This window comes from Microtus oregoni, unplaced genomic scaffold (genome assembly GCF_018167655.1).
Source record: "Microtus oregoni isolate MIOR12 unplaced genomic scaffold, Mior012 000034F_ref0000314, whole genome shotgun sequence".
Taxonomy (NCBI): domain Eukaryota; kingdom Metazoa; phylum Chordata; class Mammalia; order Rodentia; family Cricetidae; genus Microtus; species Microtus oregoni.
In genome coordinates this window covers 14,482,628-14,599,543 of record NW_024543093.1, presented here as the reverse complement: position 1 = coordinate 14,599,543, position 116,916 = coordinate 14,482,628, and the positions used below count along the sequence as shown (strand labels likewise).

General features: G+C 47.4%; 4 protein-coding genes across 6 annotated transcripts; 1 reads left to right on the top strand and 3 right to left on the bottom strand.

Annotated features, from left to right (window-relative positions):
- Positions 1–17,610: 17,610 nt before the first annotated feature.
- LOC121432326 (olfactory receptor 10T2-like) lies at positions 17,611–37,130 on the bottom strand. Its single transcript, XM_041630176.1, has 5 exons — positions 37,047–37,130; positions 36,894–36,988; positions 26,926–26,995; positions 23,850–23,912; positions 17,611–18,564 (listed from the first exon to the last, which is right to left on the bottom strand). Exons 1-5 carry the CDS (start codon positions 37,128–37,130, stop codon positions 17,611–17,613), a joined length of 1,266 nt encoding a protein of 421 aa, XP_041486110.1.
- Positions 37,131–37,140: 10 nt separating this feature from the next.
- Positions 37,141–42,356, top strand: LOC121432324 (olfactory receptor 10T2-like). Its single transcript, XM_041630175.1, has 3 exons — positions 37,141–37,194; positions 38,116–38,178; positions 41,400–42,356. The coding sequence occupies exons 1-3, from the start codon at positions 37,141–37,143 to the stop codon at positions 42,354–42,356; spliced, it is 1,074 nt and encodes a 357-aa protein (XP_041486109.1).
- Positions 42,357–50,721: 8,365 nt separating this feature from the next.
- On the bottom strand, positions 50,722–94,629 carry Notch3 (notch receptor 3). The gene is made up of 32 exons (XM_041630390.1): positions 94,511–94,629; positions 92,079–92,157; positions 87,388–87,530; positions 86,967–87,305; positions 86,759–86,881; positions 86,442–86,675; positions 83,848–84,003; positions 83,567–83,752; positions 82,290–82,403; positions 81,872–81,985; positions 81,323–81,556; positions 81,094–81,204; positions 78,763–78,955; positions 78,531–78,682; positions 77,898–78,011; positions 77,405–77,560; positions 75,833–76,058; positions 75,461–75,662; positions 75,183–75,330; positions 74,655–74,839; positions 72,887–73,019; positions 72,435–72,811; positions 71,511–72,076; positions 69,045–69,377; positions 67,091–67,245; positions 66,569–66,791; positions 64,861–64,945; positions 61,550–61,712; positions 60,235–60,539; positions 58,164–58,311; positions 54,115–54,212; positions 50,722–52,778 (listed from the first exon to the last, which is right to left on the bottom strand). The coding sequence occupies exons 1-32, from the start codon at positions 94,626–94,628 to the stop codon at positions 51,738–51,740; spliced, it is 6,954 nt and encodes a 2,317-aa protein (XP_041486324.1). The 5' UTR covers position 94,629; the 3' UTR covers positions 50,722–51,737.
- Positions 94,630–111,098: 16,469 nt separating this feature from the next.
- On the bottom strand, positions 111,099–116,661 carry Ephx3 (epoxide hydrolase 3). 3 transcript variants are annotated; one of them, XM_041630496.1, is made up of 8 exons: positions 116,551–116,661; positions 115,219–115,491; positions 114,983–115,068; positions 114,467–114,624; positions 114,200–114,328; positions 112,083–112,186; positions 111,853–111,989; positions 111,099–111,751 (listed from the first exon to the last, which is right to left on the bottom strand). In XM_041630496.1, the coding sequence occupies exons 1-8, from the start codon at positions 116,635–116,637 to the stop codon at positions 111,526–111,528; spliced, it is 1,200 nt and encodes a 399-aa protein (XP_041486430.1). In that variant the 5' UTR covers positions 116,638–116,661; the 3' UTR covers positions 111,099–111,525. The 3 variants fall into 3 exon arrangements, with proteins under 3 accessions (XP_041486430.1, XP_041486428.1, XP_041486429.1); XM_041630494.1 differs by lacking the exon at positions 116,551–116,661 and having other exon boundaries at positions 115,198–115,629; XM_041630495.1 differs by lacking the exon at positions 116,551–116,661 and having other exon boundaries at positions 115,219–115,629.
- Positions 116,662–116,916: the final 255 nt, after the last annotated feature.

The window sequence follows — 116,916 nt, the reverse complement described above, 5'->3', positions numbered from 1 at the left end:
GCCGATCATTATTATTGATATAAAGGATTGCTTTTTCTCGATACCCTTGAACAAGGAGGATTGTCCTCGGTTTGCATTTACAATTCCATCCGTTAGTCATGAACAACCTGATGCAAGGTATCAATGGAGGGTTTTGCCCCAAGGAATGGCCAATAGTCCTACCATGTGCCAGTTGTTTGTTCAAAAGGCCTTGGAGCCAGTGCGCTTAAAATTTCCAAATTTGAGATTATGCCATTATGTGGATGATATCTTGATAGCTGCCCCTACTAATGATGTGCTTGATTTGGCGTTTTCTACCACCGTTGATGCACTTAGGAAATGTGGGCTGGAAATTGCTCCTGAAAAGGTACAGAAGGAAGAGGTGGGACGATTTCTGGGAGCTATTATAACCCCACAAGCTATAAGACCGCAGAAAATAAGTCTGAGACTTGACAATCTTAAAACACTTAATGATTTTCAAAGATTGCTAGGTGATATCAACTGGCTTCGGCCGTACCTTCGGCTCACTACAGCTGAGTTGAGACCCCTATTTAAAATTTTGGAGGGAGACCCAAGAGTGACATCCCCTCGAATGCTGACACAGGACGCAAGAGAGGCCTTGGTGAGGGTTGAACAGGCCATTCAGAATGCACAGTTAAGACGATATGATGCAAATAAACAATTAGTGTTGTGTGTTTTGCATACTAAGTCAGCACCCACAGCTGTCCTTTGGCAAGATGGGCCTTTGTTATGGATACATGCTCATGCCTCCATCCGCAAAACAATTGAGTATTATCCCACGGCTGTGGCGTCTATTGCCATGATGGGTATAAAGATGTCTTTAACACATTTTGCTATGCAACCACAGTTGTTGATCCAGCCATATTCCCCTAAACAAATACAAGTCTTGAGTGCAACACTAGATGATTGGGCTGTTCTTGTCTGTGCATTTTCTGGCAGGTTTGATAATCATTATCCATCCGATAAACTGTTACATTTTGTCATGAATCATCCAGTTATTTTTCCTAAGGTGACCAAGCCTTGCCCCTTGGATAATGCAGTCACTGTATATACTGATGGGTCAAGTTCTGGTGTGGGAGCCTATGTTGTCCAGGGAGGGGAGACAGTCATTAAACATTTTGAGCCAAATAGGCCCCAACTAGTAGAGTGTCAAATGGTTCTGGAGGTGTTTCTCACCTTTACAGGTCCTCTTAATATTTACTCAGATTCCCATTATGTGGTCAATGCTATAAATCAACTTGAATCTTCTGCAATGATCTCTGACAGGAGCCCCGTGGTCTCCATTCTTTTGTCCATACGTGATACCATTAGAAAGAGGTCGCATCCTTTTCACATGGCTCATATACGAGCACACACACTGCTGCCAGGTCCTATGGCAGAGGCCAATGCTCGCGCCGACGAAGCCACCCGAGCTTTTCCAATGATAACATCAGATCCTTTTTCAGCAGCACGCCAATTTCACGAGTTATATCATGTGCCCGCCAGAACACTAACGCTTAAATTTAAAATTCCTAGACAAGCAGCTAAGAGTTAAATCTTGCCAGGCCTGTGTCCCTTTTCACCACCCCCCACATGTTGGAGTCAATCCAAAAGGCCTGCTGCCAGGTGACCTCTGGCAAATGGATGTCACCCATGTACCTAGTTTTGGTCGTATGCAATACGTGCATGTATCAGTCGATACTTGTTCTGGTGTGATCCATGCATCACCCTTTACAGGTGAAAAGGTGGTTAATGTTATAACTCATTGCCTGGAGGCATGGGCCGCTTGGGGTAAACCCAAACGCTTAGAAACTGATAATGGTCCTGCGTATGCCTCCAAAACCTTTCAGCAGTTTTGCTCTCAGATGGGTGTTTGCCATCACACTGGCCTGCCGTACAATCCACAAGGGCAAGGCATTGTAGAACGGGCTAATCGCTCGTTAAAGGAAATGTTACAAAAACAAAAAGGGGGAGTAGCCCAGGGCTATTCACCCAAGAATGCCATATCCCTAGCTACTTTCAGATCAGGGACGATCAGCAGCCAGCCGACATGCTGGGGCTCTACCCACCGAAAACGTTCAAGTAAAGTGGAAAGATGTGTTAAATAACACATGGTGTGGCCCGGATCCAGTGATTGCTAGATCCAGGGGAGCTGTTTGTATTTTTCCACAGAGCCAGGAACAACCGGTTTGGGTCCCGGCAAGACTGACACGAGAGCTGAAACGGATACAGGACAATGAAGACGACTCTCGTGGTGCTGATTCTCCTCCTGTGGACGCCAATGATACAGATGAAAATGACGCAACTGTGGGCAGTAACCAGGGCATGGCCAATACCTATGCCTGTTCACGCTAATTCCTCTATTATTCCCACCTTGGTTTCCACCTCATGCGATATGGAAGCCCCTTGTATGGTCCCAAGAGATGATAAGATAGAACGATTTAATTCAACTAAAGTTGTGCTTCATGGGACCTTATGTTTTTCCCTGAAACATAAAACCCCATGCATTCTGTTAAAACAAAAGAATTTGGTTAATTGGATGGATCCCTTGCTTTATAGTCAGGTGAATATAGGCATATTGGCATCAGCTTTAAATCAGATTGTTCAGGGTGCCCAATCAGGCGGTGGTACATCCAGTAATGCAACTTCAGTTAACGTTACCACCTTGGCTATGAATACCACATTGTTGGTGCCTATGAAAGATCCCTCTCTTAGAGATTATAATAGCACTGAATTTAAAGCATCCCCACATTGTGTCCCAGATTTTTCTTTCCCCCCCACCTATACTGCCTGTCAGGGCAGGACATGGGAGGAGTTACAGATTTCACAGGGATTCTCCCTTTCTCTGTCTATGAAGAGATATTTTTATAATCAGTCAAACAAAAGTTCAACCATAGGGGATGGGTGGTCCTGGTATCAATGGTTGGTTTCCAATGAGGTAGGAGCAACAGCAGACATTTCCGCCTTAGCCCAAATCCAAAAGCTCACCACCCGGCTGATTAATGTTTCTGGTATAGTAACCGAAACATCCCTTGGTAGGCGACTTCGTGTACTTCAGGAGGAGGAGCTGGCCAATACTACCTTGGCGGCAGCACCAGTGTGTGTGCCTTCTCCTTTTGTGTTTCTGCTAACTAATAGTACTAATGCTACCCAAGAGGTAGATTGCAGGAGTACCGATTGCTTTCTAGCTCAATGCTGGAATGCTTCATGGAACCTTGTAGTGGTTATGAGGATACCAACATTCGTGCCAATTCCTGTTAAAACGGATCCTGATGCGTTCCCACTCGTTACTCTTTTACGAGAACGAAGGGATTTTGGACTCACCGCCGCTATAGTAACAGCGATAGCGGTGTTGGCGGCTGCCGCGGTTACCGCAGCAGTGGCTATGACCAATCAAGTACAAACTGCAGATACCATTAATAATGTGGTTGCAGAGGCCGCTACAGTGCTGGATACTCAAAGCAGAATAAATAGACACATGCTGTCAGGCATAGTGGCAGCTAATCAAAGACTTGATTTTTTACAAAGTCAAATTAATGATTTGGCTGATTTGGTTCAAATGGGTTGCATTTCGTATCAAAAGCATGTATGCATAACCCCACTTTCTTTTGATAATTCCAGAAATGAATCAAAGATCCTGGGCGAATTCCTTGCCGGCAACTGGTCCAAGGAAGCGGAGAACCTGATCCAGGACCAGCTGTTGCAGATTGCTACCTTGAACGATACTCGTATACAGCCCATAACCCTTGGACAATTTACTGATTGGCTGCAATCCGCTTTTTCTTTCTTTAAGGAGTGGGTGGGGGTTGGTATATTCTGTGCCATATGTTGCCTCGGCGTGTTTTTCTGCCTTTGGCTTCTGCGCCGATTTCGTGCACGGCAAGCTCGGGACAAAGCAATTATAGTCCAGGCCCTTGCCACCCTCGAACATGGCATCTCCCCTCAGGTCTGGCTGGCTAGCCTCAAGCATGACCTGTAACTGGATGTGGCCTCCGCACCCCAAGTCGTTAGAGACATTGCACTGGGACAGGCACACTCAGTTCTCAATGTTTTTTAAACGTGCTGGTAGTCCTTGCACCTCATAGGCCTTGCTGCCATTGCACATGAGAGGATACACAGCATGACTCGCACAGCGCACCCTAACCCTTGATCGTTGGGGACATCATGAGGTCTCAAACTAGATCGGGTTTCTGCTTTAAAATATAAAAGGGGGAGATGTAGCGTGCACCATGGCGCTGTCAGATGTAGCGCACACCATGGCGCTGTCATGTCGTGGGCACAGAGCCTGGGCGCCGTTTGCTGTTCCACGTCAAACTTGAGAGAACTTGTGCGCATGCGCACAAGCTCCCCCCTCCAGCGCGGGGAGTCTTTCCATCTGGCCATCCGATCTGGCCAATCATTATTTAGCACGTTTATCGCTCCATTCTGGCCTGAGCCATTGGGTTGATGACACGTCAGGGCTTTGTCTGGCACCGTATATATTCTTCTGCTTCCACGGGGACGGGGTCTTCTTGCCTCTTTCAAACCTCAAGTGTAAGTGCTCCAATAAAGGGCGTTCTGAGAAGGATCCTGTTGCAGTCATCTCTTCTGCTGGCAGTAGCGGCGTGCTGCAACTTTATGCTTGGACAAGGTCAGTATGTAACTCTTACAGGTCTGGAACTTGCCATGTAGATTACTCTGACCTTAAACTCACAGAGTGAGTTAATTTAACTCATAAACATAATGATTGTCGGGCTACAAGGGTCTGGCAGATGCACCAGCAACATCTTTGACAACAGTATGTCTGGTCTAAGAGCTAGTTGGGAGCAAGTGTAACCTAAGGCCAAGGTTTCAGAATTAATAAGAACTCTCTGTGTTATTATTTGGGAGCTGGAGGTCTGAAGAAAGACATGTTACAATGGTGTCTCTTCGCAACAATGGAAAAGTAGCTGAGACGCCTCTACTAAGTCTCTCTTGAGTCTTTTAGCCCAATATTTTTTTCCCAGCAACAGGAAGGAGATTAGAACAGAAGATCTCTTGATTTTAGCAGCTTCTACTGCACAATAACTTAATGCAGAAGTAACAAAGAAGTGACAGAGGATTGGTGTGTGTGAAGGTCAAAGTTCAACTTCAGGTGTCACTTTTCAGGAACCATCTTGGTTTTGTTTTTGTTTTGAGACAGAGTCTCTCATTGATCTGGAGGTTACCAATTAGGTCAAGCTGACTGGCCAGTAAGTCCCAGGAATCTACTTCTTCCCGTTTCTGCAGAAATAGGATTACACACATGTACCGCTACACCTGATTTTTCTCCATGGATTCTGAATTCTTAAAATAAAACTCAGATCTTCTGCTGGAATAGCAGGCACTTTTCCAACTGAGCCAGGTTTTTATTTTTAAGATTTTAAAAAATTATTATTATGCATATGTGTTTTTTCTGCATGTATGTCTGTTTACTGTATGTGTGCAGTGCCCACAGAGGCCAGAAGAAGTCATTGGATCTCCTGGAACTGTAGTTACAGATAGTTGTTAGCCACCATGTGGGTATTGGGACTCAAATCTGGGTCCTCTGGAAGAACAGCTAGCACTCTTAACTGCTGAGCCATCTCTCCAGCCCCCTGAGCATTTTGTTGTTTTGTTTTTGAGACAGTTTCACTATGTAGCCCAGGCTGTCTTTAAACTCACAATCCTCCTGCCTCAGCCTCTCAAGCCCTGAGATTACAAGTATGTGCCACCACAACAATCCGTGCTGAATTCACTGTGAGAGAATAGTATCAACTGATGGTGCTCCCAATGATTTATTTACCTCACTAAGAGCCACTGTTGGCCTTTGGGGGTGTACACAAACATGTTCACGCATGCACACAGACACACACACACACACGCACATACATACATACATAGAGAGTCAAATTTTTCTTTGGTCCTCCAGCTCACAAACAACAACATGGAGACTTATTAATTATGAAAGCTTGGCCTTAGCTTAAGCCTGTTTTTAACTCTCTCTTATAACTTAACACATTTCTATTAATCTATGTTCTGTCACATACTGCCCATTCTGTGTCTCCTCCTGTCTCTCTCTGAAGTCTCACCTACACCTCCTGCCTAGCTATTGGCAGTTCATCTTTTTATAAAAACACCAATCACAGCAATGCACTTTCACACAGTGTACTAATATCCCACAGCACACATTCGCATAACAAATCTTAAAAAAACAATAATGATTCCTTGGCGCTAGACCTGGAGGTATGGCTGGATGTTAGACCATTTGCCTAGCAAGGGAAGCCCTGGGTTCAATCCCCATTATTAAAATAATGCCTCTCAAATTTGCCTCGCCAAATTGCACCAGCTAAAATGACCAGAGGAAGTACTGTGAAATGACATGAGAAAGCTTCATAAGAGACTTTGAGACACAAAAGTCAGTGAAGGGCCTCACAGAGGTCAAATCCACACAGCAGAGATAACAATAGACCCCAAAAATGTACTTTGTACTTTCTGAGCCAGCACTATGTCTCAGCAGGTAAGGGCACTTGCCACCAAGATCGATGACCTGAGTTCAATCCCTGACCTCTACGTACACACACACACACACACATACACACACACACACACACACACACACACACACACACACACACTGCTCCACGAGGCCTTATGCTAGCTTATGCTAGAAGCTTGCTTCTTACCCTGGGGAGCTACTCTACATGAAATGATAGTGCTCCCCGTACTCCAAGCCATGAACTACTCAACAAAACCCCAATGCTAGGCAAGGCACACACCCCTTCAGGATGTTAGTCAGGAGGGACCAAGAGGCAAGTCCCCACCCCAAAATGTAGGCTATTGCATTGTCTTTGATTACCTCCTAGAATTTAAGATAAACCCCTATTGCTGAAGACACCACACACTTTGGACATAAGGCTTGGAAGAGTCAAGCTGGTACTGACCTGGAGGCCCCCAGCCCCTGGAGGGCTAGCTCTCACAGTATAGGGTGCTATGCAAGCTATCAAAAAAGGGAATCAGTAGTCCTACCCCGCTTTAAACCCTGTAAACCACAGAGATGCGCCTGGCAAGGCGTCCTCTGCTGGCGCAACAGTGGCATGCTTATCTCAGGGGTAACCACCAGCTGAGTGATGGGACTGAAGGCTTACTCAATAGTCATGAGCTGTAAACAACCAAGACCCTGTGGCTAGAGAGTCGCAAGTCGCAGAGGAGAGCCTACTACTGTCATTTTCCTAAATCAATATAGCCTCTAACTATATTCTAAACACGTACCCTTAAATCCGCAGATAGGTATAACTCTCACACCTCCTCAAGTGAACTTTTTGCAGCAGATAGAGTTCACTATAGAGACCCACAACTGGTCAAAATGCAGAGAAGGAGTGACTGTGGGACTCCCGACCTTGCTGGTATACCTACAATGCAGCTCTTAAACCTAAGGCTTGGAAAACATCCTGGAAAAGGAAGAAGAGAGAGTGTAAGAGCCAGAGAACAAGGATTGATGTGGAATTTCCCTCTGTATGCTGTTAATATGCTTTATTGCCATTGGTTAATAAAGAAGCTGCTTTTGGCCAATGGCCAATAGCCAGGCTGGAAAAGATATATAGAAAGAGTAGGCAGAGTCAGAGAGATGCCAAGTAGCCACCAGGGGAGACAGATGCCCACCCCAGAACCTTGCCCATAAACCATGAGCCTCGTGGTAAAATACAAAATGATAGAAATGGGTTAATTAAAGATGTAAGAGCTAACTAGAAATACGCTTAAGCTATTTGCCAAACAGCATTGCAAATAAAATAGTTTCTGTGATATTATTTTGGGTCTGGGCAGCCAGGAAACAAACAAGTGGCCTCCACCAACAGATTGGTGCCCAATGGGCTAACCCGCGTGGCAAGCCACACATTCCGGATCCAGGTGCTTGTATGCCCGTTCAGGGTTAGGAGAAAAGTAGCTGAGAGCTTGCCTGCCACTCAGCACCCCAGCCTGGGCAGGCGGCAGAATCAGGTCTGCTAGGCGCGCATAGGCAGGAGAGCATGGCAGATTCCCGCTGCTGTACACAGAGATATTTCCAGGCTGTGCACTGAGCTGCATGGCAGATTTAGCTTTTACTCAGATGAAAAGGGTTTATATGCTGCAAGGAGCTACCCAGAGTTGAAGTGGTGAGGACAGCTCCCACCCAGCAGTCCCAGAGCTGGCGGTAATGGGACTTGAAAGACAGAGGTGGAGCCAGCATCCAGGGCTGCCACAACCTCACTACTTACCGTTTTAAAGTGCTCCTGATCAGAAAAGAATTACCGATATGCAATAAAGATTCAGACAAACATAAACCACTGAATGGGTCACAGTGTGTTTAAAGAAAAATGTATGTAGGTTTGAGAGAGAGAAAAAAAATATGAAAAAAAAACAAAATCTTTAAAGAGACAGTACAGTTATAGATTAAAAGAATAAAGATAATAAAATAAATATTAAAAAGTAATAGAGTAAAAACAAATAAGCCACGTAAAGATGGAATATACACAGAGAGTCTGGATTATGTGTATTATTGTGTTTTATTTGAATTTTTTGACTGTGAATAAACTAAGTTCAGAGAGACACAGGGATGGTTCTGTATACAAAAATAAATAAATATGATCTACCATATAGACAAACTGAAAGACAAAAAAAATGCATGATCTTCTTATTATGTGAAAGAAAGGCCTTTGACAAAATCCAACACTCCTTCATGATAAGAGTCCAGGAGAGAGTAGGGATACATGGGACATACCTCAGTATAATAAAGAATGTTTACAGGAAGCCCATAGCCAACATCAACTTAAATGGAGAGAAACTCAAAACAATTCCACTAAAATCAGGAACGAGACAAGGTGGTCCACTCTCTCCATATCTATTCAATATAATACCAACAGAAGGAGATCAGGGGGTTTCAAATTGGAAAGTAAGTAGTGAAAGTGTCTTTATTTGCAGATGATATGATAGTATACATAAGTAAAATTCAACTGGAGAACGAATTCCTACAGCTGATAAACACTTTCAGCAAAAAAGCTGGCTACAAAGTTAACTCACAAAAATCAATAGCCCTCCTATATAAAAATTACAAATGTGCTGAGCAACAACAAGAACCCTAAGAGAGACATAAATGGATTTAACCTACATGGGAAGTAGAAAAAGACAAGACCTCCTGAGTAAATTGGGAGCCTAGGGACCTTGGGAGAGGGTAGAAGGGGAGGGGAGAGGAAGGAAGGGGAGAGGAAAAAATATATATAGTTCAATAACAATAATTTTAAAAATTAAAAAAAAATAGACCTGTCTTCGTGTTTCCTCAGACCACCCTCCCTCGCCTGTGGAGATGTGTTCGGACACTGGCCACATTGTCCTGTGGGCACAGCCACTGACTTGCTCTCTCTTGAGCATCTGTAATTAGGGACACCGGCGTTCTGGCCTGTGAGCCAGGAAAAAAAAATTTATCAGAGTGTTCCTTTCACTGGATAGGGCATTATGGACCTCAAACCCCAGAGGTGTGTTGGCAAAAGATGGGAACTCCTCAATGGCAAACATGGTGGACAAACAAATTGGCAGTTCCTTACCTTAAATCTGGGTAGAAAGTGGAACAGCATTCGGGGAGACTGATACCAAAGATGTGAAAATTTACTGTGATGGCTTCTGTAGTTTGAGTGTTAGTTTTTCTAAAAATCCAGATTTTACTATTGTCCTATAAATATTAGTGACAATTTAAATGGGAGTGTTCTATAGTTAGGCATACCCAGAAATTCGTAGAGGTAAGCAAATATTTAAATATATTAGAGTATGAATACAATTCACACTGAATTACAAATTCATCATTTCTGGTTTCATAATAAAAATTATTCAGACAGACCACACTACCCTCTTGTGCACTTTGGGCTTGCCCTTCTCTGAAGCTCAAGTAACTGCGTTCTTTGCAGGTGTGGAGTTGCTGCTGTGCAGTCTGAAGAGAGACTTGGGCTGGTGCACAGTGGTGCCTGAGCCATCAGGTGAGAGAGCAGAGAAGGAACAGGGACATCATCTGCTGTCAAGTAGAACAGTCTCCTTCCTCCCTGGAAGGTGGACAGCTACAGAAAATTTGAATCTTCCTTCAGAATATCCCACCATTGACGGCAGAAGATGTGGTGAGTTGAGACCTTTCCGTGCTCACACTGACTACCCTGAAAACAAAACAACAGACTGGAGAATGTTACAGAATTTGGATTTCCTGTCTGAGTAAGTTCTTTTTCTTATTTTTCACTGTTCCAAATTCGGGATTCCTGTGCCTATGGGAAAGTGTGTATGCAAGCAACATACGATCGATCACACAATGACTTTCTCTAACTTCGGTCTCTAGATTTGAATTACAAAGTCACTGGGTTAATACTATTTTGTTCCTTTGATATAATGTGTCTTTATTATCCTTTTGAAATACAGAATTTTATTATTTTAAATTATCTTATGAAGTATGCGATTTGTTTATTGTTTTGCAAATTTAGGCTTAATGATTCTCTTCTACACCTCCTGTCTCTCTGCACCCTTATTCCGCAGAACTTCTCGTTTCTTTTCATATTCCTTGTGTTTTATCATCCACTCTCATTCTCTATGGCCTCTCATTCAGTCCCGTGAGCCCCTTCCTTGCCTCCTGGCCACTACTCACTACCAACACTTCCACCACACATGTATGTATTCAATACTCAGAAGCTGGGATCTGTGAGCGAGAGAAAACATTTAGAAATTGTCTTTCTGAGCCTTCATTAACCTCATTTTCTTCTCATTTCATAATGCCATCTCTCTTGGCACTGAATACAATTCCAGTGTGTATAAAACTACATTTTCGTGAGCCATTCATCACTTGGTGGTAATTCCAACTGATTACTTTTTCTTACTCTTGTGCCCATGTCAACAGCCCATATTCACTCAGGGTTTTCTCTGCCCTCCACAAACCTCCACCCACTTCATATCTCCCTCTTCTTTCCAGTCAGCCCCTTACTAATGTCATGGGTTTGTACTGGCTGCCGTAGCTGTGTGTTGATGATTTTGATGACCACGTCATAATCAGAAGACAGCATTTATCTGTTCTCCTTATCCTCTGGCAGTTACAGTCATTCTCGTCCCTATTCTGCTCTCCTAGCTACTCTGACTGGGCTGGGATAGAATTTAGAAAGATTTACTTTGCATTTCCTTGACAGCTAAGGATACCCTACACTTTTTCAACAATACACACAATTGGTATTTGTTCTTTTGAGACCTTTGAGACCTTTTCATTAACTTAACAGTTGAGTAATTTGGTTGTCCAGTGTTTAATTTTTAACTCATTATGTAGCCAGGATATTACCTCCTTTCCTAGCATGCAGTAGGAGGTTTGTTACCCATTTGGTAGTTTGTTGTTCATTGATATTTTTCCTTGATGGGTCAAAGCTTCTTAATTTCATGTTATCTCATCAATTCTTCCTATTATGTCCTGAGATATTGGTCTCCTCTGCGAAAACCCTCGCCTGTGCTGACATAATAAAGTGTCTCCTCTTTAACTATTTCAAACTGTCCAGTCTTCCATGAAAACCCTAAGTCCATTACAAATTGGCTTTTTACGGGGTAATTGAGAGGGCTTTGGTCGCACTCTGTGCAAGATGCCACCTGTTTTCTCCAGCATCATTTATCTTACAAATGTGTCTTGTTTGCTTTTGATGCATGTGTTGAGATCTAATGACCGTCCCAGTGCAGCTTCATTTATGGGCCCTGTGTCTAATTTCCTCATTCCAAGCAGTAACTATGGTTTCTTAGTTCAAATGGAATCAATCAAGCATTGTGACAACCACACTTTGTTCCTATAGCTGAGGATTATTCATGTTATTCAAGGTTTTATTTATGAATCACCGTGTGACTCTCAAGATTATTCCTGTGAAGAATTTGATTGGAATTCTTCTAGAGGACACATTGAATCATTAGATTGCTTTTTATCAATATTAATTCTGAGGATGTGTGTCTTCCAATACTGTCTCTGATTCTTTATACATCCAACTGTGAGAGTCTTTCCCCTCATTGTTTGGGTCACTCCCTAGTTCCTGTGTCCTTTTTAAGCTACCGAGCAGATCTTTGCCCATCCATTCTTGTTGTTTCTTGTTGTTCACAGCCCACACCGAGGATGTAAAGTTGTCTGGCATTCCACCACACATGACAAGGATTTGTCTTTGCTTTAGTCTCTCACAAATCACCTGAGCTCTTCACCTCATTTGTCTCTTTGTCTGTCATTCCCCTTTCTATTTTTCCTGTGTTTGTTTAACCACTTAGGATTTGTTTCTTTAAATGGAGAGCAGGAGCTAAAATAATGGAAAAAAGCAATCCCCATGTACATTTGTCTAGGGAAACTTGACAATATGGAAGTTCTGTTACTATTTCTACGCTAGAAGAAAGACATCAGTCTGGTTTCCTTGCATACACTAGATCCCAGGTCATAGGCCTGTGGTGGTGATGGAGTTATGTGTATTTGTGCATGGATGTACAATTCTTACAAGCTAGGTAATTCAAAAGTAAATCTCATGAACTATGGAAAGAACTTCCCCATCAAAGGTAGTAATATTGAGAAGCCCAAGCCCTGGGTTCTATAAGAAAATAGAATGAGCAAGTTATAGAGATCAAGCCAATAATGACCTCTGCATCAGCTCCTGCCTCAGGTTCTTGCCCTATTTGAGTTCCTGTTGACTACAATGTAGAAGTGTAAGCCAAATAAACCCTTTCCTCCACAACTGAATGGCTGCAGGATCAGGTTGGACAAAAACTTCCATCTACAAGTTTTTGATTTATATTGTTATATTGTATTATTATCACTTAGAAACCTGGTTTTTCTCTAATGAGAGACAAAAAGGGAGTGGATCTAGGTGGGGAGGGGAAAGGAGGAGGAACTGGGAGACATACAGAAAGGGGAAACTTTAATCAGGATGTATCATACGATAAAAAAAATCTACTTTCAATAAAGGAAAAAATTGAAGATTAAAAGGGGCATACTACAACAGATTTCAATGAAATCCAGAGGATTCTTAGGGAATACGTGGATGGCTTAATTTAAAAAAAATTGGAAAATCTATAAGAAATAGACAAATCCCAGGAAACATAAGACCTCTCAAAATTAAACCAAGAGTATTTAAACAATATCAATAGATCCGTAGCAAGTCATGATATTAAAAGTTGTAGTAAAAATATATAAATAAAATCAAGTTCCTGTAGAATAGAGAGGGAGGAATGCCACCAAAGTCATTGTAGAAAACCAGCATTGCTCAATAACAAAACCAGATAAAAGGAAAAAACTATAGGGCTGGAGAGATGGTCCAGTGGCTAAGAGAGCCTCCAGCTCTTCCAGGGGATCCGAGGTCAGTTCCTAGCACCCATGTCAGACAGTTCACAACCATCTGAACTCTAGTTCTCTTCTTGCCTTCATGTATGTGCATGTACATTCACACACACACACACACACACACACACACGTATACCTGCACACGCACACGCATTACTGGCTGTGGTGGCAAATGCCTTTATTTCCAGCAGTTGGAAGGCAGAGGCAGGTGAATCTGTGAGTTCAAACCCAGCCAGGGCTACAATGTGAGAGCCTGTGTGGTAGTTTAAATGTAATTGGCCCCCATAATCTCATAGGGAATGACACTATTAGGAGATGTGGCTTTGTTGGAGTGGGTATGGCCTTGTTGGACGAAGTATGCCACTGTGTGGGTGGGTTTTAAGGTTTCCTATGTTAAGGATGCTGTCTAGTGTCTCAGTTGACTTTTTTTTTTTAGATTTATTTATTTATACAGTGGTCTGCCTGCATATGTCCCTGCAGGCCAGAAGAGGGCAGCATATTTCATTACAGATGGTTGTGAGCCATCATGTGGTTGCTGGGAATTGAGCTCAGGACCTTTGGAAGTGAAGCCAGTTCTCTTAACCTCTGAGCCATCTCTCCAGCCCCATCTCAGTTGACTTTCTGTTGCCTGCAAGATGTAGGAATCTCAGTTCCAGCACTTTGTCTGCCTGCACACTGCCATGGTCCCTACCATGATGATAATGGACTAAACTTCTGAAATGTAAGCCACCCCAATTAAATGTTTTCCTTATGAGAATTGCTGTGGTCATGGTGTCTCTTCACAGCAATAAAAACCCTAACTAAGACACCCTGTATCAAGTATATTATTTTCACCAATCTCTCTCCCATCTCTCTCTCTCTCTCTCTCTCTCTCTCTCTCTCTCTCTCTCTCACACACACACACACACACACACAAATGTCAAATTCTTGCAAACCAAACTCAAGAATAAGTTAAAATCACACAAGTGTGTGAAAACCCAATAACCAAGTCAGTGAACTTCAAAGGATAATTCAACATACACAAATCAGTAACTGTAATATACTATATAAACAGGCTTAAAGATGGATATCCCTTGATCATTTCAGTAAAGGACTTTAATAAAATTCAACACTCCTTCATGATAAAATCAGAGAAATCCTGAGCAGAAAGACAATGTTGGAGGTATTAGGGTACCTGATCTTAAATTATACTAAAGAGCCTTATTGACCAAACAGTGTGGTATTGACAGACAGCAAGCATACAGAGCAATGGGATACAAAAGAGAACACAGAAATAAGCCCACACAAATACACCTAATTTTGACAAAGCTGTCACTTGAAAAAAAAAATATTAAATGGTGCTGGACTGCGCATGGTGGCGCACGTCTTTAGTCCCAGCACTCGGGAAGCAGAGGCAGGCGGATCTCTGTGAGTTCGAAGCCAGCCTGGTCTACAAGAGCTAGTTCCAGGACAGGCTCCAAAGCTACAGAGAGAAACCCTGTCTCATAATAATAATAATAATTATAATAATAATCAAGGCTTCTACAGAGCAAAGGCACCTGCACCAGAGCAAAGAGACAGTCACAGAGCGGAAAGGGTTTCCCAGCCCTGCATTAGATGTGAGCTCATACTGGAACATATAAAGAACTGCAAGATTCAGGCAGGCCGAATTGCTCAGTGGGAAAAAGCATGTGCTGCCAAGCTGGGTGGCCTTGATCCCCGGGACCCACATGATAGAAGAGGAGAACCAACTCCCAATAGCTGTCCCTTGGTCTGCACAAAGGCTCCGCGGCACATGTGTTCCCACACACAGGCATATATACACTAAGTAAATTCATTTTGTTTAAATTTTTTGAAGAATTGAAAAATTAAGCACCGGAAAATTATATAATCAGTAAATGGGCAAATGGACAGAATTTACAGTACTCAAAAAGAGTAATAAAAATGCTCAATATGTATTTGAGAAAGAGTTCAGCGTTCTTAACCATCACGAAAATGTAAAGTAATACTGCTTTGAAACGCCATTTTACCCTAATCAGAACATCTGTCACCAAGGAAACCACTGACACAAATACTGTCTAGGATGTGGGTGAAAGAGAAATTCTCAACAGTGGTGGTGGGAACTGAATCTAGGGTAGCCACCATAGACTTCCATATACAGGTTTCCCAGCTATAGCATCCTGGGCATAAACCTGGAATGGAAGACTCTAGATCAACATAGCACAAAGATTACTTGCACATTCGTGTTTATTGCTGTTTTGTTTACATTAGCAAGGAAATCAAACCAGATTAAACGTCCATTAACTGATGAATGGATAAAGAAAACCAGTATACCTACATAATGGAATTTTATTCAGCCATAAGGAAAAATTAAGTCATTTACAGAAAAATATATGGAACTTGAGATCATTATGTTAAACGAAGTAAGCCAGTCAGAAAGGTGACTGTAGTGCTCAGTGGTCAAGAGCACTGGCTGCTCTTCCAGAGGACCTGAGTTCCAACGCCCACGGGGCGGCTCCCAACCATCTGTAACTCCAGATCCAGGAAACCCAGTGCAACTCTTCCAGCCTCTGTGGGCACCAGACACACACACTTGATGCACAGACATGCCTGCAGACATAAGAACCATACGCACTTTTAAAACAATAATTTTAATGGAAGTTTTAAGAAAGACATGTATCATATGCTTTCTTTCATGTATGGACCCTAAGTTCAAATTGATATATGTGTACATATGGAAGTGGGTGCTATCATGAAATTAGAAATGGAACCACTACATGGGAGAAAGAGATCTCACTTTTCAGTATGTATGTGCGTATGAACAACCACAGAGGCCAGAAGAGGGTGTCATGTCTTCTGAAACTAGAGTTAAAGGATCCAGTTGTAAAGGTTTCAATGGTAAGTCAATTGAAGAAGACGCTGCTGCCTGGTTTAGGTGCTAGGAACGGAATTCTGGAAGTGCAGCGAGTGCTCTTAACTGCTGGGGGTCAGAGAAATGGAGCGCACATGATATGAAAGCAGAAGGGGCCCTCTTTGGAGGAGAAAGGGGAGCTGCAATATGGGGTTAAGGAGCTGCGATGACAGTGGGGGAGGAGGATGAGAGCTGAACAAAGTCTGCAACACATACGTATGAAAAGGCTATTAAGAAATCCACTATTGGTCTGGAGAGATGGCTCAGCGGTTAAAGCACTAACTGCTCTCGTAGAGGATCCGGGTTCAATTTCTAGCACCCACAAGACAGTTCACAACTGCCTGCAACTCCAAAATCTGACACCCTCACACAGACCTATATGCAGGCAAAACACCAATGCACATAAAATAAAAATAAATATTTTTTTTAAAAAACTATTATTTTGTATGCTAACTTAAATTTTTAATTTAAAAAGTACTTTTTAAAAGCCGGGTGGTGGTACACACCTTTAATCCCAGCACTCAGGAGGCAAAGGCAAGCAGATCTCTGTGAGTTTGAGGCCAGCCTGATCTGCAGAGTGAGTTCTAGGACAGCCAGGGCTACACAGAGAAACCCTATCTTGAAAAACAAACAAACACAAAACAAAATAAAAGGTACTTTTTAAAAACTGCATTTAAGTGTGTGATTCTGACCAAAAAGTAATGTTGGGCAGCTGGGAGAAAAACAGCAAGAAACACGCAGGGCCTTGTATGTGCTAGGCATGCATTCCCATTGAGCTACCCCTCTGGTCTCCAGTCTGCACCCATTCTCCTGGTCAAAGCCTTCTTTCTGTGGACGCTGGATGGGGTAGGGATGAAACTGAAGTGCATGAAGCTTTCATATATGAAGTTCTCAAAATAAAATGTAAAAACCCACAGACTATTTCTTTTAAAATTGCTATATGTTTTTTTTTGGGGGGGGGGAGTGGAATGACACACTAGCATTAGGTTAAGTGGGTAAGGAGGTGAGGAGGATCTGGGAAGAGAAAGAATATGGTCAAAACATATTGCATGAAAAAAATTAAGAAACTACAGATTTAATTTTTCAAACTTTAAAGAGAAGAAAAAACTGCTCTCTGCCCAGCCTTGGCGCCCTCCACTGGTGAGCACTAGGCACTGCGGACCACATTGTACCACGTCAAGTCAAAGAAACCAGGAAAAAGGAAAAGCATCCTTTATTGTGGTTAGATTATCTCAAGCACTGATTGACAACAAGGGTTACTTCACCTGGCAGAGGATTGCCTCCTGTTTTCCTGGAAATAGAGTTCAAGGGAAACGTGTTCACGAAAGCATAGGATAATGTGAATATTGCAAAGCAAGGTCTTTTTTTTTTAATATACTTGTATTAATTATTAGAGAGGTTTATGCTCGAATACAAGTTCTTATTTAAGTACTCCAAAGCCCCGCGCCAGGCTCTTTCTCAGGGCCACCCTCACCTCCTTGTTCCTCAGGGTATAGACCACAGGGTTCAGCAATGGAGTCACCACCGTGTAGAACACCGCCACCAGGCGGTCCTGGGAGGGGTTGGCCCCAGAGTCTGGCCGCAGGTAGATGATGGAGGCACAGCCAAAATGCACGATGACCACCGTAAGGTGGGCGGCGCAGGTGGAGAAGGCTTTGCGTCGGCCAGCGGCAGAAGGGATCCTCACGATGGCTGCCACGATGAAGGCGTAGGAGAGGAGGATGAGGAGGAAAGAGAACAGCACCACGAGGATGCTCAGAAAGAAGATGCCGAGTGCCTTGTGCGTGCTCTCTGCACAGCTGAGCTTCAGCACAGGCGCGATGTCACAGAAGAAGTGTTCCACGCGGCCCGTGCCGCAGAAAGGCGAGGAGAAGATCATGCAGGTTTCAACCATGGCCACCGAGAAACCAGAGCAGAAAATCAAGGCTCCCAGGCATAAGCAAACGGTGGGCCTCATGATCACAGAGTAGCGCAAGGGATGACAGATGGCCACGTACCTGTCGTAACCCATCAGTGTGAGAAGGAAACAGTTGATGCATCCCAAGCCCAGGAAGAAGAACATCTGGGCCCGACAGCCCGCGATGGAGATGGCCTGACTCTCCATCAGCAGATGGGCCAGCATATTGGGGATGGTGACCAGTGTGTAACAGGTCTCAGAGAGGGAGAGCACAGCCAGGAAGCGATACATGGGAGTGTGGAGGGTGCGGTCCACCTGGATGATGGTGATGATGGTGGCGTTGCCAATGAGCGTGACCAGGTAGGTGAGGAGGAACAAGGGGAAGAGAGTGGGCCTCAGTTCTGGGAGGTTGGAGAATCCCACCAGCACAAACTCTGTCACCAACCGGGTCCCATTGTCCCGCTGCTTCTCAGGAGCCTGGGAGGAGATAGGATCACTGGGACAATGCAGGTCATGAGGCTTGGCTAGGCCTCAGGTGGGGGAAGGAGAATCATCACTGATGTGCAGACAGGACAGAGGGACTCAGAAATGATCAGTTATTACCCAGTCAGCCAGATGTCTCAACATGTAAGAAGAATTAGCCAGATGGCGGAGGTGCATCCCTTTAATCCCAGCACTTGGGAGGCAAATGGCTCTCTGAGTTCAAGGCCAAGCTGGACTACAGAGTGAGTTCCCGGACAGCTAGGACTCCAGAGAGAAATCCTGTCTCAGTAAAAATAAGAAGAGGAGGAGGAGAGGAGGAAGAGGATTTACGAAGCAGGGTCTGGAGAGAGAGCTCAATGGTTAAGAAGACTTCCTGCTTTTCCAAAGGATAAGACTGGATGCTTAGGCCTATAACTCCAACTCCAGGGGATCCAGCACGCTCTCTGGTCTATATGTATACCCACACATACATTGCATACATTCACACAACTGCGCACCCACACATAAAAATAAATCCTTTTTTAAGTATTCACAAGGAAAGTGCTTTTTGTTTGCTGTGTTTTGTTTTGTTTTGTTAAGCCTACAGCACCAGGTATTCCCAGGTCTCCCATCCAAGTACTAACCAGGCCAAACTCAGCCTTGATCCAAGAGCAGACCAGATTGGGAACATTCACGGTGGTCATACCTTAGACACAAAGCAAAGATCTTTAGATGGAGGAAGAAGACAGTAAGTCCCTTTGTGGTTTCATTTAAATCGAGAAAGAGACCCTAGATGAGGACCCAAAGACCAACAGTCTGTGAAAATAGAAGTAACTCGGGGAAAGCAGACAGCCAATAAATGACATACTATGGAGGACATGGCTGAGGAAATGGCTCAGTGGGTCAAAGGCTTGCTGTGCATTTGCGGGGACCTGCCTTTGAATCCCCAGAACCCACTTGCAGTCCAGAGCAAGAGTACAGTTGTAATCCCAGAACTCCAGTAGTAGCGACGTAAAGACAGGAGAATCCCCAAAAGCTTGAGGGCCAGCTAGCCTACTCTAAAAGCATCAAAAAGAAACCCTGTCTCTCTGGACAGTGGTGGCACATGCCTTTAATCCCAGCACTTGGGAGGCAAAGGCAGTCGAATCTCTGTGAATTTGATAGGGGAGAGTCTTCTGTGCCCATGTTCCCAAATATTGTTTATAAATGTTCTTTTACATTTAAAGGGGGATATGATAAAAGTACCAATTTGCATTGGTATGGATTTTAAGGTCAATTTTGTTATATGTATTTCTGATCTTGATTAAGGTATTGTGATTTTGTAGTTCATTTAAAAATGTAGCCGGGCGGTGGTGGCGCACGCCTTTAATCCCAGCACTTGGGAGGCAGAGGCAGGCGGATCTCTGTGAGTTCGAGACCAGCCTGGTCTACAAGAGCTAGTTCCAGGAGAGGCTCCAAAACCACAGAGAAACCCTGTCTCGAAAAACCAAAAAAAAAAAAATGTAATGTAGTTCCAGGACAGGAACCAAAAGCTACGGAGAAACCCTGTCTCGAAAAATCAAATAAATAAATAAATAAATAAATAAATAAATAAATAAATAAAAATGTAATGTATAATTAGGAAATATAGGTTGCTAATGGATAATCATCAATAATAGTCAAGTTTCTAGTCATGTTAGTTAGATTTTCTAGATATGCATAGATATATTTCAGATAGGCATTCTTCATATCTTTCAATGGCTACAGAATATAGCATTTAAATGTTTTAATAATTTAGGGCTTTTCATGACAGTGAGACACGTCTGCTCCTGGCAGCACCAATCTACTTCAAGAAGAAGATGGGCATCGAAGAGGCACCTTATTGAGTTTGATAGCCATTTTGGCAAGAAACTGCTCTTGCCTATACTGTTGCATAAACTGGACACAAGAAACCCACAGAGAGAAGACTGCTGAATTTGCCTAAAGGTGAGATGGTCTTTTGGGGTTCCTGATTCATAAAAGAGACTGCAAGACATTCTACAGGACACAGCAGAAAGTGACTGAACTGTCTTTGGAATTTCCTGCTTCATGGAAATGTCTGCTGGATACTATGGGCTTGTAGGCTGAAGATGGATGCCCCGACACGGTACAAAAGAACTTTGGGTGACTGTCCAGGCAGTGAGATGTCTCTGTCATTTCTAGAGTTTTGGAAGTTGTTTGCTTAGGTAATATTATATCCTCTGGAGTCTTTGATAGAGTTAAAGAATGGATAGATAGTTATAGTTTTCCTTAGTTATGATAAAGGATAAAATACATATAAATATTGTAACTGTAATTCTTGCTTGATAACTGTTTTGCTATATGTAATTTTACTATGTTAAAGTTAAAGCCTTTCTTTTTTGTTTAAACAGAAAAAGGGGAAATGATGGGGGAGAGTCTTCTGTTTTGTGTTAATTTCATTGGTTAAAGAAAGAGATTGCCTTGACCCTTTAATAGGACAGAAAATTAGGTAGGCAGAGTAAACAGAACAGAATGCAGGGAGAAAGAAGCTGAGTCAAGCAGTCACCATGATTCTCCCACTCCAGACAGATGCAGGTTAAGATCTTTCCTGGTAAGCCAGCTCGTGGTCCTACACAGAATATTAAAAATGGGTTAGATCAATATGCAAGAGCTAGCCAATAAGAGGTTAAAACTAATGGGCCAAGCAGTGTTTAAAAGAATATAGTTTCTGTATAATTATTCCGGGTAAAGCTAGCCAGATGGCGGGATGGAGCCCGCCGCTCCTCACTACATGAATTTGAGTCCAACCTGGTCTACAAGAGCTAGTTCCGGGACAGGCTCTAAAACTACAATGAAACCCTGCCTCAAAAAGCCAAAAAAAAAAAAAGAAAGAAAGAAAGAAAGAAAAGAAAAGAAAAGAAGGAAACCCTACTTCACAATGAGGACCCTAAGTGAGACATACATAGATCTAATCTACATGGGAAGTAGAAAAAGACAAGACCTCCTGAGTAAATTGGGACCATGGGGACCTTGGGAGAGGGGAAAGGGAAAGACAGGGAGGGGAGCAGAGAAAAATGTGAGAGCTCAATAAAAATCAATAAAGAAAAAAAAAGCAAGCAAAACAAGTCAGGAGGAGTAAGGCAGTGATTAACATTCCTCCATGATTTGGGCTTCAGTTTCTGCTTCCAGAGAGAGAGAGAGAGAGAGAGAGAGAGAGAGAGAGAGAGAGAGACCCTGTATCAAACAAGGTAGAAGGCTAGGACACTCTGTCTTAGTCATTGTTCTATTGCTGTGAAGAGACACCATAATTACAACTCTTATTAAAGAAGGCATTTAACTGGGGCTTGCTTACAGTATTAGAGATTTAGTCTATGACCATGGTGGAAAGCAGACAGGCATAACTCTGGAGCAGAAGCTGAGAGCTTTACATCCTTCCCTGAAGGCAGCAGGCAGAGAGAGACAGACACTCCTAGTGAGACACTATCTCCAGCAAGGCCACACTTTCTACTCCCTCCCAAACAATTCTACTAACTGGGGACCAAGCATTTAAATAAATGTTCCTGTGGTGGCCATTCTCATTCAATGGCCATAAGCATCATGGGCCATAGACATGTTTGTCTTCTATTGTAAAGAGAAAAAATTAAGACTTACTAGTAGAAATATTAAAGTAATCTTTGATATTCAGCTCTACACATTCTTTTTTCCCTTCAGATTTTAGTAGAAATTGAAACAATTTCTTTGTTCCCCATAGACTGCTGTGGATTATGAGTGCTCTTCCTAACTGATAAGTGTGGCCAACCAAGAGAAAAGTGGCTGGAGGTTGACAAGATGGCTCGGTAGGCAAGGGCTTCAAGGGTGACCACCTGAGCTTCGTCCTGAGCCGTGGAGGAGGGAAAGAATCCACCACTGAAGACTGTCCTCTGATCCGTCCTGCCTTGTCACACAAGCCCAAGCACACATACACACACACACACACGCACACACACGCGCACACACACACATGCACACACACACACACATGCACACACACACACATGCACACACACACGCACACACACATGCACACACACATGCACACACACATGCACACACACATGCACACACACATGCACACACACATGCACACACACACGCACACACATGCTTTTTAAGGACAATTTAAAAATGGTTTTGTTTAAGCCCAGCACTCCTAGAGAAAGACAGAAGGAAGAGATAGGGGAATATCCCAGAGACCCAGAGATCCTGGAGTACAAAGTGCAAACAAATAAGAGACACCCTGCCCTCAGTGAGGTGGAAGGAGAGACCTGACTCCTGTCCCTCTTCTCTCTCTCTCTCTCTCTCTCTCTCTCTCTCTCTCTCTCTCTCACGCACACACACACATACACACTTTTCTAATTAAAAATATTCATTAGAGCTGGGATATGGCCAAGAGCTAGAGCACTTACTCAGCCAGCTCAAGGCCCTGGGTACCACTTCTCCCCATGTGAGGAGTGGAAGCAGGTGGTGAGTGAATTCCCTTAGAGAGCCATCATTCCCCACTGAGTCCCTGAAGGAGGTCATGGGGATCAGGAGAGGCCTGCCCTTCCTACCTTCCAGCCAGTCTAGCAGTGTTTCTGGACATCTGCAAGCCTGCAGCCCTCACGGGAGCTCAAAACCATAACCAGCTATGCACTTGAAAACATCCACTAGCAAAGCGGGATGATAGGAGTTAAGGCTTCCCATTTAAATATTTGGAAAGTTAAATGACATTTTTCACTTTGGAAAGAAACTTTTCAACCTAATTCAAAGAACTAAAAAATGTGCTGTAGCTGGGAAGATGGTGGGGTGGGTAAGTGCACTGCTGGGCGTGCGTGAGGGCCTGAGCTCCCATCACTAGCACTCAGGTAAAAGAAACAAAAGGAATGCAAAACAATAAAAATGTGCCTGTTTGAGATCAGATGCAAGCTACTTTTCTTTCTTTCTTTCTTTCTTTCTCTCTCTCTTTCTTTCCTTCTTTTTCCTTTTTGAGACAGGGTTTCTCTGTGTAACAGCCCTCCCTGTCAATTTTTTGGAATTTTTTTTTAGACAGGGTCTCACTATGTAGCCTTGGCTGCTTTGGAACCTGTTATGTAAACCAAGCCAGCTTTAGACTCAGGGAGAGCTTCCTGCCTTTGTCTACCAAGTGCTGGGATTGAAATGTGTGCATCACTGTGCCTGGCCCAATAAAACTTTATTAACACAAATAGTTGGAGGCACAAGTTTGCTCTCAGACTGTCATTTGTTAATTCCTGATAAAACACAAATAAAACTAAAAGGACACAGCCAGGTGTGATGACATATACCTGGAATCCCAAGACCTGGGAGGAGAGGCAAGAATGGGTCTGAACCACAAGTTCAAGCACAGCCTGAAAGAAGAGAAAGAGGAAAAGGAGTAGGCAGGACGGGGGACATGAAAAGTAATAAAAGGCATGAAAAATGTGTATGTATGGAAATACAATGAAGCCTTTCCTTTGTACAATTAATACATGCTAATAAAAACCAAAAGGATTTCAACTCAGGAGAAACTCCAGTGAGTTCCCCCCGCCCAAGGAATTCATGCTATGAGGAAGAAAAAAAACCTAACTAGAAATCTCCAGAAACAAAATCAGACATGGTGTCTTGGTGCCTGGTGGTAACCCCAGCAGCTGTGAGATGGAGAGTTGGGAAGGACCTTGAGTTCCATATCAGCCTGAGTTATGTGGAGAGGAAAGGGAGAGGAGAAAAGAGAGGAGGGAAGAAGAGTGTTCCACCACCACCGCCGTCACCACCACCACTGCCACCCACTTTGAAAAATGAGGCATTGGTTGAGTGTAGAGGATCACACCTATAATTCTAGCATTCTGAGACAGAGGGATGGTGAGCTTAAGGCAGCCTGGTTATAGAGTAAACCACTGTCCCAGAGGAACAGAGGAGAGTAGAGAAAGGGGGAGGAAAAGGCAGGCAAAGACTGATAGAAAAGGTGACATTTGTGTGATGGTTCAGATGATAAAGGCTACTGCAGGCAAGCCTAGTGACCCTGTTTGATACCCCCAGGATCCACGTGGTGTAAGGAGAGAATCAGCTGCCACGAGCTGTCCTCTGGCCTCCACAAGGGTGCTGTAGTGTGAATGTGCACATACAAAAAAAAATAGTGAGTTCTATGTCAGCCAGAGCTACATAATGAGACCCTGCATCACAAGAAAGAAAGAAAGAAAGAAAGAAAGAAAGAAAGAAAGAAACAGAGGGGGGAGGGAAGGAGGGGGGAGGGAGGAAATGAAGGACGGAAGGAAAGAAGGAAGGAAAGAAGGAAGGAAGGAAGGAAGGAAGGGAGGGAGGGAGGGAGGGAGGAAGAATAGGTCAGGAGAAAATAGTTCACTAGCAGTGCCTGGGTCCCTTCTTCCAGAGAATAACAATGACATTCTAACTCCCAAGAGAACATTAAGAAACAAGATAAAATAGAAAACGCAAATTTCCAAAATCTATAAGGACGAAAGTTCAATCCCATTAGAAAGTTATGCAAGTGAAACAAGAAAGCTAGACCTTCGAAACTACTTCTGACTTCACAGTTTTCATAACCCAGCATTTCCACTCCTAGGTTCAAAGAACCTGGATTCAAATTCCCAGCACCCACATGGCAGCTCACAACCACAAGTCTGCAAACTCCAATTCTAGGGAATATGACATCCTTTCCAACCTGTGCAAGCAGCTGCAGGCTCATGGTGCATGTACATGCAGCCAAACATTTATACACATAAAATAAAAAATAATACATCTCTTCAAAAAGCATTGCAATTAAGCTTTTCAGCCAATCCAGCATCTAATCAAAGGTGTGAACTACTCAAGCACAGGCCTTAACCAGCAAATCACGAGATCAATTCATCAGAAAGAAGATATTTGAGAACAAAAGAGAAACCAAAATATCCAAGTGAGGCGATAGCTTCTTTTAAAGAAGGTTCTCACTATGTTGTCCAAGCTGGCCTAGAACTTGCAATCTTCCTAACCACCAACTGCTGGAGCTGCATACACCTCCCAGCTTCTGAGAGTATGGCTCTTGGCACCAAGCCCAGGGCTAGATGACAGACTACCAACTGATGGTTATCATATAGAGCAGTTGTTCTCAACCTGTGGGTCGTTACCACTTTGAGGTCAAACAACCATTTATCAGATATCCTGCATATCAGATACTTATGATTCATATCATAAGTAGCAAAATTACAGTTGTGACATAGCGGCAAAGTAATTTTATGGTTGGGAGTCACCACAACATAAGGAACTGTATTAAAAGGTTGCAGCATTAGGAAGGTTGAGAACCATGCTATAGAGGAAAGCTCTTCTGTGTGTTCCCACTGGCTCTTCCCAAATACCCTCCTAGGCATCTAGCTTATGGGGGAGTCTTAGAAAGAAAACTTCCCTTGCCATATATTCAGCATAGGAGTGAATTTAGCAGAGTATGTCAAGCTTTGCTTGCTCACCTTCACAGATGGGAGAGTCGTTACCTAGGAAACAATGAGTATTACCTAGAGCAGAAATTGTGTGCTCTGATAGACAGGAACATTGGGAACGCTGAGCTGCAGCTCCTAAGCCTAGTAACTCTGGGTTTCAATGTCCCTCGCAAGGGTCAAGATGACTCCCGGGAAGCAGGCTGTTTCCTTTGAGCCTTATCCTATGAACTCACAGTGGAAGGATAGTGCTGTGACCAAGTTCCCAACCCAAAGACCAAGAAGAACAGGAAGTCCTGTCTGTGGCCAGACTATCAGTATTCTAAGGCCTTTCGTTAAGATGCATCTTCTTGATGAGCTGGTAAACCAGACTCAAACACAGAACTCAAGTTACCATCATTTTGACAACTAAAAAAGTTTGGCCGAGAGAAAGCAAAAATTCAGGGCCACCCAGCCCTCTTCTAATGCCTTCTGGTACCCCAAATCAGCATGCAATGAAGGTCCTAGGAATGAGGCTTGTCTGGTGGGTAGGAAATACAGTTGCTGAGATTGGGCATAGTGAGACACTAGGTAGCTGTTATGCCCTTCTAAGCCTCACCTGTGAACTCATGAACTCAGAAATGAGTCCTATGAACTCACAGTTAACAGTGAAATCTGTCAGGTAATGCTGGAACCAGGTCCCCAACCAAAAAAAAAAAAAAAAAAAAAAAAAAAAAAAAAAAAACAACCAAAAAACAAAAAAACCCTCCTGTGACTGGACCCTAGTCTGTAATAGCTTAGGATCTGGGGTTGGATTTTTCGTGAACATGTTTAGTTCCCTGTTCCCGAACCTCTTAGATGGAGAGCCTGGCTGGTCCAAGGACTTACTTGATGGGACCAGCAGTACTCACCTGCTCACTTGGAGCCCATGAAATCTATGCCCACTGAAGGTCCCAGAACAGCATTTGCCTTCAGGGCTTACCTGTGGGTACTGAGTGTAGGGACCTGACAGTGTTGCTCCCACTGTGACAGACAGAGACTCGGGGTCCTTCCTGAGAAGAGTGGGAGGGCAGAGAGCCAGCAATGCCAGTGACAGGGGCTGGTCCCTTCTTCTATGTCTTCTCATCAGAAAACCCTAAGGCTGGAGGCCCCTGCCCATGCTGCTTCCAGCTCTCACTCTACAAGATTCTGAATGTGTGTGTCTGTGTGCCCAGGAAGCTCTGGGTTGCATGAGCAGGGAGCCCCACACACCCAAGCCCACTCATCTCCTTGTCTCACCCACCACCTGTGCACCAGGGTTCTGTGTCTGCAGTGTTCAGAGCCGGAGGAGGCTCCTCTAGTTCCCCTCTGAGCACATTGCAGATTTCCTGGACACCACAAACTCAACTCAAAACTGGAGTTAAACACCTTTGACACAAGCTCCATGGAAGGCTTCCATTGTTCAGGCAATCTAAACAATTTCCTTCCCTCCACTGCTTTTTAGGTCTCACCCGAAGGTGGGGCTGGGCAGGTGACTTCTGCAGCCAGAATGTAACTCACCATGGCCAGGATAGGCTCTCCCATCCCTGTCTGCCTAAGAAGGGAGGGGCTGAGATACATGTTCTCCTGTTCTGGGGTCCCTGGAGCTGCTGTCCCAGAGGCTATGCAGGTACTAACAAGCCCTCCAGGACCAGGCTGGTGCTATGAGGAGTGCTCTCTCCTGGAACTACACACCCCAGGGTCTTCTTCCTCAGCACCCAGCCCTGAGCCTCAGAGTAGGAAAGGATTAATTGGAATCCTCCTCTAGGGACAGCAGTCACAAATCATCCCTCACCCCATCAGTGCTCCCAGTCTGCAATGCGTGCCGCCTCAGCTGTGCACAGACAGCTGTGTCCCAAAGACCCTGCCTCTGTGGGAGGAAGATGACTTCACACTGTTACTCAGGATGCTCAGGACGAATTTAGAGCCCCACAGCCTTCACATGTCTGTTCTTTCTAGATAGCTTTATACCTGTAAACAATCTCAGTAAACTCTCTGTTTCACTAAGCTGAGCCAGGGTGGAATTGTTTCTCCATGTTGCTCTTGTGTCTTATCTGGGGTCAAATGACATTCGCTTATTTCTTTCCAGAAATGTCACAATAGTTAATGCCTGAATAGAGATGGACAAAGCCAAGGATGAGTTGAAGAGTGATTGAATGGACCCTACAATACACGCTGAGTCCTGTGGCTGGGACTGTTCTCTGAGAAGTGGAGGGTCCTCAGATGCCATCCCGATAGGGCTGCCTCGCCCATGCGTGATGGGATGGTACATCTCCTTACTGTAGCGGTGGCTGCATGCTTGGGATGAGTGACTGAACATGCAACCGAGACTGAGCTGTCTGAGAGTGGAGATGAGTCCCGATGGGCTGGCTTACTCAAACCTTGAGGCATAGTTGCTTGTTACTGTCTGAAGTGCCTATTTAAGGGCAATCCCAAGGTACCTGTCTTCCCTTGTGTGAAATGGAGTGTCAAGCACCCTTGACGAGTGGAATCTGCCACATGAATGTAGAGATGCCCCCAATACAGATGAAAGAGCAGAGAGAGCCTTGCAGTCCCAGAGAGAAGCATGCATGGAACAGGACGTCAGTCAGTTGTTGCTGTAGTTGCATAGCCGCTGCACTGAGTACTAAAATATAAAGCTGAGGATGGGATGGCCACTCAGTGGAAATTTACATGTTTAAAGGGGTAACTACAAGAAGGAGGGACATGGCTGGGGTCCTCCACACGAGACTCCAACTTGTTGGATAAATTGGATAGAAGGGGTGAAATGGAGGTATTGTTTTACATTTCTTTTTTAAAGTTATATTTATTTCTCTCCTTATGAATGTGTGTGAGAGTGTGTATGTGCACATGTGTGCATATGTGTGCACATGGCAGAGGACAACTTCCGGGAGTCAGTTCTCTCCTCCCATCACGTGGGCTTGAGACTGACCTCAGATCATCAGGGTTGGTGGCCAGTGCCTTAGCCCTCTGAACCATCTTGTCAGCCTGGTTTTCATTTTCTTGCAGCTAGGTAAGAGGTCAATGTGCAAAGATAATACAAGTTCTGTCTGTGCTGCAGAGTCCTTCCTGGGATCCAAAAGCTTGTAACTTAGGCAAGATCACAGAGAGTGAGCAGGAAGAGAACATGGTAGGAGTATTGAAGTTACCTTGAAGGTCCAACCTTTATGAAAGAAGAAGGGAAAACGTATGATTAATCATACAGATAAAAGCTCAGCAGATACAAGTGCCTGTTGACAAGCTCGATGACCTGAATTCAATCCCTAGAATCCACATGGTGGAAGGACAGGACCATTACTACAACTTATTATATAATATGGTGCACTTGTATGTGCATACGCACATCCATGTACTAAACAAACATTTTTAAAAATTGAAAATAAAACACGCACAGAGGACAATAACAATGGACAGTGAAGAAGGGAACATAGTGATAGAAGATGCCCTTCTGGTCCAATTTTTAATAGGGAGGAAGGAAAATCCATGATTCAACTTGCAAATAGTAGCCTTAACAATGGCCCAATACTCTGACATGAGACTGGAGAGATGGCTTAGTGGTTAAGAGCATTGGCTACTCTTGCAGAAGACCTAGGTTCAATTCCCACCACCTGCATGCAGATCACAACCAGCTGTAACTCCAGTTCCAGGGGATCCAATACTCGGTGTACAAACATGCATGCAGACAAAAACACTCATGCACACAGAATAAACCGTTTTTTCTATTTAATATGATAGTATAATTACATCATTCCCTTCCCTTCCCTTTCCTCCCTCCCAACCCTTCCATATATCCCTCCCTGCTCTCTTTCAAACACATGGCCCCTTTTTTCACTAATTGTTATTGCATGAATATATGTGCAATGCGCATACAAATACATTCCTAAATGTAACCTGTTCAGTCCATATAATGTTATGTAAGTCTATTGAAAGACAGAAACACAGGAAGGAAAGAAGGAAGGAAGGAAGGAAGGAAGGAAGGAAGGAAGGAAGGGAAGGGAAGGAAGGAAGGAAGGAAGAAAAAAGAAATTATGTTAGGGAGTATCTGGCACCTGAGTTCTTTGAATTGGAGAATACTTTTAAACTAGAATGAAAAAGCCAGTCACATCACATCCTGGTTTGTCAGGACATAGAGATGGGTAGAAGCAGTCAGAGTGTTGCGGAAACAGAAAAACCAAGCAGCTCTGTATCCTTCCGTAAAACATAGGCAGCATGATCTGAGACTATGAGAATATGAGGAAATCAGCTCCTAATGGATTGGCTTACAAAAACCCTTGGTTATCGCCGTCTGAGGTCTCTATGAATATCGAGGATGTACAGGCATTACTGAGGGAACTGGACACGGGAGAGGCGACGTTGGGTGCTCAGCTCACTGGGCTGCATAGGGTTGTGTTCACGCGATGGTTAAGAAAGAGCGACTCAGCAGGTTCCTTGGGGGTAGGTCTGAGACTTTCGCGGCTTTGCTGAGTCCAAAAGTGGGACGTGATCTTTATGAGACAGGAGAGACTATAGTCGATCTGAATGATTCAGACAAGCATATAAATCTGGTCTGTAAAGTTCAAAGCAGTCAAGAGGACGTGAGACAAGGACAAAGTTGACAAAGGTCTGTTCAGGCCACTTTGTGAGGGCAGAGGTGGCAGCCATGTGAGTTCAGTCTAAATGCTGTGGAAATGTGGAAGAGGCATGGAAAGACAAAAGTATCTGCACCAGACTGGCCAGCTCCCTGAGGTTCAAGACTTTGCCCCGCATCTCATGTGAAAACCAGCCGCCCCTCCCCTTCCCATTTCTCTGTACTATAAATGACTTGTGGTAAGTTCTGGTGTTTGGGGCAAATTCCTGCTCATGCAGAAGTTTGACATCAAGCAAACAATTCAGTCAATCAAAATAGATGTCACTGAAGACTGCTATGTGGTGTAGGGGGGATAATAGGGCAAAAGGGATATAAAAAGTCTGTTTAACTGAACTCGGAGCTCCATTTTGGGACTGATGTCTGGGTCTATCATGTACACACAATGAATTGCTTTCAGCATGGACGCCTCATCCCTTGGCTATTCCTTACAACATTTCCAGCTTCCTAGACAGGAAACGAGACTGTTTTCACCTGCCTGGTCTTCACGGTGTACTGGGAGTAGCTGCTTGCCTGATACCATTGGGACATTTTATCCATAGGAGATTGGCCCTCCTGGGCTACTGGGACCTCCTCACCAAAGCACAATGGACCCTAGCTTAGCCTCAGGAATCAGGTCAGGAACATTGCCTATCAGACTGGTAAAAACCTAGGTTCAGTTGATTTTGATATCTAGTTAACCCACGTCTCTGAATGGAAGAGAATACAGGTGATTTTCTAAGAGTCCTAGAGCTATCAGAATAATCGGTTAAGAAAAAGCATTTCTACAATGACTCTTGAGCACTGGAGGGGTTGAGTCATATTAGTACGTATGTCTGGAGGCATGACTGGCAACATCTGGCTCCGGGCACTTTGTCCCTCTCTATGAGTTTTACACCCAGGTTCCAGTTTATATAAACCTGCCAAATGCCAAGAGGCACTGGGTGAAGTAAATGAAGTCAACAAAAATTCCTTACCTTTCGCGTGTGAATGCCATCTAAAAAAAGGCATGGGTTGTGCACTTATACTATGTAGTGAAAAAGGCTATTCAGAGAAAAGTAAAGCCCAACTATCTTCTGTAAAATCGATGGGCCATCTTCTGGGGCGGGATGACACATTGGATGGCCATTCCTGTAGGACCTGTACATCCCTCCTATCCCCTTATCAGGAGAGGTCCAGATGGTGTAAACAGCATGAATGTCTGCAGGTGAACAGTTAGCACTGGCTGGGCGAGCATTCTCTTTCTAATTGATTTGTTTGTATGTTCGCTTGTTTTGAGACAGGGTTTCTCTATGTAGCCATGGCTGTCCTGGAACTCACTATGTAGATCAGGCTGGCCTTAGACTCAGAGATCTGCCTGCCTTTGGAGTGTTAGGATTAAAGATGTGCACCACTATTGCCTGACCCTTTATTGGTTTTGTTTTGTTGATTTTCTTGAAACAGTGTAGTTGGTTGTTCTTTTGTTTGCTTGTTTTTTGTTACTTTTCTTACTCTTTGCTCTTTGGGTGCCCACCACTGAACTCCCAAATAAATACACAGAAGTTTATTTTCTTGTGAATTCCTGGCCTTAGCTTGGCTTGTTTGTAGCCAGCTTTTCTTAACTTTTTTGTTGTTGTTGTTTTGTTTTTTGTTTTTCGAGACAGGGTTTCTCTGTAGCTTTGGAGCCTGTCCTGGAACTAGCTCTGTAGACCAGGCTGTTCTCGAATTCACAGAGATCCGCCTGCCTCTGCCTCGTGAGTGCTGGGATTAAAGGCGTGCGCCACCACCGCCCGGCTCAGCTTTCCTTAACTTAAATTATCCTGTCTACCCTTTGTCTCTGGGTTTTTATCTGTCTCTATTCTGCGTGCTTTTCTTTACTTCTTACTCCATGGCTTGCTGTGTAGCTGGGCAACTGGCCCATGATGTCCTTACCCCCTTTTCCTTTTCTTGCTCCTTTCTCTCCTCCCAGATTTTGCCTCTTATTTATTCTTTCTGCTTCCAGCCCTACCTACCCTTACTCCTGCCTTGCTATTGGCCTTTCAGCTCTTTAAAGGACCAATCAGATATTTTGGACAGTCACAATAACACAGTTTCACAGTTAAACAAATGCAACATAAAAGAATACAGCAATCTTTGCATCATTAAACAAATATTCCTCTGCCTAACAAATGGAACACATCCTCAGCTAACATTCTACAACAAGACAGAGCCTGACTCTGTAGCACAGACTTGTCTCAAATTCACAGCAATCCTCCTGCCTCAGTCTCCCCAGTGCTGTGATTACAGGCATGCACTACCACATCCAAGCTTCACCATATTATTAATCCACAAAGGGGCAAATCAAGCCTGAATGGAGCCGTGGACAGATTTCAGACAGAGGGAGGAGGCAGAACGTCGGATTCCTGGAGCTGTAGCTATAACACAGGTACTGGGATTAAGCTTGGCTCCTCTGGGAGACCTCTTCTGAGCTAAGCCATCTCTCTGGCCCAAGAAGGACAGTTTTAAGCTTTACTGTGACGACAATGGTGAGGCTGGATAGGTTGTACTGGCCATCCAGAGCCTAGAGTTCTGGTGTCTGGTGCAGAGGATGGACAGGAGGTGGCGGCAGTGGTGATGCTCCATGCAGTCAGCTGTAGCAGGGCAGAGCAACTAGCTAGTGTGGTTCTGAGGAGTGGGGAGAAGTTGGGGAGAGCATGGGTGTGGAGGTTTGAATGAAAATAACCCCCACAAACTAATAGGGAGTGGCATTATTGGAGATATGGCCTTGTTGGAGTAGGTGTGGCCTTGTTGAAGGAAGTATGTCACAGGAAGTGGGCTTTGAGGTATCATAAGCTAAAGCCAGGCCCAATGTTACTCTCTCTTTCTGCTACCTGCATAGTCAGATATAGAACTCTCAGCTGCCTCTCCAGCACCATGTCTGCCTGGGTGGCACCATGCTTCCTGGTATAATGATAATGGACTAAACCTCTGAACTATAAACCAGACCCAATTAAATGTTTTCCTTTATAAGAGTTGCCATGGTCATAGAGTCTCTTCACAACAATAGAAATCCAAAGAAAATGGATGTTTAATGACTAAAAGCTATCTAGAAAGAACAGACATGTGACTCTAAATTTGTGCTGAGCATCCTGAGTGACAGTGTGAAGTCATCTTCCTCCCACAGAGGCAGGGTCTTTGGGACACAGCTGTCTGTGCACAGCTGAGGCGGCACGCATTGCAGACTGGGAGCACTGATGGGGTGAGGGATGATTTGTGACTGCTGTCCCTAGAGGAGGATTCCAATTAATCCTTTCCTACTCTGAGGCTCAGGGCTGGGTGCTGAGGAAGAAGACCCTGGGGTGTGTAGTTCCAGGAGAGAGCACTCCTCATAGCACCAGCCTGGTCCTGGAGGGCTTGTTAGTACCTGCATAGCCTCTGGGACAGCAGCTCCAGGGACCCCAGAACAGGAGAACATGTATCTCAGCCCCTCCCTTCTTAGGCAGACAGGGATGGGAGAGCCTATCCTGGCCATGGTGAGTTACATTCTGGCTGCAGAAGTCACCTGCCCAGCCCCACCTTCGGGTGAGACCTAAAAAGCAGTGGAGGGAAGGAAATTGTTTAGATTGCCTGAACAATGGAAGCCTTCCATGGAGCTTGTGTCAAAGGTGTTTAACTCCAGTTTTGAGTTGAGTTTGTGGTGTCCAGGAAATCTGCAATGTGCTCAGAGGGGAACTAGAGGAGCCTCCTCCGGCTCTGAACACTGCAGACACAGAACCCTGGTGCACAGGTGGTGGGTGAGACAAGGAGATGAGTGGGCTTGGGTGTGTGGGGCTCCCTGCTCATGCAACCCAGAGCTTCCTGGGCACACAGACACACACATTCAGAATCTTGTAGAGTGAGAGCTGGAAGCAGCATGGGCAGGGGCCTCCAGCCTTAGGGTTTTCTGATGAGAAGACATAGAAGAAGGGACCAGCCCCTGTCACTGGCATTGCTGGCTCTCTGCCCTCCCACTCTTCTCAGGAAGGACCCCGAGTCTCTGTCTGTCACAGTGGGAGCAACACTGTCAGGTCCCTACACTCAGTACCCACAGGTAAGCCCTGAAGGCAAATGCTGTTCTGGGACCTTCAGTGGGCATAGATTTCATGGGCTCCAAGTGAGCAGGTGAGTACTGCTGGTCCCATCAAGTAAGTCCTTGGACCAGCCAGGCTCTCCATCTAAGAGGTTCGGGAACAGGGAACTAAACATGTTCACGAAAAATCCAACCCCAGATCCTAAGCTATTACAGACTAGGGTCCAGTCACAGGAGGGTTTTTTTGTTTTTTGGTTGTTTTTTTTTTTTTTTTTTTTTTTTTTTTTTTTTTTTTTTTTTTGGTTGGGGACCTGGTTCCAGCATTACCTGACAGATTTCACTGTTAACTGTGAGTTCATAGGACTCATTTCTGAGTTCATGAGTTCACAGGTGAGGCTTAGAAGGGCATAACAGCTACCTAGTGTCTCACTATGCCCAATCTCAGCAACTGTATTTCCTACCCACCAGACAAGCCTCATTCCTAGGACCTTCATTGCATGCTGATTTGGGGTACCAGAAGGCATTAGAAGAGGGCTGGGTGGCCCTGAATTTTTGCTTTCTCTCGGCCAAACTTTTTTAGTTGTCAAAATGATGGTAACTTGAGTTCTGTGTTTGAGTCTGGTTTACCAGCTCATCAAGAAGATGCATCTTAACGAAAGGCCTTAGAATACTGATAGTCTGGCCACAGACAGGACTTCCTGTTCTTCTTGGTCTTTGGGTTGGGAACTTGGTCACAGCACTATCCTTCCACTGTGAGTTCATAGGATAAGGCTCAAAGGAAACAGCCTGCTTCCCGGGAGTCATCTTGACCCTTGCGAGGGACATTGAAACCCAGAGTTACTAGGCTTAGGAGCTGCAGCTCAGCGTTCCCAATGTTCCTGTCTATCAGAGCACACAATTTCTGCTCTAGGTAATACTCATTGTTTCCTAGGTAACGACTCTCCCATCTGTGAAGGTGAGCAAGCAAAGCTTGACATACTCTGCTAAATTCACTCCTATGCTGAATATATGGCAAGGGAAGTTTTCTTTCTAAGACTCCCCCATAAGCTAGATGCCTAGGAGGGTATTTGGGAAGAGCCAGTGGGAACACACAGAAGAGCTTTCCTCTATAGCATGGTTCTCAACCTTCCTAATGCTGCAACCTTTTAATACAGTTCCTTATGTTGTGGTGACTCCCAACCATAAAATTACTTTGCCGCTATGTCACAACTGTAATTTTGCTACTTATGATATGAATCATAAGTATCTGATATGCAGGATATCTGATAAATGGTTGTTTGACCTCAAAGTGGTAACGACCCACAGGTTGAGAACAACTGCTCTATATGATAACCATCAGTTGGTAGTCTGTCATCTAGCCCTGGGCTTGGTGCCAAGAGCCATACTCTCAGAAGCTGGGAGGTGTATGCAGCTCCAGCAGTTGGTGGTTAGGAAGATTGCAAGTTCTAGGCCAGCTTGGACAACATAGTGAGAACCTTCTTTAAAAGAAGCTATCGCCTCACTTGGATATTTTGGTTTCTCTTTTGTTCTCAAATATCTTCTTTCTGATGAATTGATCTCGTGATTTGCTGGTTAAGGCCTGTGCTTGAGTAGTTCACACCTTTGATTAGATGCTGGATTGGCTGAAAAGCTTAATTGCAATGCTTTTTGAAGAGATGTATTATTTTTTATTTTATGTGTATAAATGTTTGGCTGCATGTACATGCACCATGAGCCTGCAGCTGCTTGCACAGGTTGGAAAGGATGTCATATTCCCTAGAATTGGAGTTTGCAGACTTGTGGTTGTGAGCTGCCATGTGGGTGCTGGGAATTTGAATCCAGGTTCTCTGAACCTAGGAGTGGAAATGCTGGGTTATGAAAACTGTGAAGTCAGAAGTAGTTTCGAAGGTCTAGCTTTCTTGTTTCACTTGCATAACTTTCTAATGGGATTGAACTTTCGTCCTTATAGATTTTGGAAATTTGTGTTTTCTATTTTGTCTTGTTTCTTAATGTTCTCTTGGGAGTTAGAATGTCATTGTTATTCTCTGGAAGGTGAGACCCTGGCACTGCTAGTGACGTATTTTCTTCCTCCCTCCCTCCCTCCCTCCCTCCCTCCCTCCCCCTCTCTCTCTCTTTCTTTTTTGTGATGCAGGATCTCATTATGTAGCTCTGGCTGACCTAGAACTCACTATGTAGACCAGGCTGGCCTCAGACTCACAGAGATCCACCTGCTTCTGCCTCCCGGGTGTTGGTATTAAAGGCATGCCCCACTAAACCTGGGCATTTTCATCTTAGCTCACTACAAGGGGTGAAAACTCCATACAGGCAAGTGTTAGCCTTGAGCTCGCGTCCCATTTGGACAGTGCTCCGCAGGATCCCAATATTCCTTGCGTAGGCGACTCCCATCACCAGCAGGGCCTGAGAATACACATTTCCGTGGGTCCACACAGACACGTGGGTCACACATGTCTCTGACCCAGACTGGTGAATGCTCCTGGGTGTGGTCCAGCATGGCTGCTGTGGAGGATGCAGCTTGAACTTGCATGGTGGAGATGTTCATTCCCGTACACATGAGGGCCCCTGTAGTGATGGCTGGAGCTGGAGGTGGGAAAGGAAAGGACTGTGTGGGCTAAGAGCAGGTTCAGGGTACTTGCCCACAGTACCAACACTATCTGCTCTGGAAATCCAAGGGATCCGGGAATTCAACCTTTAAGTTTTGTTTTCAAGGATGTCATGAAGACATGACTTTTCTTTCATTTCTTTTCCTTCTTAAAAGTTACATTCGTTTATTTGTATGTGCACATGCATGCTACAGCACCCTTGTGGAGGTCAGAGGACAGCTCGTGGCAGCTGATTCTCTCCTTACACCACGTGGATCCTGGGGGTATCAAACAGGGTCACTAGGCTTGCCTGCAGTAGCCTTTATCATCTGAACTATCACACAAATGTCACCTTTTCTATCAGTCTTTGCCTGCCTTTTCCTCCCCCTTTCTCTACTCTCCTCTGTTCCTCTGGGACAGTGGTTTACTCTATAGCCAGGCTGCCTTAAGCTCACCATCCCTCTGTCTCAGAATGCTAGAATTATAGGTGTGATCCTCTACACTCAACCAATGCCTCATTTTTCAAAGTGGGTGGCAGTGGTGGTGGTGACGGCGGTGGTGGTGGAACACTCTTCTTCCCTCCTCTCTTTTCTCCTCTCCCTTTCCTCTCCACATAACTCAGGCTGATATGGAACTCAAGGTCCTTCCCAACTCTCCATCTCACAGCTGCTGGGGTTACCACCAGGCACCAAGACACCATGTCTGATTTTGTTTCTGGAGATTTCTAGTTAGGTTTTTTTTCTTCCTCATAGCATGAATTCCTTGGGCGGGGGGAACTCACTGGAGTTTCTCCTGAGTTGAAATCCTTTTGGTTTTTATTAGCATGTGTTAATTGTACAAAGGAAAGGCTTCATTGTATTTCCATACATACACATTTTTCATGCCTTTTATTACTTTTCATGTCCCCCGTCCTGCCTACTCCTTTTCCTCTTTCTCTTCTTTCAGGCTGTGCTTGAACTTGTGGTTCAGACCCATTCTTGCCTCTCCTCCCAGGTCTTGGGATTCCAGGTATGTGTCATCACACCTGGCTGTGTCCTTTTAGTTTTATTTGTGTTTTATCAGGAATTAACAAATGACAGTCTGAGAGCAAACTTGTGCCTCCGACTATTTGTGTTAATAAAGTTTTATTGGGCCAGGCACAGTGATGCACACATTTCAATCCCAGCACTTGGTAGACAAAGGCAGGAAGCTCTCCCTGAGTCTAAAGCTGGCTTGGTTTACATAACAGGTTCCAAAGCAGCCAAGGCTACATAGTGAGACCCTGTCTAAAAAAAAAATCCAAAAAATTGACAGGGAGGGCTGTTACACAGAGAAACCCTGTCTCAAAAAGGAAAAAGAAGGAAAGAAAGAGAGAGAGAAAGAAAGAAAAAAAGAAAGAAAGAAAGAAAGAAAAGTAGCTTGCATCTGATCTCAAACAGGCACATTTTTATTGTTTTGCATTCCTTTTGTTTCTTTTACCTGAGTGCTAGTGATGGGAGCTCAGGCCCTCACGCATGCCCAGCAGTGCGCTTACCCACCCCACCATCTTCCCAGCTACAGCACATTTTTTAGTTCTTTGAATTAGGTTGAAAAGTTTCTTTCCAATGTGAAAAATGTCATTTAACTTTCCAAATATTTAAATGGGAAGCCTTAACTCCTATCATCCCGCTTTGCTAGTGGATGTTTTCAAGTGCATAGCTGGTTATGGTTTTGAGCTCCCGTGAGGGCTGCAGGCTTGCAGATGTCCAGAAACGCTGCTAGATTGGCTGGAAGGTAGGAAGAAGTGCTCTCACTCTCGGCCATATTCCCAGCTCTAATGAGTATTTTTTAATTAGAAAAGTGTGTGCATGTGTGTGTGCTTGTGTGTGTGCATGTGTGTGTGTGCTTGTGTGTGTGCATGTGTGTGTGTGCATGTGTGTGTGCATGTGTGTGTGTGTGCGCGTGTGTGTGTATGTGTGCTTGGGCTTGTGTGATAAGGCAGGACGGATCAGAGGACAGTCTTCAGTGGTGGATTCTTTCCCTCCTCCACGGCTCAGGACGAAGCTCAGGTGGTCACCCTTGAAGCCCTTGCCTACCGAGCCATCTTGTCAACCTCCAGCCACTTTTCTCTTGGTTGGCCACACTTATCAGTTAGGAAGAGCACTCATAATCCACAGCAGTCTATGGGGAACAAAGAAATTGTTTCAATTTCTACTAAAATCTGAAGGGAAAAAAGAATGTGTAGAGCTGAATATCAAAGATTACTTTAATATTTCTACTAGTAAGTCTTAATTTTTTTCTCTTTACAATAGAAGACAAACATGTCTATGGCCCATGATGCTTATGGCCATTGAATGAGAATGGCCACCACAGGAACATTTATTTAAATGCTTGGTCCCCAGTTAGTAGAATTGTTTGGGAGGGAGTAGAAAGTGTGGCCTTGCTGGAGATAGTGTCTCACTAGGAGTGTCTGTCTCTCTCTGCCTGCTGCCTTCAGGGAAGGATGTAAAGCTCTCAGCTTCTGCTCCAGAGTTATGCCTGTCTGCTTTCCACCATGGTCATAGACTAAATCTCTAATACTGTAAGCAAGCCCCAGTTAAATGCCTTCTTTAATAAGAGTTGTAATTATGGTGTCTCTTCACAGCAATAGAACAATGACTAAGACAGAGTGTCCTAGCCTTCTACCTTGTTTGAGACAGGGTCTCTCTCTCTCTCTCTCTCTCTCTCTCTCTCTCTCTCTCTCTCTCTCTCTCTTTGGAAGCAGAAACTGAAGCCCAAATCATGGAGGAATGTTAATCACTGCCTTACTCCTCCTGACTTGTTTAGCTTGCTTTATTTTTTTTATTGATTTTTAATGAGTTCTACATTTTTCTCTGCTCCCTCCCCTGCCTCTCCTCTCCCCCTCTCCCAAGGTCTCCATGCTCCCAATTTACTCAGGAGATCTTGTCTTTTTCTACTTCCCATGTAGATTAGATCTATGTATGTCTCACTTAGGGTTCTCATAGTGAAAGAGGGTTTCTTTCTATCTTTTCTTTTTTCTGTTTTTTTTTTTTTTTTTGCTTTTTGAGAGGGTTTCACTGTAGTTTTAGACCTGTCCTGGAACTAGCTCTTGTAGACCAGGCTGGCCTCGAACTCACAGAGATTCGACTGCCTCTGCCTTCCAAGTGCTGGGATTAAAGGCGTGCGCCACCACCGCCCAGAGAGACAGGGTTTCTTTATGATGCTTTTAGAGTAGGCTAGCTGGCCCTCAAGCTTTTGGGGATTCTCCTGTCTTTACCTCGCCACTACTGGAGTGCTGGGATTACAACTGTACTCTTGCTCTGGGTTCTTGCAAGTGGGTTCTGGGGATTCAAAGGCAGGTCCCCAGAAATGCACAGCAAGCCTTTGACCCACTGAGCCATTTCCTCAACCATGTCCTCAACAGTATGTCATTTATTGGCTGTCTGCTTTTCCCGAATTACTTCTATTTTCACAGACTGTTGGTCTTTGGGTCCTCATCTAGGGTCTCTTTCTAAATTTAAATGAAACCACAAAGGGACTTACTGTCTTCTTCCTCCATCTAAAGATCTTTGCTTTGTGTCTAAGGTATGACCACCGTGAATGTTCCCAATCTGGTCTGCTCTTGGATCAAGGCTGAGTTTGGCCTGGTTAGCACTTGGATGGGAGACCTGGGAATACCTGGTGCTGTAGGCTTAACAAAACAAAACACAGCAAACAAAAAGCACTTTCCTTGTGAATACTTAAAAAAGGATTTATTTTTATGTGTGGGTGCGCAGTTGTGTGAATGTATGCAATGTATGTGTGGGTATATATATAGACCAGAGAGCGTGCTGGATCCCCTGGAGTTAGAGTTATAGGCCTAAGCATCCAGTCTTATCCTTTGGAAAAGCAGGAAGTCTTCTTAACCATTGAGCTCTCTCTCCAGACCCTGCTTCGTAAATCCTCTTCCTCCTCTCCTCCTCCTCTTCTTATTTTTACTGAGACAGGATTTCTCTCTGGAGTCCTAGCTGTCCGGGAACTCACTCTGTAGTCCAGCTTGGCCTTGAACTCAGAGAGCCATTTGCCTCCCAAGTGCTGGGATTAAAGGGATGCACCTCTACCATCTGGCTAATTCTTCTTACATGTTAAGACATCTGGCTGACTGGGTAATAACTGATCATTTCTGAGTCCCTCTGTCCTGTCTGCACATCAGTGATGATTCTCCTTCCCCCACCTGAGGCCTAGCCAAGCCTCATGACCTGCATTGTCCCAGTGATCCTATCTCCTCCCAGGCTCCTGAGAAGCAGCGGGACAATGGGACCCGGTTGATGACAGAGTTCGTGCTGGTGGGATTCTCCAACCTCCCAGAACTGAGGCCCACTCTCTTCACCTTGTTCCTCCTCACCTACCTGGTCACACTCATTGGCAACGCCACCATCATCACCATCATCCAGGTGGACCGCACCCTCCACACTCCCATGTATCGCTTCCTGGCTGTGCTCTCCCTCTCTGAGACCTGCTACACACTGGTCACCATCCCCAATATGCTGGCCCATCTGCTGATGGAGAGTCAGGCCATCTCCATCGCGGGCTGTCGGGCCCAGATGTTCTTCTTCCTGGGCTTGGGATGCAGCCACTGTTTCCTTCTCACACTGATGGGTTACGACAGGTACGTGGCCATCTGTCATCCCTTGCGCTACTCTGTGATCATGAGGCCCACCGTTTGCCTATGTCTGGGAGCCTTGGTTTTCTGCTCTGGTTTCTCGGTGGCCATGGTTGAAACCTGCATGATCTTCTCCTCGCCTTTCTGCGGCACGGGCCGCGTGGAACACTTCTTCTGTGACATCGCGCCTGTGCTGAAGCTCAGCTGTGCAGAGAGCACGCACAAGGCACTCGGCATCTTCTTTCTGAGCATCCTCGTGGTGCTGTTCTCTTTCCTCCTCATCCTCCTCTCCTACGCCTTCATCGTGGCAGCCATCGTGAGGATCCCTTCTGCCGCTGGCCGACGCAAAGCCTTCTCCACCTGCGCCGCCCACCTCACGGTGGTCATCGTGCATTTTGGCTGTGCCTCCATCATCTACCTGCGGCCAGACTCTGGGGCCAACCCCTCCCAGGACCGCCTGGTGGCGGTGTTCTACACGGTGGTGACTCCATTGCTGAACCCTGTGGTCTATACCCTGAGGAACAAGGAGGTGAGGGTGGCCCTGAGAAAGAGCCTGGCGCGGGGCTGCAGGCTCTGTTCGCATTAATGAGTTCCCTTCCTAGACTAGATATCCCCCACCCGGAAAACAAGAGCCGTTTCTGTAGTGTGTTGCTTTGTCTTGTTTTGATATGAATGTCTGTGTCTGTATGAGTGTGCCACATGAGCGGATGTGTCCATCGAGATCAGGAAAGGGCCTCCAATTTTTCAGGGTTTGTGTTACAAATAACTAGAGCCTCCTGATATAAGTTCTAGGAGAGAGTCCTCGTCCACTAGAAGCAAGCACCACAAAGCTATTTCTCTAACCCCTGTTTGCAATTTTGTCTTGTTTGAGACAGAGTTTCATTATGTAGCCCTGGTTAACCTGGAACTCACTTGCCTTGAACTCACAAAGATTTGTCTGCCTCTGCCTCCCCAACGTTGGGACTAAAGGCCTACGCCACCACTGGTTATTGTGGAATACTCCTTTAATCCCAGCATGTCAGGGGCGCAGAGGCAGGCAGATCTCTGAGTTCCAGTCCAGCTTAGTGTACAAAGTGAGTTCTAGAACAGCAGGACAACACAGAAAAACCCTGTCTTGAAAAACCAATAAAAGAAGGAAGGGAGGGAGAGAGGGAGAGAGGGAGGGAGGGAGGGAGGGAGGGAGGAAGGGAGGAAGGAAGGCAAGCAGACCTGTGCCATTAATACAGGATCTGCAATGGCTTCTTAATCCCCTATGCTTCTGGTGTTGATTTTATTATGGACAGAAGGCATCAAGGAGATGTCCCTTGGAGACAAAGGGGCCAATACATCAAAGGTAGCGTGGGAGTCATAGAACAGTCTAACTTTTTTTAATTTTGAAGAGATTTATTCTATTTTTATTTATGGTATATGTGAGTATGGATAAGTAGGTAGATGCATTTGAAGGTGTTAGACTCCTTAGAGAGAGCTGTGGTAACCCGCAGTTGTGAGCTGTGATGTGGGATTCCCCTCTATATGCTGTGACTATCATTGGTTAATGAATAAAGAATCTGCCTGGCCTGTGATAGGATAGAGTAGAGCTAGGTGGGAAAAACTGCCATACTCATAGTGCATGCACACAGATGGATGGAGAGAGAGAGAGAGAGAGAGAGAGATCTTTTAAAAGACGGGGTGGTGAGGTGCCTTAGTAGGTAAAGGTACATGTTTCCATGTCTAAAGATCTAAGCCCCCAATCACATGGTAAAAGAACAGAAATTACTCCAGGAAGTTGTCCTCTGACTTCTCCATGCCTGTAGTTCCCCCAATCCCCTCCATACACACAAAATAAATAATGTCAAAATTTTTTAAAAGATACAGAAACTCACCAAAACTGCATATATAAATACATTTGCTTGTTTGTTTGTTTATTATGTGCATGTAGGATTACCTCCAGAGCAAGATTCATGCAGGACTAACATCAGACACTCGGATGACAATGATCACAGCGTTGCAGACAACCCTGGAATAAGTGCTCAGTTAACTAGAATCCATACGGCTCTCACAACTGACAGTCCAACCTGTAGCACCTAACAGAGCATTTAGATTGGAATATCCCTGCATGTTCCCTTCCCGAGTCTCCAAAGTCTCTGTTTTGTTCATCCCCTGTCTGTCAGCACCCACTTCCCAGTGCTGGGGGTATAATTCCGTGGGAAATTACTTACCTGGCTAGCATGGCCCTAAGTTCCATCCCTACAGAAAGAAAGCATTTCCTTAAAAAACATGTAAGGCATCGAAACCCCAGTCTCACCAGCACACAAGTCAGCCATATAGAAACTAAACAGAGAAATAACAAAACTAACAGATGTCATGACTCAAATAGATTTAACAGACATCTACAAAGGTTGTCACCCAAACACACACACACAAAAATACCTTCTCAGCACCTCATAGAACCATCTCTCAAATTGACCACATATTCAGTAACAAAGCAAACCTCAACAGACACACACACACACAAAATGGAATAACTCCCTGTATCTTTTTTTGGGGGAGGGGCAGTTTCAAGACAGGGTTTCTCCATAGCTTTTGGTTTCTATCCTGGAACTAGCTCTTGTAGACCAGGCTGGCTTAACTCCCTGTATCTTATTGGATCGCCATGGCTTAAAGTTAGAAATCAACAATAACAGCACTAATTGAAGAAAGTCTACAAACTCATGGAAATCGAACAATGCTCAACAGAATCACCCCAGGACAAGGAAGAAATAAAGAAAGAAATTAAAGACTTCCTAAAATTGAATGAAAATGAAGGCAAAACACACCCAAAGCTATGGGACACTGTGAAAGCAGTGCTAAGGGGAAAGTTCACAGCACTAAGTGTCCACATAAAGAAAGTGGATAAATCTCGCACTAGCGACTTAACAGCACACCTGAAAGCTCTAGAACAAAAAGAAGCAGACTCACCCAGGAGAAATAAACAAGAGGAAATAATCAAATTGAGGCTGAAATCAATAAAATACAAAGACCAATGAAATCAACAAGATAAACAAACCTTTATCCAAACTAATCAAAAGGCAGAGAAAGAATTTCCAAATTTACCAAATCAGAAATGAAAAGGAGAACATAACAACAGACACTGAGGAAATTCAGAGAATCATGAGGTCATACTTTGAAAACCTATACTCCACAAAACTGGAAGCCCTAAAAGGACAATTTTCTGTATAGGTACCACAAACCAAAAATTAAATCAAGACAAGATGAACAATTTAAATAGACTTATAGCCCCTAAGGAAATAGAAGTCATCATTAAGTCTCCCAACCCACCCCCCAAAAAACTCAGGGCCCAATGGTTTCAGCACAGAATTCTACCAAAACATCAAAGAAAAGCTAATACCTATACTCCTCAAATGGTTTCACACAATAAAAACAGAAAGAACCCTGCCAAACTCTTTTGATAAGGCTACACTTACACTGATTCTGAAACCACACAAAGACTCAACCATGAAAGAGAATTACAGACAAATCTCCCTCATGAACATTGATGCAAAAATACTCCATAAAATATTGGCAAATCAAATCCAAGAACACATCAAAAAAAATCATTGGCCATGATCAAGTCAGCTTCATCCTAGAGATGCACAGATGGTTCAGCATATGAAAATCTATAAATGTAATCTACCATACAAAAACTAAAAGAAAAAGACCATATGGTCATCTCATTAGATGCTGAAAAAGCCTTCAACAAAATCCAACACCCCTTCATGAAAAAGGTCTTGGAGAGATAAGGGATACAAGAAATACACACACAGAGAGAGAGAGAGAGAGAGAGAGAGAGAGAGAGAGAGAGAGAGAGAGCCAACAGCCAACATCAAATTAAATGAAGAGAAACTCAATGTGATTCTACTAAAATCTGGAACAAAGCAAGGCTGTCCATTCTCTCCATATCTACTCGACATAGTATTCAAAGTTCTAGCTAGAGCAATAAGACAACAAAAGAAGATCAAGGTGATACAAATTGGAAAGGAAGAAGTGAAATTTTCGCTATTTGCAGATAATATGATAGTATACATAAGTGACCCCAAAAATTCTAAAGGGAACTCCTACAGCTGATGAACACCTTCAGTAATGTGGCAGATACAAGATCAACACACAAAAAAAAAATCAATAGCCCTCCTATATACAAATGATAAAATGGCTGGGAAAGAAATCAGAGAAAGAAATCACCATTTACAAATACTGTAAAATATCTTGGGGTAACACTAACCAAAGAAGTGAAAGACCTGTATGACAAGAACTTTAAGTCTTTGAAGAAAGAAACTGAGGAAGATACCAGAAAATGGAAAGATCTCCCATGCTCTTGGATAGGTAGTATCAACATAATAGAAATGGCAATACTACCAAAAACAATCTACAGAGTCAATGCAATCCCCAGCAAAATCCCAACACAATTCTTTACAGACCTCAAAAGAACAATACTCAACTTCATATGGAAAAACAAAAAACCCAAAATAACCAAAACAATCTTGTACAATAAATGAACTTCCAGAGACATTACCATCCCTGAAATCAAGCTCTATTATAGAGCTACAGTAATGAAAACAGCTTGGTATTGGCATAAAAACAGACGGGTGGACCAATGGAATCGAATCAAAGACCCTTATATTAATCTGCACCCATATAAATACCTGACTTTGACAAAGAAGCTAAAATTATACAATGGAAAAAAGAAAGCATCTTCAAAAAATGGTCCTGGCATAACTGGATATCTACATGTAGAAGAATGCAAATGGATCCATATCTATCCACATGGAAAGAACTCAAGTTCAAATGGATCAAAGATTTCAACATAAATCCAGCCACACTGAGCCTCATAGAAGAGAAAGTGGGAAGTAGCCTTGAACGCATGGGCATAGGAGACAACTTCCTGAATGCAACACCAGTAGCACAAACACTGAGAGCAACAATAAATAAATGGGACCTCCTGAAACTGGAAAGCTTCTGTAAGGCAAAGGACACTGTCAATAAGACAAAACAGCAGCCTACAGAATGGGAAAAGATCTTCACCAACTCCACATCGGACAGAGGACTGATCTCCAAAATATATAAAAACTCAAGAAACTAGACATCAAAATACCAAATAATCTAATTAAAAAGGGGGTACAGATCCAAACAAAGAATTCTCAACAGAAGAATCTCAAGTGACCAAAAAACATTTAAGAAACTGCTCAACATCCTTAGCCATCAGGGAAATACAAATCAAAACAACTCTGAGGTATCATCTTACACCTGTCAGAATGGCCAAGATCAAAAACACCAATGACAGCTTATGCTAAAGAAGATTCAGAGTAAGGAAAACACTCCTTCATTGCTGGTAGGAGTGCCAACTTGTACAGCCACTTTGGAAATCAATATGGGTGGTCTCTCAGAAAATTGGGACTCAACCTACCTCAAGACCCAGCAATACCACTTTTGGGCATATACCCAAAGAATGCTCAATCACACTACAAGGACATTTGCTCAATTATGCTCATCGCATCATTATTTGTAATAGCCAGAACCTAGAAACAACCTAGATGCTGCTCAACTAGAGAATGAATAAAGAAAATGTGGTACATTTACACAATAGAGCATTACTTAGCAGTTTTTAAAAAATGACATCTTGCTAGGCGGTGGTGGCGCACACCTTTAATCCCAGCACTTGGGAGGCAGAGGCAGGCAGATCTCTGGGAGTTCGAGGCCAGCCTGGTCTGCAAGAGCTAGTTCCAGGTCAGGCACCAAAGCTACAGAGAAACCCTGTCTAAACCCCCCCCCCCAAAAAAAAAGACATCTTGAAATTTGCATGCAAATGAATGGAATTAGAAAAAAAAAATCCTGAGTGAGGTAATTCAGACCCAGAAAGATGAGCGTGGTATGTACTAGCTCATAAGTGGATATTAGAGGTAAAGCAAAGGATAACCAGCCTATAGTCCACGACCCCAGAGAAGCCTGGTAACAAGGAGAACCCTAAGAGAAACATACATGGATGCCCCAGGAAGGGGAAATAGACAAGATCTCCTGAGAAAATTGGGAGTGTAGGGGTGGAGGGAGGAGGGGAGGAGGAAAAAGGGGGAAGGGGAGAAGAACATGAGGGAATGGATGTTTGAGATGGGAGAAGGACAGAGAGGAAGAGCAAAAAAGAGATACCTTTATTGATAGAGTCATTATGGGGCTAGCAAGAAACCTGGCACTAGAGAAATTCCCAGGAATCCACAAAAATGACCCCAGCTAAGAATCTAAGCAATAGTGGAGAGGGTGCACAAACTGGCCTTGCCCTGTAGTCAGATTGATGACTTATTGTTATCATAAACCTTCTTCATCCAGCAATTGATGGGAACAGATGCAGAGATCTACAGTGGAGCACTAGGCTGAGCCTTCAATGTCCAGTCAAAGAGAGGGAGGAGTGAGAATACAAGCAAAGAGGTCAAGACCATGATGGGAAACCCACAGAAACAGTTTACCTGAGCTAACAGTAGTTCACTGTTCCAGAATGACAGTGAGAGAACCAGCACAGGACCAAACCAGGTCCTCTGAATGTGGGTGACAGTTGTGTGTCTGGGGCAGTCTATGGGGCCACTGGCAGCGGGACCAGGATTTATCCCTACTGCTTGAAGTAACTTTTTGGACCCCATTCTCTTTGGAGGGATGCCTTACTCAACCTAGATACATTGGGGAGGGCCTTGGTCCTGCCTCAAAGCAATGTGCTAAACTTTGTTGACTCCCTTTGTTGACTCTCTCTGAGGAGTGAATAGGGATGGGGTGGGAGGAAGATGGAGGAAGTGGGAGGAGAAGAAGGAGTGGGAACTTGGATTGGTATGTAAAATGAGAAAAGATTGTTTTTTAATTAATTAATTAAAAATAAAACAAAACAAAAAAAAGAGGAAAAAGAAAAAAAAAGAATATGAGAGGAATAGAGCCATGGCAACTCACTTCTGTAACCCCAGCCCTTGGGAGGCTGTTCTAGTCTACTTTCTATTACTATGATAAACACCATTGCCAAAAGCAACTTGGGTTGGAAAAGATTTCTTAGAGTTCATCATGAAGTGAACTCAGGGCAGGAACCAGGAGGCAGAAACGGAAGCAGAGACCAGAGAGGAACACTGCTCCAGCCTCCAACTTCTCAGTTGAAATTTCCTCTTTCTAGATAGGTCTAAGTTTGTGTCAAGTTGACATAAAAAACAAATCATCACAGAGATTAATATAGAACGAGCAAGCATCCAAGGCCAGTTTAGGCTATGCAAGTACCATGACACCTTGAGCTACAGTTGAAGGCCCTTAAAAATAAAAACCCACATGGAAAAACTGTGCCCACTGATCCAAATTGGCTACCAGTTTCACCAGGAACCCAGGACACGGTACATGCCAAGCAGGGGCTCTACTACTGAGTCACACCTCACCGTCAGCAATTTTTCTTTAGCATCCCATGACCTTAAAAGCATTAATAGGGCATGGTGGATTACAACTGTAATCCCAGCAGCACCAGGGAGGTTAAGGCAGAAAAATGAGTGAAGAGTCTAGCCTGAGCTATGTAAGTGAGACCTTGCATTAAACAAAGAACACCAGTTAAGAAACTTCTCTGTGACTGGTAAGATGGCTCAGTCGGTAAAGGCTCTTGTCACCAAGTCTGAGGATCTGAGTTCAATCCAGAACTTACACTGTGGAAGGAAAGAACTGATTCCCAAAATGTGTCCTCTGGTCATCACAAGACCCCAATGTGTGCCCCCGCCACATTCAAATACATAAATAAAAATGTAATAAAACACGTATTTTTACAATTTTTTCCTCAGGCAATAGAGAAAGTAAAAGTGCTTTCCGGAAAATCTGACAAGGTCATTTTGCTCCCCAGACCCCAACAGGTGAAAACAAACTCCTAAATGCTGTCCTCTGACCTCCACATGCACGCATGGCATCCTCCTGCCCACATCCATACACACAAAAACACACAATAATAAATCATGTTTAAGCTGGGTATGGTGACCCACTTTTTTCATCACAGCTCTCAGGAAGCAGAAGCAGGCAGGTCTCTGAGTTCAAGGTCAGCCTGGTCTACAAAGGGAGTTCCAGAACAGCCAGGACTACACAAAGAAACCCTGTCCAAAAACAACATTAATAATAATTTTTAAATATGTATTTATTATATATGCAGTGTTAGTGTCCGTGTCTGCCTACATGCCAGAAGAGGACATAAGACCTCATTATAGCTAGCTGTAAGCCACTATGTGGTTGCTGGGAATTGAACTCAGGACCTCTGGAAGAATAGTCAATGTTCTTAACCTCTGAGTCATCTCTCCAGCCCTAATAATAATTTTTTTAAAGAAAGAAAGTTCTCAAACAATGCATTCTATTGGTTCATCTTAAGGTAGATAGCCACCCAAGATCCAATGACTAGAATCACCTGATGCGATGCTTAACACTTTGTCAACTTGACACAATCTACGAACACCTGGGAAGAGTTGTCTACAACTGATTGACCTGAGAGCATGTCCATAGGGGATTGTCTTAATTAAGTCAATTGACATAAAAAGAGACCCAGCCTACTGTGGGTGGCACCATTCCCTAGACAGACGTTTCTGAACTGTGTAAAAGTGTAGAAATCCAGCTGAACACAAAAAAGCTTGCATGCATTCATTTCTTTCTCTTTGCTCTTGACTGTCGATGTGATATGACTATTTTAAGTTCTTGCCTTGAGTTCCTCATAATAATGAACTCTAACCTGGAACTGTAAGCTAGAATAAATTCCTCTCTCCTCTAAGTTTCTTTTTTTATTAAGTTCTTGTTTAAAGTAACAGAAATGAAGCTAGGACAGCTGGCCAAAAAGGAACCAAAGGTGGACTGGAAAACCACATGGTTTTTCCCCAAGATGGGAGTCCAAGTTAGCCCTGTGTAAGCGGAGACCCAGAAGTGCCCACTTCGCACAGAAACCAAAGACATTGGGTGTTAACTATTCCTTTATTAGGTGGTAAGGGAACTGGGAGGTGAGGGCTGTACAATGCAAGACCTGGGAATTCAGCTACAACGGACTGTGACCAAGTGCCATATTATAAAAATAGCCTAAAAACATTGCTATTAGGCAGTGAGGCTGAGCCGAGGGAATACCAGGAAGAGGGGGTGCTACTCTCACAGGTAGTGTCTCCCCAACTTCAGCCCTGTATTTACAATTAGAAGTGGAATGCATACAAAATACATGACGTCCCCCAACCCTAAAAGGTGAGCCAGGCTCAGGAGGGGGACCTGGAGTGGGGGCTTTGGTGGGAAAGACCCCTTTCTCAGTGAGTCTACAAATTTTATCTGGAATGCAGTGAAGTCAGGAAAGGGTATGGGAAGGGGAAGGAGGCTCCCAAGTGTCCCCTGACCCCAGGGAAGAGTGTGCCCAAGGCTGGCTACTTGGTACATACCAGGGCCGCATACTCAGTACACGGGACCCTAGTCCTGTCTGTGTACTCGGTACACAGAGTCCGGATCGGCCGAATGGGCCCACAGACTCAGCCCCACGGGGGCGCTGGAGGGATTTGCAGGGGCGGGGAGCATCTCCATATATATATTTTGTAAAAAATAATAATAATAATAATAAGTTTGTTTAAATGAATTTGTCTCTATACAAAACGTAAAAAAGAAAAAATAACTCACTCATGCCAGAGTATGAGAAAATAAGAAGAGGCAAAAACAAAAGGTGCACGCGGGAGGGGGGGGGGAGTAGTGGAGGCAGGGTGAGGGGTCAAGAAGTCCCAGACCCCTTAGAGGGCCGAGATGGTGGGAGGTCAGCCCCTACCCATTATAAATAAAGGAAGACTGGGCGTCTGGGCTTGTGACCAGCTTGGTCACACTGCTACGGAGAGGGGCAGGAAGGCAGGTACAGAGCAGAGAGAAACGGATGAGAATCAACTTAAAAGGAAGAGAAACCAGGGAGGGGTGTTACTTCAAGCCCGCCCCCCACCCCTGCTCGCCAAGATCCAAGAACTTAGGCCATCACCTGTCTCTTGGGGGTGACTTCTGGCTGGGGCCCCAGCTGAGTCTGGGACTGAGGGAGGGAGGGAACAGGCATGGGGTGTGGCTGAGCAGGTAGGGCTCCAGCCGCTGTGGCACCAGTGACAGTTGCTGGGCTAGGGGTAGAATCGGACCAGTCTGAGAGGGCGGGAGGGGACGGGCTGGCCCAGTGCTCTGGAGACTCTGGAGATGGGGTCAAATAAGGATGTTCACTGGGAACCCGCAGGAAGCGGGCCTTTGTGGGGCTGCTGTGGGTCCCCGCTGCAGGGTATTCCTCTCCATGTCCTGGGGCCGCCAGGTAGGGTGGCGGTCGCTCCTGGGGAGAAACTGGGGTTCCCGGGTTGAGTAGTTGGGGTCCTGGAGCCAGGGGCAACAGGAATGAGGGCCCAGGTGGGGCAGGTGGAGGCAGCCGGGCCCAGTCGAGGGGCACAGCCACAGGGTTGAGTAGACCCAGGCTGAGCACACAACCCCCGGGAGGCTGGCGCCCGAGAGGGCCCGCCCGATTTGCACCAAGCTGTGCCAAGGACACCGCAGTAGCCGTGGTAGCATAAGGACCCTCCAGGGGGAAGCCTCCAGGGGAAGCAGGGGGCCCACCGAAAGGCCTAGGGGAGTCCAGCGAGTCCACAGGCGACAATGTGACAGAGCTGTCTGCCAGAGGGCCTGGGCAGGCCAGTGTCAGCTTCTTGCCCCGACCCCGGGTTCCCTGTGGCCCCAACCCTGTCTTGCCAGGAGGCCTCCTGCTCTTCTTGGTCCCAGACTGCACCGCTTTGAGCCCAGGAAGGAAGGCCCCTGGTGGGCAGAGCAGAGGCCCCAAGCCATGGGGACCCGGGGGACTCCGGGGGCCACTGGGCTGGTCCAGCAACCGCACAATGTCCTGGTGCAACCGCTCTTGGGCTACATCTCGGGGCAGCCTGTCCAGGTGATCTGTGATCTCCCGGTTGGCAAAATGGTCCAGCAGCAGCTTGGCAGCCTCAAAGCTGCCCTCACGGGCAGCCAAGAACAGTGGCGTCTCCTCCTGAGGGAAGGAAAGGGGCAGAACCCACAGATGTCAGTCACTCTCTGCCCCCTAGTTCCTAGGACATCCTGTGAACCCTGAAGATGGATGGATCTGGGTTGCGATCCCAGCTCTGCTGAAGGAACAAGCTCTCTGCCCTCAGCCATGTAGCTGCAGCAGGTGCATCTAGCCAGGACTTACCTTAGGCACAAAATTTAAAGGGGCATCAAAATCTCCTGTCATCAAAATAAATTACATGCTGATACAATGATTTGTAAAAGATTAAAAAGCCAGGTGTCAGGGCTCTCATGGTGATGCACACTTTTAATTCTAGCACCCAGGGGCAAAGACGGGTGGATTTCTGTGAGTTCCAGGCTAGTCTGGTCTACATAGTGAGACTTTGACAAAAAAGGAAAAAAGAAAGAAACCAAAGCCAGGTGTGGTAATGGCAAGATGGCACAGTGGGTAGATGCACTTGTGACCAAGCCTGTTCACTTCATCCTTGGTACGCAAACAGGCAGCTCACACCTGCCTGGAACTCCAGCTCTAGGGGGATTCAATACCCGCAACTCATGTCCACATACCTACGCGCGCGTGCGCGCGCGCGCACACACACACACACACACACACACACACACACACACTATTTAAAAATAAAACACATCACTGAAAAAAATAGCAAGGAATCACAGTATATACCAGCATTTTGGCAGCAGAAACATGAGAATTGTGGGTTCAAAGCTAGGTTGGGGTACAAAGCCAGTCTCAATATATAGATAATATTAATAAATGTTATATTATAACATTATATATATATTTCATATTTTAAAAAGTAAAGCCAGTGGATGGGTCAGCAGGTAAAGGTGCCTGATAACCTAAGTTCAAACAAAAGAACCTAAATAATATAAGGAGACTCCCACAAGTAGTGCTCTGCCCTCCACAGCCCTGCTGTAGAAGCACACAGAAACAGTAAATAAAAGGAACAAGATAAAAGAGATTATGGACTGATCCTCTGGCGAGGGTTTTTGACAATCAACCTAACATTTGCCTCCCCCTGAGGATCTGCTCAGTGCTTGACAAATGAGTCTGCTTGCTGAAGCTCACAAATGCAATAGAGGATGCTACTGATTCCCTAATTCACAAGGAGGACACTGAGTCTCAGAGATGTGTAGCAACTTGCCCATTGTCACACAGCGACTACCACGAATGTCCTCCTTTGATCTGCTGTCAGAGCCTGTAGGCCTCACTCCCACTCCTGAAAGCGGACTATAGGCAAGATGAAAGCCCCCAAAGGCTCTTCCCAAGCCTGCTGTGCCACATACAAGGGCTGTGGAAGTACCAGCTCCCAAGGACTCACCTTGCTGTCCTGCATGTCCTTGTTGGCTCCATTTTTCAGCAGAGCCAAGGTAGCCTCCACATTGTTCACAGCTGCAGCCCAATGTAAGGCTGATTTCCCTGTAGATAAAAATCAGAGCCAGGTTCATGTCAGGTCCCCAAGACAGGACAGGCAAACTAAGGAAGTCATTTCCATTCCTATTAAGAGGCCACATCCCCTGTAGGCATTTTGGCCATCCACAGGCATAGGTTACAAGATGCACCCTTCGCTATGAAAGAACATGTTCCTGCTTCAGGTCAGACCACCTCTCTCTCTCTCTCTCTCTCTCTCTCTCTCTCTCTCTCTCTCGGCCTTCAATCTCTCCTTAGCTGCTTTTTAAAAATTATCTAATATCAACCATGAATTAACACCCCTCCCCCACCCCCTGCCCCAGGGACCTTTGTCTGTTAAAGTAGTTTTAGAGGCCATTGAGGCTTTGGAGTCTTCTGGTAACAAAGAAAATGGACACATCAGCCTGCCATTCAGTAAAGTTCAAATTACCATAGAAAACACTGGAGGTGCCTGGGTATGCGGAAGCCCACTAGAGCAAAGTTGTTTCCTTAACAGAACCTAAGTATGACCTCTGGTCCTTGGTGGAAACCCAACACGCTACATACAGCTGTCTCCTTTACAGAGTTAACTTGGGGAGCTGGAGACATAGTTCAGAAGAGCAATGGCTGTTCTTCCAGGAGACCCAGGTTCAGTTCCCAGCACTCACATGACAGTTCACAACTGCCTGTAACTGCAGTTCCAGAAGATCTGACACCCTCTTGTGGCCTGTGTGGGCACTGCATGCATGTGGTACACAGACACATAAAAATAACACCTTTTTAAAATAGCCCAGTAGGGCCTATCAGTGACCAGGCCAGGACTCTACCTTTGTCCCTCCAGGAAATCTGAGTCACCTGAAGACATGCTAAGGACAGGGGAGGACACAAAGTACTTTCCTTCCTAGGAGTCCCTTTCTCAATGCAGCTGCTTGTGGAATTTTCATCAGGCAGCACTTTGGAGCCTCCTCTATGCAGCCTATGTATTTCCTGTTTTCTTCTTTGGCCATGCATGTATGGTCTTGTGTATGGGTATGTGTGTATGCACATCTGTGTGTGCGTGTGGAGGCTGGATCTTCCACCATATTCATTCTCTCAATCAAACCCAGAACTCAACAGCATACTAATCTTGTTTGGCAGCTTGCGCTAAGGATCCCCTGTCTCTGGAATTACACACAGCTGGCCATCACACCCACTTAGTGTTTACATAGGTCTCTGGAGATCCAAACTCAGGCCCTCACACGTGTACAGCAAGTGCTTGAACAACTAAGCCCCCCCTTTCCTTCTTTTCTATTTTTTTATTTGTTTTGTTTTTTTGTTTTTCAAGACAGGGTTTCTCCGTGTAGCCCTGGCTGTCCTGAAACTCACTCTGTAGACCAGGCTGGCCTTGAACTCACAGACATCCACCTGCCTCTGCCTCCAAGTGTGGGATTAAAAGCATGAGCCACCACCACTCAACCTCTATTTTCCTTTGGATACTGAGCAAAGCCCAGGCATGATTTCCTGGTTCTCTGAACTTACTTGTCCTCTGAAGCTTACCCCTCCCCCAGCTGCCACCAGGCTGCAGCTTTCTGGCCACCATCCCAAAAGACACAAATTTCTCTTCCTTTCCCCCATCTCACATCTCAGTTGCTGTTGCTTTTCTATCAAACACTAATGAAACTGTGTTTGAGCTCTCTTCTTCTTGTTTTTTTTTTTTTTGAACTCTCTTCTTAGTCCATTTCTAAATCCTTTTATGGATGAAACAGAGGACTCAGGAAAGAAGTCCAAGTTACCCAGTAACACCAGAAGTGGAATGTTGTCCCACATGCTGTAATGCCCAGTCCAGACCCTCATCCAACACACCAACCACCAATTGTCCAGTCGCAGATGTCAATGAGGATGAAGCTGAAAACCAAAAGGTACTCCACAGGATGTTTGTGAGTGTCTGAGTGTGTCTACAGCTGTGTGAGATCCTTCGGACACAAGGACAGCTTGCTGTGACTCTGCTCAGGTCATACCCAAGACCAGGAAACTGCCCTCACAGATTGCCAGATTTGCTAGTTTATGACACCTGTCCAGCAGGTGGCAGCAGAGTCCACTTTTCCCAACAAAGCCCAGTCAGGCTGGGGATGCTGTCCAACCGTTGGCGTTCTTGCCTAGTGTGAGCAAGGCATCAGCTTCTATCCCCAGTGTGATCAAAAAAAAAAGCAAAAAAAAAAAAAAGTTAATGATAGAGTGTCCTCACAGAATATCTTTGCCATCTATTTGTCTAAGAAGGGATCAGTAGTGAGAATATATAAAGCAGCACAATCAATTCAATAAATAAAACAATTAGCTGCACAGTTCACAAGAGAAAAATCAATAGTCAATAAATCATTTAAAACGTTCAAAGAACAGACATGCTGGCACAATGCTTTGAATCCCAGCCTCTGAAATCAGAGGAAGGTAGACCTCTCTGAGTTCAAGGCCAGCCTGGTCTACAGAACTAGTTCCAGGCCAGCCAGGACTACATAGTGAGACCTGTAGTAAACAAAACAACACCGATGACCAAAACAAACAAACAAAAACCCTTACCATACACCTTAGCCATAAAGAAAAATAAAATTAAAATTATACTGAGATAGCCAGGCAGGGTGGTACACAACTTTATCCCAGCACTCAAGAGGCAGAGACAGGCAGATCTCTGAGTTCAAGGCCAGCCTGGTCTACAAGCAAGTTCCAAGATAACCAGAACTATTCAAAGAAATACTGTATTGAAAAAAAAGTACACTGAAATGCTACCAGAATGACTTTCATTAAGGGGAAAAGAGAGAGAGAGAGAGAGAGAGAGAGAGAGAGAGAGAGAATACAAATCCTCGAGAAAGGGATCCTCATGCACTCGTGATGAGGAAGTAACTAGCACAGCAGCTATAGAGGACATTACAGATGTCCTCAAACACCTAAATGTAGAACTGCCCTATGATTCAGCTATGGTTCTCCTGGAGGAATCTGAGTCAGCATATAATCGAGGCACCCGCACGCCCATGCCAACTGTGGCACCCACAGCATCTACACTATAGAATCCAGCCAAGGTACCCATCAACACTGTGTTTATAATGGAGTGTTATTCAGCCGAAGCAAAGAAGGAAAATGAACTAGGCAGTGGCAAATGCCTTACTTTGGAAAGAGAGACAGGAGGATCAGGAGTTCAAGATCTTTGGCTACACAGTCAGTTGGTAGCAAGCCTGGGTTACATGAGACCCTGTCTCAAAAGGGGGCGGGGGGGTCAAATTATACAATTTTCAAGAAAACTGATAAGAATAGGAGACCATCATGGTAAGTGAAGTAATGCAGACTCAAAGACAAGTACTTCAGGGTTTAGTGAATATTTGGACTCTTAAAAAAAAAAGCAGGGGGGCTGGAGAGATGGCCCAGCGGTTAAGAGCACTGACTGCTCTTCCAGAGGACCCGGGTTCGATTCCCAGAACCCACATGGCAGCTCACAACTGTCTGAAAATGCAGTTCCATGAGATCTGACACCTTCACACCAACAAACATAATAAAGTTAAGTAAATAAATAAATAAATAAAAAGCAGGGGAAGGGAGAGGACCACAAAAGTCGAGGTGGACTTAAGAGGGCGGGACTCGATAGGACGGAGAGAGGAAGTGAAAGGGGAGTGGATGCCATCAGAGTGTGCTGTCATAAGAACAGAACTTAATGCATCCAGTCAAGCTAGGGAGAGGGTCAGGGAGCACGGAGAGAGAAAGGGAAGGGAAGGGAGGGGAAGGGAGGGGAGGGGAGGGAGGGGAGGGGAGGGAGGGGAGGGAAAGGAGAGGAAGAGAAGGAGAAGCAAAGAGCATGTCTTGGGGAACCTACATTCTTTCCTAAAATAGAGGCACCCTATAAGTCCTGTTCCAGCCATGTGGGAGCCCTGGTGTGGACAGCTGAGCACACACTTGTGTCAACATGGGAAGAAGGCAGCAGCACCAACAGGTGCCACCTATCACATCCTCAGCACTTACCCAGCTCATCCACAGCATTGACATCAGCATGGCTGGCAATGAGCTCTTCCACCATGCCCTCCACTGCCAGGCGAGCCGCCAGGATCAGTGCAGTGGAGCCATCTGCCATGCGAGCATCCAGGTCAGTGGAGCGGTTCCTGATGAGAATCTTAAAAAAAAAAGCCATGGCAGGACATCATGTAGGAGCAGAGAAATGCATGGCATCCAGAGAGCCCCAAACCCCACGGCCTTGGGACCCACGAGCTTCAGGTACTTCCTGACTTACAAGGGGGTGATATTTTTGCTAATGACATTGTAGATCAAAGTAACCTCATTGAAAAAATAGATTTATAGAATAGTATGTAGGAGGCTAGGGAGATGGCTCAGTGGACATGTATCTGACCTCAGATCCCAAAGCCCGTGTTGAAAAAAAAAAAAAGCCAAATTTTGCCATGTGTATAACCCTCAGACTGTGTGGGAGAGGACAGGAGCTTACTGGCCACCAGCCTAGCTCCAGATTCAGTGATGGACTCTGTCTCAAAAAGAATAAGATAGAGAACGATAGAGCAAGATATCCAACAGCAAGCTGGGCAGTGGTAGCACACAGCTTTAATCCCAATGCTTGGGAGGCAGGGGGATCTCTGTACATTTGAGGCCAGTCTGATCTACAAAGCAAGTTCCAGAATAGCCAGGGCTACACCGAGAAAGTATCCCTCGAAAAGAAAAGAAAAGAAGACATCCAACAGCCTCCTTTGGCTGCTGCAGCTGAACAGCAGGCATGTGTATACACAGGGACACACATGCCACACAAATAAACCACACACAAAGTAAAGCACCAACACACATGCACATATACACATCAGCACTTACAAAAAACTCAAACGTGCAAATACAAAATAACACCATAATAAAACACAGCACTTTATATGCTAAAATTAAGAAAAAAAAATCTTTGTTTTTATCTCTAAGACAAGGGTCTCACTGGGCAGCCCTGGCTGTCCTGTAACTCACTCTGTAGATTAGTGGCTGGGATTAAAACCGTGTGCCACCACATCCAGGTAAAAACAATGGGTTTAGCTGTCCTGTAACTCACTCTGCAGATTAGTGGCTGGGATTAAAACCGTGTGCCACCACATCCAGGTAAAAACAATGGGTTTAACAACCCTAATCCACTAAAGAGCAGAGCGTAGTGGACCCAGCCCAGTTTAAAAGTACTGGGAACAAAGTGTCAGTCTACAGTTGAACAAAGGCAGCAAACATGCAAACTAGGAGAGAAATGAGGGCTTGCTCTGCGGTGCAGCGTTTGTCCAGCATGTGCAGACCACGGCTCAACCCCCAGTGAGGGGACAGAGAGCTGTTTATATATCAGGAAGCAGGTAGTGTAATCCCATCACTCGGGGGTGCTGAGGCACAAGGATCAAGTTCAATGCTAGCCCAAGCCATACACTAGACGGTCCAAAAAAAAAAAAAATAGCGCTGAACATCGTGTATTTCCTTGAATATGTCACTAACAAGTGAAAAAGAAGAACACTGAGGCTACAAGTAGAAAAATCTAAGCCAGAGGGTCAGGGAGATGGCTCAGCAGGTAAAGGCTGGCTGCCAAGCCTGAAGATCTGCGTTCAATCCTCAGGATCTACATGGTGGAAGGAGAGAACCAATTCCTGGTTGTTGGCTTTTAATTAATTAATTAATTTTTTAAATTAATTGTGTGCATGTATGCATGCACACACGCAGGGTCTGAGGAGGCCAGAAGAATGTGTCAGATCCCCTGGACCTGGAGTCACAGGTGATTGTGAACAACCAGATGTGGATGCTGGGAACCAAACTCAGGTCTTCTGAAGAGCAGCTCTAAATGCCCTTAACCACTGAGTCACCTCTCCAGTTCCTGAGAACCAATTGTTAAAAGTTATCCACTGACCTCCACACTTTTTTAAAAGCTCTAGGTCAGGCACTACTTATTCTTGGCAAGTCCCAAATATCCCCATTTCCAAACGACAAAAACAAGCTTTGCCAGACAGACAAGGGCTCAAATCCAGGTGAATCCGATGCCCACCCAGTAGCTCTGCAGTCTGAAGAGACAAGCCTGTCTCACCTGAAAAACACCCTGGGCATCCGCCGTCACTGCTGTGTGCAGCGGGGTGCGACCCGAATGGTCCTGGGCATTGGTGTCTGCCCCAGCATCCAGTAGCCGCTTGGCGGCATCCGCACGGGCATAGCGGGCAGCCAGATGCAGGGCGGTCTCGCCAGTGCGGTCAGTTCGTGCTCCGAGCTGGGCCCCCTGGCAGATCAGGTCTGATATGATGCTGGCTGACGCGTCATCCACCTCGTCTTCCTCGGCCGGCATTGGCTCCAGGGCTCCCCCACAGAAGGAGGCCAGCATAAGCGGGGTGAAGCCATCTGCAGGGACCAGGAGGGTGTCACTGGCATAAGGATCTTCCTGAGGGATAATGTCAGGGGCTCTGTAGTAGACGCAACTCGGACACACCACACCACAAGACAGAGGTAAGTTCTCCCAACTGCAAAGCCACCCCAACAAAGATCACAAACGGGATATCAGGAAGCAGAGCATTTATAGAACAAGGGGAGGGAGTAAGTACGACCTCTTCCCTCGTTTTCCTTTTCACGCGTTCTCCAGTAGCAAGCCCTATTTAGACCAGACAGAGACTGGTTTATCTGTATATTATAGTCCCCTAGCCACATTGATTGGCCCCAGGATGAGTACGTGATTCTAGTCTGCCCAGTCATAACGCATTCTGATATTTTCCTGACAAGCTGTACAGCTGGAGCTAAGTAGAAAAAATGAATCAAATGCCCAGGAACCAGGGGCTTGATGGGTAAAGGTGCCTGACACCAAACTGGACCGCCTGAATTTGATTCCTAGGACCCAGAGTGTGGTAGGAGACAACCAATGCCAGCAAGGTGTCCTCTGACCTTGTGCATGAATAACACACAAATAGGTGTAATTAAAAATAAAAATAACCCCCCAACCAGGCATTGTGGCCCACACCTTAATCCCAGCATTTGGGAGTCAGAGGCAGGTGGATTTCTCTGAGTTCACCTTGGCCTACAGAGTGAGTTCCAGGACCAGTCAGGGCTATTTCGGGAAAGAAAGAGAGAGAGGAGGAGAGAGGGAGGAAGGAAGAGACGGAGGGAGGGAGGGAGGGAGGGAGGAAGGGAGGGAGGAAGGAAATCTCAACCTCATGAAGAAAAGGTCAAGATCCAGTTAGCTTCAAAGTTGCAGCTACATACCGGTGTACGCTGTTTTACTTAACCTTGCATTGGGCCATTATCACTTACAACCTGAAGTCTGGCTTAACACCCACACCAGGCGTAGACCCCCAGACGCTCCCAGAATACAGTCCCATGTGAGATCTATCAATAGGACCTCTTTGGGGAGGGGTACTCACCAGGGCCACGTACGTTAACATCCATGCCATCAGCATCTGCATCACCCTGGGGCGGAGTCAACGCCATGGCGGGGGCCACACGGATATCAGCGGCAACCAGGTGGTGCTGGGTCCACTGGCGACAGTCCACAGGCTCCTCAGCCCCCATGCCTGGCTCCTCTACCTGGAGGGACACAGATCCAGGCTCTGATCTCCCGTTTGGTGGTGGGAGAGGCAGTACCAGAGAGTGGGTAGGCAGTTCCACAGGTGTGGCTGATGGAGCTATATCTAAGTCTAGGGGACCATTGATAGCCTGCTGTCTCAAAAAAACAAGATAGGAGCGGGAAGAGAGCTCGGCATGCTGACGTCCTTGCAGAGTAGACAAGGCTCTCCACGCATGTGCTCACGCATGCCAACATGTACACACATACATAAAAATAAAGATTTAAAAAAGAAAAAGAACAAAACTTTTTTTTTTTTTGAGACAGGGTTTCTCTGTAGCTTTGGAGCCTCTCCTGGAACTAGCTCTTGTAGACCAGGTTGGCCTCGAATTCACAGAGATCCTCCTGCCTCTGCCTCACGAGTGCTGGGATTAAAGGCATGCACCACCACCGCCCAGCCAAAACATTTTTATTAAATTATCAGAACAAGAGATAACTTGCCACCAAGCCCGACGGCCTGAGTTTGATCCCTGGAATCCACAGTGGACGGAAAGAAACGACTCCCACAAGTTTTCTTCCACACGCATGACATGGACACATACCCCCACAAACACACAAATTAATAAATAATAAACAAGTGTAAATTTCTTTATTTTGAGACAGAGTTTCTCTGTATAGCTCTGACTGTCCTGCAACTCATTCTGTAGACCAGGTTGACCTTGAACTCACAGAGATCTACCTGCCTCTGCCTCCCGAGTGCTGGGATTAAAGGCGTGTAAATTTTTTGATTATAAAAATAAAGCTGTCACAGTGGCACAACCTATAATCTAGCACTCATGAAGCAGAGGCAGGAGGATAAATAGTTTGCAGCCAATCTGGTCTACATGTTAAGACTCAAAAGAATACAGAATGTTAGTTATACCCTTAATGTTACCAGCACTTGGGAGGCCAAGGCAGGTGGATCTCTTGAGTTTGAGCCCGGCCTGCTATCCTAGATCCTAGTCGGTTCTAGGTTGAGTGGCTCAACAGGTAAGCACATTTGCTGCTAAGCCTGATGACCTGATTTGAAGCCAGGGGACCCACAGGGTTAGAAAAATGGTTCTTCAAAGCTGTCCTCTGATCTCCATACAACACTGTGTTACATGTACCCGCACATACACGAAATAAATAAAAACATAATATTTTAAAACGGTGTTTTAAGGTCTGGAGAGATGGCTCAGTGGTTAAGAGCATTGCCTGCTCTTCCAAAGGTCCTGAGTTCAATTCCCAGCAACCACATGGTGGCTCACAACCATCTGTAATGAGGTCCAGTGCCCTCTTCTGGCCTGCAGACATACATGCAGACAGAATATTGTATACATAATAAATAAATAAATGTTTTTTTAAAAGGTGTTTTAAGTTATGTGCATGGGTGCTGTGCCTGTATGTCTTTGATGCCCATGGAATCTTCTGGATCCCATCTTCCGGAACTGGGTTACAGACATGTGTAAGCCACATGTGGGTGCTGGGAACCAAACAGGTCCTCTGGAAGGGCAGCCAGCACTTAATTGCTGAGCCGTCTCTCCAGCCTCCAATACTTCGTTTGTTTGTTTTATATATTTTTATTTAACCAGCTCTCCATCCCTACATCCACTCCTCCGTTTCTATTCAGAGGAGGGCAAGCCTCCCAACCAAACACAGCATGTCAAGTTTAAGGATGGACGAGGCAAACCAGTATGAAGAAAAGGGTCCCAAAAGCCGGCGTAAGAATCAGAGACACCTCCACTTCCACTGGTAGGAGTCCCACAGGAAGACTAAGCTACACAACTGTAACGTATACGCAGAGAGCCTAGGTCAGTGCCAGGCTCCCTGACTGTCAGTTCAGTCTCTCACAGGTTAGTTGATTCTGTGGGTTCTCTTGTGATGTTCTTGACCACTCTGGCTTCTACAATCCTTCCTCCCCCTCTTCTTCAGGATTCCCTGAGGTCGGCCTAATGTTCCACGCTCCAATTTTTAAAAATAAATATAAATAAATATTTGGAATTTTAAAAAATTAAATGCAGTCCTCATACTCTGGGAACTACAGATCCCTCATAAAAGAGATGTGGAGGCTGGATGCTTGTGACACATGCCTGTAAACCCAGCCACTGAGGCAGGAAGATTTTCTTTATACATTATCCAGGCCTCAGGTACTGTGTGCGTGTGTGTGCGTGTGTGTGTGTGTGTGTGTGTGTGTGTGTGCGCCCAGCCATGAGTATGGAAGCCAAAGAACCCCAAGATGTCATTGCTCAGGCACTGTCCATCCTTTTTATGAGACAGGTTCTCACTGACCAGGATCTTGCTAAGTGGGCCAGGCTAGCTAACCAGCCAGGAGTTTGCTGTCTCGGCCTCCCTAGAACACTTGGGATTACAAATGTTCTACATGACACCTGGGTTGTTGGTTTGTGTTTTGTTTGTTTCTGTTTCCTGTGTGGGTTCTGGGAAACAAGCTCAGGAACTCAGCACTTTATCGACTGAAGCGTCTGAAAATGGAGAGTGCAGACAAATGGGGATGGTTCTTAGAGATGAATGGAACCCAAGAGCAGCCTGGGGACGCTTTCAGACTGGACATGCCGGCCAAAGAACAGAAAAAACAGTTACTCTGTGAGCCAGGTGCTCCCTCTAAGGCAGTGGTTCCCAACCTTCCTAAGGCTGCGACCCTTTAACATGGTTCCTCATGCCGTGGTGACCGCCTCCCCTCCCCCTCCCCCCACTGCTGCAAACATAAAACTATTCCATTGCTACTTCACAACTGTGATTTTGCTACTACTATGAATTTTAATATAAATATCTAATATGCAGGATATATGAAATGTGACCTCTGTGAAAGAGCTGTTTGACCCCCACAAGGGGGTCACAACCCACAGACTGAAAAATCACTATTATAGGGTGACCCTAGGAACAGGAACCTGCATGAGGAAGAACCAGATGGAGAAGGGGAACTCCCATCCACACAGGTAACCTGTAGCAAATCTCCTTCCCTCCTAACAAGGCAACAGAGCCTCACTAAGAAGAAAATGAGGTCACACAGATGTGGCAATTGTCTGGAGCTGTGGCAATGGAGACAATGGAGACTCCCCTGGGCCTCCCAGCTGACCAGGGCATCTCGACCTGTGATCCTGATGGGGAAAGAGTAAGAGAAGTAGGCAATACCTTCAGTCTCTTGGCCTCTGGGCACTCTGAGTCCATCCAGTCTGTGGCCACCTCTCCCATCAGACTCTCGCCTTTGGCCATGTTCCTTGGGGAAAACAGGAAGAAAAAGACATGAGAAAGTGCACTGGAGACATCTGATCCGGAAGGAGGATTTAGGGTTCAACTCAAGCAGAGGTCACAGAGGAGGTTATGGGTCAGGAATTGAGGAAGGGTCTTGGGTTGTTGACACAGGTTCCAATGAGGGATGGAAGGGCAGAGATGAAGTTACAAGAATCATGTCAGGTTGCAATCAAATTTTTTCTCATTTATGTGTGCCTGTGTGTGTGAACACGATTGTTTTGGACACATGGGTGTGGATGTAAGTGTGCAATTATGAAGCTGATAAATAGGAATCATCTTTAATCTCTCTTCAGTCTTGGTCATTGAAACAGGGTCTCTCAATCAAACCAAGAGCTCACTGATAAGACAATTTCATTCGTCAGCTGGCTCTAGGAATCAGGACTTCATCTTCCAAGGCAGGCTGCCATGTTATGGAATATTACTTTAACTATGTAAAGGTGTTACATTTGTGTATGCTGCATTTATTTAATTGTGTAAAGGTATGTTGCTGTTTCACCTTGCCTGCCTGAGGCACCTGATTGGCCTTATAAAAAGCTGAACAGCCAATAGCTAGGCAGCAGAGGGATAAGCAGGGCTGGTGTGCAGAGAGAATAAGTAAGAGGGGAGAAAAGAAGAGAAAATGAGGAAGAAAGAAAAGGAGATGCCCGAGGCCAGAAGCGAGGAAGCTGCCAGCCAACCAGACATGGAGGAAGCAGTGAAAGTAGAACATACAAAATGAAAGAAAGGTAAAAAGCCCCGAGGCAAAATGTAAATAAAGAGAAAAAGATTAGAAGAACAGCTAAGATAAGGCCGAGCATTCATAACTAATAACAAGTCTCGTGTCATGATTTGTCATGGCTACGCTGCCATGCCCACCAAGCATTTGGGGAATTGATAGGGTTCCAGTTGGCACAGCTGCTCAGCAATCACTTAAAGTACTGAGCCATCCCTCAAGCCCCAGGTAGCCAGAATCTTAACGTGGAATAGAGAGATGAGCAAATTGTAAAGGACGATGTCAACGCTCATGAAGAGGAGGCGCTCTCATGACAAATAGATGGGTAGCCAAGACTGAAAATGTCACGACGAGGAGTCCTGGAATCCTAGGGGAAGGTTAAAATCAGAAGATGGTTGTCAAGTAGGAGGCTCGGAATTGAGGATGATCACAGGGAAATGAACACTGAGATTGGGTGGAAATGAGGGTCTGAGGTGAGATCAAAGGCAGGTGGGTTGAAGCCAGAGGTGAGGCAGGGATCATCAAGAATACAGTCCTCCTGGTCAGGGACAGGTCGAGATGACAACAAAGATGAGGCCAGCAGTCACACGGGAATGAATCAGAATGATGTCCGGGAGGCCAACTCAGGATGGGGCCCAGGAAGGATATGAGTCAGGAAATGGAGAGAAATAGAAGATAAGGTCAAAGGTCAGGGATCAGAGGCAATCCCCAGGGATCATGGAGTCTTTGGTCAAGAGGATTAACATTGAAGCTCCAAATGGAGTCTGAAGTTAAAACCAGGTCGGGGGTCAGAGGTTGGAGTATGACCAAGGTGGGGATGGTCCAGAACTTCCAGGGGTCCCATAGTTAGGGATGGAGAGCAGAAAAGGTCCTCACTTCATGCCCAGTGCATCTTGTCCCACAGGCTCCCTCCGGCCCTTATGGCCAGCTGCTATGTCCTTGTGTAGTGCAAAGCCCTCGGGGAACCAGAGAGTGCTGTGCTCGCGCTTGCGCCTGGCCACCATGACACCCAGGACGAAGATGACCAGCAGAAAGACGGCACCTGCCACCAGCAGTGGCAGCAATGGCACACTCTGCTCTGGAGGCTCCAGCGGCTCTCCTGTAAGAAGGAAGCAGTGGATAAGCCCTCAGTCAAATAGCAGAGTGAGAACAACCAGGTGGGGTTTCAATCCCAGGCGATAGATATGAAGCAACGCTTTAGCCATGGAGGAACTAGAGGTCCAACCGTGAGGGGCTCTTACTCATGGGGCTGGCTTAGCTATGGGCCAAGGCTCTAGTCATCAGGTTGGGCTTCAACCAGAAGATGGGACTTTCCTCACGAGACTTCGGTCACACTCTAGGACAGTACCACTCCCTGGGGTCACATGCTCTAATGTCCCTCGCTTCTTCCCACCTCACCTCGAACGTCCCGCAGTGGGTATGGGAAATCAAGTCGCTCTACTGCTGACAAGGCTCCCAGGTAATCAGCAGCGCTCTGGGCATCGGGGAAGCAGTGGTCATTCTCAGGTGACTGCAGGCAGAGCCGATTGTCAATCTCCAGCATCACTACAGAGCTGCGGGAACAGAGCAACAGGACCCAAAGGCTCAACATCTGTCTATAGCATCCTAGACACCAAACCTCAGAAAGCCACCTCCATCTCCACACCACCCGCCGAACTCTCAGCTGGTATCCAACCCCACCGTCTCTCCCAACGGGTCTCGTTGACCAACAGGGTCCCAAAGCTGTGAATCCAATAAGGTCTTCATTCACCCTACTAGAGACCAGGATGTAGCCCTTTGCTGGGACATTGCACCCATATCTCAGCTCCTCTAAAAGCTTGCTTTACTCCTTTGTTTCTTGCGGTGCTGGAAAAGAACTCAGAGCCTTGAATATGCAAGGCAGGTACTCCACCACTGAGCCACCGGCTCCAATACCCATCAACCCTTAGGTCTCAATGCACCCTGATTCCTTCTTCATTTCCTTCTCGCCTGCTTCCCTGAGTCTCCCGTCTTTCCCTCCAATGATCTTCCATACGCAGTTGTCTTGTCTTCAGCCCTCATGCATCTCCTGGGGTTTCTCCCCTACCTCAGGAACCCTAAGAATAGCAGGCTCCAACACAGCCCCTGCTTTTCACCCTGTGTCCTCATCACTGAGTCACTTTAGCCAAGAGAGAGCACATGCACCATGTCACCCATCTCCTCCACTCTGGCTGCATCCAATCAGAACATGCCAACTGCAGCATCTCTGAAATCCAGCCCTCCTTTCGGGGTCAGCCCAAACCTCAGACCCTGTTCCACCCTCAGCAAATGTCCCTCTCACTTCCAATTACCCCTGCCTGGTCACCAGGGGCTGGTTCTGCAACTTTCACGAGATGGAGGAGGCATAGAGAGAGTATGTATATCAGAGATACAGTATATGTCTATAATCCTAGTACTTTCGAGGGCTGAGATGGGCCAACCATGAGTTCAAAGCCAACCTACATGGAAGTTTCCAGGCCAGAGCCTATAAAACACAAAACAAAACAAAATAAAACAAACAAAAATAAGGGGGCGGGGGGGAGCCTGCAAAACAGCTCAGTAGGCAAGGTGCTTACCATACAAGCCTGACAACCTGGTTTGAAGCACTAAGCACTCACATAAAGATGCAGAGAGAACTGAGTCCACAAAATGGTCCTCTAACTCCACATGTATGCAGTGGCTTGAGTGTCATGGCTCTTGGGAACACACACACATCATACACACGATAATGAATACTTTTTAATTGAAGTTATTTTTTAAAAGTCCACACATGCCTTTAACTGCTCTAGAAACAACCTGTCTCTCCTGGAGGCAGTAGCACCATATCCCCAGTGCCATTTTGAACGGCCACCCCCACACCTCCACTAGGTAGCCTCCCCCCAAGACATACACACATCTGAAGGCATTTCTCATTGTTACCACTAGGAGGTGTTGTCATCTGCATTTGAAGGGTAAAACCCTAGCACTGCAGCTAGGCTCCCTGTGGTGTGCATAGGATAAACATGACCCACAACAACAACAACAACAAAAAACCTCACAGACACTTAAAAACCCAGGCTGGAGAGATGGCTCAGAAGTTACGAGCACTGGCTGCTCTTCCAGAGATCCTGAGTTAAATTCCCAGTAACCACATGAAGGCTCACAACCATATATGAGATCTGGTGCCCTCTTCTGGTGTGCAGGCATACCCGGAGGCAGAATACGTAATAGACAAATAAATCTTTAAAAGTAAAGAAAAGAAAAACCTGTAGAAGATGCATAGCAAGGAACGCTCTCAATTAAGAAGGGTGAAACACAAGGTCTGGATCATCAGTGCCCTGCCCACTGTACCCAGCCTTGGGCTATAGTCACTCACCCGATCACCTCGGGACCCAGTTCGCGTCGGACACGGGAGTCGGAGACAGGGCTTGGCCGGTGATAGGGGAAGACCATGGCCTGGCCACGAGCATCCAGGCGGAAGCGCAAAGAGGTGCGCAGAATAGCGCTGAGTCGCTGCAGGAAGTCAGCGCTGGAACGCAACAACTCTTCAGGGGGCAGAAGAACCGTGAGGACCAGAACCCCTCGGGCCAGAAGGGCCGGGACCTCGCTGGCACAGTCCAGTCCATCCCAGCCACACTCCTCAGTATTGCAGCCCTGGTCACAGCGGCCATCTGCAAAGTGGTCAGCGCAGTACTTCTCATAAACCGGGCTGGAGGCAGAGAACACACCATCAGAGATTCCCTCAGACACCTAAATGCACACATAGCAAAGAGTACTACTGCACCTTGCACAGGGGACTCGAATGACCTTCCATATGTCAGACTTTCTGTAAATGCAGCTGCTGGTTGCATAACCACAGGTTCTGGATTCCTAATTAGAAATACTTGGGACTAAAGCTATTTCAGAGTTTAAATTAATTTGGGTTTTAGAATATTTGCATATTTTCTTAACTGTTATATATGCAATGAATTATCTTTCAAAACATATTGTTTTAAGATAAGACCTCACGTATCTCAGGCTGGCCTCACACTCCCTATGTTAGCCAGGCATACTGGCACACACCTCTAATCCCAGCACTCCAGGCAGAAGCAGGGGTGTTTCAGGGCCAGCCAGGGTTACATAGCCAATTCCAGGCCAGGCAGGGCTACATAATAAAATCCTAACCCTATTAAATAAAAAAAGAAAGAAAGAAAGAAAGAAAGAAAGAAAAAACTATGTAGCTGAGGGTGATCATGAACTGTCCTCCTGCCTCCAACAGCTGAGTGCTGGGATTACAAGCATGCATCACCACTCACAGGTTAGCTGGTGCTAGAGACAAAACCCAGGACTCTGTGCATGTTAGGCAAGCATCCCACCAACTGAGCTACACCCCAGCCTTCTATACATAATAATGTATATGGAATAATGTCCAAGCTTAAACACAAAAGAAAAAACACATAGCCCAAAAGTAACTATATGTCTCTAGTGTGCCTGAGTTTGGGGGTTGTTTTATTTCCTGGGGATGGAACCAAGGGCCCCATGCCATCTAGGCAGCGCTCTGCCACTGAACTACATCCCAACCTGAATTTTGGCTGCAATTTATCAATAAGGTAAAAGATGGAATTTTCCACTGTGGCATCACTCCACACAGTTCGGGGTTCCAGGTTTGGGATCAGGGATGTTCAACCAGTATCAATGCATTAACTATTAATTGAGCACCTGCTACATGCTGCCATAGATACCCAGATCCCACCCACAATTCCTTGCCCCAGAAAAACTGGCACCCCTTGGGTGGAGAGAGATGTCATAGGAGACAGGTGAGGAGAATATACAACATTCTAATTAGATGACAATAAATGGTTAATATAAATGTATATGTGGCCGTGTTGGAATTAAATACTAGGAAGCATGGGACGTGCTGGAGGTAGGAGTAGTTCACAATGGAGATAACACCATCTAAGCAGAGGCTTGAAGGAGGGGGGAGGAACTGCTTCAGGGAGGAACAATTCAGCCAGTAGGAGTAAGCAGAGCGTCCTCACTGAAGAGCAAGCATGGGACATCCGAGGCAGACGGGGTGACTGAAGGGCTTGGGAAGGTTGGAATGGAAGATAATGAGGAGACGAAGGCAGGAGGTGCTCCAGACAAATGGGGGGGCACAGGAATAGATGCAGAGATGTAGAATGTATGGATGGAGAGGAACAAGCAAGGAGATGGAAGGCACACGGAGGGAGACGGAGGATCCATGGGACAGGAGGATGGCCATTAGAGGCATATGAATTTAGCGGGGCACAAAGACGGGCAGACAGATGGCACACAGAACAGACCAGCAGACAGACAGATGGATGGACAAGACAAAGTACAGATAGCTGGGTGTACAGACAGCCTCAAGGCTCACAAGGTGGAAGGAGAGGGCAGATCCCTGCGAGTGGGTTCTCTGACCGCCACATGCACACATGTTAAATAAGTGTAATGTTTTGGTTTGGGCAAGCTCTCACCATGGTCAGCCTGAAACTCAGCACATAGACCAACCTGGCCGAATTTATATAGAGACCTGCCTGCCTCTGCTATGCAGGTCCTGGGATTAAAGGTATGAGCTTAATTTTTTAAATTTTAGAAAGACAGATGGAATGTGCGACTTCAGGCAGACAGAAACAAACGGGCGAGATGTGTAGAGGGAAATACAAATGGTCAAAGATGAGGCACACAGGTGAATGGAACCCCAGACGGCGGCAGCTGTGAAAAACGAAGAAGCAGCTCCATCAGACAGTCCAAAAACGGACTTCCAGGAAAACTGGGTCAGCTGTGACTCACTGACAGACAGTGCAGCAATCCAGATGGGCGGGGGACAGAGTTGTGAGCTCACTTGCAGGTGCGTTCGCGGCCACCAGCGTAGCAGTCAAAGTTGTCGTAGAGGCAGGCTGGAGAGCTGCAGGCTGGGTCACACCGGCTGTTGTTGAAGAGACGCCAGCACTGCAGTGCCTCGCACTGCCGCCAGGGGTCGTCCACGTTCAGCGAGCAGTCGCCGCCATCCCAGCCACAGCCCGGAGTGTTGCACTCGCGATCGCAACTCTGGTCCCCTCTCTTGGCCTGGCAGGCGGCTCTCGGGCACCGTGGCTCCTCGGGGATTTCAGGGGCTGTAGATGGGGTCTCGCAACGCGGGCCAGTCCAGCCCGGAGCGCATACACAGCGGAAGAAAGGGACGATCTGCAGAGGCAGGCATGAACCCCCATGCAGACAAGTGGAAGCTGTGCAGCTGGCGTTAGTAGCGCCTGAGGGTGACGCCCTAGAGACCCGGCAGAAGGGACCGGACAGCCCAGGAGGACAAGCACAGCGTGGCCCACGGGCAGTCTGCTGGCATGGGATACCCATCGGACACTGCAGCTCTCGGCAGGAGCGTGCTATCCTCTCGCAACGCAGACCCCAGAATGGCTATTGATGGGATGAGGGAATCAAAAGGGAAAAAATGATAATAAGAAGAAAAGAACAGGAGGGTGGAAAAGAAAGAAGAGTGAAGGTCAAGATTTGAGAAACGATAACCCTCCCTCCCTCTCCCAACCTCTCCAAGTTCAGCGACCTCCCCTTTTCTCTAAGGACCTCAGGACCCCCAGAAAGCCACAGGAAGGACCCCCAGGAAGCCACAACTTCACTAAGTTACTCTCCAAACCATAATTCAGCATCTCTCAGAATCCCTTTGCCTTCCACTTTTCCCTTATAGACCACACCCTTCCCTGAGGCCACACCCCCTTCTCCTTCCCCCAAGAGCCTCCACCGGGCCACTCACACCTACCTGGACACAGTGACAGGTGAAGGTCAGCCCACCTCCAGGGCCTGAGCTGGGATGGCACTGGCCTCCATGCTGACACGGTTGGGACTCACAAGGGGACAGGGCAGTCTGACAGCGAGGCCCTGTGAAGCCAGGATGGCAGAGGCAGCGGAAGTGCCCACCTGGATCTTGTAGGCAGTCGCGGGTGTGAGCTGCATGGCAGGCACCTGGGCGACACTCATTGATGTCTGCCTCACAGTGCAAACCCGTGTATCCGGGGGGACAGTTACAGCGGAAGCCACCCACCAGGTCCACACAGGTACCGTTGTGTAGGCACCGGAGGCCTGAATCCAAGGATGGGCCTGGGCCACAGTCATCCTCATCGATCTCACAGAGAACTCCTAGGGGATGGGAGAGTGGTCAGTGGAGTGTGGAGACAGCTTCTTAGCCTGTCCCCAACCCTGGCCTTGACATACCAAGTGTGCCAGGGGGACAGGAACAGAGATAGCGGGCCACGAGATCAATACAGGAGCCTCCATGCTGGCAGGGCTGGGAGGCACACTCATCCACATCGTCCTCACAATTGTCACCAGAATAGCCAGCAGGACACTGTAGTGGGGCAAGAAAGGAAGTCGCTCAGATCTAGGGGACACAGACATGCCTATGTATACCTGTGAACACAAGGAATCCCAGCACAAAAGGACACATGGAGACATCCAATATACAGCCAATAGAGAGGGCAGACATACCCAGTGCAAGGAAACACACTGTGTTTGTTTTTTTGGTTTTTCTTTTTTTGTCAACTTGAACCAAACTTAGACACGTCTGGGAAGAGGGAATCTCACTTGAGAAACTGCCTCCTTCAGATTGACCTGCAGCATGACTGTCTGGGTATTTTCTTGACTGCTTGATGTGGAAGGACCCAGCCCACTCGGGGTGATCCCATCCCCGGGGGCTTGAGCTATATATGAAAGGCGGCTGAGCAATTCAAAGGAAGCAAGCCAGTAAGCCATGTCCCTCTGTGGTCTCTGCTCCCATTTCGCCCTGTAGTTTTCTGCCTTGGGCTCCTTCCCTGGCTTCCCTCAATGACGGACTGTAATCTGTGAGCAAACCCTTTCCTCCCTCAAGTTGCTTTTGGTCAAAGTGAGATTGTGAAGGCCACCAGGACACTCAGCAAATGGGGACATATGTTCATGAAAACACAGGGAAAACACCCATCTAGACACAAACACTGACAGAGCAATTCATGCCCACAGAAACACAGAACTGAAGACAGAAACTCACACAAACGTGCCCAGATCCATTCACAAAGACATGAGGGTTGGGAGCTGAAGAAATGGCTCGGTGAGAGCACTTGCTGCACAAGCATGAAGATTTGAGTTCAAATCCCCAGCACCCACTCAAAGAGCAAGGCATGGTCTTCTGTGTCTGTAACCCAGGTGCCAGGGTAGAGACAGGAGGAACACTGGGGCACTGCTACCAGCCTAACTTCAGGTTCTGTGAGAGGACCTCAAAGGAATAAAGCAGAGTAACAGAGGAAGATGGCTGTTGTCTTCCTCTGGTTTCTGAGCACACTACTGTGTACACCCAGTGCACACACACAGACACAGACACATACCCACAAGAGAGATAAAGACTGCTAGGTCTGGCTGCACACTCCTCTAATCCCAGCACTCAGGAGGCAGAGGCAGGCGGATCTCTGTGAGCTCAAGGCCAGCCAGAGTTACAAAGCGAAACTGCTGAAAAAGGAGGAGGAAAGAAGACACGCAGCCAGGTAGCCAGGTATGGTGGCGAATGTCTTTAATCCAGCCAGAGGCAGATGGATCTCTATGAGCTGGAGGCCAGTCTGGACTATATAGCAAATTCCAGGATAGCCAGGGCTACATGGACAGACCATGTCTCAAAAACTAACTAAACCGGAAAAAAAAAAAAGCCAGGTGGTGATGGTGTACACCTTTAATCCCAGCACTCAGGAGGCAGAGGCAGGCGGATCTCTGTGAGCTCAAGGCCAGCCTGGTATACAAGAGCTAGTGCCAGGACAGGCTCCAAAGCTACAGAGAAACCTTGCCTCAAAAAAAAAAACCAAAAAACAAAAACATACAAACCAGACATGCAGACTAGGGATGAAGCTCAGTGGTAGAGTTCTCACCTCCATGCATGAAGCATTCCTGTTCCCCCACCAGGAAAAAGAAACACACCATGCATGATTAGCTTCTCTTCCCTCTCCCTGGGACGCACACTTACCTCACACACATAGCCCCCCATGTAACCATGGCAGGTGCCCCCATGGTGGCAGGGCTGGGCTGTGCAGGGGTCCACTTCCTGTTCACAGTGACTACCAGTGCGGCCCTCTGCACACATACAGTAGTGGGAGTGGTCCTTGTCTACACACTGCCCACCTGCCTGACACAGCTTCTCCAACTGTACCCCTGAGGAGCAGAGAGTGATGTCAGGTGTGAGGCAGTCATGCACCCTTCCCTCTTCCGGCCCACATCACACAATCCAGCAACTCTACTGTCTCACCCACGTTCTAGAGGGCTGTCAGGCAACTTGTTAACTGGCCTGGTCTCTTTCCATAATATCCAACTTTGATGCCCATGCAGGCTCAGTCACACACACAGCATCCCAGCTGTCTCCCCACCCTGGCCAACTATACCACAGTCACACACCTCATTAGATCCACATGCTATGTGGCCCCATCATTCGACTAATACTAGCAAGAGATATGCACCATCCTTCAGCCTCACACACCCGACACATGCTGCCCCTCACCCATCTGGGCTGCAGCCTCTTTGCAGGGTAGACTTTTTATGTCACACAGGCGGCCACTCCACCCAAGGGGACAAATGCAGTAGGCCCCAGTCTGGACACAGCGACCCCCATTCTGACAGGGTGACTGGCTGCACCAGTCCACCAAGTTCTGCAAAAGAAGCCCTCAAGGTCAGTGCTGGGAGAGACCCTAGAGACAAGGTGGGCTTCTCCCTTCAGGATGCCCCACAGGCACCACCTGGTTTCTGGACTCTTCCCCAAGGACCTTAGCCACCACCCACCTGACACAGATTCCCAGTGAAGCCCTCCCGGCAGGTGCATTTAAATCCTGGGTGGGTAGGATTGCAGACGCCCCCATGCAGACAGGGCCGGGAGAGGCAGGGGTCGGTCTCATGTTGGCAGTGGGTGCCCGTGTAGCCAGGGCGACACAGACAACTGAAGGAGTTAACGTCATCCACGCAGGTTCCTCCATTGAAGCAGGAACTGGAGAATAAGACAAGGGGGTCAAGCTCCACCACCTTGAAGGCCACCCGTCCCAGTCTGGGCCTTGCAAGGACTGGAGTCTGACTTCCATCCAGCCTTGCCTTTTCCTCAGACAGATGCCAGGTCAGGAAGCCCTCCCTGGTCCCCATTCTGCCACAGGCCCCACCCACCTGGGGCTGCAGTCCGGCAGGTCATTCTCACAGTGGAAGCCTCCATAGCCAGGTGGACAGGTACAGGTGAAGGAGGCCACGTGATCAGTACAGGTGCCGGGGCCACAGGGGTTGCTCAGACACTCGTCCACATCCCGAGCACAGCTAGGACCAGCAAAGCCAGTGAGGCAAGAGCAGGTAAAGGAGCCCACGCCGTCCTGGCAGGAACCACCATTGAGGCAAGGGTCTGCAGTGAGCAGGAAGGAAGTCTGGTCATTCCCTATGCCCACATCAGCCCGCCCTGACCCAACTACACTTCACACAGGGGAAAAATCAAGAAGAAGCCAGATTCAACCCGGAGGATTTTTAAAATCTCATTTGGAGGAGGAGGAGATGGGGAGGAAGAATTAAGATGGGAGTGGAGTCCTGGGAAGAGAAGAGGAAGGGAGAGGAAACTGTGTTTGGGCTGGGAAAAAAATGCATTAATTAATAAAAGTAAAATTTAAAAAATCGCCTGTGAGTTATAAAGCTGGCCCTACCTATCCTGAAATTCAGAATCTGTTATGGAATATTCCTTTACACTGTGTGAAGATGTGTCACTGTGATTGGTTTAATAAAGAGCCAAACGGCCATTAGCTAGGCAGGAAGAGGTTAGGCAGGACTCCTGGGAACAGAGAACTCTGGGAAGAAGAAAGGTGAGGTCACCAACCAGACACAGAGAAAGCAGGATGGGCAATACAGAGTAAAGGTAACCTAGCTGTGTAAAAGGATACAGACTAAAAGATATGGATTAATTTAAGTTGTAAGAACTAGCTAGAAGCAAGCCTAAGCTAAAGTCAATCTTTCATAATTAATAATGTCTCCATGTCATTTTGTTTTTCTTTTTTCTGTAAACTGGCAGCCCAAAGAAAAATCTGCCTACAAGAATCCGCAGGTTCAACCAGCAGAGGAAAAGGTGAAAATCAGAGATCACACAAATGCTGCACATAAAAACTTAAAAACTTTCCTCTCATTATCCCCTATGCAACAGAGCATAGGAAACACACGCATAGCATCTACACTGTGCTTAGTGCTTAGACTGTCCAGAGAGTCCAAGACGGTGGTGCAGCAGGTGAAGATGCCTGCCACACTGCCTGCCTGCGTCCAATGCCCGGGACCCACACGGTAGCAGATAACCAACCCCTAGCTGGCCTGTGGCCTCCACACATACATGAACACACACACGCCATACACACAATAATAAAATTTAAATTAAAAATTAAGTCTAAATATTTTCTATATTGGCTTAAGTAAAACATTTTTTAAACTTTTTATAACATTTTTGTAATTTTTTATTATTACTTTCTGTGTGTGCGTGTGTGTGTGTGCACGTGTGTGTACACATGGTATTTGTGTAGAGAGCCGAGAACACCTTGTGGGATTGACTCGGGTCATCAGGCTTAGCAGCAAGCCCCTTTCCCCGCAGAGCCCTCTCACCAGTCCACTGTTTATTCAGCAGTGCTGCAGGTGGATACAGCAACACAGTGCCAGGCACACAATATGGTTTGATGGGTGGGTTCCCTGGGGAAGCACCCCATGGCTCCCTGCACTTACTGGGGTCACAGTCGTCAATGTCCTGATCACAGAAAGGGCCAGTGTATCCCCCATGGCAGATACACCTGAAGCTCCCAGGCAGGTTGGTGCAGGTACCATGGGGGCCGCAGGGGGAGGCACCAGCACACTCGTCCACATCCTGCTGGCACCGTGAGCCTGGAGGTGAGAGGGGAAGTAATTAGGTAAGAGAGGTAAAGTGGGGTGTGAGGGGGGCCTGTAGCTCAAGGACCCGCAGGCTGAGGCAGGAAATGGCCATCAAACCTCAGGCATTCTAGCATCCTCAGCCCCAGATGGCTCCCTCTTATCCTGGGCTGTGAATGTCTAGATCCAGCTCTTTTCCCAGAAGGAAGGACCTTCAAAGGCAGAACAGGGCTGGGTCCCATTTGGCTTCCCAAAGGAGCAGGAAAAGAAGGAAGAGGGAAAGGAGGAGGAAGAAAAAAGGAGGTAGAAAGGGAGGAAGAGAGAAAAGAGAGGAAGGGGGACACTGGTGTACCTTGCCAGCCTGGGGGACAGGAACAGACAGTCAGCTGGCCGGAGTCAGACTCACAGTGGCCTCCATGCTCACAGAGGCTTGGAGTACAGGGGGACAGCACCTCACACTGACGGCCTGTAGAGAACCAGCAGGATTTAGATAGTCTTGAAAGACACACTGCTCCCATCCCCCCAGCCATGGAGTCCCACCCTGATATCCAGAAAAGACCAAAAAAGAAAAAGAGAGAGAGAGAGAGAGGAGAAGGAAAGGAAAGGAAAATGCAGAGGGGTTGGAAAGATGGTTCAGTATTTAAGAGCACCTCATGCCCAATCATAAGGATCAGAGCTCAGACCCCAGCATCTATATAACAAACTGTAACCCCAGTTGCAAGTCAGAAGGAAACAGGGGGATCAACGGGGACTCATTGGTTTCCAGCCTATCCAAGAAAGTACAAACCCCAGGTTCAGGGAGAGATAGAGTGGCAGAAGAGGACACCTACCCCTCTTCCGGATCTAGCCTCCACACACAGGCATGAGCACACAGAGACACACGTGGGGGGAAGGGGGCACGGGGGACAAAGATTTAAAAAGAGTAGAAAGGAAACATGAGAAACAGGGTATCAGGGATTCTGAGGAGGAAGGTGGGGACACACACCCTGAAATCCAGGGGGACAGGTACAGTGGAACCCTCTTCCATCACTGGTACAGGTGCCGCCAGCCTGGCAGGGCTGGGACTCACAGGCATCTGGAGCCAGGCTCTGGCTGCAGCGGGGGCCACTCCAACCAGGCTCACACACACAGCGGAACCTGGTGGGGGAGGCAGTCAGGGGTGGCAGGTGACCAGAGAGACAGCAGAAGAGGGGTCCAGCATTGGGGAGGGGCCTCACCCGCCAGATGCATCGTGGCAGACTCCGTGACTGCAGGGCTTGTGTGCACAGGGATGATTCGCAGGCAGGCAGAGAGGAGGCAGGGAGCCAGGTGGGCAGAGGCAGCGGAAGCCGTTTTCCCCGTCCACACAGGAGCCACCCTCTCCACAGGGGCTGGATGCACACTCGTTAATCTCCACATTGCAGAGGGGCCCTGGGAAGGATACATGCAACTTCATCCCATAGCCAAGACAGTAGTGCCGACTGAGGGAGAGGAAACACTTTGTTCTGTATCACACAGCATCATCTCCATGTGGGGCCCACATTCTGATTGCAGGGTGAGAACCTCAAACCAATGAGTGAGCAAGCTCAGGATGCCACGAAGTAGGTGTTCTCTCTCTCTCTCTCTCTCTCTCTCTCTCTCTCTCTGCCAGCCTCCCTTCCTCCTCCGTCTCTCCATCATCTCTCCTTTCTTTTCCTGCTTTTTAAAAAGTTTATTTATTATTTATTTATTTCATGTGAGTGTTTATATGTACATTAGTGCACCGTAGTGTGCGCCCAGTGCCCATGAAAGTCAGCAGAGGGCATTAGATTCCCAGAACTGGAGCAACAAGCAGTTGTGAAACACACTGAAGATGGAGAAATAGAACTGGTGCCTACATAGAGCCGTCTACATTCTAGAGTATTTGGTACAGGAAAGTACTCTACAAGTTACCAAAGGAGAAACAAGAACACCAACCCAAACCCTGATGGTGGTGCCGCACGCCTTTAATCCCAGCACTCAGGAGGCAGAGGTAGGTGGATGTCTGAGAGTCTGAGGCCAGCCTGGTCTACAAGATCCAAAGCTATAGAGAAACCCTGTCAAAAGAGAGAGAGAGAGAGAGAGAGAGAGAGAGAGAGAGAGAGAGAGAGAATGAACACCAACCTGGCCACAAACCCTTTGATCTACAATGGTGTCCTGCCTCCAAGATCTGCTAGTGTAAAGGAGCCCCTTAGCTTGTGGGAGTAACCAACCAATATACCAGCCAATATTTGATTTGACTTAAGGCCTACTCAAAATGAAACCAATACCCGATATTTGCCTCAGAAGCCAAGAACCTGAGACTAGATAGTCCTGGGACCTATGATACAACCAAATACTACTAATCTTAAGAGAAAAACAAAGTAGTAAAAAAATGTCCCCTAATGACATTCTGCCTTGCTCATCATCAGAGAAGCTTCCTCCTGCAGCAGATGGGAACAAATACGGAGAACCACAGTCATTGTGCAGAGTGAGAGACCTTGGAAAACTCAGCCTTAGGTGGATGGGGTATCTCCATCAAATCTCTCTCCTCGGGGCTCAGGGAACCCTGAGGAAGAGGAGGCAGGAGAGTGGAAAACAGAGGGTATGGAGGACACAAAGAAAACAAGGCCCTCTAAATCAACATGTTCAAAGCTCATATGAACTCACAAAGACAGGGACAGTATGCACATGCCTACACCAAGTCTTCTGCATATATATTATAGTTTCCAGTTTATGTTTTCTGGGATTCCTGAGTGTGTGGGTGAGTGGCTCTCTGATTCCTTTTATTGTTGTGGTCATTGTTTTGGTGTTTTTCTGAGACAGGGTTTCTCTGTGTAGCCCTGACTATCCTGGAACTAGCTCTGTAGACCAGGCTGGCCTTGAACTCACAGAGATCCTCCTGCCTCTTCCTCTCAAGCACTGGGCTTAAGGGCGTACACCACCACCACCCAGTGGGATCTGATCCTTGTGTCTTCTCCTTCTGGTTTGTTTTGTCATTCCAATGTGTTGGTTCTGTTTTATTATATTTTATTTTATATTTAAAAAACAAAACCAAGCAGTTATGAGCTAGCATGTGGGCACTGGGAACTGAACCCCAGTTCTCTACAAGAGCATCAGAGCCAGCTCTCCAGCACTCTCTGTGCTGTTTGGCTGTGAAATGTGATTTTGCCATGTAGCCCTGGCTGGCCTAGTACTCACTATGAAGCTCAGGCTAGCCTCAAACTTGCACCAAGGCTACCTTTGCCTCCCAAGTATTGTGGTGACAGGCGTACATCATCACGTCTGGCCCTAGGAAATCTTGTGTGTGTGCAAATAAAGGGAAAAAGGGGATGACAAAATGGTTCGCAAGGAAAAAATGCTTGCTACCATGACTGAGTTGGATCCCTGAAACCCATATAGTGGGAGAGACCTCACTCTACCAAGTCGTCCTGTGAACTTCACACATACACAAACAAATAAAATGTAATTTTTTTAAAAAAATAAAGGTGGGGGAAGCCCACCCATAAGACACTGGAGCTTAATCCTCATGCTACAAGGCCCTCCCCACTCCATGGCAGCCATCTGCCCACCTGTGAAGCCCGGCTGACAGACGCAATCATAGCGGTTGATGCCATCATGGCAGACACCAAAGGTACAGGGGTTGCTGGCACAATCATCAATGTTGACTTCGCAGTTTACACCTGCAGGGAGGGGAATAGAGCAGGGAGTCGCCACTATTGTCAAGCACCACTTCCAAACTCCTCACCGACACCCACGCACACACCCGTGTCCGATTCCCATCACAGCCCCAAACCCCACCTGTAGTTCCTGGAGGACAGCGGCAGAGGTACTTATCCACCAAGTCTAGGCATTTGCCACCATAGCGGCAGGGCTGGCTGCGACACTCATCCACCTGGCTCTCACAGCGTGTGCCCGTGTAGCCTGGGGCACAAGCACATGAGAAGCTAGCGATGCCGTCAACACAGCGCCCGTGGTGGCAGGGGTCTGGAGAGCAGTCGTCCACATTGCGCTCACACAGGGTGCCCTCAAAGCCTGCAGGAACAGGAGGGTACCCACTTGTCCATGGCTACAGTCTCAACCCAACTCTAGCTCAGTTGTCAGGCCGCGCTCCTTTTCCCTCCCATTCCACCCAGCTCCAAGTGCTGCCCCGACCCAGAAGATCCCTCTTTAAATCCCACTGCCAGCTGCACCCTGAATCCTGTCCAGAACCCTGCTGACCTCCATCATCATCATCATCGGGTGTCACTTGCCCTGCCCTGGCCTCGCTGAAACCCTCCTCTGAGGCTGTCCTCGACATCCACCAGCCCACCTTGTGGTTCTTGCCACAGTCTCACGGTCCACCCTTACCCTCTGCACAGCGACACTCATAGCCATCGGGCTGGTCCACACACTTGGCGCCATTCCGGCAGGGAGTGCTTGCACATTCGTCCACGTCCAGCTGGCACGTGGACCCACTGAATCCTGGGAGTAAGGCGTGAAGAAAGGTGACATTCATAGTCAAAGCAGGCACCCTGCCTTATTTGAGTGGGAAACACCCCCCTCTTGCTTTGTTTTAAATTAATTTCAGTGTACTCAAGGCCAGGGAGACGTCCCAGAAGAGAAAGGGTTTGCCAGTGAAGCCCGACCACCTGAGTTCGATTCCCAAGACCCACATAGTGGAAGAACAGAACCCACCTACACAAAAAAAGTAACTAATTAACTAATTACTTTAAATTTCAATGTGTCATAACCTGCCACGCCAGGCTCCCTGCCCCAGGATCCTCACCAGATGGGCAGGTACAGCTGAAGCCATTGACGCGATCCTTACAGACGCCACCATTGACACATGGGCTGCTCTGACATTCATCTATGTCCACCTCGCAGTAGGTCCCTGTGAAGCCTGAAAGCGGATGGGATGAGGCATGGGAAGTTCCCCTCGGGGGTCTTTTTCTCTTTAGTTCCAGGGCTTTGATTTTGTTGTTGTTTCGTTGAGACAGGTTCCTTCTGCATACTTTGAGCTAGCCTGCAACTAATGATCTCCCTGCTTTGGATACCCAAATGCTAGGATTACAGGCGTCCACGAGCACAAACTCAGATTCGAACAACTGAACCTTCACTCAGCTGTGGTCTCATGTGGACTGAGGTTGATGAAGCTTCCCCTCTAATACCATCTGGCAAAATTCTGCTCTGGTCCTGCTCCTACCTTATCCAGAGTCACAGGGTTTTACCCTAAAGACACAGAACTTGCTCCCTCTCTCCAGCCAGGAAGTTTTACTTTAAACCTAGGTTGGGGCCAGTAAGACAGCTCAACAGTTAAGGACACTTGTTGCCAAGGCTGACAACTGGATCCCTCATGGTGGAAGGAGAATTGACTCCTGACAGCTGTCCTGTAATCTCCACACTCACACCATGCCATGAACTCATCAGTGCATGCATCCATATGTACAGACATATGTGTGTTCAAGCACACATACACACATGTAAACGAATGCAATTTTTGAAAGAAATATTGTTACCAGGCACAGTGGCACATACCTTTCAATCCAATGTTTGGAAAGCAGAGGCAGGTGGATCTCTGTGAGTTCAAGGTCAGCCTGGTGAGTTCAAGACAGGGTCTCACTATGTAGCCCTGGCTAATCTGCAATTCCCTATGTACTCAAAGTGTTATAGCTGACTTGAAATGCTTTGTGTGTGTGTGTATGTGTGTGTGTGTGAGAGAGAGAGAGGGCGGGGGGGGGCATGGGTATCTTCAGAGGCCAGAAGAGGGTGGTATATCCCCTGGAGTTAGAGCAACGGGCAATTGCAAACTGCCCCATATGGGTGCTGAGAACCAAACTCACTCCTCTAGAAAAGAAGGAACTACTCTAAACCACTAAACTACCTCTCTAGCCCCTTCTTATGTAGTTTTATTTTATTTCATTTTATTCAAGACAGGGTGTCACTTCATAATCCTAGAACTCACCATGTAGACCAGGCTGCCTCTGCCTCACAAGTGCTGGAATTACAGGCAAGTGCTTCCACGCCCAGCCTTCTGGACCCACCCAAGCCACAGCCAACACCCACCTGCCATACAGATGCAGGTGAACTGGCCAATTCGGTCAAGACATGTGGCCTGGTTGCGGCAGGGCCCAGACAAACACTCATTGACATCCGTCTCACAGCGAGGTCCAGTGTAGCCACGGCCACACTGACACAGGAAGGAGCCCTGTGTGTTCACACAGCGACCCAAATGTTCACAGGGGTTGGCACCTGCGGAAGAAGGGCACAGGCAGGATGAACATGGCCAACCATGGCTCAGACTCTCCCCTGTCTTCAGACTCATTTCCAGAGGGTGCCCCTCTCACCAATGGAGCACTCATCCACATCCTGGTCACATGCCCCTCCAGTGAAGCCGGGTGGACAGGTGCAGATGGCCCGACCACTCACAGGGTTGGTGTCACAGATAGCATCCTCGTGGCAGGGGTTGCTAACACACGCATCGTCCAGATGACACAGGAGGCCTGAGAACAGGTAAGCCAAGATCAAGATGCTCCCTGAGCCTTCTGGGGAAGAAGTTAATATAAATGCCTCATATCGAGGTGAGTACCCAACCACAATACAACCTTCTTTTTTGAAACAGGGTTTCTCCATAGCTTTTGGTTCCTGCCCTGGAACTATCTCTTGTAGACCAGGCTGGCCTCGAACTCACAGATATCCGCCTGCCCCTGCCTCCCGAGTGCTGGGATTAAAGGCGTGCGCCACCACCACCCAGCAATACAACCATTTTTTTAAAAAATAATTCTTTATTTTATGTGTATAAGTGCTTTGCCTGCAAGCATGCAACATGCATCCGGCACTCTAGGAGGTCAGAAAAGGACATCAGATGCTCTTGATCTAGAATTATAGATGGTAGCCACCGTGTGGGTACTCAGAATTGGACCTGGGTCCTTTGCAAGAGCAGCCACTGGTAACCCTGCAGCCACTTCTGAAGCCCTTCTTAGCACATACATTTAAACAAGACGATAGCACCAGGTTCTCCTCTATGAACTATGACCTCCTAGGGACTCAGGTCTTAGCAGAGCTTAGGTGAGCATATCCCTGGCACTCTATTTAAACTTTAATCTCTCTTCGGGTCCCTGAACAGAGACTTGAGTGGGGCGGTGATCACTGGGTCCCTTTGTACTCTTTCCAATATGACTGAATTGAATATATCTGCTTTTTATTCTGAGAGAGAGAGAGAGAGAGAGAGAGAGAGAGAGAAAGAGAGAGAGAGCGCTTGTCCCCAGGTCTACTCAAAGTTCCCACACGCCTAGCATTTGAGGAAGAAGGTTGGTTCTAAGGATGGAATCGCAGGACTCTAGGCATACAAAGCATGAATGGTGCCACCGAGCTTCACTCCCAGCTGTTAGCTTTTTGTTTATTATTACTATTTATTTATTTATTTATTATGTATACAATGTTCTGTCTGTGTGTATCCCTGCAGGCCAGAAGAGAACACCAGACCTCATTACAGATGGTTGTGAACCACCATGTGGTTGCTGGGAATTGAACTCAGGACCTTTGGAAGAGCAGGCAATGCTCTTAACCGCTGAGCCATCTCTCCAGCCCTATTATTACTTTTTTAATTAATTCTAATTTTAATTAATTCTCTGGGGGGTTTGCACATGTCATCATGCATATATAGAGGTCAGAGGGAAACCTGGGTTGCTGATGCTCTCCTTCTACCATGTGGGTCCCAGTGATGGAATTCAGATTGCCAGGCTTACTCAGCAAGCACCTTTAACCCCCTGAGCATCAGCCTGGCCCATCTCGCTTGCTTCCTCTTTTTGTTGTTGTTTTGTTTTGTTTGTTTTGCAGGGTTTCTCACCTGCCTCCCAAGTGCTGGGATCAAAGATGTGCACCACCACACCTGGATGCCTCCTGTTTCTTGTTTATATTATAACCAGCAGTGTATTCAGTATCTACTTTATTTTATTTTATTTTTGTGTCTGGACAGCCATAGGTACTGGGAACCAAACTCTTAAATTTTTGGTGGTAAGCCTAGCCTTTAATGGCTGAGCCATCCCTCCAGCCCATATCTGCTCTTTCTTAAGCCACTTACTATGAAAAAAATTGAAATATACAGAATATGTTTCACATACAGAGCATTTGGTTCACTATTACTTATCTTTTAACCTGCTTCTTCTAAACCATTTGAAAATCACTTGGAAATGTTTTACAAACAAGTCACCGAGGGCTGGAAAGATGGCTCAGCAGCTAAGAGCACTAGCTGCTCTTCCAGAGGAACTCATTTTGATTCACAGCACCCATGAGGCAGTTCAGAACCATCTGTAACTCCAGTACCAGGGGATCTGATTCATTCCTCTGGCCTCTGAGCATACCAGTCACGCATGTGGGACCAGACATACACGCAGACAACACAAATACGTAAAATAAACTTTTGGGGGGAAGATCAAGACAGGGATTCTCTGTGTAACAGCCTCAGCTGTCCTGGAACTCACCAGGCTGGCCTCTAACTCACAGAGATCTGCCACTGGAATTGAAGGTGTGTGCCACCATTCCCCGCTATCCACGTACCCCCCCTAACACACTCTGCCCTTTCTAACTGCCGAGGTGCTGCCTCTTTCCCAGTCAGACATCTCAGTAGTTCCCCAGGTCCAGTGGCATCTGTCTTGGACTGTATACCAGTCCCTCACAGGACAAAGGTTCAGCCTGCCTCCCAAATCCAGCATACCCTCCTTCTCTCCCTCCCTCCCCCCTCCCTTTTTGCTTCATCTTTGCTTCCCTTCATGTTAAGGACTGAACCAGGGCCTGGTGCACACTAAGTACACGCTCTACTGATAATCAACACCCCAGCCCCATCATAATCTTTCTATTACCCAAATCAGAGTCTATCTTCACCTTCCTGTCTGACACCCTAACTGGCATCCTGCTGCCTATAAAGAAAATGACCACTCACCTGTCTTGCCCATAGGGCAGGCACAGTAGAAAGAGGCCACACGGTCATGGCAGGTGGCCCCGTGGAAGCACACAGCCGTAGCACAGTCATCAATATTTTGACTGCAGCTCTCACCCGTCCAGCCATTGACACAGACACAGCTGTGGCCACCCAGTAGATTGAAGCAGGTGCCCCCGTTGTGGCAGGCATTGGGCTGCAACTGACATTCATCTACATCCTCTGTGCAGAACTGGCCTAGGACACAAAGATGAACTGGTCTAGGTTGCCAGTGTACCCACCCGACGTCAGCCCCAGCTCCTTACAGCCCGAGTGCCCACCTGTCCACTCAGGAGGGCACTGGCAGTTGTAAGTGTTGACACCATCCACACACGTTCCCCCATTGAGACACCGATGTCCAGGGCAGTCATCCACATTGACCTCACAATTCTGGCCCTCAAAGCCTAGTAGGGGAGGATAAGGTAAGGATGGTCACTAGGAGGCTAGCCTTTCGTCCCCAGCTGCCTCCCCTGGGTACCACTTACTCACCAGGAAGACAAGCACAGTCATAAGTGGTATCACTACTCTGCCTACAAGTGCCACCATTACGACATGGGGAAGGGGCACAGGGCACTGTGGGGTTCTCACACAGCAGCCCTGTGTAGCCGAGCGGACATTGGCAGCGGAAGGAGCCAGGCGTGTTGAGGCAGGTACCACCGTGGCGGCAGGATCCACCCGCTCGGCACTCATCGACGTCACTTCGACAGCTTCGACCCTGGTAGCCAGGTGGACAGGAGCAGACAAAGCGGCCATCTGACCCCACTGAGCAGCGGGCACCATGAGCACAAGGGCTGCTGAGGCAGGGGTCTGGCAGGGAGCAATCTGGGCCTGGAAGAACCAGGAGAGGGTGAGCTTGGGACTGACCACATCTTTGCCTAACTCGGGCTCTCATCCAAGCCCACCCCTTCACCTCGGAAGCCACGGGGACAGCGACAGGAGAATCGGGCTGTGCCTGCCACCACTGAACTCTGGCAGACGCCACGGCCAGCACAGGGGCCTGAGTGGCAAGGGTCTTCCAGCTGGCACCGCTCACCCACCCAGCCTGGCAGGCACCTGTGGGAAGAGATGTGTGGTGAGGACAATATTAAGCGTGGCAATCCCCAACAGATAACAATCATCAAACACATGTGCCAAATAAACTGTCAAACATCCACTTAGTCTTTCTTTTTTTTTTTTTCTTTTTTTTAAGATAGGGCTTCACTACATACTCCTGGCTAGCCTGGAACACACAGAAATTTACTTGCCTCTGCCTCTGCCTCTAGATAGCTTGGTTTAAAGGTACGCGCCACAAGTCCCAGCCATACCAATTTAATCTGACAACAAATATTATCAACGCCTACTACAAACTACAACACAGAAGCACACAAAATAAAAGTGATTCTTACCCTCTTGGTCCTCACAACCAGGTCAGGCAAAGAAAATAAATCAACAAATTAGCATAAAACATGCGAGCAACGGCTTGTATAAGCCACAGGGCTTGTGAAGACATGGTACTCCCCTGAAGAACATGTCCATGTGCCACAAGTTGTGACTTCACCTTATTTTTTTTAAGGAGTTGGCTCACACTTATAAACCTGGAACTCGGGAGGTTTAAGCGGGTGGATCAGGAGTTCAAAGCCAGCCTTAGCCACAAAGCAAGACCCTATCTCAAAATAAATATATATTTATTTTTAAACAAATAACAAGAGAGTTGGGAATATAGCTCAGTGATACTACGCTTGTCTGTGATGCACAAAGCCCTGAGTTCAATCCCCAGCATAAGAAAAAAGAAGGAAGGACAAAGAATTTTAGCCAATATGGTTATGAAGGATTTCAAGATGAATTCACTCTGGACTATCCAAGCCATTCCAAATGACAGATGTCTTTTTCTTTTAAAGACTGGCTTACTTTACTTTCATACGATGAGTGTTCTTCCTGTATGCATGTATGTATACAATGTGCATGCCTGCTGCTAATGGAGGTCTGAAGAAGGCACAGACACTCAGGATAGTTGTGAGCCATCATATGGGTTCTACAACCCAGGTCGTATGGAATAATAAGTGCTCTTAACTGCAGAGCCATTTTTTCCAGCCCCTATTTATTTCTTTTTAATTATGTGTATACATATGTGTGCACTTGCGTGCAGTGTCCTCAGAGACCAGAAGAGATCATCAGAACCCCTGGTGCTGGAGTGACAGGTGGATAACCATCTGAGGGCTGGGAATCAAATTTGGGATCTCTGCAAAAGCAGTATGTACTCTAAACCACTGAGTCATTTCACCCGCCTGGACATACAGTCTCTTTAGAAGAGAAAGTCTAGGAATGGGGCTCAATGGCAGAATTCTTGCCTGGCGTGTGCAGGGCCCTGGGTTCCACTCCAGGACACTAGAGAAAGAAGTCAGGGCCGCAAGAGAAGAGAAGGAGAGACTGAGATAGAAACTGACTTGGAATAGAGAGAAGAAAGGCCATGTGCCGACAAAGCAGAGAGTAGGGTGAGGCAGTCATAAGCCAAGGACTGCCTGAGCCAGCCAGAAGCTGGAAGAGACAGTAAGGAGAGCCATGGAACGTCTGTAGGGAAAGCCAGTCCTGGCAACGCCTTAATTTCCAACTTCCGGCCTCCAAGATTTTTCCAGAGTATATATCTGTTGTTTTAAACCACCCTGTTTGCGATAATCTGTTACAGCAACCACAGGGAACTCACAGGCAGCCTAAGGGTGACAGGATGAGTGGGTGTTACATTTTCACACACTAAAGAAAGTAAAAGGGTGAGCCAAAGGGTGATGTGGGGAAGGGCATTCCAGGTGGTGGGAACAACAAAAGAAAAGCCTAAGACTCCTAAGACACACCCTGAAGGACCCAGAAGCCACACAGAGACATACAGCTGGGCATACTGGCCTGGCAAACAGACACCAAACCACAGCCTCCCACGCGTATATGGAAAACTCTCGCTCACATGGACAGACAGAAGATAGCCACAAACCCTAAACTCCTTTCTCTCAAGCGCACACAACCGTCCTTCCATGGACCAGGCGGGGCTTCTCATGGGCAACCTCAGCCCTCATGCTGGAAGGAGCACCTGCAGCCTGCAACCCCGTCCCCAAACCCACCAAGGTATCCTGAGTGTAAGAAACTAAGAACTGAAGAAGACTTTAAGCTTTCAGCCTTCCCAAGGACAGGGGTGAGGAGGACTAAGGAGGGTGGATGAAAGGTCCTGGTTCTGCAGTGACACAACCTACATCACCCCTACCTCGACCCTCCTCTCCTCTACCCTACCCTTCCGACTCCCTGCGTGGATCCCCTAGCTCAATTGGAACCAAGGCCCGGGGCAGAACTCAAAGCAGGTGACTCAGTTTTTAGCGTCACCTTACAATACCTCCTCCCCCCGCCGCGTCCCGGAATTTCGTTCCCAGCTAAATGAGTAGAGGCTCAGCCCGGCAGGGGTGGGGGAGGCGTTAGAATTCTGGAAACCGAGAGGAGATGCTCTACCCCCTTCCCCAAAGACCAGCAGAGCGGTGACGACGGCGCACCAGGAGGGGGCGCTGCGTGCAGGACGCCGGGGACTGCGGGTACCACAGCCAGGCTGGGCGCGGCCCCCTCCCTGCGCCGCGGGCGGGTTCCCACGCTCTACGCCCGGCGCCCCCGCCGACCGGTCGGGCCGGTTCCAACCCGGGCCCTGCGCCCCGCCCCGCGGCCTGAGCTTTGGGGGAGAGACGTGGGGAGGGGGGGCGGGGGCGGAGAGCGCGGCTTCCAAGGAGGAAACTGACCGACCGGCAAGGCAGGGGAGGACCGAGCGAGGGGGAGCTCTGAAGCTTGGGGTGGGGAGGGGTGGGGGGAGGGGAGCACACGGATTTGAGGGGGTATCGGTGGAAGAAAATGACAGTTGGAGGGTCACCCCTAAGCAGACAGGAGGTGTTGAGAAATTAAAGGAGAACCCTTTAATTAAAGGAGAAGGCTGAGGGGGACATAGGGTGAGGCTCCCCACGACATCTACTCTGGAGCCTTAGCGGGCTCCACTCCGCGCGATCCGGGCTCCCGGAGGCCGCGTGAGCCGGTGATTCACCTGTCAAGGGGCGGGGCGGCCTCGGGCGTATTCACCTGTCGGCAGTAGTCCAGGCGTGTAGAGCCACTGCGCAGGCGCCCGGCCCCGGTGGTTCAACCTCCCTTCCAAGTGACTCCTTCCAAGCTGCCCTCCCAGTTCCACCAGCATAAACCCCCAGCCTCAGGATGCTCCTCGGCCAGCAGGCCCCAGGTGAAGCTAAATGGGGTTCCAGCCACTTGAGGTCATCAGCCAGTTTGACTTCAAAGGGAAGTCATCCAGGTCCCACCTAGCTTGAGGCTGACCTACTGGCTGGCCCACACGGTACTGAGTAAATGAACACATTTATGAACTAATTAATAGATGCTGGATGGACTGCTATTACTATTAAACTGAAAACAAGCCCAATAAGGACACAAACCTTGAGGTCCGTCCCACCCTGTCCCCCTACACACACACACACACACACACACACACACACACACAAAACCCAGGCTAAGCAAGCACTCACCAGTGAACACCTCCAGCCTTCAAAGAGCTTCGAAAGTCTCTCTCATTTTTAAATGTATTTTTAATGTTTTATTACATTATTGTGTGTGTGTGTGTGTGTGTGTGTGTAGGTCAGAGAACAACTTGAAGAAGTTGGTTCTCCCCTTCCACCTTGTGGGTCCCCAGAATTTAACTCAGGTTGCCAAGTTTGGCAGCAAGCTCCTTTATCTACTTGAGCTATCTTGCTGGGCCCCCTGCCTTTAAACACAAAAACAAAACATTCTTGAGACAGTCTCACTCTGTGGCATAGGCAGGCATGGAACTCAATTTGTAGTGCAAGCTGACCTCCAACTAAAGGCAATCCTCCTGCTTCTGCTGGGAAAGACAAGTGTAAACCACCCAGTTTAAGGTTCTTTTCAAATCTTCACTGCCAACCTCATGAAAGAAAAGGCATTACAGATGCAAAAGTGGCTCCCTCCGAGGGTTCTCAGCACTGGCTCCAGATGTCCCAGAACTCAGAGCTCTGTCTGCCTCTGGTTAGCTCCTTCCCAACCCCTGCTCTTCTTCCCCCAACCCTCTGCATTTCCTTTTATTATTGAAGAAATAATTCTTGGGCTCCTTCACGGTCATATACCAGGGAAAGCCTTCCTAGTTCACAGATGCAGGAGGTACAGAAAGAGAAGTGACTAACCTAAAGTCACACAATCCAGAGAGCAGTACAACAGGACTCTAGTATAGGCAGCCTTTGTGCCTCCTGAATCCTGAGATAATGGGAGGCTATGGAAGTCCTCAACATTGTCAAGTCCCTGTCATTGGCCCTGGGAATCAATTTTTCCATTCCAGAATACTGTGACTTCACGGGTTTAAGTCTCAGCCACTTAGCAACATGATGTGGGATTTGAACCCCAGCCAGATGAAGTTCAGAGAGTCTCCGCTCTTAACTCTGTCTAATTCCCAATAGGGAAACACAAGAGGTTACCCAAGCCACACACATGGAGGAAGTGATACCAGCAATCCCCAGGAGACGCAGAGGCAGAGGAAGAGGACAGATTCCCTCCCCATGCAGGGCCACTAATGGCACTGGGCCAGACACTCACAGGCAAGCAGCCTCCCGGGAGGGCTGCTGGGTGCACCGACCTCCATTTGCACATGGGCTTCCATCCAGGCAAGGGGGAGCTATGTGAGGGCAAAAGAAGGTGGAGAGGTCAGACAGGCACCCAGAACCCCAAACCAAAAGGACAGACCCTCCTTTCCTGTCTGCCAGGCAACAGCTGCATGGGCTGGAAGGGTGTCTCTGTGGGTACTGAGAGGCCCCCTATCTACAGTTCCCACGGCCCCCCACCCCAGCCCCAGCTGTTGGGGCCGCAGCTGTCCCTGCCAGCTCAAGCCCTGGGAACCACAAGGCAGGGGTGGGAAGGAGGAGTTGACTTGTGCCAGATGTGGGGGCTCAGGAAGCTGCCCAAATTAAGATGTGCTTAATAGAGAAGGGGTACATCTTCAAGCCCATGTCCTGGAAGAATGGAGGAGGCGGGGGACGGTGGGACTCTGGGTTTACCTTCCCTTAATGCTGGGGTATCTACCCCAGTCAGCCAAGTCTGCTGGCTCTTGAAAGAGCAGGCAAAGTGTGCACGCAGGAGTAACTGATGGCAGCAGTAGAGATGGTTTTGGGTACCACATGAGGAGGGTGTGTAGTGTAAGGCAGAGGCATCTGTTGCAAGACGTGTGCTGCCCTATCCAGTGTCCCCATCCCTCAGGGCTGTGTCCCTCTTGGGTGTGTCAGTCTTGCCAGATGGGTGAGAGGTGTGGCCAGGTCTGAGTTAGTGGAGAATTATGTGCTCAGGCAGGTGCGGGCCACTGCCAAAGTGTGTTCCTTGGAGGGAGAAAGAATGGGGGGGAAGGGGGATAGGACAGACAGCAAATGAAAGAAACACAAGAGAAAGAGCTAAGAATGAGGGACCTAGTCATTTTTGTGACGTCACACTGGAAAGTGTTTGATGGGAGACACGACTGTGCAAGAGCTGTGTGTGTTGTGCACACATGCTTGTGAGTTTGTGTGACAGTCCGTGAAGACTTGAGAGTATTAGGCCACTGTGTGGCTAATAGTGAAAGTGTATGTGCATGTTATCACGCTGGTTATCTGTGAACAGCATAGTCAAGTACTACATGTGCTGTGCATCCACCTATATGAGCAGCATTATTCATACAGCTGTGTGGCTAGGGTGTGTCTGTACAGGTCATGCGTTGGCACCTATGAGTATGACCTTGACTATGAATGCACATCAAGTCCTGGTAGATCCATGCACGTGTGATCATATTTGACCTTGTATGAATGCACATCGGCATATGAACAGTGAACACGTAGGTGTGTCTTGTGTGTGCCAAGTGTGCATCAGTGGGTGTGCTAAACCTAAGCACATGCACATTTGCATCTCTCATTGTGTGACAGGCCAAGAGTCTGCGCTGGCCCCGCGGGGGCGGTGGCTCCTGCCCGGTCCTGCCTAGATGAGCCCAGAGGCGAAGCTAGGGACGACGGTCGCTCTCTGCAACTCTCACCGGGCCCAACCCTGAGTCTCACCGTGGGCTCCCTAGAACCCCTGGCCCAGGCCACCGGCTTATGCCCCTCCCCCGCTGATCAGGCCTCCCGGGGCGGGGATGGGGGCGCCCCCTCAATCCCCGCTCTGGCCCTCCATGGGTCCTGCTTTGTCTGGCGAAGAAAGCGCGAGGCCGGCCGGGGGGAGGGGGTGTCTAGACGGCGCAGCCATTGTCCCGAGCGGGGGAGGGGAGTGAAGATTGGAGGAGGAGGGGCGGGGGGCCCCCGGGCCGGCTGGGGAGGGGCTCCGGCCATAGGGAGGGGGCCCAGAAGCCGGAGAGGAGCACGTGGGCCTCGCCCCTTCTCCCGGCAGAGAGGCGGGGTACTGAGGCTGTGGGATCCTAGCGGCCAGAAGAGGGAGCGGGCGGCACGCAGGGGAGGGGGCGCGGGCGCCGCTGGGGCTTCAGCTCCGGCTCCTCGCGCTCCAGTGCCAGGTCTTGCAGCTCTCCGGCCTGAGAAGTTTTCTCCGAGTTCAGAGCTCAGAGAACTTCGCGCCCCCACTTTGCCCCCCCAACCACCACCACTCCCGGCCCGCCCGGGATGGGGGATAACCTTTTGTGCAAGGGGGTACTAGGCCTTGGGGGTCCTTGAGCCTTCACCCTAACCTTCCCAAGCAGAAGTAGGATGGGGTGAGCCTGGAACTTTTGATACACCTCGCCTCCAAATTCCAGCCCCCAAATTCCAGATTCCCACATCCGAGTCTCCAGGCTCCGTCTCCTGGTTCATTCAAGGATCTTGATTCCTTGGGCCTCAAGGACCCTTCCTTCCTATAACGAATCCCTGCGCGCCCCATGACTGGCATACAGACACCCAGCTCCTGCACCTCTGCCCTGGCTCTAGTCCTGGGCTTACAGGTCCCCTAAGTACCAAACTTAGGGGATTTTGTGCTTCCCCGCCCCTGCAACCCCAGTCCCACCCTCCATGTCCCTGATCCCTCACCTGCAGCCCCCGGCCCCGCTAGCAGCAGCAGCAGGGGCAGCGCCCGCATGGGCGGTGGTGGTGGTGGCAGGGCCATCAGGCGACGACGGCGGCGGCGGCCCCAGGCCCCCGGCCCCATGGCGGCCGCGACCCTCCCTCCTTCCTCCTCCCTCCTCCCTCCTCCCTCTTTCCCAGGGCTCCGGGCGCGTCCCGGGCCAGCCTCCGCGCCGCCAACTTCGCCGAAGTGAGGCTGCCGGACCGCCCCGCCCCCAGCCCTGGGCGGTTCGCTCCGCCCCGGGGCCGGCCCTGAGCGCCCCCGCCCCCTGCCCGGCCTCCTGGGGTCCGACCCTCTACCCCTCAAGCCTGGACCAGCGGACCTTGGTACACTCACGTCGGCCACGAGAGATGTGGAGCTAACCGGTGTGACATGACAGGCATCCAGATCATGGGCATACCCATCCCCATCCTCCAGCACACAACCAAAGCCAGGGCACATATACATAGCCAGGACACAAACGCAGACACCCACCAACAACAACACTCCAAACCTTCCCAGCCTAGGTCCGGAGAGTCTAATGAACACCCAGCCTCGGTCAGACCCAAGCAAACCCATGCAGAAGTTTCGTGAGGCCACGAAACATCAACCAGTTCAAAACTCGTACCAAACAGTGCCATAAACCCGGGCAGTCTTGCCAGGAGTCGAGTGCACGTGAGTCTCATGTGCCTGTGTGCCGTTCTTGCAGGAAGCAGCCTCATTTCTCCTACAGTGTGATGGTCACAAAGGTCTACTGAAGGGGGAAAGGTGATTGCAGTCAATCCCGAAGACCTGAGTTCAATTCCTGGGACCCCCCTCCCCATAGTAGAATGAAAGAACCAACACATATAAATTGTCTTCTGATGTCACATGCACCCTGTGGCACACGCACCCCTAAACAGACACTGTGCACACACACACACACACACACACACACGAGAAATAAGTAAGATGCAAACTTTTTAAAGGTTCACACCAGCCCCTAGCACACCCACATTCTATGTGTTTTCACCATGAGGCCCTTCTTTTCTTTCTTTTTTATAGAATTTTGATTTTTCAAGACAGAGTTTCTCTGTGTAACCCTGGCTGTCCTAGAACTCAGTTTGTAGACCAGGCTGGCCTCGAACTCAGAGATTCATCTGCTTCTGCCTCCCAAGTGCTGGAATTAAAGACGTGCGCCACCTCCATGCCTGGGGAGGCCTATCTTTTCATGGCCATTAACTGAGTTTTACAATACCAGTTGACCTGCAAAGGCTTCTGACAGACGCCCCCTTCTGGGGTGAGAATGGAAACTCTAGAGGTCCTAAGCTCTGTCCCCGGGGTCTCAAGAGCCGGAGGGGTGGAAGTGACAACCCCAGCACTGAGAGACCAAAGGCTGGGCCAGAGAACTCCTAGAATCCTGGAAGGGCTCACTCAGACATCAGTGCAGTGGAAGGAGAAAACCAACTCCCACAGCTGTCTTCTGAACCCAAGAAGTAGAACACATGCCCCCAACACCAGATACACAATAAATAAATGCATTTTTTATTGGGCTAGACTTCATATGGCACACCTTCTCTCGAGGCAGAGGCAGGAGAATCTCTGTGAGTTTGAGGCTAGCCTGGTCTACATAGCAAGTTCCAGGACAGCCAGGGCTACAGTGCGAGACCCTGTCTTTAATGTGTGTGTATGTGTGTGTGTGCGCGCGCATGTATGCATGCATGTGTGCACACGTGCACATGCAGAAATCAGGAAAGAGCCCTGGATCCCTCAAAGCTGGAATTACGGGCATTTACGGAATACCAGCTTGTTACATGAGAGCTGGGATCTGGAATCTGATGCTCACAACTGTGCAGCAAGCTCTCTTAACAACGGAACCATCTTTCAGGCCCAATCTGCTATTTTTTCCTGCTTTCGCTGCAGTTCCTTTCCAGGCAGAGTCTCAGGCAGCCCAGGCTGGCCTTGAAGTTTTTTTTTTTTGTTGTTTGTTTGTTTTTGGTTTTTGGTTTTTGGGTTTTTTTGTTGTTGTTGTTGGTTTTTTTTGTTTTTTTTTTTGTTTTTTTTTTTTTTTGGTTTTTTGAGACAGGGTTTCTCTGTGGTTTTGGATGGCCTTGAAGTTATTGTGTGTCCAGAATGACCAGGAAGTCCCATTATTTCCACCTCTGCCTCCCCAGTGCTGGGATTACAGGTGTGTGCTTCCATGCTTGGTTTATGAGTGTTGGACCAGGTTGGCCTCAAACTCAGAGATCCACCTGTCTCTGCCTCCTGAGTGCTGGAATTAAATGCATGTGCCACCATTGCCTGGCTGCTTTGGTTTTTTATTTTTTTATATATAGGATCTTACTACACAGCCCTGGCTGGCCTGGAACTGGCTATGTAGATCAGTCTGGCTTCAAACTCACAAAGATCCTCTTGTTTCAGCCTCCTGAGTGCCAATATTAAAAGTGTGTACCACCACACCTGATTCTTGATTTTTTTAAGTTGAGCTATAATTTACATTGCATAAATTTACCTATTTGCTATTCTATTGTTAACAATTCAGTGTCACTTAATAAATAATCAAAGTTTTGAGTTAATTTTCACCCCTCTGGCTCCACAACTTTCCATTATCCTGGAGAAAGGATCTTGCTCCTAACAAGAGCTACTTCTCCTCTCCCTGCCACCAGTCACTGACAATTAGGAATCTGCTTTCTTTGTCTATGGCATTGCTTGCTCTGGATACTTACAAATTTCTATAAATTTATTTATTAATAAGGGGTGCACAGTATCTGAACAGAGGTCAAAGGACAACTTGCAAGCGTCAATTCTCCTCTTCCACCAGGTGGACATGGATCAAATGTGGGTCATTGGCTTTGCTTCTGAGCCATCTCTCTTGGCCCCCCAGTATTCCATATAAATGGAATCCTGAACTTTCTGACTGGCTTTTCTTTCTTTTTTTGTGGCTGTGAGATGAGACAAGGTGTCAATATGTACCATTGGGTTGCCTGGAACTCACTATGTAGGCCAAGTTGACTAGACCCCCTAGAGAGCTGCCTGCCTTTGGCTTCCTCACTGCTGGGATTAAAGGCATGCACCACCACACCATGGCTTTTCTTTTTCACTTAGAATTTGGAAGTTCTGGGGATCTACCAAAAGACCTTATATTTGCCAGACAAGTGACTTCTACTGAGTTACATCATCACTACATTTATTTTTTGTGTGTGTGCGTGTGTGTGTGAGTGTGCGTGCGTGTGTTTGTGTGTGTGTGTTCCTGTACTCCATGGCTCGAGTGTGGAGTCAGAGGATAGCTCAGTGACGTAGGTTCTCCCCTTCCTTTGTGTGGGTTCTGAGGATTGAAATCAGGTCACCCACCGGTTTGCCTGGCAAGTGCCTTTACCCACTGTGCCATCTCACCAGCCCTGTTGCTTCCATTAGGTTTTTGTTTGGTTTTGGTGTTTTGAGACTGTAATCCTAGCTGTCCTGAAACTCACTCGGTAGACCAGCCTGTCTCTGAACTCACAGAGGCACATCTGCCTCTGTCTCCCGAGAACTGGGAATGAAGGTGCGTGTTGCTCTGCCTGCTTTTTCATTAGGTTTGGTTCTGCAGTTCCGAAGATGGAACCCAGGACCTGGTGCATGCCAGGCAACTGGTTGTACCAATGAGCTACTTCCTTAGCGTTAAGAACTCAAATCTGAACTGGGGTCTAAGGGATCTCAGGCCATGTGGATTACAGGGGAGGGGTAAGGAAGGAGTAGAGGCTGGACAAAGGGGGAAAATGTTGCATAAGAAGGAGGGCAGGGGCCGGGCAGTGGTGGCGCACGCCTTTAATCCCAGCACTCGGGAGGCAGAGGCAGGCGGATCTCTGTGAGTTCGAGACCAGCCTGGTCTACAGAGCTAGTTCCAGGACAGGCTCCAAAACCACAGAGAAACCCTGTCTCGAAAAACCAAAAAAAAAAAAAAACAAGGAGGGCAGGCTGATTCTCCGCAGTGTGCTGAGTAAGCTGTCAGCTGACTCAGCAGTGTCTCTAATCAGTCTGGGCAGGTGCAGCTCAAGCCCCTCCTCTCTATAGGCCCAGGAGGCAATCCCAGCCCTACCTCCCGATCCTGTCGTTCATTCCTCTCTAGCAGCTTCCCTTTTAAAACAATTTTCTGTTATATCTTATTGGCACTAGAGAGATGGCTCAGGGGTTAAGAGCACTACTGTTCTCGAGACCTGAGTTGGATTCCCATAGCCCATGTTGGACTGTTCACAACTGCCTGTAGCTCCAACTCTAGAGAATCTGATTCCTTTTGCCTCCAAAGACAATTGTACTCATGTGCATAAATCTGTACACAGACACACCCATGATCAACATTAACAAAAGATAAATCTAAAAATGCATTTATTTATTTGGTTGGTTGGCTTTAGTTTTTGGTTTTTTTGTTTTGTTTTGTTTTGTTTTGTTTTGTTTTGTTTTTTGAGATGGGGTTTCTCTATGTAACAGCCCTGGCTGTTCTGGAACTCACTCTGTAGATCAGGCTGGCCTCGAACTCACAGAGATCTGCCTGCCTCTGCCTCCCGAGTGCTGGGATTAAAGGCGTGGCCACCACTGCCTGGTTTGCATTTTATTTATTTTGTGTATAAGAGATGTGATGCATATGCATTTGCCACATGTGTATATGTCAAAGAACAACCTGCGAGTCAGTCCTCTCTTTCTACTGTGTGGGTTCTGGGCATCAAACTCAGGTCACTAGGTCTGGCATTAGGCCATAACTCTTAAAAACCTTTCACTATCCTATGTCAAACTCTTTCTTCAACCAGCAAGCCTGTAGTTTTCTGGTCCTGGCCCAGACTTTTCTCTATGTCAGGGATGGGAGGACCCTTTGGCTTCCTCTCCAATCAGGAACTGACAACAAATGCTTTTATTTTTCCCCAAAGTAATATTTTTATTAATTATTTGGGAATTTTGTACAATGCATCTCAATCACATTCACTTCCCATTCCTGTGCCCTTCTCCCCTCTAAAAGAAAACACCAAGTCCAACTTGTGTTGAAGCATGGACAAACTCCCAGTGATCAGGTCCTTAAAGAAAACGGAGCCCTTCCACATCCCATGTGAAGAGCTGCACTTCAGAATTTGCCACAGTTTTTTGTTCTGTTTTGGTTTGGTCTTTCGAGGCAGGGTTTATCTATAATAGAATCCGATACCCTCTTCTGGCATGCAGAGCACTCATACATAAAATATTAATTAATTGTCAGGCAGTGGTGGCCACATACCTTTAATCCCAGCACTCGGGAGGCAGGAGCAGGCGGATCTCTGTGAGTTCGAGGCCAGCCTGGTCTACAAGAGCTAGCTCCAGGACAGGCTCCAAAGCTACGGAGAAACCCTATCTCGAAAAAAAAAAAAAAAGTCTCACACATGTACACACAAATAAATAAATACATTTAATTTAGAAAGAAATTGAAACTGGTCATGGTGGCATGGCCTTTCATCCAGCCCTTGAGAGGTAGAGGAGGTGGATCTCTATGAGTTTGAGCAAGGCCTCATAAGTGTTCATATCAAATTCCTGACCAGCCAGGGCTGAGTAGTATGACCATGTCTCAATATTGAAATGAATACATAAATGGCTGAAGGTGCTCAACACCAAGCCTGCTAACCAGAATTCAACTCCTGAGCCCCATGTGTTAGGAAACAACCAACTCTAGCAAGTCATTATCTGACCGACCTCCGAACTCACGCCCCCCCTCCCTACAAGATGAATACACATTTTAACGATAAAAAAGAAATTAAAAAAGAAAGGGATTCCTCTCCAGGAAGCCCCTCCCCCCTCTAGCTGAGGTCTTCTCCCCACCCCTTAGCTGTCCCCATGATTCAGCCTTGTTCAGAAGAGGCAGGAGGTGTCTATATCTCCCTCTGTAGCCACGACCTTCCCACAGGAAATTGATGGTTTCCTGAGGTTCGGATGAAAGATGAGACTCCCAAGAGCCCCCAACAGCGAATGAGTACGGGGGGCGCGGGGGGGGGGGGGGGGGGGGGGACAGGGGGGGGGGGGCGGGGGTTATAGGGCAGGGTTTGGTAACCCAAGAAGCAACCGGAGGGGTTAGGATGCCTGTAAAACTCGTCATGGTGGTTCCAAACCACACTCTTCAGAACCATCCAAGGGATCGTGGAATCCTGAGAAGGGTCTGAGTGTAGAGAGAGCAAAGCTAGAGGCCTCGGGTAGGCCTTGTTCTCTCCCGAGTCATCTGAACGGAAACTTTTTCTCAGAATGGACGCTCTAAAGGGTGCTGAGACGTCCCACACAAAAAAGCACCCAGGGAATTTGTTGATCCAGGGGCTTCTGTTAGACAGGAAATTGTGCACACAATGGCGAAGCTGACATATGAGAGTGAAGACCAAAGGAAGAGGCGACCACAAACGAGGAATTGGACAGAAAGAAGATCTCCTTCTGCCGCAAATCCTCGTTGCCTTTCTCTAGCTATGGTGGAAGCATTGCTCAAGATTCCAGGGTCCCAAGGGCACAGGAGTGGCACAGTGGCCGTTCCCACAGCTTTGCAGCCTTTGGCTGCTCAGACCTGTGTGGTGTGGATGGACAAGCGCCTCCTCCCTTGACCCTGCTGGCCGCCTTGGCTAGGGACTACATTTCTCGTCCATGAGCTCAGTCCCTGGGGACTTGGGACGTGGGACCAGGCCAAGACACAGCTGTAGGCACACGGACCAGGAACCTGAGAACATGCCCTTAGCTTTTCGTCCGAGAACCGCCCTCTGTGTCGAATCCGCGGCGAGGTCCTCCTACCGCACACCCAGGAAGGGTACCAGTGCCATGGAGAAAGGCAAGGGCTCCCTGGATATGTGTGGCAAGGCTAAACTCGGGGACTTGTGGGCTGGGGACCCAGCCAGGCCTGCTGACACAGCCTCCCTGGGATCCTCTGATGCCTGAACTACCAAACTGCCTAAAATGGCATGACCACTCTCCTTAGCAGCTTCATCTCCCTCCTGGCAGCCTTTTGAGCCTTTTTCAGGCTGTCTCCAGGGCGGGAACCACCAGTCTCATGCCTAGGACAGCTCTTCACGTGGGGGGGGGGGGGTCATCCCAATACTCCACCTTTTCTTCATTCTTTCACTAAATTGTGTTTACTTACTTGTCCCTTTTATTTAAAATTACACTTAAATTTTTTACTTTTATTTTCCTATTTGTCATGCGTGTTTTGACTGCATGTACATTCAAAAAGCCACAAAGCCAAAACCACACAAAGACAAGGGATCCCCTAGGACTGGAGCTGTGAGCTACCATAGGAATGCTGGGAAATGAACCTGGGTCCTATAGAAGAGCAGCCAGTGCTCTTAACCACTGGACCATGTCTTTGGCCTCCTTAATTTATGTTAAAGCATTATTGGTGTGTGTGTGTGTGTGTGTGTGTGTGTGTGTGTGCATGCCTGTACAGTGTGTGTACCACATGTTTGTGGAGGTCAAAGGACACCTTGTAGAAGCTGGTTCTCTCCTGTCACGTAGATCTAGGGATAGACCCAGGTCCTCAGGTTGGTGGCAAGTATGTCTACCTGTTGAGCCACTCTACCAGCTGTCTGTTTATTTTTGAGACAGGTTCTCAAGTATTCTACACTGGACTTGAAGTCACTCACTAACTCACTAGATAGTCAAAGGTGATTTTGATTTCCTGATTCTCCTGCCTCTACCACCCAACTGCTGGGATTGTGGGTATACAACATTCTAAGCAGCATTGGAAATCAAATCCAAGGCATTGTATGGGCTAAGCAAACATAGTATCAACTAAGATACATACTGACCCCTGTTTTCTTGGGTTTTGTTTGTTTGTTTGTTTTCTGGTTTGATTTTTTTTAGAGACAAGGTTTCTCCGTGTAACCAGTTTAACTGTCCTGGAACTCACTCTGTAGACTAGGCTGGCCTCAAACTCACAGAGATCCACCTGCCTCTGCCTCTCAAGTGCTGGGATTTAAGGTGTGCGCCACCATTGACAGGCCTGCCCCATTTGTTTTTTGATACAAAGTCTTGATATGTAACCCAAACTGGACTTGAACATGAAATCCTCCTTCCCTCAGCCTTCTAAGTACTAGGATTCCAAGTAGCACATCCAGCCTGATAAATAACCTACTTGGTGCCAGGCCCTGTTGTAGATGGAGGTGTCCCAAGTCAGAGCCAGTTCTCTGATGAAACATGACAGACACAAACAAACAAACAAACAATAAATGATGCTGGGCATAGTGGTAGATGCCTGTAACCACGGCACTCAGGTGAAGCAGGAGGACTGTGAATTCAAGAGTAGCCTGGCCTACAGAGTGATACCCTGTATCAAAAACACCACCACCAAAAATCCTATCTTACTTTGCTTTCTACTGATATGATAAAATATCAAAACCAAAAGCAACTTGAGAAGAAAGGGTTTATTTCATCTCACAGCACAGCCCATCCATCAAGAAAGCCAAGGCAGGAACCTGGAGGCAGGAACGGAAGAAGTCATGGAGGTGCTGCTCACTGCCTTGCTCCACATGGCTTGTTTGGCCTGATTTTTTCTACAGTTCAAGACCAGCTGCCCAGGGATGGCACCTCCCACAGTGTACTGAGCCCTCCCATCCCATGTCAATCATTAATCAAGAAAATGACTTACGGGCTTGCCCATAGGTCAATCCGATGAAGGCATTTTCTTTTTTTTAATATTTATTTATTTATTATGAATACAGTGTTCTGTCTGCATGTATGCCTGCAGGCCAGAAAAGGGTGTCAGATCTCACTACAGATGGTTGTGAGCCACCATGTGGGTGCTGGGAATTGAACTCAGGACCTCTGGAAGAGCAGCCAGTGCTTGTCACTGTTAAGCCATCTCGCCAGCCCTCGAGGGAGGCATTTTCTTTTTTATTAATATTTATTATTTATTATATATACAATATTCTGTCTGTGTGTATGCCTGCAGGCCAGAAGAGGGCACCAGACCCCATTACAGATGGTTGTGAGCCACCATGTGGTTGCTGGGAATTGAACTCAGGACCTTTGAAAGAGCAGGCAATGCTCTTAACCTCTGAGCCATCTCTCCAGCCCCAAGGGAGGCATTTTCTAAATTGCTGTTCCCTCTTCCACGATAACCCTAGTTTGTGTAAAGTTGATAACTAACACACACAACCAAATAACAAACAGCTATGAATGTGGTTCAGAGGTATAGACTTGCCTAGCATAAGTGTGGCCTTGGGTTTGATCCCCAAAATGTAAATATAAACAAAAAAGGAGCCTCACATGATGGCGGCTCACACTTTTAGTTCCAGCACTTCAGAAGCAGAAGCAGGCAGATCTCCGTGAGTTCAAGGCCTGCCTGGTCTACATAAAGTTTCAGGACAGCCAATTGAGACCCTACCTTAAAAAAAAAATCAGAGGGAGCATGGGGAAAATTGCTCAGCAGTTAATAGTATATGCTGCTCTTGCAGAGAACCTGAGTTTGGTTCCTACCACCTATGTGGTAGCTCACAACTGCCTACAACTCCAGTTCCAGGGGATCTGTCTCCACTGGAGGGCACCTACATGGTGTGGTACACTTACAGACAGGAAGGCAAAACACACACATAAAAAATTCAATAATTAAAAATAAATAAATAAATAAGCTGGGTGGTGTGGTACACGTCTTTAATCCCAGTGCTCAGAAAGCAGAGGTAGGCAGGTCTTGGTGAGTTCCATGTCAGTCTGGTCCACAGAGTGAGTTCCAGGACAGCCAGGGCTACACAGAGAAACCCTGTCTCAAAAAACCAAAAATAAATAAATGAATAAGACATTAAAAACTATTGGAGCCAGCCATAGTGATGCATACCTGAAATCCCAGCACTGGGAAGGCTAATTTGGACACTTTAATAAGACCCTGTTTCAAAATTAAAAGGTGTAGCATATAGCTCAGTAGCAGATTTGCCTGGCGTTTGTGGGGCCTGAAGTTCAGTCCTTACTACCGAGAGGGGAAAAGAAAACAACCAAACAAAACCCTATTGAGATATGACGGTTAAATGTGGCACAAGGAAAGGAGAGATGGCATGAAGAGGGCTTGCTGAAGAGGGAGAATTAAAGACCAAGTGAACTGGGGAGGCCAGCAGCCTGGGGAAGGATATCCCAGGCAGAGGGAGCGGTAAATAGGCATTTCTGGTCGAAGAAGGAGGCAGGGGCTCTGGGGTAGAGATAGCAAGGGAACGAGAAGGCTGAGTTCCAAGAGGTCAAAGCCGCTGAGATTCTATGCCGAGTATAATGGAAACCACTGGAGAATGTTAGTGAGAGGCTGAGTAGATCATTATAAAAAATTCCATCTTCTTTTCTCTTGGGGGACCCCCATGCTCCTGCTGCCACAGCCTTCTCCATCAGAGGCCCCATCTTCTACATGATCCTGCTTGGCTCCTCCATGAGACTGTGGGCTCTGTGGGTTCCTGGCCTTGCTCAGTGCTGAAGCTCCACTGACTACCACACAACCTGGCGCTCAGGAGGTAAAATAATTTTTATTTAGTCGGCTGCTGGAGCTAGAATTGAAGGCCGCACATAGACTTGGCAAAGGCTCTGTCACTAGGTACCCCGCCTCAGTCCTAATGAACTGTCAATTGAACCAATCAGAAGGCGGGACTAGTAATGAGTACATCCTCAGGACTAGCCCACTCCCTGTGGTGGTTTGAAAGAAAGTGGCCCCCAAAGGGAGTGACATCATTAGAAGGTGTGGTTTTTTGACATGGGTATGGGAATCAAACTCAGGTACTCTAAAAGAGTAATGCATGCTCTTAACCACTGAGTCATCTCTCCAGACACTAAAGGATACAATTTTTTGCTTTGTTTGTTGTTTTTTTTTGTTTGTTTGTATGTTTGGTTTTTGTGGGGGGGTTTTGTTTGTTTGTTTGTTTGTTTTTTGAGACAGGGTTTCTCTGTAGTTTTGGAGCCTGTTCTGGAACTAGCTCTTGTAGACCAGGCTGGCCTCAAACTCACAGAGGTCTGCCTGCCTCTGCCTTCTGAGTGCTGGGATTAAAGGCGTGCGCCACCACCCGGCTGTTTGTTTTTTGAGACAGAATTTTTCTATGTGTCCCTGGCTGTCCTGGAACTCGCTCTGCACACCACGTTATACTCAAACTCAGAGAAAGGATACAATTCTTAAAAGTCTGCACATATGAGGTGCACATAAATGGACACGAACATACACATAAACAAAAATGAAATGAATATTTATTCTTCAAAAAGCCTAGAGGAGCTGGGCATGGTGTGCATGCTTGTGATCCCTGAGTTTGGGAAGTGGAGGCTGAGAGTTTGAGGCCAGGTTAAGCTACAGAGAAAATTCAAGAGTGCTCTGAACAAGCTACATAGAGAGATCCTGACGTAAGGAGCAAGATAGATAGATGGATGGATAGATAGATAGATAGATAGATAGATAGATGGCAAAATTGAAAAGTGAAGAACTGGCAAGATGGTGGCTCAGCAAGCAAAGACGCTTCCTGCACAAGCCTGACTTCACGGATTCAATCCCCAGAGCTCACATAAAGGTGGACAGAGAGAACCCAAAGCTGTCCTCTGACCTTCGTATTAACGCCATGAATACATCCATATGCACGTGCGCGCACATACACACACAATAAAAATAAAATACACAGGAAAAGGCTAGAGAATAAATTACTCCCTCCTCCTTAACAACAGCCAATGCTCATCTCTCAACTCCCAGACCTGCCCATCTCATTCCTTCCCTTGTCTGTTTTACCTTTTCTGTAGGCTTGGACAAAGGGAGGCACTGACAGAGATGATTTTGGAAGAGAGAAAGACATTAGTTCTTGGGCCCTTCCCAATTTAGATCACTATAGCTGGCCCGTGTACATAAATGCCTGTTTCTAGGCTCTGAAGATGTATTTTCTTTCCCATGCCTCATCAGAGGCTCCCAATGTTTCCCCATCCTCTGCCTACCCACTCAGTACAGGAAGGTTCCAAGGCCTCTGGCCACCCTCCCCCCCCCCCCCCCCCCCCCGCTTAAGCCTCCCTCAGGGTACCCAGCTCTGTCCAGCTTTCCTCCTTCTCAATATGGGGGAAAACAGCTCTCTGGGACCTCCAGGAGTCTGCATACTTGGTCCTCACCCTCCATCACTCAGCATCTTTTGAAACCGCAGTCTATACCAGGCTTCTTTTGACACCTTTGTCTTGCTTCCATAGCTGGGGTGGGGGAACGTGCACACTAGCCTGATTCTTTCTCTCTCCCTAGATACCGGGGCCCTCTTTGCTCTGGAAAGATGTCCCAGCTCCAGTATTTCACCTCCTCATCATCCCCCTGTGCATGCTAAGGCTATCTCTGTCCTTGAACCCATAAGATGTTTCTAGAACCCTGTCCCAAGAATCCACCTCTCTTAGATTAGACATGCCTCAGTGCCTTCCCTGTACATCTGTCTCCCTTTGCCTAGACTTAACCACGGTCATCTCAGTTCAGCCTGCCTTACCCTCTCTTCTCTGCCTCCACTCTATCTGACCCCCTTACTCGCCCCCAAATAAAGTTCCACGCACAAATTTGTTCAATCTTCTTCCTTGCTGGTAGTTTGAAGTTTCTTATAACCCTGTGTCATTTTAGCCCACACTGGCCTGAAGAATGGAAGAAACGATAAATCAGCGAAGGTGAGGGGCTTACTTAAAGTGGAGCAGCACATGTTCACTCTTAAACTGGCCCCTTCCAGGCAATCTTCCTTCGCTTCCTCCTACCAGGTCACTGCCCCTGCCCCATTCCTTACTACACGGGGCCAGATCGCATTCTTGCCACGTCTCTGCCCCTGTCTAGCTTTGTCTCCTCTGACTGACAGTGTTCGACCAGAGAGGCATGAACTAATGAACAGATGAATGAATGAATGGACGAGTGAGTGGGTGGATGGATGGATGAAGGCAAGGGCTTAGAGAACCTGGTTTGGAACCCAGCCCTCCACTCCCGCTCAAAGCGATGTTTATGCTAGGTCCCCAGGTCAGAAGAAATTGGCTCCTTGATTGATTGATTCAGGCTGGGGACTCTGACCAATGAATATGGTCCCTTAGAAGATTTTACTCTGCCAGGCTCCCACTCCCTCTCTACAATTGCACACGGGGTGGGATGGGGTGGGGTGGGGGTAGGGGAGACTGACTAGGATGGACTGACTGAAGGCAGAGCCTTCTGGTTACCCTGGCAACCGTCCCAGCAACTGTCCAAGGCCTCTGGTCAGCCTTTGCCTGGGCCTCTCTAGTCACCCAGACAACCGCTACCTCGTTCTGGTCAACCACCAACCCTTCTCCTGTCACCCTGGCAACCATCAGTGGACCCACCACCTTGGTGTCGATTCTCATCCAGCTTACAGATTTTCTTGTCCCAGACCTCCACTCTAGGCTCTGAGAGCCCCTCCTCCTGACCTGCAGGGAGGCAGGCCTTGGTTCCACTCTATAGTGTGTGTAGGCCGGGCCCTAAGGGTCCCCCGGCTCTGCAGTCTGAAAAAGTCCTTTCCTGTTCCCCCTGTTCATTCTTGCATGAACTGTCCAGCCGCCACAGGCAGCTCTTCAAAATGCAAGCCATGTACCTCCCCTGCGGGGGGGGGGGGGGGGGACATCGCTCGGCTTTCTTTGACGATCAGTCAGCTTGCAGCCCCTGATGGTCTGGGAGTGACTAGCCTGTTATTCCAATGTCCAGAGCTCATTCCCTCCTCAGACCTTCCTAGGAACTGTTTCCCATTCCTGGGAAAAGTTCATCAGGGCCTGCCTCCTCGTGTGGCTCCTCAGGGAGGCCTTATCTGAATTCTGTCACTCACTGACATAGCCTCTTAATCTCTCCCCATCTGCGAACTCCAGAATTCCATGATGGTCCATTCTATGACTCACGATCTATGCCCGGAACTGACAACAGTGGCGGGAGTCGGTATAAGCATGTCTCTGAGAATGATGGTCGTACAGGGGGCTCTGCTTAGGCAGGCTCATTTCCAAAATAGAAAGCATTTTTTCAGGTTTCCCAAGCCCTCATACTACAGGTGATATTGTTTCCAGAGGATGAGCAAAAGCCAGGGCAGTGGGGGCCCGCAGGATAGCACATCTGGTAAAGGTGCTGGCTGCAGCCTGATGTCCTGACTTAATCCCTGGGACCCACACAGTAGAAGAGGAGGAACTTTTGCAAGCTGACTTCTGACTTCCTCAACAAGCATTGTAGCTCTAGCACCACACACACAATAAATAAATGTAATTTTAAAAACAAGAAGGCAGGCAGGTAGGATGGTTGGGTGGGCAAAGATGCCTGATCACCAAGCCTGATGATCTGCATTCTGGTCCCAGGACCCACCTAGCGGACAGAAATAACCAACTCCTGCAAGATGTCCTCTGACATCCCATGTACACGCAGGCGCGCGCGCGCACACACACACACACAAATGCACATGAAATAAAGAAATAAAATGCAATTTTAAAAAAGAGAGAGTGGGGCACACGCCTTTGATTCCAGTCCTTAGGAGGCAGTAACAGGTAGATCTCTGTGGGTTTGAGGCCAGCTAGGGCTATACGGCGAGATCCTGTCTCAAAATAAATAAATAAAAATTAAAAACAACAACAACATAATAAACAGCTAGACATGGTACTATACGCCTTTAATCCAAGTACTAGTGAGCCAGGAGCAACTGATTTCTGTGAGTTCCCAATCAGCCTGGTCTACATAGCAAATTCTAGGTTATACAGTGAGACCCTGTCTCTAAATAAATAGTCAGCTAATTAATTAATTATAAAAGATTAAGTAATAGAAATAATATTATGATTATTATGACCACCCTGGAGCCGGTGGCCCACCTCCACACTTGGTCTATAATTATTTTATTTTTCTAAGACTGGGTTTTGTTCTGTAGCCTAAGCTGGTTTCAGGCTCACTCTGAAGCTCGGGTTGGCCTCGAACCTATGATCATTTTCCACAGCCTCCACTGTACTGAGATTATAGGCTTGCACCACCCACCATGCCTGACCTTCACCCTCCATTTGTAACCCCATCATTTGGGGGCTGGGTCCACAGGCCTATAGACACTCAGCAGAATTTTGGCCAAGTCATATATGAGGGCATACACCTGTAACCCCAGTACTCAGGAGGCTTTGGGGAAAAAAAATCTCCAGCTCAACACTGGCCTCAGCTATGAATAACAAAAAATGGCAGTTTGGAAGAGAAGATAATAAGAGCTGGAGGCCTCAGATCCCAGATGGATCCCAGATGAAATATATATATTTAGTATAGTGTGCGTGTCTGGGGGGGGGGCGGGGAGAGTCAGGTCTGACCTTCCGTCGTGTGAGCCTCGGGGACTGAGGTCATCAGGTCATCAGGCCTAGTGGCAAGCACCATCACGTGCTCCCAGATGGCCACGCAGTGAGCTGGGGACTTCTTGTGCCAAGTCTAGCATCCCAGGCTTTCTAACAGAGCCCAGAGATACTTCCCTGAGGATCTGAGACAGGATGAGAAGAGAGCCTGCCTTGAATTTGGTCATGATGGTGAGGGGATCATTGGGAGCTGCCCTGGGTTAGCTGGAAAGCAGTGGGAGCACTCACCTGTTCTCCTACGAGGATTCATTCTTGGTGAGGTGATTAGAAGCCAGCAGGGAGGCACCTTACTCTTTGTTGTTCTTATTTATTTGTTTATTTTTTGAGAAAATGAGCTAAAAGTTGTATTTATTTTTTCCTCCATTTAAATCCTTCCATGACATCCTTGGCCTGAGAGTCTTTGCCATAGCCCTTAACCACCACACAACTGCAACCAACCACTGTACCTGGCTTCCCCTCCTCCTCAGTCTCGAGGCCTACCCATTCCCCTGGTTTCTTGTTGTCACCAACCGTGATTACGTTGATTTGGTGGCCAGCACAAAGCGTCTCCACCAGCTGCCCAGTGCACAACCACATGCATTCAACATTCAGTTGAAGTCAGACCATCAGGCTTGGTGGCAAGTGTCCTCATCTACTGGACATCTTTCTTAAAGCGGTGATAGCATCACTGAAAGAGTCTGATACAACGTTCTGTGCTTAGGTGATATGGCACTTAAAACACAGTTGTTGTGACCAAGGCACTGTATTTTTAAAATACGGTGTATTTCTTGCTGGGCAGCAGTGGCGCACGCCTTTAATCCCAGCGCTCAGGAGGCAGAGGCAGGTGGGTGTCTGTGAGTTCGAGGCCAGCCTGGTCTACAGAGTGAGTTCTAGGACAGTGGAGGCTTCACAGAGAAACCCTGTCCTGAAAATTTTTTTTTTCTTCATTGAATTTTTTTTATGTGTATGAGTGTTTGGCTTGAATGTATGTATGCACCATGTGCATGTCTGTGGCTCAGGGATGCCAGAAGAGGGTATCAGCTCCCTAGGACATGCCTTTACAGATGGTTGTGAAACCCCATATGACTGCTAAGAACTGAACTCATATCCTCCACAAGATCAACAAATACTCTTACCCCCTAAGTCACCTTCCCAGAGACACTGTATTTTTCATAGCAAATGAAACTTCATTTTTGCTAATTAACATTTAAATTGAAGTATCCCTGTACGTTAGGAAGAAACTGGATACAGCCAGTGGTGATGGTGCATGCCTTTAATCCCAGCACTCCAGAGGCAGAGGCAGGTAAATGTTTGAGTTCAAGATCAACCTGCTCTACGAAGTGAGTTCCTGCACAGCCAGGGCTACACAGAGAAATTCTGTCTCCAAAAACAAAAAGAAATAAATTGCATGCACTTTGAATAAGCCCTAAGCTGCAGACTGGAGGTGGAAAACCAGATAGAAGGGTTAGAATTTGTGGTTTGTGAAGCGACTGAGGAAGGAACACTTTGGAAAGGTGAGTCCCATCAACTAACTCCATAAGGGAGAAGCATTCCTGGCTGCCAGAGTCCAAGTGGTTTCTCACACATGCAAACACCTATGCTATGTGTGAGGCAGGACACCCATAGTTGCTTTTTGTGTGCAACGCAGGAGCCATTTGCTGTGGGTGAGCTGGGAGTCCATTCTGTGCACACACTGAACAGACTCTCAGGTACACAAGGACGTGAGTATGTAATCCCACATGTATCATATATCTGTTGGGCTGGGGAGCAGGGGCTACTAGTCCAGCAGGTCTTGCAAGAAGGCCCACATGTACTGATGCATCTCCTGAGGATGGCTCTGTGGAATCCAATGTCCACTGCCTGGCAGGATGTGGCTTTCCAGCCGACCTGGCACAAAGCGACTACCAATGGCTCCCACAAGCCCCTGCTGTAAGGTGTGGTCTTTCTCCCCCCACAGCAGCAGTGTGGGCGTGGACAGTTCTTGGGGCTCCAGGGGGAAGTTCCTGTGGCCAAGATAGACAATTAGAAAGATAAATGGCTACCCTCGGTTTTTCAAGGGAGGGGGTGGCACTCTCCTGAGCTTCTCTCTTGGGTGTAGCCTTACCTGAACACGTTCCTATAGTAGTTGATGGGCCCAGTGAGGCCTCCAGGTTGTGAGAAGTGATAAAGGAAAGCTTCGAGTTCACAAGGGGTGAGACGCGGGATGCCCGTCTTGCGGTCGGTGAAAACGGCTTTTAGAATCTGGGTGTACACAGTAGAGTGCCGGTTTCAGTGTCCGGCCTTCTCAACCCCAATCTGCTATCCCCCATTCCTAGACCTCAGCCCTCACTGCACCTGGAAGTCGGACAAAGACAATAGCGTCTCTGGCAGCCAGGGGAGCTGGAACAGGAACATGTAGTTTGATCGGAATAACTGGCCAATGTGACGGGTTGAGTATTCTGGGAAGAATGTAAAAGATGTGAGGTCTGGGCTTGAGATAGCCCTGTGATCCTATATCCTTACGCACCCAGCTCAGGCACACAGGCGTCTAGAGCACCACTACTGCTGGTCTGTCTGTGAAGATGCTAGTCAGGTACTGCGAACACTCTGGCCAGGTACTGACCTGCCAAGCTGTCTTTACAGCTGCAGAACAGGCAAAGCTGGAGCCATGGCTCAGTGTTTAGAAGTGCTTGCTGCTTTCCCAGAGGCCCTAAGTTTATTTCCTAGTACTCATATTGGGTGGCCTGTAACTGTAGCTCCATGGAATCTAATGCCCTCTTCTGGCCTCCATGGCACACACACACACACACACACACACACACGAGAGAGAGAGAGAGAGAGAGAGAGAGAGAGAGAGAGAGAAACAGAGAAAGATAACAAAAATAACTCATTAAAAAAGAACAGGTGGTGGTAACGCACACCTTTAATCCCAGCACTCAGGAGGCAAAACCAGGTGAATCTCTGAGTTCAAGGCCAGCCTGGTCTACAGCACAAGTTCCAGGACAGTCAGGGCTATGCAGAAAACCCTGCCTCGAAAAAGCAAAAACAAACCAAGAAACAAAAAAGAATGGAGTGCCTCCCTCTGCAGCTCCTGAGTGCCCACAGAGATACCTGCAGGCTTCCCCTGCTTAGGCCTGGACACCTGCTTCACCCAGTAAACATTTATTGAGCACCTACTGCATACCAGGCTCCTGCAGAAAGGGGTAGAAGGAGACAGATACCCAACACAGTAAAGATTACAGTGCTATTTCAGGTAAGGTATGGGGTGTAGTTCAGTGTAGAGTAGTATGTGATTAGCAATCTTGATGTGCTAGATTCTGTTACCTCCCCTTCCCCCCCACACCATCTAACCAATAAAGGCCAAGTGACAAAAGACATTAGGTGGCCAGAGAGGGCACCTGATTCTGTTGTGGTATGGTTGATGAGTTGCCTGTGTCTCTGCTGTCAAAAGAAAGACATCAGTGCTGGGTGTAGAGGCACAGGCATTGAGTCCAGCATTTAGGAGGCAGAGGCAAATGTCTCTCTATGAGTCTGAGACCAGTCTGGCTCATAGCAAGCTCCATGCCGGCTAAGCATAGTGTGACTCCTTTCTCAGAAAAAAAGAGAGAAGGGGGTTGAAGAGACAATATCGTTGCCTTTGCCTCAGTTTCCCTCTGCTGGAACATGAAGCTAATAGCACTTTTGTAAGCTCAAGAGCCTTGTAAAGTGACACCTGCAAGTTTATCATAGGCAACTGGCAGGCAGGGGTTGACCACCCTCATCCCCCAATTTTTTTCTTTTTTGTTTTTTTGAGACTGGGTATTTTTGTATACCCTTGGAACTAGCTCCATAGACCAGGCTGGCCTCGAACTCACAGAGATCTGCCTGCCTCTGCCTCCCGAGTGCTGGGATTAAAGGTGTGCACTTGGATTCTTTGAACAGCAAGTGCTCTTCACTACTGAGCTCTCTTTCCAGCCCCGGCCCCCGCCAGTAATAGGTGTATGTTAGTATAGCCAGCTCCACAAACTTCCTTCATTTACAAAATTGCTAAAATTATTGTGTTAATTACTTTCAGTTTATGTGTAGAAAGTGTACAAGAAGATTGAATTAATTTCATGCTTAGATTTAGGCTCTAGCAACAAGTTATCTTTTCATATGCGTAAATACTGTAAAATAAAACAAAATGCAAAATCAGAAACACTCCTGACTGGGGCCTTCTCTCCCTCCTCTCTCTCTCTTTCCCTCCCTTCTTCTCTCTCTTTCAAAACGTTGGAGATTACATCCAGGCCCTCTAATATACTAAACAAATGTCCATATACTCCAGCCATAGTCTAAATAAAGCATTTTGTTAGACTCACCTCCAACCTGGAAGTGCTCAAGAAAAAAGGTGGGTTGTTCCTAAGGGTACTCTCATTGATTTCGATCCCTGACATGGTGATAGGTCCCAGATACGTACCCTGGCATTGAGGCATATCCCAACACTCCCAACGCACCTTGGAACACCGACATAGGAGGTCCACTAACCACAACCATCCGCTCCACTAGAGACGGGAAGTAGATGGAGAAATTCCAGGCAAGGACAGCCCCCCAGTCATGGCTCACAAGGATGCACTTGGAGTACCCTGAGGGAGTGGAGGGCACAGACACGACGGTGTAATGTGTAGTAGGGGTGAGGCAGACTTATGGGAGTGGGTCCCAAAAGGGGCAAAGATGAGGAGACAAGGGGAGGGGAGAGGTATGAGTTGGGCACTGACTCATACCCAGGCCTAGAATGACATCCTTGATATCAGCCAACAGCAGGTCAATAGTATAACAATCCACATCCTTTGGAGCGTCAGAGGGGCCATAACCACGTAGGTCGACAGCTACCACATGGAAACAGCTCTGAAACTCCCGAAGCTGGTGGCGCCAGGAGAACCTGCCCGGTGAGGGAGTTTGGAGTTGAGTCAGCCGCCTGCAGGATGTACCTCCTATACCTGGCAGATACCTTGAGCCACCCCACATTTCTGCTCTGGACTTCTTAGAAAGGAAATGGGGGAATCCCAGGCAGAGAGGCCCAAGGCCACCTCCCCTTCAGCAACCCTCTTGTTCAATCTCTTCAGAGGGATAACCAGCCCCTCCTGGGCCAGCATCTAGATCCCTTTGCACCCCATGTGGACTCATATGCTCTGCACCCCTATGGCTACTGAACCCCGTTGGTTCCCATTTCCTAAGTAAACCGTGGTCAGAACTCTACCCAGTCCAGGGAGCACCAGAACCCAGGGACCCAGACGTACCAGTTCTCTGGGAAGCCATGCAGAAACAGCATGAGGGGCCCGTTTCCACGACCAGCAGAGACATAGTGAAGCCGCAGACCGGAACTCTGCAGGAGAGCCCAATCTAAGTAAGAACTGAGGAAGATAAGGGAGCTTCCTTCCTAGATGAGCCCCGAGATCGATTTGGATTCGACGTTTCAACCCCCTTTCTTCATTCTGCATCCACCCCACGAAACCTGCCTCCATGAGGCACTCACCCTAAGGGTCAGAAAGCAGTGCTGGCCCAGCGTGGGGTCTCTTAGGCAGTCCGGCGCAGACAACCGCTGGCGGCCGCGACAGCCCCTGCGGGGGTGGCACAGTACGTTGGTGAGCGCGATGCAGCTGTAGACGACCGCGGCCACCAAGGCAGCCAAATACACCAGGCTCATCACTAAAGCTCGCAGCAACTTCAGCGAGAGGCGTGAGGGTGCCAACAGCGCCGTCACCACAAACTCCGGCATATCTTCGCGCTCGGGGACGACGACAGAGTCCTGGACGGAAGACTGAGCCGGGGGTGCTGGCCCCGGGGGCCCACCGCCTTTGTTTTGGGATCCCACTGTGCTGTCTGGCGCTGCGGGACCCGCTGAGGAAGCAGGTGACCCGCTGGGGCAAAGACTGCCACCGCACATGACTCACTCCGAAGTGGCAGGTGAACTACCTGGGCCGGATGAGACACTTAAGGATGAGGGGGTGGAGCCTAAGAGGACCTGGTTTCTGTGGTTGGGGAGGAACTTGGGGAGAGAGAGGGACCGTGGGCGGCGCCCTGGGACATCTTGAATGGAACAGGGGATTAAAATGATTCCCGTAGCAGGCGGCAGTGTCGCAGTGTCCAGAGCCTGGAGATGATTCACAGGTAAGGGCCACCCAAGTTTGATCCCAGGGAACCACACAGTGGAAGGAGAGACCTGACCCTCACAACTTGTCCTCTGTTCACCCTCATGCTGCAGCACGTGCACCCCTCGGTGCTTTAATCTCAGCTCTCGGGAAGCAGAAACAGACAGATCTCTGAGTTCGAGGGCAGCCGCTTCACTTAGCAACTTCTAGACCGGTCAGGGCTACATTAAAAAGCAAACGAACAACAAACAAACAAAACCAGGAACTGGCAAGACTCTAAAGAAAGGAGAGGTGAAGCCTGGAGGAACAGAGGCAAGCGCCCTGTGGGGTGGGTGGAGCCTTGAGCGAAGGGAGGAAGCACGTCCAGGGTAGGTAGACCCAATTTAGTCCCGACGCCCCGCAAGGGTGAAGGGCGTGGTTTATGAAGGTGGAGGAGGAATTACGCGGAGTCTGTATGATGAGAAAGACGGAGGCTGGGCTTGATGGCTTGGGTAAAGGCCAGACCCAAGAACTGAAATTTGTTCTGGAGCTGGAAAGGGGCCGGAAACATGAGTGTGGAACAAATCCAGAAGCGGAAGGCCTGACAACGTTATATAGCTGGGAGTAGTAGGCAGGTGTGGGCAGGAGTCGTCTCCCCGTGTACTTTCCAATACATTCCAAGCGAGAGGGCGAGTCATTCCCTTTACCTGGTCTGAATGTACCCACCAGTGCTTTACCTGGTTCCAACCCCGCCGTGTCCTCTTCTTTCGTTGGCTTAGAAAGTCCGTCGATCTACACGACTGTGATTGGATAGCAGTGGCCATTGATTTCTAAACGACAGGTGGGGCCTAGGTGTTAAACAGCGGGTGTTGAGGCGCAGACTCTGTAGGTGGCAGACAACCGTGGGCAGACCCTGCCTCCAGGAGAACTGGAAGCTGGAGCTAGCCTGGGCAGATTGGGTCACTGGGGCTCTGCTTCAAAGAGGAAGCAGGGCAGTACCCGGTATGAGTCGTATCTATCAAGAGGCTAGCTTCTTTTGCAACCTTTCTCAAGATCCTTGACTATTTTAGGAACACCCATTATTTAACCCTTATAGAAACCCT

Coding starts and splice junctions, on each gene's coding strand:
- LOC121432326 (XM_041630176.1), bottom strand. CDS start 37,130: ATGAACATCTCCACCATGCAAGTTCAAGCTGCATCCTCCACAGCAGCC. Junction 26,996..36,893: donor CTCAAGGCTAACACTTGCCT/GTATGGAGTTTT, acceptor CACTCTTCTCAG/GAAGGACCCCGAGTCTCTGT. Junction 23,913..26,925: donor CCTACACTCAGTACCCACAG/GTAAGCCCTGAA, acceptor CTCTTCTTTCAG/GCTGTGCTTGAACTTGTGGT.
- Notch3 (XM_041630390.1), bottom strand. CDS start 94,628: ATGGGGCCGGGGGCCTGGGGCCGCCGCCGCCGTCGTCGCCTGATGGCC. Junction 77,561..77,897: donor CTGTCCCCCAGGCTGGCAAG/GTACACCAGTGT, acceptor TCTCACCTCCAG/GCTCACGGTGCCAGCAGGAT. Junction 66,792..67,090: donor CCCACTGCGGGACGTTCGAG/GTGAGGTGGGAA, acceptor TCCTTCTTACAG/GAGAGCCGCTGGAGCCTCCA.
- Ephx3 (XM_041630494.1), bottom strand. CDS start 115,629: ATGTGCGGTGGCAGTCTTTGCCCCAGCGGGTCACCTGCTTCCTCAGCG. Junction 115,069..115,197: donor TGAGTGCCTCATGGAGGCAG/GTTTCGTGGGGT, acceptor GCTCTCCTGCAG/AGTTCCGGTCTGCGGCTTCA. Junction 111,752..111,852: donor TACTATAGGAACGTGTTCAG/GTAAGGCTACAC, acceptor TCTTGGCCACAG/GAACTTCCCCCTGGAGCCCC.
- LOC121432324 (XM_041630175.1), top strand. CDS start 37,141: ATGAGGGCCCCTGTAGTGATGGCTGGAGCTGGAGGTGGGAAAGGAAAG. Junction 37,195..38,115: donor GTGGGAAAGGAAAGGACTGT/GTGGGCTAAGAG, acceptor CTCTTCTTTCAG/GCTGTGCTTGAACTTGTGGT. Junction 38,179..41,399: donor CCCAGGTCTTGGGATTCCAG/GTATGTGTCATC, acceptor ATCTCCTCCCAG/GCTCCTGAGAAGCAGCGGGA.